Source organism: Rhamphochromis sp. 'chilingali' (assembly GCF_963969265.1).
Source record: "Rhamphochromis sp. 'chilingali' genome assembly, chromosome: 21".
Taxonomy (NCBI): domain Eukaryota; kingdom Metazoa; phylum Chordata; class Actinopteri; order Cichliformes; family Cichlidae; genus Rhamphochromis; species Rhamphochromis sp. 'chilingali'.
This window is the reverse complement of record NC_137949.1, coordinates 19,484,827-19,606,722: the sequence shown is the minus strand read 5'-3', so window position 1 is coordinate 19,606,722 and position 121,896 is coordinate 19,484,827. Positions and strand designations below refer to the sequence as shown.

The window sequence follows — 121,896 nt, the reverse complement described above, 5'->3', positions numbered from 1 at the left end:
GCACGTGATTCTCCTTATGCTGCTGAGAATATAGCCCAGAAGAAGCGGATAGTATAGCTTTTATTTTGGAAAGAGACATTTCTCTGTAATAAACTCTCTTTTCCAAAGATGAGTGATTCCTCAATCAGATACAGGGCTTGCAATATCGCTAGCCCGACGTCCCGGAGCTAGCGATCTTTCCAGTCGGGCTACAAAAATCTCTCTGCCCTGCCCGTCGGGCTATTGTAGGAAGAAAAATATATGTCAATGCTTTTGCATTCTTTCAGAAATGTAGCTGGGTAATTATGTCATTGGCATCGGTGAGCCACTGTCAATATGTGACATATTGAAATCGCGTTTGAATTTGCGCTTGTTTTTTTGCTTTCACTTTGCAATCGTGCGAACTGTGTATAGAGAGCGACAGCACTGATCTGTGAGTGATGATAATTTGCGCACCAATTCCTCTGACATCGTCTTAGTTAGCTTACTATGCAAACATGACAAGTGAAATCTCCGCAGCAAGCTTAACCTTCCTGCCTTCTTGGGACCTTTTTGTGCCACTGCTATGTGTTAAATGGCTGCCATTTCCACTGTGTTCAGTGGAATATAACCAAACTTGCCACAGGATAGTTTTTACCTGTCAATGTTAATATTCCAGTGTGAATTCCTTAAATCAGCCTAAAATGGCTGAGCAGCAGAAATCCCCACACCCATCACCCTGGGGACCATTTTCTGCCCATTGACTTCCATTATAAACGCTATTTTTCAACCCCAAATTATCATCATATGATTTTATTTTTTCTTCTTTTCTTGGATGTCAATGAAGACTCAGGGCCTTGAAGTTTTAATTTTTAAATTGCAAAAAAAATGCAAAAAAAATAATGGCAGGTCAAAATGTATGTTGGTGCCAATCTTTGGTCCATCTAAAGGCCTACTTATAATGACAATCACATATTACTTCAACTGGTTTTTTGTGGAAATATTTAGTTTCGTTTTTTGGTTTTTGGGGCTTATAACACAGGGCGCTCATGTAATAACACTGGGATTTGAAGGGTTAAAACAACAAAAATATAATTAAAACTTTACATGAATATTTCAGGGAGAAGTAGTTTTACAAGGTTGGCTAATTTAAAGTGGAATAAAATATGGATATATGGTCTTTTTATGGCGTGGCTGAGAATGGTCCCTAGGGTGATGGGTGTGAGTTTTTTAAAGGATGGCAGGAGGGTTAAACATGTGACAGGTTGATCGCGCAGAGAATCGCTGAGCTTATGTGAGTGTGTGTAAAAGCAGCAGGATATATATTTTAGTTCTGTTGAGCCAAATAAGACAGGTCAGGGTGAAGAAGTGACAGCCAAAGAAAAGCTTACCACAAAACGGAGAAGTTATGACAAATCAGACTATAAGGCAAAAAGAAAGTGCAGCTTTATGGTTTCATGGACAAAATAATTTCTGTGGCTGCAATATGACGAGCTAAATAACCAGGGCTGCACATAAGTGGTCCGCAGGTGCGCATTCGCTGTCAAAATAAAAAACACGCACAAGGGTTAGGGTTAAATTTAAAAACTGTACTTTTGAGTTAAAATATATATTTATAATTTTAATAAATGACAAATTAAAAAGGCATGAACATTTTTTGTATCGAAAAAATATCGAACCGTGACACCAAAGTATCGAACCGAACCGAACCGTGAATTTTGTGTATCGTTGCACCCCTAATAAACATGTATTTATACATAAACAGTGTGCAGTGACAATGTGTGGCCCTCACATACCTCAGACCATGCATACGCATATATTTAGAGCCAGTCAAGCCTTTGACGTCATTTAATATTATACAACATACATGCAGCAAATCACTTCATCAGAACCTCTGCGTGACTCAACAAAAGTGATGAATATGCATTTGTCTTTTGTACGTCTCGCTGGAATGTGTTTGATCAGCTCCCTGAAGACGGAGCATCTGTTCAGTGCAGCAGTTGCCATTATTGTGTTATTAATGTAGCAATATCTTGTTAACAACACATGCCTCCTCCCACTATAAGCACTGAATGATAGCTTCCACTGTAAAGCTGCCGTTGCTGGGAAGGTAGGAAACCTGCTTATAAATTAGCTGTCCAGTTAAAAAAAACACATTACTGTCACATCGGTATAAAATAAATGCTGCTGCAGAATGTTCCCAGGCTGGTGAAGTAGTTTCTGAAGTAATGTGCTCCATCTTTCATATGGCAATCAAAGAAATCCAAGTGCACGGGTTCTCCCTGTTTCCCTTCCATAAGAATGGCATCTTGGCTGTCATCCTTCCACTGAGAGCATTCCAGATGAGCCTTCAGTAAACATTTATGAAGATGCATCTCTCAGATCCTGTGTCAGGATTTTTTGTTTTCTTATATTTATTCAGATATTGTTCATCGCTGGAAGAAATGCACAATACTGTATGTTTAATAAAGCAATTCAAGTTATGAATAAACTTGGGCTGCCTTTTGTTTTGAAGACAGTTTTAAATACTCACTGATATGAACTGTGAGAAGAAAGATGATTTCAAAGCATTCATTGAAGGTTTATTAGAAATTAGATTTAATTTCTGTTCACTGAAAATGATGGGCCTGCTGTTTGAGATATTGCTGGGTATTTAAAGAATTAGCAATAAGAGTAATGGGAATTAAAATCTGCAGCTGTTATCTTTAAGTAAAACTCTTCAATGCTCATCAGTTATTTCTGAAAAAATAACCAATTCATATTAGGTCATCATTGATAATTATGAATTATGAATCCGGTACCTGGTGGACTAAGACCACCAGGAACCGGAACAGCTTCTTCCCCACAGCTGTCAGACTCCTGAACTCTGCCTCCTGACATCTGACCCACGTTAAACACATGGACTGGACATACACACCCACAACCACCTACACACACACACACACAACGGACAACTGTACCCTCATACACACAATAATAACATGGACTGAACCACCACTCTCAACCACTTGCACTTCATATAGCCTCTGTAGAAATTATCCACATATCTCACTTATCTCAACTGCACTACTGTATAATTCTGGATAAATAATCATTCTGTTCAATACGATAATTTTTAATTCTACAACTGTTTATTACTTGCATAGTTCACATTTCTGTATAGCTGTATATCTCATATTTCTGTATAGTTTTTCATATTTATATCCTGTTCATAGCCTGTACATACTTATAGTTATAGCATATTCATAACATACCTTCATACTGTGTACATTATAACATACCATAATAGACCCATTTCTGTAATATACTCACATATCTATATTATAGCTAATATATGTTTGTAATATATCTATATCATGGCTAAAGCACTTCTGGATGGATGTAAACTGCATTTTGTTGCCTTGTACCTGTGACATGTGCAATGACAATAAAGTTGAATTCTATTTTATTCTATTCTATAATTAATAATTGTTTTATAATTAGAATTATATTCTCCCATAACTTGACCTTGTGGGGGGGGGGGTTATGGTTTCTTGGTACTGTTGTCTTTTCTCTCCCATGTTGGTGCACATGAGGTCACTAAAAACATCAGAACGATCACAGACACAGGAGCATTCTGGGATGGGATCCATGAAAAGTAAAAAGAAATCTGTGAAGATTTCCCGGTGAGAGCTGCCTGGCCTGTGTGTCCTGGCAGAAGGAGAGTGTTGGCAATGAAGAACAAAAAAAAGAAAGAAAGAATACAAAGTAAAGATTTACTCAAACAGGAAGCTGCACTGTAGCCCCCAAATGAGGAGATTACACAGAGAACAACGCCATAATGCCAGAGGAGGCAGCGAGCATGCATCCAAAAATAGCTAATGGACTTGTTACAAACATTTGGTTGAAGTCAACACTGTATTTGGTTTAATCCAGGGATGCATTTGCAGGGATAAACTCACCATTTGTTGTATATTTTCACGAATCTGAGATGATAATGGGCAGAAACATTGACAGCACAGGAAGCTCTGGCAGAAATTAAACAACTCTTTGACAGTGTTGCAAAAGAGATGTTCAAAAACTCCGTTTTCCATTTTCCAGGTGATGCACTGAAAATGCAACTGTGTATGTGATTGTGTGGTTGTTCACACTCAAGTTTGACATATTTATCTGGAACTATGACAAACTGATTATGTTTAACAAAAATTTCCTAATTAATGCCATTTCTATTCCCAAACTTTCTTAGGAAATATGCTAATATAATCACACTAAGTGGCCTCATGTCGCCCTCTGGGCCTCTGAGAAAAAAGTATTCTTTTAAATGGGATTATTCCAATTCATTTCCCGGTCAACAGCTTCACTGAAGACTAGCTGCTCACGTTGCCATGGATGTCTCAAAAATGACTGAGGTATTTGGCCAGAGAAATAAAGAGGCTCTGGATACTCAAGGAAAAAAACACTTTGGAGTGCATTTGAGAGCCGCTGCTTTATCTTATCTCACAAGGTGTCAGTTTCCATGTTTTCGCTCAGCTTCAGCAGTGATCTTTGCTCCCTGTGCGGATGAAAGGAGCTTTTCAAACAGCAAGTTTGCAAGTTTATGTTGTGCAGCAGTTACAGAGAACTAAATACAGAAAATTAGTAATGATATAAATGTCAAATATTCTCTGGTTCTAATGTTATATCATACTCCCAAACTGTGTTATATCACTGCAATTTAGCTTTTGTTTCTTTCCTTAACCACTGGTTGGACAAATGTTTTTTTTACAGATGTCACATGTTAAATGAAAGCATATGAAGGACGGATGTTGAGTTCAGATTGTGTTTAGTAATCATTTTATTCTATTGATTTCCTTTTAAGGCTCTAAACAATTATCCTGTGCATTCACTGATGTCCACACGCATTAGTGTCTGCTGTGTATATCGCTCTAGAGCTCATTAACGGACCTTCACGCCGACAGTTCATTTGTCCAATGGTTGTTTGGAATCCACTGGTTGTCCAATAGCAATCCAGCCTGAGCTGACGCTGCGTGCTTATTGGTGAGTAGTGTTAGTATGCCTCCTTTTCGTTGATGCCTTTCATTTGGTCAAGGTTGCACTTGCAGTTTTAACAGCAGAACGCGACTGGAGCTTCGTTTACGCGCAAACAGAGAGCAGCCCGATCAGCCGAGGCTCTGCCGAAACTTCTCCCGTTTCTATTTGCACACCCCGGAGGAATCTCTCACCTCTCAGGAGCAACCATGGATGAAATGGAGGAAGAGTTAAAATGCCCTGTTTGCGGCTCATTTTACCGGGAGCCCATCATACTGCCGTGCTCCCATAACATTTGCTTAGCCTGTGCTCGGAATATTCTTGTGCAGACCCCCGACGCCGAGTCTCCACAGAGCAGCCGAGCCTCCGGGTCCGGGGTCTCCGATTATGATTACCTGGATTTGGATAAAATGAGTTTGTATAGTGAGGCGGACAGTGGCTACGGTTCCTACGGGGGCTTCGTGAGCGCTCCGACCACCCCTTGCCAAAAATCACCGAACGGGGTTCGGGTTTTCCCCCCGACTGTCCCTCAGCCGCAGCAGCAGCACCTTCTACCGCACCCCGGCTCCTTAACTCCAATCCCTCGTAACTCTTGCATCACCTGTCCGCAGTGTCACCGCAGCCTCATCCTGGATGACAGGGGACTCCGCGGGTTCCCCAAGAACAGGGTGCTGGAGGGGGTGGTGGACAGGTATCAGCAGAGCAAAGCGGCCGCTCTCAAATGTCAGCTCTGTGAGAAGAGTCCAAAGGAGGCCACCGTGATGTGCGAGCAGTGCGACGTCTTCTACTGCGACCCGTGCCGCCTGCGCTGCCATCCTCCCCGCGGTCCACTCGCCAAGCATCGCCTGGTGCCGCCGGCGCAGGGGCGGATAAGTCGCCGCGCCAGTCCCCGCAAAATTTCCACTTGCACAGAGCACGAACTGGAGAATCTCAGCATGTACTGTGTACAGTGCAAGATGCCTGTATGTTATCAGTGTTTGGAGGAAGGGAAACACGGCACGCATGAGGTCAAAGCTTTAGGCGCAATGTGGAAACTGCACAAGGTACGTGCGTAAAAATGATCGGGGTGCTAAGATTTGTCTTCGTCCCTTACAAGTGCGTCTGTTTCTGTCTTTATTTATGTTTTTGGCCGCTCTGTGCAATGATTCAACATCCTCTGAGCTGAGCAACAAGTCTGTGTTCGAAATAATTTGCGCTGTCGTGTCAGCTCTGCTTAGCATCCGGTAGAGAGGTACAGAGCTGTGGGGTGTTCGTTCTGCCGCTTTGGATTTAAATGAGTGTTTAACAATAGTAAGAGGATGCATTTTATTGCCTGATACACGGTCCAGCTTCATGTGACGCTGCCTTTAGCCAAACACTGCCAAACAAACCCGAAAGGCAGTGGCTCATTTTTAATTTTACCTCATAAGTGGACAACTAGAAGCTGCTGTTTTCTGTTTGCATGACCATGTAAATGATGACCATCTGTCTCACGAGATGCCAACATCAAATTCCTTCAGTGCTTTGACAGCTCACAGGCGCCCTGAAGATCATTAGGCATGGCAAACACTGAAGCTATGCTTTATTGAGAATGGGGAGTGAAGCACAGATGCAGGCCTGTGGTGTGAATTGAGAAGCTATTTTGGAAGCTGAGTTGTTGTGGGCAGGAGAGGCAGAGCTGAGATTATCTACGCCTCTGCACCAGCAACCCTCACCTCCACACTCCAGCCTTCAATGAAGAAGGGAAGAATGTAGAGCTAGATATAACTCACACATGCACCCACACACACACACACACACTCACACACACACACACAGGGAGCATGCTGTGTAGTGGAGGTGTCTCCTGGTTTCCATGATAAAACCAAAAAAAAACCAAACAATGAATGTATTGAGTGCTGGTGCACAAGCAACACAAGCACATCATTATCTCCCCGTCCTCATCATTTATACTCAGCAATCTGGTTTTATATGTCTCCAGAACAACAATTTAAAAGCACCCCACTCCGATCATTCCTTGTAGGGAGATAGAGTGTCACTTCAGATGCGATAGACAACTGTAAAATTGCTGGGAATATCAGATGGGGTCGAACATTTCGCTCATATCAAATTTCCATCACATGAAAAGTTGCCAATCTGTTCTGCGTAATCATGCTTAGATGTAAAATGGGAAAAAGAGTATTTTTAGAAACCAATCAGTGGTACCAGGAATTTTAGTGCCAATATTCAGCAGGTGGCACTTTTTTTTTTTTTTTTTTTTTTGACTGTATCTCACGGCACCTGGTTATTTCTGATCTATCATCTGATCATCTGAAGCTGCCCACGGAGCTGTGACAGATGGCTCAAAGCTCAGAGTTGGCAGAGCTGAGCATGGTCATCTTTGGGAGCTTCAGGGTATTCCTCACAATGTTCACTGGAGAAAAAGCTTTTTCACATCTTGATAAATAGTTACTGCAAAATGACAAGAATACAAACAAATATTCTATGTAACGATTAGAAATCTCAACTTATTTTAGCTTATTTACTGATTCCCCCCCCTCCAGTATGAAGTAGAGACTGACCAAACCTAGATTTCTGGCGCTAATGCCAAAATACAGACACAGGTTTATCAAACAATGTTGATTAAGTTACATTGCAAAGGGAAAATGATGGATTTGTGCCTTTTTAGGGGTCATTTCTCTTCTTCACTTGCACAAATATTAGAGATGGATCATCTCATAATGCTTCACATTTTGCACACAGTCCTAGCTCTGTGTATTTCCTCCACCTGAGCATCTTTAAACCAGCATGATAGAATCTGGCCCCCTATGGAATCAAATTTTCACTCTCCTTACTGGGCAAGTAGCAGGCTTTACATTTTTCAGCATTTTCCCAAAAAGCCTACCTCTGGAAAGACGGGTTAATAAAAATGAACCAAAACAGCACAGTTGCAAACTTCAAGAAAACTATTTGAGCTTCAAGGTTTTTGCCGTAGCCATAGAAAAACCAACCAGTATTCAAAAAGCATGTCCTGCTTACCCATATACTTACACAGCCTTAGAAATGCCCATAAACATCTTGCATTCCCCTTCATGTTTAAACTGATCAAAGCTTTTGGTTGTTTGATCTGTGCGCTTTTGTGACTGAGCCGGCGAATTTTTCATCTTTGCTGTCTAATGCTGATGCACAAAGTACCACACTAAGGATCTTGATCTCGAATCCACACCTGCAGCATTTACACTTCAGAGCTGGAAATGTGGTGATATCATTTAATAGGATCTGTTCTGTTTTTCAGTTGCATTTTTTCTTGTCTTTTTGAGCAGAAAAACAGTGATTTCTCCATCTTTCTGCAGCATTTCTCTCCTTGCTGTAAACGACTTTAACCACCTGCTGCCATAACAGCCAAATCCCTCTTCCTGAAGTACAAAGCAGCAAAGGTCTCTAAGATACTGGACCCCATGAGGAATCCACCCCACATGCTTTACACTTCTCCCCTCTGCTGCGTTCTAAAAATGAATGCTGTTTCAGATCATTACTTGCGCTCTACATGCTTTCCTCCTGCATTAGTTCAAACGCATTCTTGGCTTCTCTTCTAGTCTCATAGGCAATAAAACACCCTGATTTATCTCCAAGCTCTCCTTTTGGTCACTCTAAACCAAAATGGTCATCAAGAAAGAGCAGAAATGAAAGAGTGACTTTGTACTGGAAGGTTTTATGTGGTGGCAGGACTTTAGTGTTGATCTCCATGAATCACATTAAAAAGAGTAAAGGGGTATCATCAGTGTGTTAAATTGCTACACAGTGAGTGGTCCTCAACTCTTCACGGATGTCATAACAGGTCACTGAATGCAATCCAAGTCACGGTCTGCCACTCATTATGTTTAGTGGCAATTAAAGGTGATTAATCAAACTGAATGTACTGCATGTGTGTGTGTGTGTGTAGAAAATAGGTAACAGATTGCAGCAGATTCTTTTTCCTGCTACAGGAAGGGAGATAAATCAAGAGGTTTGACTCTGAGGGTTTGCACATGTGCTATCTTTTATCTTTACTCCTATTAAGAAAAAAAGGTCTAACAGAAAGTGACACTAAGTTAACCCAAACTGATGCTCTACAAGCTCTCATTCAAGGTGGCCCCAAAAGCAAGCTAATGAGGACAGACAGAACAGGTCACGTGGCTGGGAAACATTTTAAAGTCTTGTTTCAGCCTTGAAGCTGATGTAATTTCTTGTAATTTCTTGGTAGAAGAAGCTACCTGGAGCTTCTGTTAAACTCAGTGGGAGAGAAGGAAAAGCCTTGAAAATTCACATACAAGAAGCAGGTTATTTGTCCTTTCCTGCTTTAACCCTTCTGTCGGACTGTCGGGACAGCCACATAAAGAGAAGCAGAAAAAAACTGTCCAATACTGTATTTAATTAGTAATGAGAAGGATGTGTCATGCTTACAGTTAATTATTGCACAAATGTTTCAACTCAAAGGTGTTTTGCATGATGGCTTCGTTCAAAATACGCTTACTGGACACTTTATTAGTTACAGCCTGCCATTTCTGGTATGGACTTTCTTTCACCTTCAGAACTGCCTTAGCAAAGTGCTGGAAAAATTCCCCAGAGATTCTGGTTTATATTGACATGATAGCATCACATTGTTGCTGCAGATCTGCTGGTTGTTCATCTCCTGTCCCACCAAATCCCAAAGCTGCTCTGCTGGACTGAGATTTGGTGACTATCGAGTCCAGTTGAGTACAGTGAACTTAGACCTCTCTGCATTGAATCATTGCTTGTTTTTAATCTCTGGCTCTCTTCCACAACATGTCTTTTGTCCTGGCTTCCTTCTCTCACCCCAACCACTCGCGGCAGATGGCCCCGCCCCTCCCTGAGCCCAGTTCTGCCGGAGGTTTCTTCCTGTTAAAAGGGAGTTTTTCCTTCCCACTGTTGCCAAAGTGCTTGCTCATAAGGGGTCATAAGATTGTTGGGTTTTTCTCTGTGTATTATTGTAGGGTCTACCTTACAATATAAAGTGCCTTGAGGCAACTGTTGTTGTGATTTGGCGCTATATAAATAAAATTGAATTGAATTGAACTCATTGTCATGTTGAAGAAGCCAGTTTGAGATTATTTGAGCTTTATGGCGTGTTATCCAGTTTGAACCACCACCGGCAGCCTAAAATGTTGATTAAAAGCAGGATGGCTCAATTTTTATGTTGTTTAAACCACTCTACCATCCACATGTTGCAGCAGAAATCAAGACTCATAACACCAGGCGAGGTTTTTCCAATATTATGTTATCCAGCTTTGGTGAGACGTGCAAATTGTTGCCTAATTCTCCTGTTCTTGGCTGACAGAAGTGGTCTTCTGCTGCTGTAGCCATCTGTTTCAAATAACAAGCGGTTATTTGAATTGTTGTTTCCTTCCTACCAGCTCAAGGCAGCCAGCATTCTCCTCTGACCTCTGGCATCAACAAGGCATTTTTGCCTCTCACTGGTCCATTCGGCCCATTCTCTGTAAACCCTGGAGATGATTATGTGGGAAAATCCCAGTAGATCAGCAGTTTCTGAAATAGACCAGCCCAACCACGCCATGTTCAAGATCCTTTAAAACACCTTTCTTTCCCATTCTGATGCTCGGTTTGAACTTCAACAGGTCATCTTGACCATGTCTGCATACCTAATTGCATTGAGTTGCATTTTGCTGCTTTGAGCTGCCGTGTGATTGGTTGATTAGAAATTTATGTTAATAAGCAGTTGAACAGGTGTACCTAATAAAGTGTCTAGTTAGTGTAAGTGCATAAGAACATTGTTCAGTAATAGTCCAACGCCGTGCAGTGATACAGCTCACACTACCCTTAAATATGTCTTTTTTATAAGTGACTCTGTGTAGATAAAAGACACGGTTGCTCAATTGTTTAAGAAAGCACTAATAAATGCAGAGGGCAAAGTCAGGCCTGAGGTTTTTCAAGAATGAATTTTCACAGTGGGCGTAAGCTTCAGTGTCTTAAAGCCGTTTAGGTTGACGCTGCTCCATTAAAGGCGCTGATATTTACCCCTCAAGCTGCCATGTAAAGAGATTATCTGTGTAAATGTTAATGAAAGAGGGAGATAAGAAAGCAGCAAAATGAGAGCGATGAATGACCCCAAACACCCCAAAGAGAAGAAGTGAACCAGAGAATGAGCAGGAAGGAGAGGCAGAGCCGCACTGAATGTCTCATCAGTGAGGTAAATGAGTCGGGTTTGCACAGAAAACACTGACATATTTTTATATAACTTCTCCGGGTGAGAACACAGACTGTCTGAATATTATAGCTTGCTCCAGGCATGGAACTGGAGAGAGATAAATGCCTAGAAAATCCACAGTGCCATTTCTCCTTTGTGACCCAACTGGGAAAGGAACAAACAAAGAGTTATTCTTTTCAGCTCAAGCAGTCAAATGTTTTAAACGGCATAATTTATTTTGCTCTGCTACATCTGGCTGCTCTGAAACAGTCAGCCCACATTATTAAATAGGGACACCAAAAAAGTGAGCTCAAACTGAGACGTGGGCAGCACAAGTTAAATCGTGCACTGACCTTGTTTTTGTTGGCATAACTCACAGATTTATCATCAGCATCATCAACATCATTGTCCTGACCATAAAGTGGCAAACCCTGAAGTGGCACTGATGTAATTATCATCAATCTGTTCTCAGAGTCTTGTCTAATTAGCTTCAAGTATGGATATAGCTGAACGATTAATTTAATAGGAAGAGTTACACGGTCCAGTTACGAAACAGTGTTCAGGCTTTTCAGTGACATCTGTAGGTTGTTTTTGCTTAAAGGAATGAAATAGACATGATGAACTGTCCAGGGCCTTCTACCTGGCACAAAATGTTGCTGTGGCTGTGGCTCAGGTGGTAGAGCAGTTCGTCTACAAATACTCGGGCGAAATACTCAACCAAATACCCAAATCAGACCCGATGCATCCATCAGAGTCTGAGTGAGTGTTTCTCAAAGTGAATGTGTGCACGACTGGGTGAAAAGTACTCAACTTGAGTATAAAGGTGCAAGTACTAGTTTATCTACCTAATAGAGACTGTCATAGGCATCTTTGGCCTATGCCAAGACGACGATTCAAAATGCATTAAAAACAAACAATGCCAATATTTAGGCATACCCAAGTGGTTGAAGGATTCTGCATTCGCAACCTCAGAATCTCATCTCTGCTTTTTGTGGTTGATGTGTTCCGGTTGGCTTGATCAGGTGGTGGCCTCCAGCTCGGACTGGAGCAGTTCACAACTGAATGTGAAGTGGCATGTATGAGAATTAGCAGCACCGAGGGCATGGTCCTCAGCTGGATCAGGGTGGAGTGTCCACTCCGCGTCAGAGACGAGTTGCTGTCCCAAGTATCTCGGGATCATGTTCACAAGAAATGGAAGACAGTAACAGGACATCGACAGATGAGTTGGAACCATGGCTGCAGTGATGTGGACGCTGTACCGGTCTGTCATGTTGAAGAGAGAGCTGATTGTGAAAGCGAAGCTCTCGATTTATTGGTCGATCCACATCCCTACCCTTACCTGGTACGAGCTGTGTGTAGTGACCGAGAGAGCGAGATCTCGGATGCAAGCTGTGGAAATGAGCAGGGTGGCTGGGCTGTCCCTTAGATAGGGTTAGGAGTTCGGCCATCTGGCAGGGGCTCAGAGTAGAGCCAACACTCCTCCACATGAAAAAGAGTCTTCTGAGGTGGTTTATGCATCTGATTAAGATACCTCGTGGGCGCCTCCTGGCTGAGGTGTTCCAGGCATGTCGTACAGCAGGGGTGGAGGAACTCCAGGCCTCAAGGGACAGTGACCTGCAGGTTTTAGACATGTCCTTGATCCAAAACAGCTGATTTAAATGGCTAAATTACCTCCTCAACATGTTGCAGTTCTCCAGAGGCCTGGTAATGAACTAATCATTTGATTCAGATGTGTTGACCCAGGGTGGTATCTAAAACTTGCAGGACACCAGCCCCTGAGGCCTGGAGTTCCCCACCCCTGTCTAACAAGGAGGAGGCCCAGGGGTAGACCCAGGACAAGCTGGAGAGATTACTTCTCTCGGCTGCCCAGGAAAGCCTTGGTGTTCCCCCAGATAAGCTGGAGAAGGTGGCTAGAGAGAGGAATGTCTGGGCTTCTCTGCTTAGGCCACTGCCCATAATTCTGCTGCTGGTTAGTTACTGAGCATATATTCCTACTTGTTTAAAACTACTTAGTGGTCCCTCCACTTCCCCTGTGTAGCCAAGCTCACCAGCAATTTGATCATAAAGATTATACCATCCAAGTACCTAGAATGGACACTTGCCACACGTGCACTTGTCAGTAAAGAAATAAATGATTTCCAATCATCAGGTACTTTCTGCCTGATTTTATCCATTTGACATTTTCAGTTAGACCAGCAGGTAAGCCTCTTGATCATCTGCAGCAGACGCTGGCCTCACTGATAAGAATAGATCACTTCTGCCCCATTTCCTGCGGTGCTGTCCCAAGGGTCCTTCACACAATGACTCAGTTTGTCACATGGAGAAACTGTGGCAACTTTCAAATCCCCTACTATAATTATTTTAGTTTTATCTGTCTTTTTGTGTGTGTGTGTGTGTGGATAGTTAACAGCTCCTTGTGCATTATTGATGACTTAAGCGATGAATAATGCACCAGCCACTTAGTTTCTCCCTGCAGAAGACAGTGTCGTACGGGATCTTGTTAAACACAGAGGAGAAACACAATCTGTGCCGACTCTTAACTCTTCCAACATGTCAGGGCTTAAATTTTTAACAACAAAAGGTTCCCATGATACAAAATATCATCAAGTCGCCCGCTGAATATTGCAGACTGAGTTCTCCAAGGATTGCCTCAGCTCATGTAAACAACCACAATCTTTCATGTTAAAGTTTCCGGTTGGTCTCTCTGTAGAGAAAAGCACAATCAGTAATCAAGCTGTGTAAAATTGCATTCATCTTCACGTTCTTTCATCTGGAAGCTGTGGAGAAAAATGTATTATTTAATTTTGTTTGCTTGTTTTGTGTCTTTGTCATCCAGAAGTTGACCTTCTGTCAGCTTATGTCTGTTTACAGTATGTAGCCAAAATGACTGTGTATTACACGCGGGATTAAGTGTGCATAAAGAGAGTACTTAAAGAAAGTACTTAAGACTGAGAGCGGAGCATTTCACAGAGAGGTATCGCCACAATTTTTGAAAGTAGGTTATGGGAACTCAAAATGCTATCTTTGCAGTGACAGGGATGGAAAGTTTTGTGCCTATGTGTGTTTTTAATTAGCACGGAGTGTTTTTACTTTTCTACCTCTCTAATTTTAAGAGCTATGCAGTGACATTATACCTTCCTCCTACTGTCCTTGCACTTCCCACTTCCTAGTGGGTGCTTTAATCCAAAATGGCTCTGATGCCTTTCTGACATTCGCGCTTTCCTGTGACAGATTGGCTAGTTCACTCGGCCGCGGAGAGAAAATGAAACATGCAGAATGGCCCCGGAGCTGGTGGTGAATTATTCATCCTATGCACGTGTTCCCACTTGGCTTAATTAATAAGATGATTAGTACTTCCAAATAGCAGCTATATCCTAAGCCCCCCCACCCCACTAACTCAACAACCCCTCGAAGCTCATCCCAAAACATTGCACCATCCTCTTCTCCAGTCTAACGTTGCATGATGCTTTTATTTCCACTATCCCTGAACAAGATGTATTTTATCCCCAGGGCAAGCTTGAAGTTGCATTGCATTAATGTAAGTAGAGGATTCAGCTGAAACTTTTAGAAAGCCCTAGTCCCTCTGAGAGTATCATCCAGAACTAATATCACAGTAGCATGAATCATGCCATGACAGTGAAATATATTCTCTTTTAAAAGCAATGAAAATGCAAATGCAGGAAGATGAGATGTAAATGTCGTGCATTTTAAGTTATCGCTAAATGTTCTCATCAATCATCTTAGAAATGATGAAAATCTCATCAAGCTGCATGCAAACCAAAAACACAAGAATAAAAACTGTAACAAATGGATGAAGTAAAATATCTCCTTGGGATATCATCAGCAAGTCTTCCACACATTACAAGTATCGGGCCACCTACACATTAATCCATAGACATTAAAATTGAGTTGGCCCTTCATTTGCAAATATAAGTTTCCAAAATTCTGGGAAATATTTCTACACAAATCTATAGAAATGTTTTGTCTGTTCATCAAGAAGAGCATTTGTGAGGTCAGATATTGGTGCTGAATGAGAGTGCCTGGCTCGCAGTCTCTGCTCTAATTCATCCCAAAGGTGTTGGATGGGGTTGAGGTTGGGGCTCTGTGCCAGTCAGTCAATTTCCTCCACGCCAAACTTATCCGACCATACCTTTATGGACTTTGATTTGTGCACTAGGGCACAGTCATCCTGGAAATGTTCCCACAAAGTTGGAAGCCTAGATTTGCCCAAAATATCTTGGTACAGTAAGCTGAAACATTAAAATTTCCCTTTACTGGAATTAAGAAGCCCAGGCCAACTTTAGAAAAACAACCTGTACAATGCAGTCAGGCAGCATTTTGGTTTTTACCAAACCTGTGTGCTTTACACCACTCTATCTAATAGTAAGGCTTGCATGCAGCTGCTCAGCCATCATAACCCATGCTATCATGATATCCCGGCACACAGGTTTTGTGCTGATGTTAATGCCAGATGAGGTTTGGAGCGCTGTAGTTATTGTCTCAGCAGAGTGTTGGCAACTTTAGGTGGTCTCCTGCTTATGAATGAATTGGTGCAGTCCCTAAATGCTTCCACTTTGCAATTTTACCTGTTACAGCTGATTGTGGAACATTTAGGAGGGATGAAATTTCACGACATCATTTTACAGTATCACACTTGAATTTAGTGAGAATAGTTATTCTTCCACAAATTCTTGTAAAGGTAGCCTGCCTGGCTGATTTCTTGATTTTATGAGACTGAAAACACCTGAATTCAAAGATTAAGAGGTGTGGCTCAACAGAGACCTGAGTGTTTTTCAGTTAACCTCGGTATTTGTAGCTGATTGACTTAGTACCTACAAACCAAACGAAAACACACAAGATATCAATTGAAAGCCCAGGATATCCTCTATTTATTACATCAGGACTTAGTAGGGTAGCTCAAATATGTCAAAAGATATAGACCAGAAACAAATGTCCATTACAGAGGTCATAAATGAATAAGCTAGTTCTCAGGAGGATATAAAGAAATATATTTCAAATATACTGGAAACAAATATCAGCATGTCGTTTAAAGCTCTGATCCATAAATTTATAAACTGTTTTGTAGCTTCCATGTTGTTTCCATCTTCTCATTCTCATTTATATGCAAAATTGGGAAAATGGCTTCCCAGCTTGTGTAGTTGAATTGTATGAAGAGCACTTGGATGAAAAAATAATCAAAGCAAATTATATATTTGCCTTAGAGATGTGGCCTCAGTCTTTTTTTCCCTGTCATGAATAGTTTAGCTTTTACTTAAAAATAAGTCATTAAATGTAAAAAATCTGCGACAGAACTTGAGGTGCGAACAACAAGTTTTCTTCCTACTTGACCTCAGCTTTCTTGATTTGTTGCTAAAGTCTGTCTTCCCATATGCCGACCTGCCGGTCTTGGCACCGTGGACACCGCAGAGCAGGAAGTCGCCGTGAGCTGTGCAAAAATAAACCAGCCTCCACTTTCGTGGCACTTTTTGACCTGGTTTTGAGGACTGAGCTCTGCAGGCTCTCAAACAGACACTGCGGAAAAACGCCCCCGGACAATCGAGTGCTTTTCATTTCATCTGCTCTGTCATCAAACGCAAGCTGACTGTTAACTAGGCGAGGCTCGAGCTCTCACAGTATCCATCACTGTATCAGAGAGCAAAATGAGAGAACCGAGAGTGAAAACCAGCTCCCAGTTTAGGACAGATGAAAGGGCAGGTGTGAAGGACCGGCTGATCGGTGATGAAGTCACCAGAGTGTGATTGGCAGGATCTTAAAATGATGGTGGCGGCTTAGCGATCCAGGCAGAGTGCAGCCGATTGATTTCAGAAACCCAAAAGGGTTGTCCTAAAAAGTGAGTGAGTTGGAAAAAAAGAAAGTTTTTCTTTTCTGTTGTGGATTTGAATTCAAATCAGAAGATGTCTTCCTTATCTAAGGGAATGTTTTGACATTTGGTAAATTCTTCTATTTCTGTCATTGCCAAGAGTTTGATTGGTAACGCTGTCATGTCTGAGCAGTAGCTATAAAGCTGGAGCCAGGAAAGCTTTGCATAAAGATGACTGAAAACATGGAAATCTGCCCACCAGCACATCTAAAGCTCATTAAATCCTGTTTGTTTATTCTGTACACAAAACAAAGTTTTAAAAAAAAATTCTGCAAGAAAGACACTTTGCTCAACCTAGAAACAACCTGGAACATAAAACTGAAAAAAATTGGTAAATTTACTACAGTTGTGAAGAAACACGCTGTTGTGTGAAGAGCTATTCGTTATACTGGTTAACGGTTGCTAGGGAAAAAAGTGTGTTCCCTGACTTGCTGGCGAGTGATTCATGGTTGCTGGCTGTTGCTATGTGAAGTCACATGCACAAAGTAACAGAAAGGGCGCTTCACCAAAAAGCTTCTTGTGATCTCGTTAGTCACTGGCTAGCCCAGTGGTAATAAAACTTGAAATAATGAAACATAAATCAGAAATAGAGATTGTTTGCTTCCAAAGTAAAAGTTGTGCCTCAGTGATGCACTCAACATTTCGCTACTGCTCAGAATTTAGCCAGCCAGTGTTTGTAGAAAACTCCATTCAAAACATCATCACAGGAAATGCTAGCAATCGAAACAATCACAAGGAGGTTTTTTTGCACATTTTTTGCCTAGCAACAGGTGGTTTCCAGGTAGCCCCTGACCAGGCTGTAGTTTATCAATCATTTCCCCTGCAACTGCAATCACGCACAGCTCATAACTGTTCAGGGAATACTCATTTTTCTATCACTGACTGGTCTCTCTGAGGCTAAACTGTAATCTTGATTGTAACATGACGAACAAGTTGTTGACAAGTCGGTATGTTTCATTCAAATTAAGAGCAATATTCTAGTGACTAAAGCAATCACAAGGTTGAGGAATACGCATTTTTCACTAGTGACCAGTGGTTGCCAGGGGACCACTGACCAGTTTCTAGGCCTATGCGAATGGGGCCCTCACCAATCGATTTCCCAACAGTTGCCAACCAACGACTCGTCCACAGGTTAGAAAATACACATTCCTCCCTCTTGACCACTGCCTGCCAGATGGTTTCAGGCCTTTTTCGTTTGACCTTACATTGTCACATGTCCAAAATAGCAGTTAAGTCGTGGCTAGTGATCACATGACCAGAAGTGTGTGAGTGGATTCAATGGAAGCCAAAGAGCTCGGGTTATTTCATAACAGTAAGTAGAATAGAATAGAATAGAATAGAATAGAATAGCCCTGTCATTGTAAATGTACAAGAAAATTATGAAATTCATTAAATTTTACAATAGCAACAATTCAAATATCTTAAATTCTAGCTATAGTCCATATTTTATCATATATTTATTATCTTTTACTTAAATTTGTAGCTTGCATGAGTTTTTCTTGGTTTATGTAGTTTATGCTTTTTTAGTAATTTGTGTGAATTTGCAGCTACTACAATACATTTTCCTTTGGGGGTTAATAAAGTAAATTATCGCTCTTCTTTTATGCTTAAATGTTGGTAATCAGTCAAGAGAGCCAAATTGCTGGATTCATTGTTTCATAATATTCAAAATGTGCTGCAGTTGTGCTATTGCACTGTAAAAGGATTACCTTTTAGTTGATAAGACAGGATTAGCAATTTAAAGACTTCAGTTTTTCCTCTTGAGACTTTCCGATTTTACAAGTGTTTGCCATTTTTTTAGACTAATGTTTGATAAGTACATACTTATAAGAGGTCAAACAGGTCTTCAGAATTCATAGAAATCTGTTGTTACTTTATTCTTATATGAAAGAAAACTTACACTTCAAGTCTTCTCTTTCATTTCTTTTCTTTGCAGTGTTGAAGTATGCAGCCCTAAATAACACAGAGGACATTTTTTGAAATCCCACACAATTAAAGAAAGTTTACATTTGGATCTTTGCTCAGCTGTTACCAGGTCTTACTGTCCCCCAGTGCAGTAGACTCATGTTAACGGCAGCTGTCATGGTTTCCCAAACATCAAGGTCGAAGGTCAGCTGTCGGCCCCTGCAGATTGATTCCCACTCGTCCGGCCAACGTCAGATTCCACGAGCTGGGCTGACAAAGAGGAGCAGACTGCGTGTGATGAGTTGTTTTCACAGCGTTTTCTACTGTATCAGCTAGTCGCTGGTTTTATTGCTGTCTTCCTGCGTTGAAGTGGAGTTTTTCTTTTCTGCTTAGATAAGGCCCAGTGCCCTCGTTTACTCCCAGAAGACAATACACCCACCAGCTTGACGGTTGTTCACTCAAGCGAATGAGTTTCCCACAGGGTCAGGCCAAGTCCTCTCTCCCTGTCACCTCCATGTTCACACAGCCTTTGCTTCACATACATGAAAAACTAATTTCAAAAGCGTTTCTGTGTCAGCGCACACGGACAACAATGTCATTTCCCGTCATATGTGCTCCACACACCAGAGTCCCAGCTATAACATTAACAGTGCAAAAGTTAAATAGATGTACATATCATCTCAGTTTTAAGCTGAAAATGACATTTTGTGTGAGAAAATTAGGCTGTCAGTGCATTTTGTCTCAGGGGTGAAAGCTCAGACACTTTAAAATGTCAGATTCTCAGCCGCTATCAAAAGCAGCTTTGTTTGTAAGTCGGCCCATGTTGAGTGCCTTTGAGTTAATCATTTAAAAAAGAAAGAAAGAAACCCACTCGTTTCAGTGTGAACCCGAGATATTTCACATTTTTCTTTTTTCATCTTCATTTAATTTGTTAGCATACAACCGTTCCACAGGACTTCCGTCAACATGATGTCAACAGGTGATCGTGATCCTGATTTGCTGCAGTCTTTGAGGAGCAAAGATGGGCAGATTTGCTCCAGTTTCTCAAGAAATGCAAGAGAAAATTGTAGAAATATTTAAAAATGGTGTTCCTCAAAGAAGAAAGAAATCTGTTGGAATTTCAGTGCATAAAGGGGAAAGGTGGAAGCCTACGCTGAACACTCGTGACCCCAGTCGCTCAGACATCACTGTCATCCGTCAACAGCTGATATAACAATAAAAGCAAAGGATTTCTGTGGGAAACCTTTATGAAGCACTACAATCCCAATTACATTCACAAATGCAAATTTAAATTTTACTGCATGTTGATCTGTGACGATGAAAACATGTTCTGGTCACAACAATCGGTATCCCAGATCTTTGTTTAGAAGACATGGAAACCGTGTGCTCTGAACCAAAGACAAAAACGCCATCCAGACTGTTGTCACCAACAAGTAAAACAACATCTATGCACTTTTCAACAAAACAAAATAAAACCACATTATAAAGGCCCGCCTGCAGTCCTGACCCATCCCCAGTAGAAAATATGTGGAGAATTTTAAAACGCAACAAAAATGCAACAAAGATGTGTTTGCAGGAGGAAAGGTAAAAAATAACACCTGAAACATTTTGTTGCTTGGTATCCTCAGTGCTTAAATGTCTCATATGTGTTTATTGCTTTACTATTCAAATGTTTTTTGGGAATTTGTTGCAAGCCTGAACTGCAGGAATGAAATAAAGTCGATCATATTGTCTGCATTCAAAAGCCAAAGTAAATATGTAAGTGTTTTTTTTAGTCTGCATCGTGCATGTCATCCCAACTTTTTCTGATCTGGGGTTGTAGCACATGATGAACTGTCAGGGCTGGAATCTGCATCCAAAATAACTCTTGCTGGGCTGCCTCCATGTGTCTTTCCTGTCAGTGTTAAAGGTCTCACGGAATAGTTTTGGGGCCTTAGTTGTTGTGTAAAACAGGATGTCGGGGTTGGAAATATTTAGGTGGGGTTTGAGTTAAAAAGTTAAGACAACAAAATCCACTGTTAGCCCCTATTCAACAAGGATGAAGGACTACAAAAAGGATGGTTGCGTGACAGAGCAGCTGATAGTCCACGAGGCATATCAATTACATGGTTATCTTCAGTTTCCATTAATCTAATTTAATGCAAAAATTGTGTGGGGAAAGGCCCAGCTGAATCTTCAAAAGGCTGACCAAGGTGACAAAATTACACGTTTTTTCCAAAAACACAAAGATATGCAATTTGTTTTCAAATGAAATGAAGAAAGCTGCAAATAAACAAAATTGTTACTGAATCTTCTGACCCAGTAAGTGATTAATGGAATAAAAGCTAGAGGTTCATGTTCTGTATCACTATGAACTGGCCCAAAATTAAGTTTATATTTCATTAGATCTTTGCAGTCTTTGTGTATGACCCTGGAGTTTTTAAATACTAATATGGCTCTGATTATAATTTAGATTCATTTCCTTCTTTAGATTCTGAGGATTCAGCACTTCATCTGTTATTTGAATGTACTGCAGGTCCATGTAATTATACTTTATTGTCTCTTTCCACAGGGTCAACTGTCCCAGGCCCTCAACGGCCTGTCAGATCGAGCCACTGAGGCCAAAGAGTTCCTGGTTCAACTAAAAAATATGGTCCAGCATATCCAGGTATACGCAGACACACGCACACACGTGTGTTTTTTTGTTTTGTTTGGTTTTTTGCACATACCCATAATCTGCATGAATATTTTCTTCTACCAAGCTGTAATCCCCCTCTGTGATCCCAGACTGTCCACTGGCTGCCGTGAGCAGCAGACACAAAAAGGCTTATTGTATTCATTTGAATTTCTCAATTTCTAATCTTTGGCTTGAACTCTGCACAGGGCCAGATGGGAAGATACTATCTTAATAAAACTATAAAAGATGCTTGTGTAACCCACATAAAATGGGGGTACCACTTTAAGGACTGATATGAGGAGAGATGGACAGCCTGCCCAACCAATCGAAATGCACAGGTCCCAGTATGTTTTGACCAATGGGAGAGCAGTCTGCCGCTGTATGTCCCACCTACGTGCTCTGTGTTTGCTGCTATGTGTGGAGGTAGTCGCGTGCTGGCAGGAGAAAAGAGAGACTGAAGCTTTTGAGCTGGAAAAAAAGTATTAGATATAAGTTGCAACCAACTGTGTTGCACATAAGTTCACTGGTTATCAGCTACCTTTCATGTTAAAAGTAGCCACAGTGAGTAAGCAGGCAAATGCTGCATTTTTCTGGTGACTTTAAAAAGTACCGCGTGGAGCTAAACTGTTAGCCTTTGTTAGCTCTGGTTGCTATCAACTGCCTGGAAGTTCATCTCAATCTGCTTCCAGAAAGCCCTGCATTTTCCGACCGAGAGACACTATGCCATTGTCTTCGGCCGTGATGCGCTGAGATCGGTCAGGTTTTTTTTGTATGCTGAATTGTTCCTGAGGTGGATTCCTCCAGTGAAATAGGATTCCTCCAGTGAAATAGATGGCGAGCCTTCCCACCTGGACTTAGAGAGACTGAGATTCGCTTCTTTTCCACTTGATGATCTGCTGCACCTTGCGGTGTGGTAGGACTGTATCACTCACACTTTCACGCACAGCTGGTTATACATAAGACCACTGACTGACATTCTCTCATCCCTATTCTCTTTCACACCCTGGGAATTTTTTGGACTTTACCCCTTGGACATTTTTTATTTGGGACTTTAAATAATGAGCTGTTGTGTAGAGCATTCTCCACATGTGAAAAGAGTGTGAAATTTTCATTTGAATGTGCATTGGATTTGTGTAATCTGTTTCTATAAGAGTTAAGGAGTCAGGTTACTAGGGTGCACCCGAGCATTGAAACCCGAGCATTGAAACCCGAGCATTGAAACCCGAACATTGAAAACCAAAAATAACACTTGGCCAAGTCATTGCTTTAGTAGTTTGTGTTTTACTTTTCTTTTAATTTTTGTAAGTTTCCTTTCTACCATTGTAAAGTGTCTTTAACCTGTGCTTGTCAAGCTTATGGTTTATGTCACTAAAGTTGGCTGGTTCTTTTGAGTTACATTCTTGTCTCTGTGTCTCATTTGAACACACCCCTGTGCTCCTATAGTCGAGCCTATTGGCCCATTGATATATTCTTTTCAACAATTCCCCTTACTGTGTTACAGTGAGAGCTTTGGCGAGCCAGCCAGGAGCATGGTTGTGTGTGTTTAAGTGCTAGACAATTTGTGTGTGGTGTTTAAAAGTGCTTAATCTGAGCTATAACTTCTAGAGAGAAAATGGATGTTGTGCTAAGTGAATCCGTCAGAATTCCCAATTCTGTAGTTGTTAGTGGGATCACAGGATCAGAGACTGATGAGGAAGTGTCCACTTTCCTCCAAAAATATGGTTCCATCAACCGTTACTTTCGTCTAGACGATCCTGAGTCAGATTACCATAAGCACATGATCATCGAGTTTACACATGAGACTGCCATGCACACATTGGAGCCACTGTTACCTCTGCGGCTTCCAAGTACAACCCAAGCAGGCATCGTGTATGAGTTAAAGGCCTTAGGAAGTGTTTACTCCCTTGATGCCAGAAACAAAGCCACTAAAATGTACATGGAACAGCTCCGTGAAATTGCCAAACTGAGTGGAAATTCATTAGAGGAGATGTTAAAGGAAGAACTTAAAAATCTGGTTTCATCGGCAGGAAGTGCTATTTCCCAGTCATCTCAAACTGGTCCAGAATCCTCAACTGTACAGAGCCCACTTCCACAGAAAGACTTAACCAGCAAGGGAGACGTTTCATTTTCTGAGGACCCTCAATCAGGTGTACCTCTAGACTCCACAGTTTTGACATCACCAAATAACGCAAGTAAATCTCTTACCTCTCCCAATTTCAGTGAAAACCTGACTGATTTCAGCCCCTCACAGACTCTTCCAGCTTCTTCTGGGGCCGCTTCTAGCCCCATAATTGATGTTAATCCAACTGCTGTTCAGCGAGTAGTTGTTGAGCATGTAGTGCGCAGCAATGAGAGCTCACCCCAGTTCGCATCATCTGGTAGACTCAGGGCTTATTCGGGCAAGAGCCCACGTCCTAGCCATGAGGCAGATTATGATACGTGGCGAGCTAGTGTTGAAATCCTTATTAGAGATCCTTCTGTGTCTGATCTGCACTGCACACATCGTATACTTGACAGTCTGCTTCCTCCTGCTTCCGAGATGATTAAACATCTGAGTCCACAGTCTAGACCCTCTGCTTATCTTGAGTTGCTTGACTCTGCCTACGGAACAGTCGAAGATGGTGATGAGCTGCATGCTAGGTTCATGAGCACATTTCAAAATGATGGAGAGAGAGCTTCTGTTTTCCTGCAGAGGCTGCACACTGCATTAAGTAGAGCCATGAGACGTGGTGGTGTGTCCGCTCATGATTTTAACCAACAGCTCTTAAAGCAGTTCATTCGAGGTTGTTGGGAGAATGCACTAATAATCGATCTTCAGCTAGAACAAAAAAAAGAAAACCCACCTTCCTTTGCAGAGCTGCTGCTTCTTCTTAGGACAGAAGAAGATAAACAGGCTGCAAAACTGAGCCGCATGAGGCAGCATTTTAGTCATGCTAAGTCTGCCCAAAACTCTAGAAAGCAGCACGCCACGTCACACGTGCAACTCGCACACACCACCAATAATCTGGTGGACAAATCTGATCTTGAGACGCTAAAGCAACAAGTTGCTGACCTCAGCATTCAGCTTAACAGTCTTGTATCTGAGAATCATAAGACGAAACAACCTAAGCAGCAAAAAGCGAGGTCCGTCACACCTGACACCCACGGTGTGAAACCAAAAGTGGCCAGTCAGCATCCCTCCACATTTAAAGCTAACAGTAGACCACGTCCATGGTACTGTTTCCAGTGTGGGGAGGATGGCCATGTCGTCTCAGTTTGTGATAAAGCGCCAAACCCTTCCCTTGTAGCAGCTAAGAAAAGACAGCTGAAAGAAAAACAGGCTGCTTGGGAAGCCTCTAATGCTTCTCGAAGTGAGGCACATTTAAACTGAAGCCTACTCCCATAGAGGGACATATGGGAGTGGAGTCTTGCAATGTCAGTCCCAAAATCCTGAAACCTGCCATTAAAAACGTTAAAGTGGAAGGATCAAAATTTCCACATGGCCTTGTAGGAACTAAGACCACAGCTCAAGTAACTATTGCAGGAAGAGACACAAACTGTCTTTTGGACACGGGTTCACAAGTCACAACTGTACCCCAGTCTTTTTATGAAGAACATCTTGCAGATCTGACCATTCATCCCTTAAATGAGTTGCTTGAAGTGGAGGGTGCCAATGGCCAGTCTGTCCCTTACTTAGGATATGTTGAGCTTACCATCACCTTTCCTAAAGAGTTTGTAGGCTCTGATATTGATGTTCACACTCTGGCCTTGGTTATCCCCCATCTCCGCTCTACAGCCCATGAGCAGGTACTCATAGGCACAAACACCCTTGATGCCCTCTATGCTAATTACCAGAAGCTTTCACCCTTTCAGCCTTTGTTTAATGGGTATCAAGCAGTTCTCCAAATACTTGAGATGTGACAAAGAAACTTTAACTCTGGTAGCCTTGGTTGTGCAAAACTGACAGGTAAGATGCCTGCAGTCGTTCCTGCAGGACAGACTGTTGTCCTGGAGGCCTCTGTCAATGTAAATCCCGTGAACATGCAAAGAGATGCTGTCCTTGAACATCCTTCAGCTTCTTCACTACCAAATGGCTTGCTAGTTTCAGCAATTGCAGTCACTTTACCACGCAAACGTCAGTGTCTTCTCCCTGTCGTAGTGAGAAATGAAACCAACCATGACATTGTCATACCCCCCAAAACACCTTTGGCAGATGTTAATGCTATCTTGCAAGTGCTACACAAAGAGCAAACTGTCAGAGAACCAGACTGCTCTAAATTTCAAGCTAAGTCTTCCTCAGAACTGAGCTTTGATTTTGGAGATTCGCCCTTACCCACTGAATGGAAGGAGCGAGTTACAAACATGTTAAACGACATGCCAAATGTCTTCTCTCAGAACGAATTGGACTTTGGACACACTGACAAAGTCAAACACCATATCAAACTCAGTGATGCGACACCCTTTAAACAGAGAGCACGTCCCATACACCCCAATGATGTGGATGCTGTGAGACAACATCTACAGGAACTCCTTGATTCTGGTGTTATACGAGAATCTGAGTCCCAGTTTGCTTCCCCCATTGTTGTCGTTCGTAAAAAGAATGGCTCTGTTCGTCTATGTGTAGACTACAGAAAGCTGAACCTGCAGACCATCAAAGACGCTTATGCCCTTCCAAAATTGGAAGATGCATTCAGTGCTCTTGCAGGTTCTAAGTGGTTTTCGGTCCTAGACCTCAAGTCTGGATACTACCAGGTCGAGATGGAGGAAGCGGACAAGAATAAGACCGCATTTGTTTGCCCACTTGGATTTTGGGAATTTAATAGGATGCCCCAGGGGATCACAAATGCACCTTCGACGTTCCAGAGATTGATGGAGAAGTGTGTAGGAGATATGAATCTCAAAGAGGTTCTGGTGTTCATTGATGACCTGATTGTCTTCTCATCATCCCTGGAGGAACATGAACAGCGTTTGAAACATGTCCTGCAACGACTGATGTCATATGGCTTGAAACTGGCACCAGAAAAGTGCAAATTCTTTCAGACCTCGGTAAAATACCTTGGTCACATTGTTTCCGCAAGAGGAGTAGAGACTGACCCTGACAAAGTTGAGGCCTTAAAGACCTGGCCTATCCCCACAAATCTTAAGGAACTTCAGTCCTTTTTAGGATTTGCTGGATATTATCGAAGGTTTATTCAGGGCTACTCTGTCATTGTCAGACCACTTAACGAACTAACCTCGGGCTACCCACCAATTAGGAAGCGGAACAACAAGCCAAGGACACACGCAAATTCAGAGTATCGCAACCCAAAGGAACCCTTTGGTCAGCGTTGGACACCTCAATGTCAGGAGGCCTTTGACCAAATAATAGCAAAGCTAACCTCCGCTCCAATCTTGGGATTTGCAGACCCCCAGCTTCCATATGTTTTACATACGGACGCCAGTACCATTGGCCTTGGTGCTGCCTTATATCAGGTACAAGATGGACAGTCCAGGGTCATAGCTTTTGCAAGTCGTGGTCTTTCAAAGAGTGAGAGGAAGTACCCAGCCCATAAGCTGGAGTTTTTGGCCCTTAAGTGGGCAGTCACGGAAAAATTCTCTGACTACCTATATGGTACAGACTTTGTAGTAGTGACTGACAGCAACCCTCTTACATACATCTTGACCTCTGCAAAGCTTGATGCAACAGGGTATAGGTGGCTGTCCAGTCTTTCCACCTATTCATTTAGTCTTCAGTACAGAGCGGGAAAACAAAATATGGATGCTGATGCGCTCTCGCGTCGTCCTCACAGTCCACCAGAGGATGATTATGCATCTAAGAAGGAGAGTGAGAGAATCCGGCAGTTCACACTGTACCATCTGAGCAACCCTGAGAGTCCAGAGACTGTTCCCTTGGATGTAATTCAGGCTATTTGTGAGCGCCATATGGTCACCTCAGCCGTAGCTAATGTTGGATCCACCACTTCTGGGTTGACCTTAGTTGAATCCCTCACTCACCAGTCCACAGCTATTCCCGACTGCTTCCAACAGGAGCAAGTGGATGGGCTTCCCATTGTCCACTCAATTTCTGAGAAGGAGTTGAGGCAAAAGCAGACATTGGACCCTGCTATCAATGCAGTGATTGTACTCTTGGAGACTGGCGAAACTCCACCTCCCAGCCTTAGGTTAGAGCTACCAGAACTTCCCCTGTTACTCAGAGAGTTAAATCGGCTTGAAATACAGAACGGGGTGCTCTACCGTAAGCGGCAAGATGGTCCCAACACCTCATATCAGCTTGTGCTCCCTGAGGAGCTAAGAGCCACAGCACTTACAAGCCTTCATCATGATATGGGCCATCTTGGAGTCGAACGAACAGTAGACTTGGCAAGGGCCAGATTTTATTGGCCGAAAATGCACATGACCATAGAAAAAATGGTCAAATCTTGTGAGCGATGTATTCGTCGAAAAACACCTCCAGAGAAAGCTGCTCCATTGATAAACATTAAGACCTGCAGACCTCTCGAACTAGTGTGCATGGACTTTTTATCAATAGAGCCAGATCGCTCAAACACGAAAGATGTATTGGTCATAACTGACCATTTCACAAAGTATGCTGTGGCAGTGCCAACTCCAAATCAACGAGCACAGACTGTAGCAAAGTGTCTCTGGGACAACTTCATTGTCCATTATGGTTTTCCCGAAAAGCTTCTTAGTGATCAGGGTCCTGACTTTGAATCAAAGACCATCAAGGAACTCTGTGAACTTACTGGCATGAAGAAAGTGCGTACAACCCCCTACCACCCTAGAGGGAATCCGGTTGAGAGATTCAACCGCACTATTCTCCAGATGCTTGGGACACTGGATCGGTCAGATAAACTCCACTGGAGAGACTTCGTCAAGTCTCTGGTACATGCTTATAATTGTACGAAGAGTGACGTGACTGGATTTTCCCCCTATGAATTGATGTTTGGGAGGCAACCAAGACTGCCCATTGACTTAATCTTTAGGTTGCCCACTAATGCTACTAAGCAGACTCATTCCCAGTACGTCGGTAACCTAAAATCTCGTTTGGAAGAAAGCTACCGGATTGCCACCAATAATGCACAAAAGAATGCAGGTCGCAACAAAGCCAGATTTGACCGACGAGTGGTTGAATCAACATTGCAGAGTGGAGACAGAGTTCTTGTACGAAATGTGAAGCTGCGTGGAAAACATAAGCTGGCAGATAAGTGGGAAACGGATGTTTACATTGTCCTTAAGCGAGCTGGAGAAATGCCGGTCTACACAGTTAAACCTGAGGGTAAAGATGGTCCTGTGCGGACTCTACATCGTGACTTGCTTCTCCCATGTGGATTTCTGTCAGCAGCTGCAGAACCCGAGACAGTCAAAACCCATCCAAACAGGAGACCCAGAACAAGGCAGTGTTCTGTTGTCGAGGGGGGAGATGAAATTCCCTCTGATATGGATGATGTATCTGATTGGACATTTCGCCCTCTCATTACATCAAAGTCCGACGTATATGTCCCAGTACATGAAACTCACAAGTTGAGTAAACCTCCTTGTGTGGTCAGACAATCAGCAGAACCAGAGGTGCCTACAGTTTCACTTCCACCTGATCCTCCTGCCACTAAATCCCTTGTAGAGGAAGGTGAAGGAATGATTCAGGATGTACCTGACCGTGACAACTCGCCTGAACGTGACAACTCACCTGAACGTGACAACTCACCTGAACGTGACAACTCACCTGAAGCAAACATATTGCATGGGCTTGACTCAGCCAAAGGACTTCCTCAAAGTTCAGAATTGCAGCAGTCTGAGGAAGCTCCTCAAGATGATGGGACGAGCTCTGATGCAGCATGTGAAGAAGGATTAAGTGATGTGAACAGACCTGTTACTGAACAGCCTGAACCTGTGATGATCCAGAATAATGGACTTCAAGATACTGAGTCATCTCTTCGTCGTTCTAACAGATTGCAAGCAAAGCCCAAGAGACTGCATTATGTGACACTTGGGAATCCTCTGATAACGGTGGTGAATTCTCTTTTTCAAGGCCTAAGTGAGGCATTGACTAGCTCTTTAAATGGATTTGAAGATCCAACTAGTAATTATGTTGGAAAGGTCAAAGCAGTGTAACTCAGTGCCACCCTGCAGATGCCCAGGGACGGGCATACCATCAAGAGGGGAGGGTGTAACCCACATAAAATGGGGGTACCACTTTAAGGACTGATATGAAGAGAGATGGACAGCCTGCCCAACCAATCGAAATGCACAGGTCCCAGTATGTTTTGACCAATGGGAGAGCAGTCTGCCGCTGTATGTCCCACCTACGTGCTCTGTGTTTGCTGCTATGTGTGGAGGTAGTCGCGTGCTGGCAGGAGAAAAGAGAGACTGAAGCTTTTGAGCTGGAAAAAAAGTATTAGATATAAGTTGCAACCAACTGTGTTGCACATAAGTTCACTGGTTATCAGCTACCTTTCATGTTAAAAGTAGCCACAGTGAGTAAGCAGGCAAATGCTGCATTTTTCTGGTGACTTTAAAAAGTACCGCGTGGAGCTAAACTGTTAGCCTTTGTTAGCTCTGGTTGCTATCAACTGCCTGGAAGTTCATCTCAATCTGCTTCCAGAAAGCCCTGCATTTTCCGACCGAGAGACACTATGCCATTGTCTTCGGCCGTGATGCGCTGAGATCGGTCAGGTTTTTTTTGTATGCTGAATTGTTCCTGAGGTGGATTCCTCCAGTGAAATAGGATTCCTCCAGTGAAATAGATGGCGAGCCTTCCCACCTGGACTTAGAGAGACTGAGATTCGCTTCTTTTCCACTTGATGATCTGCTGCACCTTGCGGTGTGGTAGGACTGTATCACTCACACTTTCACGCACAGCTGGTTATACATAAGACCACTGACTGACATTCTCTCATCCCTATTCTCTTTCACACCCTGGGAATTTTTTGGACTTTACCCCTTGGACATTTTTTATTTGGGACTTTAAATAATGAGCTGTTGTGTAGAGCATTCTCCACATGTGAAAAGAGTGTGAAATTTTCATTTGAATGTGCATTGGATTTGTGTAATCTGTTTCTATAAGAGTTAAGGAGTCAGGTTACTAGGGTGCACCCGAGCATTGAAACCCGAGCATTGAAACCCGAACATTGAAAACCAAAAATAACACTTGGCCAAGTCATTGCTTTAGTAGTTTGTGTTTTACTTTTCTTTTAATTTTTGTAAGTTTCCTTTCTACCATTGTAAAGTGTCTTTAACCTGTGCTTGTCAAGCTTATGGTTTATGTCACTAAAGTTGGCTGGTTCTTTTGAGTTACATTCTTGTCTCTGTGTCTCATTTGAACACACCCCTGTGCTCCTATAGTCGAGCCTATTGGCCCATTGATATATTCTTTTCAACAATTCCCCTTACTGTGTTACACTTGCATCAAATTTGAGCTCAGGATGCAAAACAAAGGTGGTTATAAAGATTAACATTTACAGAAACACATGGTTATATTAGCATTAATGGGAATTCCCCTTTATTCACATTCATCTATATTATTTTCTTCCATCTAACGCATTAACCAGGTCTAAATTTAGATGCTCATGTGGAGACAAAGCTTTGGTCAGCTTATGAGGGCGATTAGAGGAGGAAGGTGGGATTAAAACCTCTCGTAGATAGTTGTCACGCAGTGTGAAATGGTGAGGGTGAGGTAAAAGAGTAGAGAGGAGGTGACGAGCAACAAAAAAAAACTTAAGATGTGTGAAAAAGTGACAGCGTGAGGCGTAATCGTCAAGTTTATTACTCTGCTGATGCATGAATCATGATGATTTTACTCACGCTTCTCGTCTGAGGAGGAGGTATCTCAGCAAACTATCCATCCCATCATTAAACTCTTGTGTCATTCCTGTATTTCACTGTTACTCCTGCTATTAAAGTGATGCACACGGCCTTAAAAGTATCCTCCATCTTTTTCTTTGTTGTTGTTGTTTTGTTTCCAGCTGCAAATTCCTGCATATTTTCTGTCTTCAGATGCTTTGCTTTTCCAGCTTCTTGTAAATTTTTCCTGCAGGAGAACGGTGTGGAGTTTGAGGCTTGCTTGGTGGCGCAGTGCGACGCCCTCATCGACGCCTTGAACCGGCGCAAGGCCCAGCTGCTGTCTCAAGTAAACAAAGAGCACGAACACAAGCTGAAGGTGAGTGAGCATGACAAGATCTGTTCCTGGAATCCACTTGTATGCATCAGAAGGCTGGATGCGTTAAATGGATAATGAGGCGTTAACCCTAATGAGGCATTGATTCATGAGCCACACAAGTGCAAACCGAAACAATTATCTTAAAAATATCCTTGTTTTTCTTTAGAAGTTGCCAGGTTGGGACTTTAAATTTGATCTGCTTCATAGTGGTTGTTTGCTGCTGTATAATCTTGCAGTGTTGGTTTGACAAATTGAGGGCGGTGATTGTGACTGATGGATGAGCTGGCGCTGCAAGTGAAGTTTCATATTGTAGTGGATAAAATACAAAGTCGTGAGGAAAATCTCTTCGCTCTTAAAGAATCTGAAGTTATGTATTATGTATTTCCAGTTGCATTTTTTAGGTTTTGCAGTATCTTAACGATTTTGATAAAGATTAATGAGAAATCGTACACCGTGCCACCGATTTCAGATGCATAAAGAGCTGCATTTTTCTTTAAGCCATCTGCAACACGTTGAACGGGGGACATAAGTGAGATGAGAGGATGGAGAGATACATTTGTGCTGTACAGCATCCAATTTCACACTTGGTTGCTCTGTAGAATTGAGGTTTCACACGTGTAGGTGGTTTGAGGAACATGGCTTGTGCATGGCAACATGTGGGCATACAGGACCAGCATATATATATATATATATACAGTGTTGCAAAAAAGTATTTAGTCAGCCATCGATTGTGCAAGTTCCCCCACTTAAAATGATGACAGAGGTCAGTAATTTGCACCAGAGGTACACTTCAACTGTGAGAGACAGAAAGTGAAAAAAAAATCCATGAATTCACATGGTAGGATTTGTAAAGAATTTATTCGTAAATTAGGGTGGAAAATAAGTATTTGGTCACCTCAAACAAGGAAAATCTCTGGCTCTCACAGACCTGTAACGTCTTCTGTAAGAAGCTTTTCTGTCCCCCACTCGTTACCTGTATGAATGGCACCTGTTTGAACTCATCATCTGTATAAAAGACACCTGTCCACAGCCTCAAACAGTCAGACTCCAAACTCCGCCATGGCCAAGACCAAAGAGCTTTCGAAGGACACCAGGAAAAGTATTGTAGACCTGCACCAGACTGGGAAGAGTGAATCTACAATAGGCAAGCAGCTTGGTGTGAAAAAATCAACTGTGGGAGCAATCATCAGAAAATGGAAGACATACAAGACCACTGATAATCTCCCTCGATCTGGGGCTCCACGCAAGATCTCATCCCGTGGGGTCAAAATGATCATGAGAACGGTGAGCAAAGATCCCAGAACCACACGGGGGGACCTGGTGAATGACCTGCAGAGAGCTGGGACCAAAGTAACAAAGGTCACCATCAGTAACACACTACAACGGCAGGGAATCAAATCCCGCAGTGCCAGACGTGTTCCGCTGCTGAAGCCAGTGCATGTCCAGGCCCGTCTGAAGTTTGCCAGAGAGCACATGGATGATACAGCAGAGGATTGGGAGAATGTCATGTGGTCAGATGAAACCAAAGTAGAACTTTTTGGTATAAACTCAACTCGTCGTGTTTGGAGGACGAAGAATACTGAGTTGCATCCCAAGAACACCATACCTACTGTGAAGCATGGGGGTGGAAACATCATGCTATGGGGCTGTTTTTCTGCCAAGGGGACAGGACGACTGATCCGTGTTAAGGACAGAATGAATGGGGCCATGTATCGTGAGATTTTGAGCCAAAACCTCCTTCCATCAGTGAGAACTTTGAAGATGAAACGAGGCTGGGTCTTCCAACATGACAATGATCCGAAACACACCGCCCGGGCAACAAAGGAGTGGCTCCGTAAGAAGCATTTGAAAGTCCTGGAGTGGCCTAGCCAGTCTCCAGACCTCAACCCCATAGAAAATCTGTGGCGGGAGTTGAAAGTCCGTGTTGCTCGGCGACAGCCCCAAAACATCACTGCTCTCGAGAAGATCTGCATGGAGGAATGGGCCAAAATACCAGCTACTGTGTGTGCAAACCTGGTAAAGACCTATAGTAAACGTTTGACCTCTGTTATTGCCAACAAAGGTTATGTTACAAAGTATTGAGTTGTATTTTTGTTATTGACCAAATACTTATTTTCCACCCTGATTTACGAATAAATTCTTTACAAATCCTACCATGTGGATTCATGGATTTTTTTTTCACATTCTGTCTCTCACAGTTGAAGTGTACCTCTGGTGCAAATTACTGACCTCTGTCATCATTTTAGGTGGGGGAACTTGCACAATCGGTGGCTGACTAAATACTTTTTTGCCCCACTGTATATGTTTTAGATGTGATGTTCATGGAAATTACTTTTCCACAGGAGGCACTGTGGCTATCAGTTACATTCAACTCGCATCCTTGATGTGACATTCTTGCCTCCTGTAATCTCCTGAAACTGTAAATAAAAAATGACACAATAAACACCACATAGTCATACTCTCCTAAGGATCTGCAATAGAAGAGAATAGGGACACTAAACCCTCACCACTGGCTAAACTACAGTGATTCTCAGAAACTCGGCTATTACAAGTGCCGTCACTGCTGCAGTGTTTTCTTGCCTATAGGAGGCATGATTTTAGTTTGCAGTGGTGTGCGGCACGATGCACATGAAAAATGAACTGTGTCCTCTCAGTGGATGAATTTTCAAAGACGGATGGATCTTAAGGGACACTGGACAGATTCACACCTCCAACACAGATGAATTTTAATGCATGTCAGTGCTGATTTGATCCCGCCTGTCAGCTCGGTGTCTGCATGTGTCGTACGCTGAATCTTAATGTTGGAGAAACACATTTCTCCAACTCAGATGTCAGATTTTTCTCATGCTTTCCGCGCTGATCTCACATGTGAATGTGCTTCTCGGTTACTCAGGGGTACCTCTTCAATCATAGGAGTTTCCCACAGAGTCAGTGATGCAAGAAAACGAAGTTTCGTGCGTTCTCTTATTTCCTATTGTCCCCTGGAGGGCAGCGTAGCTCACTCGTGTAGATACGAGGCACAGCTAAAAGAGGAGAGAAAGGATCATTTGAGATGAAGCTTGTTTTCTTGAGGTCATCTCCAGGAACTGTGTTAACTCTGGCATGGACATTCATCCTGCAGCTGTGGCTGAATGAGACACAATTCTGTCCTGCTACGCTCTTGGTGATGCTGAAGTTTTTGATGTCTGTGCTTATAAATGCTGATAGCTGCATAAAACATGGTGTCCAGTTGAGCAACTAGTGATATAGCCTGAATAATACAGCTTATTTAAGCACACGAGGTTCACAATAAAAGCTGTAAAAAGAGCAGAAAACATTAAATCAATTGAGTCTGATTTTAAAACGAGGCTGCTGCAGATCACTTGGCATCTCCAGCAGAGCTTCCTGCTGCTCTCCTCTGGTCCTGGCTCCTGACAAGGAAGCCTGGTCGCCATGGTGACTGAAGCACGTTGAGCTTGTTGTTTGAAGCTGTGGAGGCGAGAAGTAGTCCTTCATAGCATGAGTCAGGTTCATTTATTCCAGCACATCAGGAGGACTGACCCATGTGTTTGTGTAGAGAAGCAGCAGAGGCAGAAGGTTTGGAGTGGATACAAAAGGAACCCCAGATAGGTCTCCTTTAAGCAGACAGTCTGTAAAGATTATCTTCTAAATGCTGATTCAAACCATCTGTGCACAGCTAAAACACGACATACTAAATGCCATGTTGATGTCTTGTAAAAGAATTATTCAATTGGATGAATTATAATCAAAAAAATTACCTGAGTCACCTTTGAAAACCTGCAATCTGTTATAGGTCTCCAACAGCCTAATATAATTTCCTGTTCGACTCATTCACCCTCGGGTTCCTAGACGCAAAGCCGGACATGAGCAGGGCAGGCTGCAGCCCTCTCTGTAGCCTGAAGGATTGTGTTGCAGGCTTTGGCTATAAACCGCATGCTTAATCTTTTAACCTCAAAAGTTTTCTGACAGATTTTTTTCCCTCCAGGAAGCAATTTTTCACAGTTTCTGTCAGATGGAAAATCACATGGCCTTTAAACTGGCTTAACTGGTAATCTATCACCATAAGCATTTTATAGTCTTCTTTCTTTTTGTTATTTCTTTTGCTGTAAATACTAAGGACTGAGTGTCCAGCAGTTCTGATGTGTGGTTTCCTTGAGTCGACTGCAGAACAAAGTTTTTGTGGATTCTCAAGCTACCCGAAAAACATGAATGTCAGTGTGTAAAAAAGCTCTGTTCTCCATCAGACTCTGATAGATCAGAGGCTCAAATTTCCAACAAGCACTTTAATGCACCAACAAGAAAAGATCTAAAAAAGTGACTTCACATTTTCAGTAACACTCGGTTCCTTACAGATCTGTTCATAGCTCACATCTTTTCATTAGATATGAAAACATTGTGGTTTAGAGAAAGGCTCTCAGACTGTATATAAAAGATGGATGATGTCACCTATTGGTTTGTTCAATCCTGTTTTGACGCCTCCATTCTAGCATTTGATTGCTTCTATCTTAAAGTTTTAGAGAAACAGTGTCAATATTTAAACCAAATTATTGATTCTTAAGTTAGCACACTTGGCAAAGCCTCGGGCCTAGAGTCCTGCCCACAGAGTAATGTGTACTCCCTGGCTAGTTGCAAGTAGTTGAAGGTTGCTTGCAATCACTAGCACAAAACTGGTCCCAGAGATGTATGTGACACAGAAAAAGAGTCTGCTGTGATGGTTGCAGTGGTACGGCACAGCTTTTACTTAGAAGGCAAACTTTCTCCGCTTTCTGTTTCCATTGCACTTTTTCAAGTTTCACTACTGCTCTGAGAGTAGATTGCAAGTGTTTGCACCAAAGTTAGCGTCTTCCATGCAACCTACATGTGACCACAGCAGTCTGCTGGTGACCAAAGTAATCAAAAAGATTTTTTGGGTGCAGCACCCTCTTTGTGAACAATTTTACCCGGCAACGAGAGGTTGCCTCTAGGTCTGTGTGGCTAAAGCCTTAGCAAGGTGCATGAATTGCAGACGCAGATACATGCTAATTAGTAATTTACTAATAAAATGATGGAATTCATGAACCAGTGGGAACTCTATACTTCTGGGATGATGAAGAACTGCAGATCTGGCATTTCCAAGGTGGCTTTGGTTTTCAGCCTTGGAGGTTTTCTTGCAAGTCTTTTCATGGAAAACAAGCTTACCCCCTTGCAACATCAGAGTAACAACACGAGTCACCTCAGTCTTTTGTGTATATTATTGTGTATATTGATCACTTTTCAACTGCGCCACTTGCTATTCTGAGCTAAATGTCTCTTGGCTTTATCATCAGATATAGTGCTCGGGCATGCATCTTTTAACTCCTGGTATGAAAGCCTGGTTTTTCTCAAGATGTCAAACTATTCCTTTGATATAGCTGATGCTTTTAACTGCATACATCTCAGCAAAAATGTTGAATGTAATTAAATTCACTGCGATGGATTTTTTTCTGTAAAGCACATTTCATTTGACGGAAACATGAAAAAAGAAAACATCAGCACGGTCCTCTAATATAATGTGAAGATTGTATTGAATATGATCAAAACGGGGCCCACTTCTTATGCTCTCAATCTCTTTTACTGGATTCTTCAAGGAACAGATTCAGCAGATGAAGGCTGATTAGAGCAACACAAAGTGAATCAGAAACGAAGTCAGTCTGCATCTTCTCCTGCTTCATGCAAAGTTTGTCACTGGTTGCTAGGTCCCCTGTTCACCCAGCTCGGGTTGGTTAATGAGTACAGCGGCTCTGAGGCTATTTTTATTTCCACTTGCTTTCCCCCTTGTTGAACCGACTGTGTTACTCCAGGGGAACCCTCCTTCTCAGGGTCCTTCTCACTTTTAACTAGGCATGGGAGGTATTTTGGACCGAATGGATGCTTAGAGATGTGGTTGGAAGTATAAAGAAAAGCGGAGGCAGATTTCAAATGATTCATTTTCTTATTGTGAATGACAGTTTTCATTGCAGCGAGATAGGCAGCAGAGCCTGTTATTGAAGGTTATTCAGTGTGGGAGGATTACTTGTTAATGTTGAGACTGCTAATGTTGTATAAGGGTCTTACTCGCCACTACAGTTGTATCTTTTCTGTCAGATCCTGACAATCAATAGAGAACTAATCAAGACAAGAAACTCTAGATCTAAAGGCTATTTATGTTCAAGATATATGATCGCTTTTTCTATTAAGAGTTTAATTCAGAGATTCCCAACAAGGGCTGTATCTCAAGGGGTACTTCTGCAGTAGTCTGGAGGTAATCTACAACAAAAGCCAGAATTACCATTTAAGAATTGATTGGAACTGAATAAGTTTGAGTAAAAAGTAATGGCTAGGCAGTAGAAAAAGACACTCAGAAGATTATAATTATAATTATATCAGTAATGAAAAAAATGGTTGTCATAGCTCGTTAAAAGTATGGCTGAACAACTGACATTGTAAGCTATGAACAACCTGTTGAAACCATTTGCTAGTATGGGGGAAAATGGAATCAGGGTTAGTGTAATAGATGAACAAGCCCTTCAACAGACTGGGGAGATGTCCAGGGTGCATCTCCCCCCTGGCTTTATGGCAGTTGGAAGAGGCTCCAGCCACCCCGCGACCGTAAACCGGATAAGCAAAAGAAAATAGATGGATAATAGATAAACATTTTAAATAGCTAGTTAATATGTATAAAAGTTTGTAGTGGTCGCAGGGACAGAGAAACTAGAAAAGGCAAGTACAACAGGCAAGCCAACTCAGACTGCAAGGAAGAAAGTGCTATTCATACACAGAGAGGGCTAATTAGGAAGGAGACACAGGAGAACATAATCAAGACAAAGAGACAGATAGAGACAGAGTAGAGACACAAAAAGAAATCGATCTTGGACTAAAATGTAATTTAAAGAAAAAAAACTCAAACATGAGCCAAAACTAAAAGCAAAAGAACTATGAACCCTAACAGAACCAACAAAACACAAAGAACTCCAGAAACCTCAAAAACCCTGAGGTATGACTAAAGCTTCGATACAACAATACGCTACAGACCCTCAGCCAGTAATACCTGAGAGCATCAAACCATAATGAAGACACAGAAAAAGAAATTCCTGACTCACAACCCTTGTTCTGAGATCCAAGACCATGACAGTTATAGCGCTATAAAAGTGATGAAAATAGTCTTATACTCAAGCTATAACTATGAAACTTAGGCAGTAGTTTTGCTTGAAAATTGTTGAAGGTAGTTGCTTATTATTATTATTCTGAATGCGTGACTGGTTTTCCCGGGTAAACATGTTTGGGTTTTTGTCTGTCGTGTGGACTTCTGCAAAAACAAGAGAAAATAATTGAGATCAGTCAGTAAAGAAAATGCATTTCAAATCTGTTATTTTGACCTATGCATGTATGCATGGGTCGCTTACTGCTGTATTTGCTTCAGTTCTAATAGTAAACGCTAACAGATTCTCACTGACAGCTGATTTTCAGTGGATGTGGCACTTGTCACTTCCTCTTATCGTCACTCCACTGTGCAGCATATCCTCACACACACACCTTAATGTTTAATGTTTCTAATAACAAACTATTTTTCTGTGTGTTCTTTTATATTTGACCCTCATTTAATGATTGTCATACACACCCCTTTTGTCGGTCTACAAATGTTATCCTGTGTCCTGGAAGGGGACAGTTTCAAAGACTGCAGCCACAGTAGCTCACAGACACAAGTGCTGCAGTGGCCTAATAACTACAGCAGATACAAATAGAAAATGGTAGAAGAAGCTTTACCTCCTCAGCAGCTAACAACACAGAGAAACAGTAACTGCTGAAGTAACTACAGAACAGTTATTGCATCTTAAGGCATCTGTGGTTTAGCAGGTAGAGCAGTCATACACCACCCGGAAGGTTAGAGGTTTGATCCCCAGCTCCTTGGGCAAGATAGAGAGTTTCCCGCGATGCATCCATCAGAGTGTGAGTGTGTGGATGTTAGGTTAAAAAAGCAGTTGTATGAATAGGTGAATGAGGTTTGTAGTTTCCAGTGCATTTCCCATGTAAAATGTGTCTTTAGTGTGTTTTTATGAGGTAGTATTTGTGACTCCAGTATGTGCTCATTTATTTAATAAGCACCTGTTCCACTGCAAACACGTTTCTCAGTGTTTCCTACTATGAAGAAATCAAACGTGCTATCAAAACTGCTGTTTGTTTTAGCACTATCACTGTCTTACATTTTCATCATCCCTCGGTTTCCTGTTGTTTTACCATCACTGTGGAGCTTCTGTGACAAAGTGCTTGATCACCCTACCAGCCACATGAGAGGATACAGTTTGTATCCGCTGTGCAGAGACTGTGGCCCACTTAACGCAGCAGACTCTGCCTTCCTCTACCGCTGTCCTGCACTGTGTTTTCTGGCTCTCAATCCACCATCTCTCACTCTCTTTTTCTGTCTCTCAATTAATTTCTCTCATCAAGATGCTAAATTTGCTCCACTGCCGTCCCACCACAAGCTGCTGCAGCCCCTTCATTCTCGGTTAAATTCAGACGAATGAATCTTCCCTGCGCTGATTATCCGGAGATCATCTGGCAGAGCACTATTGCCGGCGGCAGTTTTTATATCTTATTGGGAAGCTGATTTAAAGCAGATTTCAGGGAGGATGGCTAGAATGCTGAGAGAAGCTGTTAGGGAGCATCGAATCTGAGAGAGAAAAGAGGAGGATGACAATAAGGGAAGGATGTAATGAAAGCTGGCAGCACTTCTTTTGCACCTTGAAGAGAGATATTCTTTATACACTGAATTTAAAACATTTCACATGCAGACAAGGGACGGTGAAGTGATTGTTAAGCAGGCAGCGACAGCAGTAAGAAGCCTTTTCCTGGAGCTCTGCCAGGCCACTGCGGGGCTATGGATGTTCCAGCTTGCCACAGCAGGGATGGTTTGGCCTTCAGCCACAGAAATGTAAACCGAACTGTCAGAGGTGAAATGAAATCTTCTCTCACCAGAGAGAGAAACGTTGATTCATTCCAGAGAGTTGTTTGAAAATGATTCAGTGTGTCCTAGTAAATATTAATTCACCAGGCAAGCGGTCAAGCCTGCTTTTTGTTGTCATTTGTATGAATGTCAGAGGTGGAGCCGAATTTTTAAATCTGGTTCATTTAAGTTCACGCCGCCTCAGTAGGAATGGACTAAGGCTTTGTAAGTGCTCGCTCATTTCTAAAGCCCAGCAAAAGGATGAAACGCTGCAGATATTTTTACTAGAATCTGTAATGTCACCTGAGCAGGGCTGACTGATCTCGAGATTTTGCTTAAAAACACAAATCCAAAGATTTTTAGGAGTATCCAGTGAATCGTTGAATAGTTTTTAGAGTAAGCCAAACTAAGGGCATTTTATTTTACTATAATGATGTATGTTCCCTAAAGATGCTTTAATCAATCTGGATAAAACTTGCTATATAAACTGCCTAGGGTACCAGGATTATCAGTATAAAGCTTTTAGGAATTATTATCTTCAGTGATGCTGTTTGTAAAATTGCTAAATGAATTTCCGTGCAGTGCAGTCCATATCTGTAAATAAGTGTTTATCAAACAGTGATGCTGCCAAAAGTGCCTGTAATCGATTACTTTGTATTAATGAATATATAGCTTGCAGAGAAGAACAATAAATACACCTTTTTATTATTATGAACAGCATTTTTTTTGACATTTCACTGGCAAAAAGAGTTACATACCGTGATGTAATGGAGATCAAAAGAATAACAGGACAAATTAACATACATGTCTGTGTTTTCATGGATGAGCCAAATATATTATCCACATGGAAGACAAACTCTATTTAAGACATTATAGGCCATTTTAATAAAAATATAAATATACAAAATGAATAACCAATAATTTCAGCGTTTACAAAAGCAGGAGAAAAAACTTGTATCTTGATCCTGTATGCATCATTATAGCCCAACTGAAACGTTTTCATGTCATTTTAACATAATTTATGGACTGGCATATTTGCTTGTCACATATTAAAGATTCCTGATGAAATGGCCCAAATATTTCACTTTAGTCAGTGCATTTAAAAATTAGATTTTCCAAACAAAATGGGAAAATTTTGCTTCCGATTCTTTTTAGTTGATACGGAGCCCTACAGAGCCCCGCAGGGGACATGGGAGAAAAAAAATTAGGACGGACTTTTGCGAGATCTCGCAAAAACAAACTCGGGATCTTGCAAAACAAACTCGGGATCTCGCAAAAGTTTTAGCCGCATTCTTCGGAGGCCGCCAGCTCGAAGCCGACCGGGAGGTCAAGGCACGATGTGCCGGGAAAGCGGTGTTCCTCCCGGCTGTAGTAGGTCTCGACCTCCCGTTAGCTTCGAGATGGTGGGTGTCAGATCTCCGAAAACGTCGGAGCACTTTTGCAAATATGTGATGTCTTGTAAACCGAGCAGATATCTGACGTTTACACAACTACATTCACGCCTCAAAATATCTTAAAAGTTTATTTTGTGACCCAGAAAGAGTAATATTACAACTAAGTAGCTGCCGCCATTGTTGGAATTCAACTTTTGCGAGATCCCGAGTTAGTTTTGCGAGATCTCGCAAAAGTCCGTCTTAATATTTTTTTCTCCCATGTCCCCTGCAGGGCTCCGTAAGTTGATGTGATCGTTGCTACACTCTTTTCAGAGTTGAATTTCATATCATACTGCAAAGCATAGTTTGAGCAGACTCTAAGCAGCTGCTGCAAGCCAGCTCTATAAGGAACAAAGCAACTAAATCATCAGCATACAAATTATTAATAAGGCTCTCCCCCATCATGTATCCTGTATTCTGCTTGTTTAGTGTTTTAGAAAGATCATCCATATAAATTTGACGAGGAAAGGTTGTACTTCTTCCCCACTGGACATGCATAGTTTGATATGAATACTAATAATGCAAGATCCTTATCAGATATGAGGGGGCTTAGTAAATAGTTAACTATGATTAACACGGTCAAAACCTTTGGTCCATCGAAGAAGCACATAAATGCACCACATATACACAGCATATATGCACAAATTAGTGCTTTATTTTTTAAAGCAAATTAATTGTCAATAGTTGTTTTATATTCTCAAAGCCTATCCCCAAAAGATTCTTTCTAATATTTTTGACAGTATGCTACCCAGATAAATTGGGCTGTAGTTTTCTAAGGTGGATATTTGACCAGTTTTGTCCTTGACTAAAGGCACCAATAGAACAGTTAACATGGAGTCAGGTAGGCTGCCATGCAATAACTATCCAGAAAAGTGAGTATGTGAGTAAAAGTGAGATTTGAGTCTGCTGGCAAACTCCTATTCCATCAGGACCACATACTTTGTTTTTGTTCACTGTTGCTGCAAATTTATGCACAAGACTCATGTGTGTGTGTTTCAGTGAAGGAGGGTTAGAAAGTTTGAACCTCTAAATCCGCCCCTTTTGGCTACATCTTCTCACGGTGGCTTTGATTGCACAATCTCTAAATGCTTCATGACATTACTGGGCTTCTGAGACTGTTGCATCAGATGTGTTTCATGTGCGTTCACAATAAGACCCAAATCCGGCACACCAGGGACACAGGTGGGAGGTTGCAAAATATAACCAACTTAAATGAGCTCTCGAAATTAAGGAATAAAGAATTGAAGTCGCTGCAGGGGAGAAAATATGCAACAAAAATCCAGACTGGAAGATAAATGAACGCAGTGAAGTGCCAAGCCTACAGGAGGTGTGCAAGGTCAGGCAGGCATATTTATAAAGAGAGGGAAAGGCACAAGAAAAACAAACGTAACTGAAAACATGTGCAAACAATCAGGCAATCACATGGTGGTGGGAAAAAGCCCAAGACAGGAGGAAATGTGTAGCACATAGACAAATAGTGATATTCATTAATATACACTAAAGACCTAAAACAATACCAGACCATAAAAATTATTTCCATGTGTCTCAACTCTCAGTTAAAATTTGAAAATTACAAAAGAAAGAATTATCATGCCCTGTTTGCAGTCATCAGTAAATCATCTTCTGTTGGTCAGCAAACGGCTTCAGGAAGGATTTTCCTCTCCATTCAGCCTTGGAGCTGTGGCGGTGAAGTTTCTGTTTCCTAGCAACCCCCTGTCCGGCACTTGTGTTTATTTCACACTGTTGCAAAGAAGCTGCGGACATCAGTCTCGGTAAGAAAGAGGGAATTTCTAGACGACATGTTACTCTGGAAGGGTTTCTGTTCCTGTCCCCTCGATTAGGATTAATGGAGCTAATCCAAATTATATTTTTTGTTAAATCAAACGACTAATACAGGGCAGAAAATCTGAAAACTCTGAATGCATCTCAGAGCCGTGTCATCACTCATAAAGATATTTTAGGGCAACTTTTTCCTCATCCCTGTCTGTGATGTAACTACTGATGACTGTTCAGGCTGCCCGGGTGTGAAAACACAGTGTCACTTTCCTTCCGTTAACGTCAGTTACAGGATCATTTGCTAGTGTCCCGTCAGCCTCTTCTTCCTCCCTCAATCTGTGTCTCAAGAGAAAAAGAGTTACTCAATCAATAACTCTGACGATCCTGCTCCTAATCTTTTGTCTGAACTTCTGGCTTTTTCTCCCCTCTTTCCTTGTTTTCTTTAGGTCTGTCTACATCCATCCTTCTTCTCATTACTTGTCTTTCTTCTAGGGATGACGATTAGCTTGTGATTATGAACTGTAAGTGTATTATACATGTTTTCTCTTCTGTTCTCCCTGTTTTTCCAGGTGGTGCGGGATCAAATCTCCCACTGTACAGTAAAGTTGCGTCAGACCACAGGCCTGATGGAGTACTGTTTGGAAGTCATCAAGGAAAATGACCCCAGTGGTTTCCTGCAGGTAAGATGGCCACAAGACGTCCTTTTTACTTTTACAAGCTACAGCTGAAACAATGAAGTAGAACTGGACGAAAGATTTCTTAAAACAAGGTGGTACAACACCTCCAGCTGACATCAAAAAGTAACTTCTCCGGCTATTACTGGAATTAAACTGTTGGAAAACTGATCCATAATTTCATTAGAAAGACGTAAAATGATGGTTTGCCAAAGAAACCAAATATTTCCAAGCTCTGCTTTTTAGGGGAACAATTTTGCCTTATTAAAATCAAACCTTGCTTGACATCTGTTTAAAGGCAAAAAAAACTTTATGTTTCTTTCTAAAGCTGCCTCTAACTGACGTTTTTGTTCTGATGAGGTGATGAGCAAATGCTGTGTCACACTTGTGACACCAGTCAAGCATTACGTGTTTGGTGACCTTTTTAAATTGATATCTTAATTATTCAGCAAGTGATTTTAACACCATTCAAAATTCTTCATTAGATCATGAATGACAAACTCATTTTACGTCGTGGGCCACGTCTTTGATCTTAAGCGGGTCGAACCAGAGAAACTCCCCTTTCTGTCAGTGTAAAGACATTTAACTATGCATTTAATCCGAAATTCAAAATGCTGATGATAAAGAGAATGAAATAAAAGAAAGAATAAACGTTTCTGTCACTTAGATGTTTATCTATTATTTAATTACTTTAATGTAGTATGAATAGCAAAGGCGAAGATCTTTATCAGGAGGAAAACCTGTAAACCTTTTCATAAGGTTTTCATCTATGGCTCCCTTCGTATGTTCCAAAGCCAGATTGGGGCCAAATTAGAGCCTTTGCCAGGTTGATTCTGGCCCCTGGGCCCTATGTTTGACACCCCTGAATTAGGAGACATATGGGAGAAAACATAGTTTACCTATTATAACTTTTTTTTTTCTTTAAATTTTAATGAGAAACTATCCAAGTTTGAAAACATTTTTTGGAATACAACTAGAAACCTTTTAGACACTTGGTGGAAAAGAAAAATCCCATTATTGCATTTATGGATCATTGCATCTTTATCTGCATTTCTTCATCTGAACGGAGGCTGAAATGTTCTGGCAGGCTTATTATTAATGAGAGATTTAGCGGTAGATTAATCTGTACTGTGTGTCTCACAGATCTCTGATGCTTTGATTCGGAGAGTCCACATGACAGAGAGTCAGTGGGGAAAGGGGACCCTAACCCCCAGGATGACCAGTGACTTTGACCTCACTCTGGACAGTGGACCTCTCCTGCAAACAATCCACCAGCTGGACTTTGTACAGATGAAAGGTACACAGACAGAGAGCCTGATATTTTTTTAAGAACCACTGTTTGCTCTACTTAAATGTGCAAAATTCTATCTAAAACATTTACACTCTTACATTATAAGGCTCTCACTATGTGTCCTTTTATATAAAAGTTGTCTTTGCTGTAATGCAGCGTTATATCCACTTGGGGAGTGAGTGTGTGTCTCTTCATACCTCTGTGGGCTGTAATCTGGCCTCGTTTGTCCCCTTCTTAGTCCCAGCTGCTCCCATGCTCCAGCTGGAGGAATGCTGCACTCAGAACAACAGCGCCACATTGTCATGGAAACAGCCACCACTCTCCACCATCACCGTGGAAGGATACATCCTAGAGCTGGACGATGGAAATGGGGGGCCATTCAGGGTAGGTTTCCTAGTGCAGGTACTGTTTTGTCCCTGCAGGCTGGAATTTATCTGTCTGCTTCAGCAGTATTTTTCTTTAAATGAGAACTTTTGTGATATTTACATTTAGATCCCAAAACAAAAAGTGAAAAACAAGACCAGCTAGAGTATAAATCACCTTTATGTGACATGCTTTCCTTCTGTCTGGGCAAAGACTCCATCATTTGATACCAGGGAGGACACCGGCTCAGCCAGGGGAATGTGGCAGCAGTATTTTGTAGCTGAAATCACTCAAGTTAATGTGTGACAGTCGTACAGAGCACGTCACGTGACGCAGCGTAACAAGGCCCTGAATGACACGGCGTCAGGAGGAAGCATTTGTACCACCGCTAGGATGATCCTGTAGGAAGCGTGATCCGGCATCAAAGCAGTCGCCATACTCTCACAGAGGTTTAGCATGTAATCCATCCTATAAGATACTCCCCACGCTTCTATTCACTGAAGCCCCTGCTTTGTTACGACAGCAACTTATACCTCCTGAGCCATTCCCTGGGTACAATGGCAAAGCATATCTGTGTCTGAATTCTAAACCTCCGTATAGTAGGCCTGTTGATTTTCGCAACAATCAATCTGGGAGGCTTCCTAAAAGTGATATTAACATTCCGGATGCAGCGCCAAGGCAAGAACCTTATTAGTAGCCTACTCGCGGAGTTGGAAACAAATGAGTCATGTTACTTGGTTTGCGGAATAAATGTGGTTTTATTTCAACATAGCCCTGAGGCTCACACTTTGTAAGCAGGCAAGAAAGCAATGTTTAATTAAAAACAGAAGAAGAAGAAGAGAGGGGAAAACAAAATCTTCTTCTTTAGTAGTATGAGTCTCCATTTAAAGAGAGCAAATTAAGAGAGATAAAAGTGCTCCTCATATCTTCCTCTATATATGATCTCCAATATGTAACCTAGGAAAAAAATGTGCGCTGCTTAATTAAAAACAAAAAAAAATCCTCAATAAAAGTCAGTAAAAATTTCCAACTTCAGTATTTCGTTCACCGAATTCCTTCTGTGATTTAGGTGTTGCATTTGTTTAAGCACTATATCACGATATTCCAAGCAAATGATATTTCCGATGATAGGTGATGAAGTTATTTGGGGCTGCCCCTTTATAAATATTTGTCATGAACCAGCTCGAGGTTCAGACAGTTAATGGCATTTAACAGAATATATATTTACTTAAATTAAACGGAAATATGGAGTGACTAAATCTTAAAAAGAAGAATAATTTAACCCAGAACCCAAGCGAAAAAAACAACAAATGTTGAATATGAACACAAACACATAAAGAGGTGATAAAGCAGTCAGAGTGGGGAGGGGTAATGATGGCCTGCTCTTGCTTGCAGACATGTCTGGGCTTGTGTTGTTGATATATCATTGATGTTGTCGCAGGACGCTGATACCATTTAAAAGTTTATACCAATGTTAACATGGACAGTGTGATATGGCGCAGCCATTCTCTTTACTATTACAGCTTTTGGATAACGAGATCAGACCCAAAAAATGTTTCTCACAGTTCTTTTTTTCTGTTCTTGGCCCTGTATGATGTCATTGGGAGCATGTTTCCTAATATGGCTATCCTGGGCACAACACTCTAGCTGTGAGCAGAGAAGCCCCACCCACTTTCAAACCCTCTGTTTCAGACAGAGGCTGATGCCCAGATATAACATCAATAATGACTTTTTAAACTGTGAATCATGCAGAGCTGGGACATATGGAGTCGGAAATTAGTGTAATAGGTCTCCTTTAATAAAAAGAACACAAGCCAATAAAAAGCAGCCTGCAAATCCCCGAAGGCCAACCGCACACACACACACATACATAAACATCTCATCTTCGATATTCTAGTCTGCACTTTCTGTCAGCATCCTCTCATTACTCCAAAAAAAGAAGCACTATGTCCATTATATTCATTATAGCAGCTGGTGCAGCATAATTAAAGTATTTCGCACACCCCCGGCAGCAGTAACTAGAGCTTTTAACTCAAAAAATATTGGACTTTTTCATCCCTGCTGTGCAGAGATCCCTTGCAGATTCTGACTGTGAAGCTGTTGCTTTGCTCAGTGGTTTGTAAGGAGACTAGAAATGGATAGCAGCTATTTCTTAACGTATCCGGTTTTGTTTTGTTTTTCAAACTTATGAAAAGCAGACATACGTCCTAAATGCAGACTGTAAGCTAAAAGCAGCTGGTCGTAGTCGTTCACCCTTCAAGTTCTTTTCGTGTTCTGTAATTGTCTGTTTCTTAATTACAAGTGTGGAGTAACATGGTGAGCATTCGCATCCAATCTGCCAACTGATTCACAAACTGTATCTGCTAACTGCTAATTGGTAGAGAGCCATTGCCAAATTGTATTACAGCCTGGAGACTTTTTGTGTTAGCGTGTGATCGTCAACACAAACGCACCAAGACGAGAGTCGTGGCGAATGTTTTGCAGCATCTGTGATGATTTGGTTTGGGGTTTGTGTGTGTGTGTGTGTGTGTGTGTGTGTGTGTGTGTGTGTGTGTGTGTGTGTGTGTGTGTGTGTGTGTGTGTGTGTTTAAATATTAATTTGCCATCTGGTCTGTGCGTCTCTATAATATAAACTAAAATCCTTGTATTGCTGTACCTGCATCTGATGCAGCACTATGCCAAAAAATTCTGAGGGAAGTTTTCTCTTCCTCCTTTATTCTCTGATTCACTGAGTCACACCTACGCAGCTCCACGCTGAGCCTGGCGAGTTGTGTCCCCATGTCTATTTATACTCAAGTGTGGGCTGCCGTGCCCACGTTCAGTTGTACAAGCTCGCATTCTCTCTTATTACCCTCTCCACCAAATTCAAATGGGACACTCCTCCAGAAGAAATGGACTCTCTTTGGTGTCATAGTTACGCACTTGATGCATCTGCCAGCATAACAGGAAGCACTGTGTGTCTTTACAGGAAGTGTACGTGGGGACGGAGACCATCTGCACAGTGGACGGGCTCCACTTCAACAGCACGTACAAGTCCAGGGTGAAGGCCTTCAATGCCAGCGGAGTCGGCCAGTACAGCAAGACACTGATCATGCAGACCTCTGAGAGTACGTTGAGCCTCATCTCCTTCTTCCTCTTGTTTTCACTGTAAATTTAAATCACTGTGAATCTAGAAAGAGCAAAGACTCAAGTATGAATTGGTGTTTTGTTTTTTTAAGAGCGCTACCTCACTGACAGTTTTGAGCAAAAAGAGAATCAAAATTCAGCCATCGTTTATTTTATATTTGCTACTGAGCAAGCAAGCTTTCAGAACACTGTGCTTTTTAAAATAGAGCTACATGTTGGGTTGCTCAGGCCAGCGCTGATATTAGTTAATTATCAGTGGCAGTGTATTGTATAGGTCAGACGAGAAATAACGAGAAATTGCAACGTCTCCATTTAAACAGTGAGAACAGAGAACATTGGCAATTAGGTTTTTATCATACACAATAAATAAAGATGGTCAAACCATCAGCACGTCCTTGCACAGTGGGACACTGCAGCGCTGCCATATTTTATTGGTGATTTTAATTTCCAACCAGGTTGGGTGCACCACTGGTCGAGCAGCCTCTGGCTACAAATGCTCAGATACTCAGATACTTTTGCTTCACTTCCATTAAGATTTCGCCGTTTCCCTTTTATTTTTAGTCTGCCATTACCACACTGTAAAATGTCCTGCTCAGTTTGTAGATTGATCTTTAAAATAAACACCAAGATTGCTTGCTAGGCAAAATATCATTATCAAATCAATGTCATAAATATCCATGTTGCAGGTAACGGGCTCGTATGCTGCCAGCTCAAAACAAGCTATACCAGCAGGTGGCAAGAGCAAAGAAACAAAGCGAGGAAAGCAAATGGAGCTGGGCAGGCGTGCAAAGGTGTATGTAAGGCAGTAACAGGCAGGAGCCAAAAGCCAGTCGGTATATCTACAAGGGGAGCTAATTAGGGGCATAATGAGCAGATGTGTGTTGGCAGTTAAAGAGGTGACAGTTAAACGGCTGACAGAAAGAATACTGCTGATGTTCTTAATGATATAAGAACTGGTAGCTCCCATGACAAGTGGGGGAAATGAATGAGAGGAGGTTTATATTACAGCATTATAACATTTTTTTAAAAGGCACACAGTTAGCTTTTTTATCCCAAGATGGAAAGCTGGAAATTATGATGCTCTACAAACCACCAAGATTTATTCTTAGAGGCAAATATTTTCAGCATTTTTAACACCCACGTGTTTGTCTTCATGTTTTTGTTCCTCAGGTGCAGCTGACATCTTCCCAAATATGCCGACACTTTTCTTGCATGATCTTATCCTGTTGGCTGTATTTCCATTGATATTATTATAAGCTGAAATGTTACAGTGAATTATTTTCAAAGTGTTTTATATGAACATAAAAAAGGGTAGTTACCACTGTGGTTGTAGTTAATGTAACGTCATGCAATGAAGAAGATCTGCGTGCTGGCAAACAGCTGGCAGGTGTTTCTAACAACATTTGTAATATAATCTAATGGCTTACTTACTTTTTTTTTACTGATTATCACAGTTCAGTTACATTTCTTTCTACATTTGGGAGTTTACACCAGAGAAATCTTGATTTAACTCCAGAGAATCTAAAGAAATCATAACCTGCTGCTGCTTGGTTAAACCCTTATATTTTCATTATTATGCTGTATTTACATTATATTATATATTAAGTCTGCAGAGAAAATCTTCTTTCTTTGATGTTCTTCAGACTGACACAAGGCTTTTTGAGTTAGTTAGTTTCATAAGGATTTGAAAGATCCGGAAAAAAGCCTCTGTTGTTTTATATTTCACGCAGTACAATAAATGATCACATTAATTAAAGGCTTCCAAAACACAAGATTTTCATCCAGTGGGCAGCAGCAGGATGTGAATTCTGTTCGAAGGTGTGTTTTGCGCCTTTTAGCCCAAGGGCCTCGAGGAGCAGCTGGATTGTGTATAATCCACCCATGTACCGGCTTTCCCATTAGTTAAATGGTAATCTGCATAGATGGGGAAGCTTGTCATCCATCAGTGGACCTGAAAGGCCCAGACAGCCTCCCTACCTGACACAGAAAGCACTCAGCAGCTGTTGGAGGCGTACAAAGTGATCTAACCACGCAGACGTTTTCAGTGTTGTTGCACCCTTCTTCCAGATCAGATTGTCCTTTTCTTATTTTTCTTATTCAGAACAATTGCTTTGTTTTCATTGTTCCTTCGTTGTTCCTTCTAAGTCTGCAGTGGTTTGTTTCTAGGAGCTCTTTTGTTTTCATTTTGGGGCTCTCCTCTGGTCTTATGTCCAATGAGCTGAACCAGGATCCCTGATCAAATCTGCTTTTTACCCTCTCCACCGCCCTTCCCACCCCTCTGCTTCACTGCTTCGCTTTGCTCTCCTCCTCTTCCTCTTTTCTTTTCCTTTTTTTCTTCTTCACTCCCCCCACCATTTCACATTTTAGCTGGACTCCCTCCATGTGATATTCAGTCTATAGGCACAGGTATGGATGACTCTCCTTGCACACTGTTTCTGCTCTGATCCCCTTCAGGCCATTGCTTGTTTCATCAATGAGGTCTTCACACTCAACCCAGCAGGTGGGCAGTTTGCTCCTCTGTGGGCTGCACTTATTAAACGTGCAATACAAGCCTCTAATAAATGTCTTTGCTTTATTTCCTTCGGGAAATAAAGCAGTGTAATGGAACGTCGCTGCACATGGTGACACCAGTAAAAGCAGGTCCACTGGAGCCCAGCAAAAGCCCGCCTGTTTACCTTCCTGCATAGAGATCTGTTACTGTGTCTTTCAGCTGTGAGTCAAGCAGTATTGCAAAATTATCATTAGCATGTGGTTTAAGAAGTTTAAAAGCAATGTGTTGTAATAGAGAAAAGGAGCAGTTCACCTAAAGACAATACAAATTTAACTTATGTAGACCAACACAGCAGAGTCTGCTCTGATAGTGGAGGTTATCAGATGGCTCAAGCAAGCTTGAGTTCACAGTCTAAATGAACATCCACACAGAGTCTTTTACCTTTCACCTTTCACGTTTCTTTTCTTGTTTGGGTGAACTGATCTCTTACTATAATAACTATTAGAAGTTTCTAGTTATGTATTTTAAAGTTAAGTTTTATTTTATTAACAATTTCCTTACCCATAATTATCAAACTAATCTGCTTTTCCGTGCAGGAACCGGTTAAGATTTGCAGACTGTTTGACACAAGTTTGATTATCTAAAAGTGGTTAAGCTTATTAAGTTATAGATTAAGTTATGTAGTATAAGTATATAGTTTAGGTATTATTATTCGTGTTTGATCATAACAATGATAGTAAGTCTTCTTCTTGTCTTTCATGTTATTACTGTTCCCTCCATTCAGATATTTTTACAGTGTAACTTCACCTCATCTAACCTTTACCTTCTGGTTTTATGTGGTGTTTGTAAAATCATGATCATTGCCTCTCATCTCGCAGTCACTGATATTATTAACACTAAAAACCTAATGGTACGCATTTCCCTTTGTGCAGTAGCTTGGTTCACCTTTGACCCGGCGTCCGCTCACCCTGACATCATCTTCTCCAACGACAACCTGACGGTGACGTGCAACAGCTATGATGACCGAGTGGTCTTGGGGAACACTGCTTTCTCTCGAGGTGTTCATTACTGGGAAATGACCGTTGACCGCTATGACAACCACCCTGACCCAGCCTTCGGCATCGCTCGGAGTGACGTCCTGAAGGATGTGATGCTAGGGAAGGATGACAAAGCCTGGGCCATGTATGTGGACAATAACCGCTCCTGGTTCATGCACAACAACTCGCACACCAATAGGTAATAAAGAAAGTGACAAGTGATTGTCCATGTACTAATGCAGATGTAATTTCTTCGATCACAAATGGAAGTCTTCTGCTTTTACATGTACAGTATAATAGTGTTTAGAAAAGGGACACCAGTTTTACTTATTAAGCTTGTTGCAGAGGCCTGGGTTTAAATCTGCCCCAAGCTTCCCTGTCAATTCTCAACTGTCCTGTCATAACACAGGATAAAAGGCCACTAAGTAAAATAAAGTTTACTTCTAGCATAAGATTACTGTAGGTGCAGGAAAATGCTTCACTTAAAAAAAGATTCCCTTTTGCAAGATGCTGGAAACATTGTCCAGAGATTCTGGACAATATTGGCATGATAGCGTCACACTGTGTCTGCAGATTTGTCTTAAAGATGATCTATTGGATTGAGATCTGGTGACTCTGAAGACTGTTTAAGTATGGTGAACTCTTCGCCATGTTCAGATTGAGATGATTTGACGTTCTATGTTAACTTGCCAGAAGCAGCCATCATTAGATGGGTATACTTTGGCCATAAAAGGATGTACATGGGCTCTAACGATACTTGCGTAGGCTGTGCCATTTAATTGATGCTCAGTTTGTACTTTGGGGCCTAAAGTGTGCCAACTAAACACACCAAACACCAACATAATACAACCAGACTGACCAAACCATGATTTCATGTTGTTTAAGCCAAATTTTGATCCTAGCAACCGAAATGTCTGTCTGTCATCTGTAAATGAATGTTTAAGTAGCTTTTAAATGTGGTCAATGTGATCATGGTGTAGTTACTTTTATTATTATTAGTAGTAGTAGTAGTAGTGTTACAGGCTACATGATAAATATGAGCACTGATAATATGATTAACAGGCTGGAAAGAATCCAGACTCTAAAGTGACAAAGACTTAAAATAAGTCACTGCTAGATTTTAATTTTTTTTACCATGTTTTGATGGAAAATCTAAGCTCAGAACTGGAGGGTTACCGTGGTAAATTAATAACACGGTTATCCTTTGTTTTTTTTCCTGTGCCCACACAGGACAGACGGTGGCATCACTAAAGGAGCTACAATAGGAGTGCTGCTGGACTTTACACGTGGGATTCTCATCTTCCTCGTGAACGATGAGCAGCAGGGCCCAGTGGCATTCGAAGGCTTGGAGGGCGCTTACTACCCCGCTATCAGCCTCAACCGAAACGTCCAGGTAGAAAATTTCAGTCCATGCATGCACCAAAGTAACTGCAATCATCTGTTTCCAACTGAATTTACTCTCTAACCTTAAACTTCAGTTCATACCGAGGCATAAAGGCGAAAAATAAAGTAAAAATGGATATATTTTTTACATCCAAATACTGCAGAGACTAAATAATGAACCGACTCTGCACGGTATTGCAGAAAACAAGTTTATAGTTTTCCTTTCGATTTTAATTTCTTCTTTCAGTCTTAAATTTGTTCTCATGCTGGGGAAGTGCTGAGCCGCTCTGGGGGATGATGTTTAATTTGCTAATTCTGTCTTTTGCCGGAGCGCCGCAACAAACAGAAAGTGAGGATTCTGCTTGTGAATTAATAAAGCATCACATGAGTTCAGTTATTATTCATTACAACTATCTAACTTTTACAAATATGTCCTCGGGAGATTAAATCTTAACAGAGAAAAAGCTTCAAAGAGTCAACATCAGTGAGAAGCTTTGAATTTCTTTTTTGCTCCCAGTCAGTTTTCTCATTTGTAGTGCTGTATCCAGGAAGCAAAATGCCTCCCAAAGGGAAGAAAAATAGTCTTCATGCTTTGAGGGAATAGTTCCACAGCTCCCCCTGGAGGAGGAAAAATATATTGAATAGATTTAGTTTAGTAACCCATTTTTGTGTAAATGTGTTTTTCTTTAGGTCACACTGCACACTGGTCTACCCATCCCTGACTTCTACACTCCTGGGGAGGCTGATCCAACTGGCTCAGTGTGCTGAAAACTCAACACCATCCGATTTAAGGAAACCTCCCCAGCTTTCCCGAGGTTCCTCCTGCCAGTCAGAAACTCTTTAATACCCTCGCCAACTCCTTCTTCCCTTCTTCTTCTCTTTTGTTCCTGACCAACTGACCCCAAGCAATCTGGAAGAGGTCCCATCCAGCGCTGAGCCATGCCTTTATCATGCCTAAACCCCGGACTCGTGGTCCATCCTTGGGACACTGTCCGTATGGAGGGTGCTTTGCTGTCTGTACCCTGTATTTTGATATTATGATGTGTTCCAGTTGGTTGAAGAAGAAAATTTCCCAGCTGATGGACTTGGAATGTTTTTAGAAAAGTGTTTATAATGTGGGCTTCAATTAATAGTTTGACATTTTGGGGAAATATGCTCATTTGTTTTGCTTTTGTTTTTCCAAGACTTAGATTTGGATTATGGAGCCCATCTTAACATAGCTCATCATAAAGACTGAAAACAACGGGGAGGAAGCTAGCGTGGGCGCCAACTTTCAACCTTTTTTAAAATATTTTGATTTAAATATACATATTTAAATAGAGTGTGGCTGCCCATTTCCCCTTTTTCCTGTCTTTATGCAAAGCTAAACTAAGGCACATCTGGCTGTAGCTTCATATTTAGTGGATAGCCAAGAAAGTGGTGTTGTTTTGTAAATGAGTTTATAAGAAAAAAAAAGAGCCCCCATCATACCATCCACATACACTTCAATATATCCTATTTTTCATGCTCATCCCTCTAGGGAGAATGAGAGGTCATGTGTATGAAAGCGTGTGAGGATTGGTTGAGATGGGTCAGCAGCCGTAACGATCCAAGGACGAGAGCAATAGCCTGACTCTCAGCCGTGTCACTGTCATATCCTCGTTCGTATAAATGAAACGCTTTTCTTAGTGGCTTAGCTTGTGTGAACCTTCTGTATCGTTTGTATAAAGAAAAAGGAAAAATTACAGTATCAGCCTGAGATACTCCTGGAAGCGAGGCCTTCATGCACCCTTTCTCTGCAGTGCAGCTCTCAAAACAGGAAAGAGGGGGTTTTGGATTAATATATCATATAGAAGTGAGTTTGAATAAGGTGCTACAGCAGCTCGCTTAGTTCTGGCTTTTTTAAATGTAGGTGATTGAGTACTGGTAGTTTTTTATTATTGTTATTGAAATGATCTATTACAAAGAGGTGTATAGCTAAATAAGTTATTGATGTTCAGAGTTTTTCAACGAAAGTTCTTCATGTTTCCTTCAGTTGATACATAGCTGTTACAGAAAGAAATGAAACATTTTGTCGTCTTGAAAATGTACTTCAGAGTTTGTTTTCGTGCTGAGGAAGCTTCTCAGTTGAATTTCATTAGAGAGCAACAGGAGAGGAAAGCAGACGCTGGGCTGTTTTTGTGGCATCACATCTGGCTTCCTCAGTGGGCCACAATGTCAGACCAGCAGTTTGATTTATTTAAGATTAAGCCATGCTAAGTGCTAATGTTACCATGACATTATGACAAAGAAAATGCCAACATGCTGTGTTTAGCAGGGATAATGTTTACTTTGTTTAGCTCAAAAGTGTGAACACTTGCTAACAAGCTCTAAAAAAGCACACAAGGTTGAGGTGAGTGACATTAGTTTGCATTTTTTTAGTCAAAAAGTTATATTAGCACCAAATTGTATTAGAAGCTAGCTACAATTACTAATACATTAAATCATGATTAGTTTCAACTGGTTTAGGGGCCCCTGGGGAAAAAAACAGATGTGCATACTCTCTGATTCCCTCAAAATATGAACCCTGCTGCCTCCAAGTTCTCTTAAATTATGGTTAAATTAAATATTAGTTTGTTTTGGAAAGTGCATACCATGATGTACAGTACTATTCAAAACTCTTGAGCCACCCCTGTATTTCTTTACATTTTCCTTCCAATTAACCAGATATTTAAAGCAATAGTTCTCCAGACTTTCTCAAGGCTTTGCTGCTTTTTCACTCATTTTCAGTTGAGCCCTTGTACTTGACCATTTTGAGAAAAATGTTTTTTGTTTGTTAAGCTTCTCAACACTGACCTATCACTAAAACATTTAAAAGACATCTAACTTAAGTGATGAAACAATACTGTGTCTACACAAAGAACCACTTTTAGGCAATTTGTTACTAGTTGCCTGTCACAAAGCGCATCATTTGTTCCAATTTTTTAGTTAAATCTATGAAATATCTTAAACATAACACAGTTTGGCAGATGAAAAATAGTATTTTTGCACCAGGAAGTTGTTTCCCAAAGAGCTATTAGCTGAAAATGTGACATATCTTGGTATGATGTGCAGTGTGTCCTTAAAGCATTTAAGGAAATTGGAAAAAGGGATATCAAAAGACGAAATGGGAGGCCTAAAAAACTCTCTACAGCAGATACCAACAGATTTTGATCTAACATGCAATACCATCTGGAAAGCATCTGACTAGCAACAGATCAGTCGCACATCATCAGGAAAATTATCGGTCATGGACTGAACTCCCCAGAGTCCAAACCAAGCAAGATATAAAGAAAAGAGGGGTAGCTCAAGACTAGATTTTTACACTGAGCCCCTCAACAACATAGGACTGGATTGATGGCAGATAACCCACCTTAGTCGGTACTGTATTTCTAACGATGAGGGGCAAGACACTTGAAAGTTCAAACAGTTCAGTAACGCTACAAATTTTTTCTTCCGCAAAGTTCATTGGACACCATAACCTTCAGGATGATGAGATTCTGCTCAGAGCTCCTATGTTAGTCTGATTTAATTTTCGGTCAGTGTGCCTGATAACTCACACCAGAAGGTAAATCAACCTGAGAGGAACATGAATGTATCTGAGCTACCGAATTCAACCAACTGCAAGACGCTGCCAGTCAATGCTCAAGTCAAAATGTAGAATGATCCATTTGAAGGAACTGCTGCCCCTTCAGGTTGCTTGTAAAGTTTCCTGGAGCATCGTAGCCCTGAGACATACATCATACACAGAAGGTGCTATCCTGTGTTTGAGCTTCATGGGGGTGCCTTTTCCCCCTCTTCAGTACCCAAAAGATTTATGAAACTTTGCTAAGAACTAGATTCGTTGCTTCAGCAGAGTCATCTGTAACATCCGCGATGCCTGAATTCACCTGCTGCTACATATTTTTATATCGTGAAAGGGCAAAATGAAACAGTGATTATGTTTGCACCTAATACAACAGCAGCATTGGGGAGAAAAATCACAGTCAGGTTTGATTTTTTTGCTCCTTTCCTGTCCCGTGTAATTACAGTGATTGTAATTCATGTGGCACTGCTAAAATGGCTGCACAAAGAAAATATAACGTACAGTATGACAGAGTACGTGCATTTATACTGACTGCAGCATTCAGCAAGCTGCACAGCCTTCGTTCCAAGGCTGAATTCAAGCTTTGATTTATGCAACATTTAACTGGCTGCTTTTCAAGGTAAGCCCTTTGTTCAGCCATAATTATGATAGCGGAAAATAACGCATTCAGCAGTGGGTCACTGAGCGACGAGAGCTTCTTTTCAATCATACGCAGACAAGTGCAGCCATTATCAAAGCATTACACAACCTCAGAATCCAGGACATGTGAACAATGTGGCTTTAACTCAGCAAAATAGTTCATCGGAGACATTTTCCATATGTCTAATGTGAGATTGCGCACACTTGTGTAATATTCTGTGAGAATATTTAAACTTCTTTGATTTAAAAAGATGACCTGAATCTGTGTTTCTGAACTGAACACTTGGGGTGCTGACATTCAAAAGTGTGTGATTGTAACACTTATTGTTTCTAAACCAGCCATATATACTTATACAACATTAAATAGATTAACACGGGGATGATTTAAGTCTACTGTAAAGCCTCGCCAAATATGGAAACTATTTCTTAAAAGGACTGCACTCAGTCGCTGGGCGACACTGGGTGTTATATCTCCAAATGTACATACATACAGTCTATGTGTGTGCGTGTGCGCCTGTGAATATGTGTGTGTATTACCTTCATTATGACCTCATTTCAACTCCAAAGTGATTCCTTTTTTTGCCCCATTTGATCCGAAGTGGAATGTCATCGCTTATTATTATTTCCGGTGAACCTGAAATATCTCTGTGGAGAATTTTATCAATGTATTACTATGATTTTATCAAAGTATAATTACTATGATTGTTCCGGTGTCTATCATTACCATATTACTGCTATTATTCTGATGATTTGAAGTATAATATGAGCCTCTGTGTTTTCTGTATGTGTGAATATTCAATAAATAGGTGTGAACAATGTGTTATTGTTATTTGTAGTCGATATGAGAACCTAAATGAAGGATTCGGGAGGCATGCAAGACAGATTCAGTGCAGGCTGAAAAGGCTGGATGGAAGATGTGCACATCAGGAAAGCAAAAAGACAACAAAAGGAACAGCAGCGAGTGGATTAAGATATGTTGGGTAAATGGGTAGTTAAAGAGGCTGAGATGTGGAGTTGCAGAGAAATGAGTAACAGGAGCCAATAAGGATGGGGCAGACAATTACAGATGAGAGGAGAAAAGACAAAGACAGGAAGTAAAACCAACCAAGAGATGAGTCTACCCAAATAAAATCACTAACCTTGTCAGTTAATCAGACATAGGGTTTTAATTTGAAGCATCATTGTTATGTATAATTTTTAGGCTCTTGCACTTTACACAAGTGTCCCATTTTATTCTACTTTATATATCTTTATTTTATTTACTTTATTTTTAATTTAAACACCATAATACAAAAATTACATTGAAAACAATTCAAGAGATGCACACTATAGTTCCTGCGCCTGAGCTATGAACAAATCATAATAGTTAATGGTTGTTGTTAAATCCTGTTCAGATAACAATATATGGATACATACATAAATAATGGAAAGCGGTTTGCAAATTCTCTTACAAGTATCAGAAGAGCCCCAAGTTTTAGCTGTTGCATTACCCCCTTTAGCCACTTGGTGGCTCAGAATTCAGTTTTATATTTGACTCCAATAATGAGGTGCGCAGAACAGCAAATTAGCGATTTTCTAACTCCTCAGTAATTATCTGAAGAATAAAAAAAGTTAAGTTTTCGATTCGGATAAAATCATTAGTTTGTCCCCTGGTGTGTCTCTAGGGACCTACTGGAGGGGCCAGACAGAGTTTGGAAGCTACCCAAAATGACAGCGTGCAAAAAATTCTATATTATATTTAAAAAATATTTTATATATTTATTATATGCATGTATACATATTTCCATGTGTTGTTACGTTACATATAAAAGCACTCAGGGCAGTCAGCACTTCCTCACCTTTATATAACATCAAATCATACCAAAAACAAAACAAACAAAAAAAACCCTGCAGATAAAGAGCCATTCATTCTTTATCTGTGGTGTTTCTGCTTCCTGCCGTTTTCAGGTCAGCAGAGGCACCACCCTCCCCCTGCACTCACCAATAACAACCAGCATGAGGAGGAGACTAGTGCATGAAAACAGCAACTCTCTTCCCATTTAACTTCACTTTCAGTCCAGGACAGGCACGGTTTCCCAGCCCCGAAACTGCGCACCCACCATGGCGACACCTCTCACCGACCAGGAGAAGCGCAAGCAGATCAGTATCAGGGGGATCGTGGGAGTGGAGAACGTGGCAGAGCTGAAAAAGGGCTTTAATCGACACCTGCACTTCACTTTGGTGAAAGACAGAAACATTGCAACACCAAGGGATTATTACTTTGCCCTGGCCCACACCGTGAGAGATCACCTGGTGGGGAGATGGATCAGAACACAGCAGTTTTATTATGAGGTGGACCCAAAGGTAACAGCAAGAAGTTTTAGTGTCAAAGTTAAACTCCACCACAAACGCGCACACAGCTGTAGTGCAGCCAACCTATTCTGCAGAGTGTCAAACTGGCAGATTAAAAATATCTTTACATGTAGACTGTTTTCTCAGAGAATGCATTTCCTGAAATTTAAAACGAGAGAACAAAAAAAAAAAAAAAACCACAACTTTATGCGCTTTAGTGTTTCCCTTTTTATGGGAGGTACCTAAACGCTGCATAAAACTTTCCTTATTAGAATGAGCCACTGTTCTTTTTTTTATGCAGAAAAAAATTGCTGTCTGTTGCACTTACTGCTTCATTTCTGAAACTGCAACAAAAGCCACAAAGACTTTATCAGTGTTTTGGGGTAGTTGAAGACTGATGATGTAGCAGGTGCAAATATTTAGTGTTTCTGTTTCTTTCACATGACCAGCGAGTGTACTATCTGTCTCTGGAGTTCTACATGGGCAGAACACTCCAAAACACAATGATCAACCTCGGGCTGCAGAACGCCTGCGATGAAGCCATCTATCAGGTCTGGTTTATTGCAGCAATTTCTGCAGCATCCACAGCCGCACAAACTGACCGCACATAATGACACTGCTGATTTTTTTCTGTTTTTGTTTTGTTTTTTAATGCTTTGCTGTAGCTTGGCCTGGACATGGAAGAGCTGGAGGAGATGGAGGAGGATGCAGGGCTGGGGAATGGAGGTCTGGGCCGACTGGCAGGTAAAATAATGCAAGTGTTTAAAAGGAGGCTGGGAGAAAGGGAGGAAAAGGTTTTCACTGCCCAGCCTCTCCTCTGGGAGTCCTAACTAACAGGAAAAGCTGGAAAACAGAGAATAAAATTCAGTATGCTGCAACTCTGCAAAAGGGTTAAAGATGAGTCTTTTTGCAGGCGAACTCCTTATCTCCTTATCTCCACTACAGCAATATGTCATTGCTATTTCCAGGTTATTTTGGCATTCCTCTATCAAATATCTCTGCGTGCCTATTCTATCAACTTCCAGCCATTAAAATGAATTCAATTCTAATTTCACTACAGGGGTTTTATGTTTCTGATTTCATGTCTAATTCTTCTGCACACAGCATGTTTCCTGGATTCAATGGCCACCTTGGGACTTGCAGCGTACGGTTATGGCATTCGATATGAATATGGGATCTTTAACCAGAAGATAAGAGATGGCTGGCAGGTACCTGCATCTTATTTTCAAAGCTTTACATTACTTACCCTTTTTTGTGGACTCTTGCAGTTAAACTACAATGAAACTGATTAAACTCACTTTTCTAGAACTCAAGGCTGATTTGGGCCAAAGTAGAAATTATTAGGTCAGAATACTCATAAAGCTAATCATTAATAAAAACCTGTGTTTAGCACTGCTCGAGTGATGCAAGAAGCTGGTTGGTTGATTGTATAGGAACAAAACATTGTGTATCTTGTGATAAAGAAAAAGGCTTCTGCCCTTTGGATTTTTTTTTTATTTTTTTTTTTGCTGCTTATTTGAAGTTCAAACTCTCAGTGTAAACATGGACTTCTGAACAGCAACCTATAAACCTGCACAGTGTGACTGAACCTGCATGTATCAATCCCTGTTGCTGGTGAACAGCGTAAATTCAAAATCTACTCGAGGAAGCTGCTGTAGCCAGCAACTCCAAGTTTGTGAACCCTGAGATGGGTTCACATCAACTGTGAGTCAATCACGGGGGTAACGGACTCTGTAAACTTCACCTGATCACTGGACGGTTTTCTTCACCAAACTCTGACTCCTCCCCTCCTGCAGCGCACGAGCCAGCTGAATGACGCTCAGTTTAATTTCCTCATTCATAAAGTTGCTATCAAAGATCCCAGTTGGATAGTAGGTCACTATTTTATTATGTTTAAGATGAACACTTTCATAATCGTTCACTCATCAATGTATGAGAACATAGGCGGTGATTATGTTCCATGCTCTGTAGCCTACCTCTTTGTAACCCTGTGACTCTGTGGACACTAATGCAGCTGTCAGACTGCATGTGTGGTCCCCACTGGAAACATTTACTCTACAACACTGTAGCAATCACTGTTTAAATAACTTCTCTGTACAAAGTCTGCCACACTGTTTGGAGTAAAGATGAGGCTGAACTGAGTGAATTTTCAAAAAGTAGCCTGCAGACAGTCTGCTTGTAATCTGATTACTTTTGTAAAAGTTTGTATATTTCACTCAAAATCACCCGATTCAGTCTCAGTGGGTCAGATTGCAGTGACTCCACATAACAGATCAGCCACCCATGTCCAGGTCAGAGCCCACTTTCACAGCAGGATAGATCCAAAAAAGATCTACTTAGATCTATTCTAACTCTTTCTCAGCTCATCCTGTCCTAAACCATTTATGTTTCCTTTATGTTATTATTTATTTATTCTGTCCCAGCATTTATTGCAGCATGTTTGTCCCAAGATGACCTATATTCCTGACATATTTAACTTCTGCAAAACAGCTTTTGTTTAATGAAAAACTGACTTGAGGGCAGGTCCATCCCACTGTCACCAAGCAAACTAACATACCCCCTTTGTTCTCTCCTGTCTTTTATAGTAAAATATCATAATCAGCACCGAGACATGTTCTTTTTTTATTATTATTATTAAAATAAAGCTTCTGCTCTTTATTTATCTGTTGCCACGATGAATCGTGATGATTTTCTTTTGTCTACTCATGCACATGCTTTACTCAAGGTCAATATACTCGGAGCTGATTGAACTAATTCTCAACTCCAGTCTGAGTTGATCGATTCAGAGTTAATTATTTAACTTGGTTTGTTGAACATGTCACTTGGAATAGGGCCCTGATTGGACCTCGTGCTCTAAGTGGAGTTTGTGTCTCGTTCAGTGACTCTTATCCTGGAGCTCTAACTTGTGACCTACTGTAGGTGGAAGAGGCAGATGACTGGCTGAGACATGGAAACCCCTGGGAGAAGGCTCGCCCCGAGTACATGCTGCCCGTGCACTTCTATGGACGAGTGGAGGAAACGAGAGCTGGCCCAAAATGGGTTGACACTCAGGTACTGATACTGAAATATTGATGAAGTAAGAAATAGGTTTTATAGGTTATTTCAGCAATGCGTGAATATGGAAGTCTTTAGTAGTTACAGCTGATGAGAATCAGCAAAACAGACAAACATCCATAAATGTATGCACACCAGCTCTTCAACATAGTATCCTACTATAAGAATATTGTTAAGAAGGCATAAAAAATGTTCATTTATGGTGTGTTTTTGGTTATTGGGGCAGTTGGGAAAACGGGAGAGTACATCACAGTATTCTATAAATGTGTTTTGGGGTTTTTGTGTGTTTTAACTTGCAGGTGGTTCTCGCAATGCCTTATGACACACCCATCCCTGGCTATATGAACAACACTGTGAACACCATGAGGCTGTGGTCTGCCCGCGCTCCCAATGATTTTAACTTGAAAGACTGTAGGTCATGAATTTTCACTGTCCATTTAAATTTCTCTGTGTGAGGCTGCTTGAATATTTTGCCAACAGTGGTGTGAGGCTCCAACTATTTTTTGTCATTGCAAGAACAAACTCGGAAATTACACTTAACAAATGCATAGTTGCTTAAAGTCATGTTTCCTTTTTTTAGTATTCAACTGGCAAATTTTGCACAACTGCTGCAGAACGGAAACATGCAACAAGATTTATGCATTGCCAAATCCCTCAAACGCTGCATCCCCCCCCCCCCCCCCCCCCCCTGTACATTTTTGTTCTTTTACTTTAAATTTAAAGCATTGAATTTGTAATATTTGTCTGTAGTTAATGTGGGAGATTACATCCAAGCCGTTCTGGACAGAAACCTGGCGGAGAACATCTCCCGTGTACTTTACCCAAATGACAATGTAAGTTTATAGGCAGTCAATTTCAATATCGTCACTCTTTTGCATTAAGTGCAAGTCACATATTTCTTTTCTTTTCCACCACTTATAACACTTGTTGTTACAGTTTTTTGAAGGAAAAGAACTTCGTCTGAAGCAGGAATACTTTGTCGTGGCAGCCACACTCCAAGACATTATCCGTCGCTTCAAGACCACTAAGAAAGGCGTACCCGGTCGCACATCATTCAAGAGCTTCCCAGACAAAGTAACACTCTGAGTTTTCTAATAATTATAATAATAAAGGCAAAATGGTAGCATTTGTTTCAGTGCATTTGCAGTTCATTACTTCATTGTATTTTGTAACTTTGACCATCCTGTTGTAACAAGGAGCAGTTTTTTGCTGTTTCCAAACAAACCTGTGTGGCAGCACAAGTCAGTTTTTCTCCAAGATACTTCTTCACTTGCACAATAAAGTTCCTTATTCATAGAAGATTAAAGCAGAACAGTGATCTACTAGAAAGATGAGAGAAAGATATTCACCATGCATATTAAATGTATGCACGACCTGTAGTGTTTTAGGAGGTCAACGGGAAGGAAACCAACATCTAATTGCAGGATGTCGTGTTTTCTAGGTAGCCATCCAGCTAAATGACACCCATCCAGCCATGGCCATCCCCGAACTGATGAGAATCTTTCTGGACATTGAGAAAATCGACTGGGACACGGTTAGTAGAAATTGACCGACTTAAAACAAGCTTTAATTAGGAAATCATGAACAACTATGGGCAAGTAAGGTAGCACAAGAAACAGATGCTTCAGTATTGCATAGGCAAAGCAGAAGAAGTTGACTGCCATGTTAAGAAGTAAAATGCAGGAGGTTGGAGGCTTTTAATGAACTGGGAGAAGAGATGAAATCAAGAATGTGTGTAAATGACTGCAAAAGAATAAACTTTCTCTTTATTTTCAGGCCTGGGACCTCACAACGCGAACATTTGCCTACACTAACCACACAGTTCTCCCCGAGGCTCTGGAGCGCTGGCCTGTGCAGCTGATGGAAAAACTCCTACCCAGACACCTGCAAATCATCTACCAGATCAATCAGGCCCACCTTGATGTACGTATACTGGACTTTTTCTTTAGTTTTGCATTAAGAGTGTCCATAATGACAAACTGCATTGATGATTCATGGGATGGACATGTCACCATCTATTCTCTTTCTGCAGAATATTGTAGCTCTCTATCCAAACGACATGGACAAGCTGAGGAAAATGTCTCTGATTGAAGAGGACGGAGGCAAGAGGGTGAACATGGCGCACCTGTGCATCGTGGGATCGCACGCAGTCAACGGAGTCGCTGAGATACACTCCAACATCATCAAGACCCAAGTGTAAGCCCTCTGCTGCTGGATGCAGTAAAAAAGTCAATCAAATATCAGACTAAAGACCAAACGAGCGCTGCAGCTGCCATTAAATTCAGTAAAAAAAAAAAAGGAAATCTTTAAATGTCATTATAACAGATGCTTTTAAAAGAGAAAGTTTGCACCACTTGTTGCTAAATGAGCATGGCTTCATATGTTACAACAGGACTGAATCTTTACCTCTTTTATTCACCATTACATCAACTGCATGTTGAAACTCTCCTAAAGGCCAAAACCCTCAATACCTGTGTGGTACTGTAATGCTGAAGGACATTTTCAGGTGGCTGCTTGTTGATGTGTACTGTCCAATTTTTTTTTTTTTTTTTTTTTTCCTAAAACCAAAGCTAAATGGGTAACGCTTATGTTTGCTCGCTTCCAAACACGCAAACACAACACAAATTTTTAGGGTAGTTTCGTTTTAATGGAGAGAGACAAAATATCACCTAAAGATCCAGAACAAAACATGAAAGTTATCAACTGATTTGCATGTCCCTGAGTGAAATAAGTAGTGAGCAAACTTACAAATTCAGCAGGAGATGATAATTATTCATTTTTTTTCTGTATATGAATACTATGTGTTAAGGAGACCATTACAAATGCTGTAGTATTGCTGCTGGTTTTAAAAGCTTTAATATAACAGCTATCCTTCTGAACATTTCTCTCTTTCCTCCTTTAGGTTTCGTAATTTCAGTGAACTAGAACCAAACAAGTTTCAGAACAAAACCAATGGCATCACTCCCAGACGCTGGCTGCTCCTCTGTAACCCTGGACTGGCGGAGCTTATAGCCGAGGTCTGTTTCAGCTGCAGTAATGATGCCAAGAGACCGCTTAAGACCCCTAAATCTTTAGAGATGTATCAAGCGGCTGTGTTCTTGGCAGTGCATTTACTTGCTATTTTACAAACAGTCTGCTGAAGTGTAAACTGTCGATGTGTGTTTGCATATTTTAGCCTGACCTTAAGTGTCTTTCAGGCCATCGGGGAGGATTATGTGAGGGACCTCGATGAGCTGCAGAAGCTGAATGACCTTGTTAATGATGGTACCTTCATCCGCGATGTCTCTAAAGTGAAACAGGTAACGTGGAAGGTGTCACTGCAAAGTACCTGAGTAGATTTATTCAATTACTGTGCTTTTAAGAGTAAAATTTTAAAAAGTGGGCATTTATACTTCAGCTTCATTGGGAGTGGCTTCCAGATGTAGTGTCTTACATGATCCCCGATTTGAAACTGGGAGGACACGAGTTTGTGAAGTCCCAGCGATGGTATGAAGCCTGGATAAATGGCAAGGGCATCAGGAAATAAGGGAGCAGTCAAAAACACTCTAATGCTCAAACACTTGAAAGATGATATTGAGCTTCATTCATCTGGCAGACATAATTGATTCATTTTACTTTACAGAAATAAAAGAATAGTTGTGGAATATTTAAAAATTTCTGTCTGTCCCTTGCAGTAAAGCAGGAGTTGTGCTGTAAAATCTTTTTTGCTCAGTGATTTCACAACCATCTGCCACTGGACTGGTTCTGGTTTACACACTGTTGCATCACTATTGTTTGTACTGAAATCATATCTGTTAATACCAGTCGTAGCATTGTTCTGCAGTCTTTTAGTAAATACTCCTTGCACCACTATTCAGACAGAAAATGAGGTAATGGCACTGGATTCAAGAACGCCTCAGAACTGCATATAGCATTTATTGGTTTCCTCTGATACTTTTTTTTTTTTCTTTAAAATAAGTTTCACTAGCTGAGATCACATCCTCCTTTTAGATTGGACAATGGCAGATGGGCCATCGTAAATCGATGATGCAGTTTGGGGAAGGCCTCAGAGCAGACTGGCAGAAGCTCCCAGGGTAGGCAGATACCCATGTGAGCCATAGATAGACATAGGACCGGAAAGGGAGGGTATCAGGTGTGGTCCCGCTCCTGAAATGCAGATAAATGATCTCCACTTACATGAAATGATTCTAAATATTAGCCCTCATGTAGCTTATGATTGCATGGTAGTGTTTGTTCTGCTGCACCATGAAACTAAAAATTTGATCTTCGCTGGAAAATTACATATCATTTTTCAATGCCTGTGCACATCATTGCAGGCTCAAACGATCTGATTGTGTTGTGCATGATTGCAGTTTGTGGTTTTCAAACCTGGTACGTGTCCAGGCGGCACTCGTCAGTTATTTAGCAATTCCACCTCAGCATCTTCCTGCCAAGTCACATACTTGGTATGTATTTTTCTTTTCCTTTTGTCACAGGACAACAAGGTGAAATTTGCCCAGTACCTGGAGAAGGAGTACCCAGTGAAAATCAACCCAGCCTCCATGTTTGACGTCCACGTGAAGAGGATCCACGAATACAAGCGCCAGCTCCTTAACTGCCTGCACATCATCACTATGTACAACCGTACGTGCAGCACGTGCAGTTTGATTGCTCAGTGCCAAAAGCTTTAATAATGGCTGATTTTCTGAGTGATAATTTACATGACACAATCTGACATGTCCCGATGTGGCAGACTACCCACCCAGCTGTGCATGTTAAAGCAAACATGAAGAATGTGGCTGTCTGACTCAGCTGTGGGAATTTTCCATGCAGCCCTGAGGTTGTAATAAACAGGACAGCAGCAGTTTCATCAACACTTTTATTCTGTGCAACATGATGCTGACTATACCTGCACTTAAAGTCCTTTCCTTTTTTGGAAATGTTCTGCACGCACATGCCATATATGTCATGCAATGTGGCAATCCAGGAGCTTCACGCCAATGAGTTGCATAAGATTACATTTTGGCTTTATGTAGATGTGCTCAGCTCAGGAATTCTCAAGTTTTCTGCTGACCGTGTGTCGGTTTTTTGGCAATGAAAAGCATCAGAGCTGAATTTTAATGAGGCACTTGTTGTTCCCTGCATAACTAATTCTTTCAATCTATATTTTTCATGTTTGTTCACCTGCAGTGGCTCACTGCTCCCCTCAGTTTGAGAACTGTATGTACAGCTGGAGCATGCAGCAGCCTAGCAGATCTGCACTGTTAGGCCGTTGTTTTGTTTTGTGTGTGGGGTTTTTAAGCTGTTTCTGATCTGTATGCTAAAAGAAATTGACTGGTAGCATTTTTTTTTCTCATCAAATTCTCAAAAGAAAGCAAAAAATATTTCCCAAATGCTTTTCTTTTCAAATTTCAGAAACAAATCAGCAGGAAAATGATGGATCTGTAAAACAAGAAGTAAAAATGCAAATCCCCAAAATTTGAAACACTGAAAATTACTTAAAATGACTGTATGAGTGCGTAAAATGCTGATTTTTGTGTGCTTTGCTCTATGCCTTAAATGTGTGAGCAGGTTTTTAATTCATTAATTTTGACTAAATCAGTAACTTTCTGAAAATGAATAGAGTCCAGATGGTTATTGTTTAAATCACTAATATAGAGTTTCTTTATTTTATTTTTTTATTTTGCTTCATAGGCATCAAAATGAACCCTACCGCACCTTTTGTACCACGAACTGTGATCATCGGTGGAAAGGTAGCAATTCAGCCAAATCAAACACTCTGGTGCGATGAACAGACAAAGAAGGGTAATGATTGTGATTGTGTGATGCTCTGCAGGCTGCACCAGGGTATCACATGGCAAAGATGATCATCAAGCTGATCACCTCCGTCGCTGATGTGGTGAACAATGACCCTGTGGTGGGCAACAAGCTGAAGGTCATCTTTCTTGAGAACTACAGAGTGTCTCTTGCAGAGAAAGGTACCATTCGCTTTAAAATGCAACTCAGATAAAGTGAGAAAGATGTTTTGCAAGTAATTAAATTTTCATGTGCTCTTCTTCAGTGATTCCTGCTACGGATTTGTCAGAGCAGATCTCCACTGCAGGCACAGAGGCTTCAGGAACAGGCAACATGAAGTTCATGCTGAATGGAGCCCTGACCATCGGCACCATGGATGGAGCCAACGTGGAGATGGCCGAGGAGGCCGGAGAGGAGAACCTTTTCATTTTTGGCATGAGGGTAGAGGATGTAGCTGAAATGGACAAAAAGGGGTAAGGAAGTCTCTCACAGACTTTGATCTGTAACTTAATGCTGCGAAAACCCAACTTTCTTACTTGTTCTTTGTTAGGTATGACGCCATGGCATACTACAAAAAGATTCCTGAGCTGAAGCAAGTGATGGATCAGATCACAAGTGGATTCTTTAGCCCCAAAAATCCAGAGCTGTTCAAAGACCTCACCGAGATGCTTTTCAAATATGACCGGTGAGTAATTTCAAGTTACATGATCAGCTGATCCTGTCTTTAGCAATTAAATGTTATAAAAATCTGACGGTTGTTGGGTTCGTTTGTCTGTTTGTTTTCAGTTTCAAAGTTTTCGCAGACTTTGAAGCCTACGTGAAATGCCAAGAAAAAGTCAGCAAGCTCTACAAGGTGACATTCGCTTTGCAACACCTTTGCAAAGTTTTCATTTGTCTGCTCCTTTTGTTTCTCATAAAAAAGCTGCTTTACATTTCCCCATTTAGCATCTGTACAGTATCAAATTCTTTAATGTAGCACATGCGGCTCTAATTACAGTTGTACTTCTCTACACTGTTATTTTGCACCATTTCTAACCATTTCCCACAGGAAGAAGTTCTCGCTGTTTACAAATACAAAAACTTTAGAACATCTTGCATGGACTTGGAGCACACCAGCTGACTTTTGCTGATTAAACCAAAGCATGAGTAGCTTTTAAACCCTTAATCACAGGGTTGCACAGGTATTAACAAATCTGTTCAGACAGATATGCAGTGTTTGGCATATAAAAGATGGGCACTTAGCGACAGACATTGTTTTGAAGAAACTGAGGGTTCTCACACTCATACAGTACCAGCTTATCAACCACAGGGTCGCCACGCCCAAAACCATATCCTGCTTTCTCAATTATCTTTAATTCTAAAGTGGGCCATCATTTACCAAATTAATATCATGCTGTATTAAATAACACCTGACACTAGCAACTGAGTCCAAAAACTCACTAAAATATGTTGACTGAGGTCAAAAAACAGTTGGACTTCTTTTGGAAAGTGAGAAAGTCCCCTGCTGGTTAATGAAAAATAATGGAGTTTTAAAGGACTTTACAGACGCATACACAAACCTGCAAAATTAACTGGCTAGTGTGACTCTCACCATGATGCATGCACTTGCACACCCATTCAAAAAAAATTAAGTATTTGCTACCAACATACTTTTTTAGAAGACTAAATATAAAACCTAAAATGATAAATTATATTTTTATTTTTCTCTAAAAGAATCCAGTGGAGTGGACGAAGATGGTGATCAAGAACATCGCTGCAACGGGAAAGTTCTCCAGTGACAGAACCATCAAAGAGTACGCCACAGAGGTGTGGGGCGTGGAGCCGACCAACCTCAAAATCCCGCCACCAAGCGAGCCCAGGGAAGCCATCGAAGAAACTGTCAAAGCTCTTAAGAAACTGTGAGGCTGCCTTTTTGTTTACAGCATGTTAACCGTCCCTGTTTGGTTTAAGCCTTCAATTTGCATATCACTGAACTGTTTTGAGGACTACTTTGCTGTCAACGCACTGTTATACTTCTTTAGCACAATGCATGTAGTAGGCTTAAACTGCGAGTCACTGTGCTGAGCAAGCTTCAGTATTTCCAAATAACTTGCTCATATTTAACATTATGGGGGTGGGTGGAGGTTTCAGGAATCCAGTAGGATCACAGTCAGCTGACTGTTCTCACATTTGTTACATTTCTGTAGAAACTCAGAACAATTTCAAGGATTTAAAGGCATTTGTAACTTAGTTAAGTATGCAAACTTACATTTCTGATCAACATGTGTTCCTCTGTGTTGAAATAAAAACAGAGTGTAACGACATACAGTACTGTGCTTTTATTGACATCTTTGTAAGATATGGAAGCTTTTGTGCAAGAAGTTGGCCAGTGTGTTGGACTTTTTTCACAAAACCTACAAAGCAATGAGGACCACGAGGAACTGTGAGCCCGGAGGAGGGACCGCCACTCTAGTGTCTCAGGTTTTCTAGAAATTTCCTGCAACCAAAACAGAAAAAGCTTTCATTTTAGGGGTTAAGGGGACCTAAAAATGAACATAATAGACCGCCTTCAATGGAAAAGCAATTAATCAATTTTAGATATTGCCTTACCTAACCACACCTGATAAATTGGGATCCAAGTAGATGCTGCTGTGGGAGAATCCAAGACTTGCACTGTAGGAGATCATTTCGACGTGTGCATCGGTGTTTAATTTCCTCCGAGTCTGGAGTGATATCTCGTACAGCTGGAGACAACAAATACAGAGTATTCAGCAAAAAAGCAGCAAAGTCCACTAGAGGAAATTGTCCAAATGGAGAGGAAGAGTACCAGCTGTACCTCCAGGCCCATGTGATAAGGAACAACATTATCATCCTCTGAATGCAGAATAAGAAGTGGACTGATCAGGGACTTCAAGCTGCAAAGATGTTGGAGTAAAAACGTGAGAGAGATCTAATGTGGAAATGCAGAACACTTCTTTGCATTTCTTTCGGAGTAAAATATGCCACACTTACTTTTTATCATTAGCAAATACTATGTTGGTCATTTTCATTATGTTCCACAGCAAGCTCTCAAATCCTGGAAGGAACCTGTACATCTGGAAAAAAAGATGGAAAATATGCTGCAATATCCTTTCAAAAACACTGGCAGAACAGAAGGTTCTGTGAGAGACTCCAGTCTACTTTATAAATGTGTGGAGGTGGAGTAAATATTAGCAATTCATACACAAAATTACACTGTATTAGTTGAATTGTATTTATATAATCCCTCTTTGCAGCATCAGTCACGTCAAAGCACTTCATACTTTATGATAAAGATCCAACGTTAGAGAATCCCAGTGATCCACTGTAAGGAAATATTTGGCGATGCTGGTGAGGAAAACCTCTTTCATAAACAGGAAGAGAATGCCAACAAAGCTAGACTCAGTTTAGAGCAGCTAACTTTCACAATTGTTGTTGCGATTGAGGGGCTTTAACAATACAATTTTTCTTATATAACTGTTGCTTTATTGGTATAGATTAAACAGGGAATCAACTGGGCTTGAGAAAAACCAAAAGTTGTGGTGAATCTATAGTCTTGTCTTTTGTAACTCACTATTCTGGAGTGGTTCATTAAAAATAACCAGTGATTTATTTTTTTGTTTTTTGTTTTTTTAAATCACACAAACAGATGACGAAGTGATTAATCTCTTAGCAATCACATCATTAAGGAATGAAATTTTTTTTCTGAACAAGACAAAAGTGAACAGAGCTGTGTTTTGCTGAAAACATGAGCAAAACACAGGGCTGCAAGCTGCAGTTAAACAAATGTGCAATGACTGTCCACACCTTCGTGAACCGATGGTTGACTACGACTTCTCCGATGCTTGTGTATGGAGCTTCAAGGATCAAAGCATCAACAGCAGACTCTGATTAAATAGATTGAAGTGCAGTTGATTAAAACAGAAAATAAAATGAATGATTGGAGTTTAAAAACTACATTTATAGACTTGAATAATCTGTTTTCTTGCTAATGAAACATCATGCTGCATTGTTCAGTGATTAACTGCAAAATGCACATTAAGCCAAAGGGGTTTGTAACAGTGAGGCACTTTGAACCGAGGTAGTTCTACCCTATTTATAGATAATTGTTATTACTTCTACTGTAATCTATAAAACTTTCTCCTGTGGAAAAGATGTGTAACGGTGACTTCGTGAACAAATAAATGATTCGGGATAGGTTGAAAAATGGCAGTGACAGGCCGTGCATGCACACACAGCCGTAAGTAACCCTAAAAGTCATATTTCCCATGGTAGAGTGGACATTTAAAGTAAGCTTAAATATCTACCTTGCTCCTGTATTTTCACTGCTGCATTGGTTGCCACCCTACAAAAAAAAAAACAATTATGTTTTAAACTCCTTTCTTACTAAAGCTTTCATCTAGCTTTGCATCATGAGTGGTGGACATGGCTGACGTGACATGAGAAACTGACCCGGAGCCAAGCGAGTGTCCCCACAGACAGACGAGACTCCCCTTGCTGTGTTTCTTTACCCAGTGGTACAGGTAGAGGGCGTCATTGGTCAATCCAGCTTCACTGGGGTCCCCAGTAGAATCTCCAAAACCTTGTTAAAAGATATTGATTATGCAGTATACTCACTGACAGTGACAGACTTATGATGACTTTTTTTAAACAGATTCTCCTTTGTTATATATTTTCTAAAGGTCAGACCATGCACTTCTTGTAAAAACTGCAAAAAACCCGCAACACATATCAGACTCTAAAGGCCTCAAGTTGGAAAGTTAAAGTTCATGACAGTACGATTAGAAAAAAAGTGAACAATTATGGCTTGTTTGAAAGGATTGTCAGGAGAAAGTCTCTTCTCTCCATAAATAAAACTTTGCAAAGTTGCATCAGAACAAATGACAAGGCTCATGGAACAATGTCCTTTGGACAGATGAGCCCAAAGAGATGTTTCGCCATAATGCACAGCATAGTGGTGGAGGGCTGAGGATTCGGGCCCATTTTGCAGCAAGTCAAGCATGAACTACTCTGCAAACCAAAGTATTCTACAGTCAGTCACAAGGCCATCTGTCTGTTTAATATGTCATGTGTTGTATTTAAATGATTTAAAGACCTGCTAAGGACCGGGTGAATTCTTTATTATGTCCAGATATATATGCAGTTATTACTGACAGAGGAAAGAAATATATTTTATAAGTGTTTATTCTGAGCTTTTATATATAGCTCCAAACCTCCAGGACAACAAACAGAAGATCTGGTTTGTGTGTAGCAGAAAAATGATCCCTTAATGAGCAACAATCATCTTACCTCTGTAGTCTAAAGATAAGACATGGTACCCCGCAGCACTTAAGATCTACAAAAGAAAAACATCTGAATATCATCGTAACGCTTAGAGTCAAAAGCATTTTACCAGAATTTTAAAAAAATAAACATACTTCAGATTATGAATTTTACCTTCACCAGTTGTACTCTGTGATTTATTGCCCTGCAGAAGCAAAATAAGAGCAATGAATACAAGTAATCAAGTGGCTTTCAGTCTCATTTACTCTGACCCACAAACCCCTGTGCGCTTTGTTCCTGTGGATAAAACCAGGGGCCTGAGTAGTCCTGTAATACCCACTAGACTCCATTAGGATCAGTTCAAGGACTCTATCCTACTGCTCTTATCCCACCTGGTCCCTATGTTGCCGTGGAGATAGATAATAACAGGAGTGCCGTCTCCCAGAGTCTCCCGGTACCACTCAGGGCTTCTCCTGGCGGATTTCTCCCATTGGCTGGCAGGGAGCGTATGCCTATGAGACACAAAGCCGGAGAGGGACAAAAGGGAAAGAGTGAACAATACAAACAAATCCACTTACATTTCAAGATACGCAGGCAGCTTTTGAGTGGTTCTTGTCCAGCTAAATGATTACACCGTTGCTATATTCAGTCTGGAGCCAACTGTACTCAATATGCACGTGGTATTTTCGGGTGATTCACATAAATGGACACAACAGGATCCCAAAAATGACCTACCACACTCCAACTGAGATGCCCTCCTCTGTGTTGAGGTAGAAATTGCATGTGTGGTTTAGGACATCTTCAGGTCTGCTGAGATCCACAAAGAATGGAAACCTCACTACAGGAAACAAAAGCACACAAGGTCAGCATGTTTTGTATGTCGTGTTATGAATTATTAGATTATATCAGATTATGCTGCAGTGTACTGTATGCCATGAGATATCAAACTACATTAAACTGTAAAATATCAAATTGTACAGTACAGTGAACATCTGGGAACCAAGGAGACAGTTGCTGGATTTTTGGGAGAGGAAAGTTGCCCTGTCCTTGTCTGATATGGGATTTTAGCTGCACAGCAGTCTTATTTGTCTAGCACCTGTACTCTTCTACTATGAACCAGGCTGTTATGATAAGTAAAAACTCAGTGCTGTTGCTTTGTCAGTTCCACAGAATTTATAGATTGATAGATTTCTCCTATTATGCTTTCTCGCCATCATCCCTCTCTCTTCTTCCTATTTCTATCTTCTTCTACCTCAACGATGTCAAACAAAGTTTAACTACACACTTAATCGCTGGTATTAGGGGGGGAAAGCGTGCAATTTAAAAAGCACACCTCAGTTTTTCGGCATAACAGAAAAATTGTGCTCTGATAAATGAAAGAAATCAGACTCTTTGGGCTTAAATTGTAAGAAATAAATGTGTAAAATTACAGAAAGATGGCATGTCATTGGCCAGGCTGTCCTGTAATACTAATTATTATTGTAAAGACAAACAAACTTTTGTTATCAAGCTACGTAAATCCCTTCAAATAGAAGTTGTTTGAATCCAATTTTAATAGCATCTTAAAGACAATTAAAAACTTTTGTTATTGTGGTGGTTGCAGTCAATTGCCACTAGCATTTGGTACGTTTTTTCCAGTGTGAGACAAATGATCATTATATCAAAATACTATTATTGTGATTTTGTTGTATAACAATTAACTCCTTTTGTGTTGTTCTAGGAACCCAGACTCCTAATAAATCTCAAGTGTTTACTCTGATATTTAAAACACCTTAAGTATCACACCAATCTCAGAGGACTCCTTGATTGAATTCTTTTTGACAGCAGAGTAACATATCAAATGAAATGGGTAAATCTTCTACTGATGATGCCTTACAAATCTAAATATTAATATAATGAACTTAACAGGATAATGACAATGATGTTCGGTAACATAATCTTGATCAACAGGTTGTTAACTTGTTAACAGTGTTTGTTTCAGCATTAGTATTTCCCATGAGAACATTTGTCATAAACAGTACACAACACTGCGTATGGCGATTTGGTCTCCTTAGTATTACGTGACTTAAATATATTACGTCATTTAAATGATAGATCTGCTCTATCCGACATGTAATAACTTGACTCTGAATAAACACCCAGGCCTCGAGACACATTACTTACACAAGTGAGCAAATATGACTTGGCCCAGTATCCAAGGGAACAGGTATAAAATGACAGGCACCGAGACATAGACAGTTATCAGAAATGAAATAGCTCTCTTCATTTCTGCCACGGGTGAAATTATTTCCACTCCAGAGCAACACAATCTGGCCCGCTGTCCAGATCAGGGTATGCGAATTTCCCTCTTTCCAGTGAACTGAATCCGGTAGGGATCTTGTCCTGACAGCAAGAGTGTTGTGAAATAAAGTGAAAAGAGGTCAACGTTCTTCTCAGACTAATCATCTCCTCTGCCGCTCTGCTATTGGTTAATATTTCATGCAGTAAGTCAGTCATGTAGAAATAAAGTCGATCAAAGTGCAGTGCTCTCCAAAGAAGGCAAAAACTCCCTGCCTGTGGACATCAGAAGAAGAAAACATGCATAAAGAATATTTAGGGACACAAACTCCCTTACCGCCGATGTAATCAACAAAACAGGAACAAACCCGGCTGATAAGTGGCCGCAAGGAATTGTGGGTATTATAAGTTCTTTGAAATCTACACGTTAGACGCGTAAGTTATTACGTTTCCTTTCTGTGTAAACATATTAACACAACTATATATCATTAAAATTCTTAAAACAGAAGAAAAATTAAAGGCAAATTTAAAAATGCAAATGGCAGATGTTTAAATTATGTTTCTTTTCAATGTCAACACTAAGATTATTTTATTTCATTAAAATTTTTTATTGCTCAAAAATAATTTCATGAATTAAAAATGTAAAAGAATTCATGCAACAGGTGTTTAAGGGATGATGTTTTCTTTTAGTGTAAACATTAAGCATATTAAAACTACTATAAATTTAAAACAATTTCACATTTGTTTCGTTAACTACACCATTTAAGTATATGCATCTTTATTCCACAGTTAGCTGAATATTTAAAATTATTTTAAACCAAGATAAAGGCAATATTGTATTAGATAATGCAATAAATCCACTCCTCCACCTGGACTGAAAGAAAGCTGAGGGTAAAAGTAGATATAACTATGAAAATAATTTTGTTTTCAGGAGTTTAGCAACTGATGCTGATGCTTTCAGGGTTTATATGAGTTGAAATACTGGACATTGATTGGCTTTATATGTTAAGAACTAGAAAAACCCTCAAAACTGAATGTAAGAGCATTGTGATAGGTAATCATTCATCCCTTCATACTAACAACTAACAATCTGTATCTAAGAAAGCAGGAAGATAAGACAGTTAATGCAATTATTAGATCCCCTGGGGTTTAACTGATTTTTCTAGGAGGGGAAGCGTTTGTCTGGTCAGTGCTGGTTGAGCTGATATTCAGTGTCCCACACATTTTTAAATTGCTAGCAAATAAATTAAAAGCCAAGAAAGTATCAGAAAACTACTGTTTTCTTGTTTTTCCAATAAACTTAGTTTCACTCCTGGTCATCCATGAACCGATGCTATAAACAGTAGAAATCAGTACAGAGCAGTTGTAGTGAAACTGTTCACATTTATCCTGTGGATGTGGACTACAGCATTTCACTGACACACTTATATTCAGGAATGATTCGTGTTCTGGTTTTTGAAACTGCTCTTTGGCTTGTAGCTTATGGCTTATGCAGTACTGTGCAAATGTATTGAGAGACCCCTCATTTCTTTTTATTTTGCTAAGCAGTAGTGACTTATTTGCAAACATCCATGAAACCAGAGTATTTAAAGCAAAAACACAGTTTGTACAATTCTAACAAGCTTAAGAGTCAATATTTGGTATGAGCACCTTTATTCTGCAACAGCCTTTCTAAGTTCTTTAAAGAGTCTTCAGGAATAGTTCTCCAGGCCTCTTGAAGGACATTCATTTGTTTTTCTTTGGAAGTTGTTTGGGTTTTGTTCCAATCTCTGTCAAGATGATCCCACACTGCTTCAGTAATATTGAGATGCAGGCTCCAGGGAGGCCATTCCATGACTGATAGTCTTCCATTGTATATTTTTATTTATAGGTAAGTTTTTACTCCACTGAAAGTGTGTTTGGGATCATTGTACAGTACAGTAGATGGATCAACTGAAGTCTGGCTGCATCTCTCAGGTCCTGTTTTAGGTCTTTGCCGGATTGATTCCTGTTTCTTACACACAGGAATAAAATACGTTGATTTGTTGCAGATAGGTTTTTTTTTTAAGGTCTGCCCGTTTTTTGTCCTCCACTTGTCCAGTTTCCACAAAACCTTTAAAGTCACACAGTACAGCACGCAACATGCAGCACGATGAGATATGGCAAGTTTTCAAGTTTGTAATTGACCTTACTGGTGCATAAATATTTTATTCCTATCAAACAGTGTAATCATTAGCATTTTTCATAGATTAAACCAAAGGAATTGTGAAAAACAAATGATGAGTTTTTGGACTTGCTGCTAGAAGTAGGGGAGACCGGGGATAGTTGTAACATTTTTGACATTTCTGTCTGTAAACTGGAGCTCTTTTAAGGTAGTGGATTCAAAATGTAATGCAAAGTATTTACATGTCTCGGCTATTAAATAGTGCAGCTATTTTCTCTGCAGCACAATTACCCATTGCATGGTATGGTCTCAAACACAAAGAGTGAAATGTTACAATTAACCCCATAGTCCGGGTTAGTTGTAACATATCATGGGGTAAAATGTAACACAATGAAATAAGGGTACTAACAAAATATTAACATGTAATCTTTGTTTATTCAACACATGAATGCACTTAGAGCCATTTATGTAGCTGTGTGTGTGTGTGTGTGACAGAATGCAGAAATCTAGCTTTTGAACATATTCCAACCCCCCCAAAAAAGACAAATTATGGAATTTTCTGCAACTGAATATTTCATTAATTTTGGCTGGTCTTCCTTGAGTTTGGCCTCATTGGCTCAGTGGGCATTATAACCTACAACTCTTGCACCAATTTTGAAAATAACAATGAAGCTGAAAAAATGTAGTTGTTCACCAGCATCGCAATTCCATTACTTTTTATCATGGCTTACCTTGGTGTGGTTTGCAAAGTGCTTCAGAAAGATGAGGAAATCTGTTTCTTGCATCCATCCTGATTTATTTCCACTACCAGTACTTCCTACTGGTCCATCTCTGACACAGAGGTCTGCATAATGTATGTGTGGGAACACAAACAGTGGAGGAATTGTGTTGCCAATGGCATTAACCGCATATACAAATGCGACCAGTGAACCTCTCTCTGCTGATGTCGTTGCCCCAACTTGTTTAATATAAGTTAAAGTAATAGTGTGGTAAGTTGTAACATCTGCATTATTGTTACAACTAACCCAGACTGTTGCTGTTACAACTGACCCAGACTCCTATAGCCATGAACTAGACTTACACAGAATATATCCCCATAGACATACAAATAACATAATTCAAGTTTGATGAGTTTAACTGCAAAGCAGATAATGCTATTAGAAATTGAAATAAAGTAGAAAAACTTACTTTTTGGCATACAAATGACTTTTTTTGGTGTTAAATTGTCTGTGTTTGACAAAATGTGCTGATTTTTCACATGTGATAGCAGAACTGAATTGGGCATGCACAGGATGAGTCACATCATTTGAAACTTAGCCCTGATTGGAGAAATTGGAAGTGTTACAACTGAAGCATGTTACAACTATCCCCGGTCTCCCCTACAACTGGTTCATTTCTTGAGCTAGATGCCCTTTGTGTGTTTGAATAATTCATAGGTAAGTGTTAAGAGGCATAATAAAAAACAAAATACACTCATCTGAAAATGTTCAGGTACAAGGACTGGACAAAAATAAGTGAAAAAGTAGCCAATGAAGGAAGAAACACAAATCCCTTCAGAGAGCAAAGTCTCACTCCTTGGAAGTTAAATATAAACAGGCCAAACACTCTGAGGTATTTTAAGTAAAGGGCAGATAATATTTGGGGTGGCTGTAGCTCAGGTGGCAGAGCAGATCAGCAACTAAACAGAAGGTCGGTGGTTCGATCCCAGGCTGCCTCCTGGCTGCCTGGCAAGATACTAACCCCATGTTTGCCTACTGGTGGTAGTCAGAGGGCCTGTGTCCGGCAGCCTCGCCTCTGTCAGTGCGCCCCAGGGCAGCTGTGGCTGCTATCGTGTGTGTGTGTGTGTGTGTGTGTGTGAATGACTGAATGTAGTGTAAAGCGCTTTGGGGTCCTTAAGGAAAGAAAAGCGATATACAAATGCAGGCCATTTAGATTTGTATTGCTGAGTGTGCAGATTCAACAAAGCCTTGTTGTCTTGTGCAACTTTAATCTAATAGAGGTTGTTTGATCCAAAGATGGTTGCATCCAGTTTTGAAAAGCCTCTGTGCTTGAATATTGCCTAAAAGATAGCATTGCAACACACATTATTCAAAACAAGACACAGCTATCAGTTTAAAAGACTGTAGTGATTTCGGACGTTTTAGTTTGGTCCACTGGGGGCTGGCAGGACTGCGTTGCAGCTTCTTGGTCGGTCACCGCCCCTTCCTCTTACAACCGCTTTTCAAAACCCGCTACAAGCCGGAGGAGGATGATACAGCCGCGGACACAAAGCAGCCAGCAGCAAATCCCTGACAGCTACTTTCTCGGTAATGTTAGGGAACAAAATGCTGCTATCGACAAATTAGCTGCTCGTCAAACTTGCTGGAGCAGAAGGTTTACCTGCGCTGTAGCGGGAGAAATGTTGTAGTTTAAAGTTTTTTAGAGGTGTGTTTAATCAGCAAATTTGACTCGAGGAAGGAGCCAGCTGTCCGCAAAGTTTCGACACTTTGGTGAGTTTATTTTTTCTCAGACATTTCTTTGTTTCTTTCTTTCTCTTCTCCAGCTCTGGGTACTTAGCTTCTTTCATCCTAAAAAAGTGTTCCCTCACGTTCCCAAATGAACTAGCGCGGTTAGCATAGCCCATCACTTTCCTTATGACTAGTGAAGCTAGCTAAACTGCGTTACAGTTATTTTATTCTCACAAGTGACTTTAAATCTTTACTTGGATGAAGACAGGGAAAAGTCAGTGAAGCAAAACATACACGAGCAGCAGCTGACTGCTAACTTTTTTCCATTTTGATTTAAATGGCGTTAAGTATGCGCGCTAATGGAAATAAAATGCAGTTTTGCAGTTTGTATCACCAACAATTGCCCTCACATTTCACCCAGAGTTGTTTAAATGTGACTGAGATGGGTTGTTTGCAGGCTTTCAAAGTTGTTCTTTTTCTAAACTTTCTCACATAGATCTACAGAAAATGGGAACATGGGAATTATCTTTATGTAGTTTCTTTGGACAGGTTTGTATAGAGAGAGAGAATATCAAGTCCTCAGAGAAAACAGATTAAAATGTAGTTGCTTCATCTCTAGTTCAATCATCAGGTTTTTAAGTTTTGTCTTTACTGGCTAAAATCTTTTACTGACACTATGACCAGTGAATGCTGGGATGGTTCTAGGATTAACCTATTTTTTCCCCCCTCCTAATATGAACTGGTTTTACTCCTAAGCTACAGCAGCTGTCAACCCACAGCCACCTTGAGCCTCTGTGGCCAAGCTTGAGGTAAAGGGCTGCTTGGATAATTGGCTCAGAAGTTTGTTTGCAGAAACCTGAATAAGTTCAACAATGCCAGCAAGATGTGCAAAGAGATTTTTGTTTAGTAATCTGTTCAGGAGTCACGCATGTAAAATACAGCGGTCCTAAGCAGTTGCCCAATGCTTGCTTTTGCTTTCTGTTTGTCGCCCTGTTGCTCTGCAAGTTTACCAAACATTAGTTTTCTGTAAGCTGCCATACTGCTGAACCATTATTTTCCTGCGTGCCATAAGCTGCACAAATGTGCAGATGTAGAATAGTGACTTGGCCTTTGTGGACAGCCTATTGTGTGCAGTGAATGGGCACCCCGGGTCTGGAGTGTGGGGGGACACCTGGCCGAGCACTTGATGATTTCACTGAGAGCAGCTGGAAGAGCAAAGGGTCAGGCAGCATATCTATTGTATAGATGAGCCCTGAGTGGGGAGTTTCAACTCATTAGACATACTGGTATGTTCTTTATGTTGAATTTGTCTTATGCACAAATATATATATTATGTTAGGACAAACTGAAGTTAGGTGATCAAAATATATAAAATATATAAAGACACCTAAGGAGGGTGGAAAAATATCATATTTTTGAAATTCAAGAAAAAAGTGGACAGTACAAATTTAAAAAATGTAACAAACAGACAAATCTTATTAGAGTTTATGTAAATAAAAATAGAAACATGTATTCTAACTCTGCTCAGCCCAATTTAAGCATCACCTTTGGTAAGCTTCATGTGGCTGATCTCAGCTGTTGTGTCTGGAAGTTATGTCATTGCTTAAGTTAGTAAGACTCTGTCTTTTTGCTTTGGACCAATGTCAGCTTCTTCTCTTACTTCAATCCCACATTAAAATATTAGCCTTGTAGTTAATTCGCCAAGGTTGATTGTCTGCATTGCTATCATTACTTCAGGGAAACGTGGCTTACAGCTGACTTGAACTCCAGACTTGTGTTTTGAGGCGCTGCTCTCTGTCCATTTGCTTCTGTTGTTTTTCAATTAGAGAAATGATGCAACCCAATTGACACAAAAACGTGGTCCATGTGTAACTGAATCTGCCAGTCTGGAAATGCTGGCACACTGCTCTGGTCTAACTTTCTCAATTAGTCCCTGGCTGCTCTGTCCACTTGGCTTGGTGCCACTGTGTATTCATTGTTTTCTTGATTAGCTGTTTCAATAGCATATAATCTAAATACTTACAGATATTTAAAAAACAAATTATTTGGTGATCAAAGTGAAATAAATTAAGATTCATTTTTATTTATTTAATGAATTAACAGAAAGTCATGGTTGTTGTTGGATATCTTCGTGTCTATCAGTTTATCCGTTTGTCTAATCATTGTAATTGGATTACCTAAAGCCTCCACTGCAAATGAGGCTGGAGCAGTGCGTTGAAAGCTCAGTTGCAGGGCAGTGCTCTCAGATGAAGTTGTTGGTAAGAACAGATGCTGCTGAGATTGATGAAGCCATCCTGTTTGTGAGTATCTGTTAGCACTGTGACTGAATATGTAAACCCTGTCAAGGTACTTTAATGTCTTGCCTTCATCTTGTCTGCTATTGTCTGGCATATCATCCTCGAGAGGCCCAATAGTTGTAATGGAAAGTATGACATCTCTTTCACTCTTTCTTTAGGGCAGGGTGCTGTCCTGTGGGATGGATGACGGGCATGAGCAGGACCAGTACGAGGAGCGGCTGAAAGAAGTTTTTAACAGCTTTGACACTAGCGGCTGTGGCTCTCTGTGCCCAGAGGAGCTCTCCGACCTCTGTCAGTCGCTGCACCTTAATGATACCGCTCCAGCTCTTCTCCAGACTCTGCTCCAGAGCCAGGACCGCCTCACTGCCAGGGTGAGTTTATTCCACTGCTGCTAAGCAGCCGTTTCATCATAAACAATCGTCATACTGCTAATGTGAAGTCTGAAATTATACATTACCTGGTTGGAAATGAGACACGCACCCCCTTTTTAAAAAGCTGTTATTTATGCAGCAATATTCATTTCTATTACTAGTGTTGAATATATGCTACAATCCCAATTTCATGCTGTGTAATGATTTTTGGCCTGTTCCATGTGCACACAGTTATTTTTCATACTCTCTGAGTCTTTTGAGTTTTTTGATGATACTACATGCTGTAGATTATGAGATATTCAAAGTTTTTCCAATTTTGGATTTGGGAACAATATTATAACAATTTTGTAGATGCAGGTTTTTTTTGTGTATTGGTAAACCTCTGCCCAGCTTTACTTCTGAGAAACTCTGCTTCTCCCTCTAAGATGGGCTTGTTTTTATATGTTATGTTATGTGACCTGTTACCAAATAACCTAATTAGTTTCTCCAGCTATTTATTTTTCATAACGCTTCCTTTGTCAGCCTTTGGCAACTTTTTTTTTCAGAGACATGTAGCTGATTTTGAAATTTAAAAGCCAGTATTTGTCATTAAATAGTAATAATATTTCAGTATGTTCTGTTGTGACTAAAATATGGATTTACGAGATTAGTAAAACGTAAGTGCTTTCTATCTACCATTTACACACATTGTGATATTTGGTTCCACCTCCTGAGCTACAGCCATGAGGTAGAACAGGTATTAGTTGTGCCCCTTTTTCTTGTGCACGCCAGGATTTTTCATATTTATTTGCCATTTCATTGTTTGCTTAAGATACCAACCCCTGGTCAGCTCCAACCCAGGTGTCAAGTCAAACTATGTGCTGATCACACACACTTTTATTTGAGAGAGGGGCCGTTTGGAAATGTATTTAAAAAAAAAATTAAGGACAGTGGTTCTGATAGTTCAACCCATAAATAAAGATGAGACGTATCCAAACAGCTTAACTCCACATGCTGGCATGGATGTATGTTTGTATGTAAGCGTGTAGACAGACGGGTGGCTATTGTCTGGCAGGTGTGGGTGTTAGTGGACGGGGTAAATGTTAGCAGAGGGGCCGCCTAAATGATTGCTCACGGCATCCAACAATAAAGTCAAAAAGCCCCAAGTATCCCCCTCCCCTCCAACACCATCTAAACCCGGGAGCCGTCAGCCTCCGCAGCACAAAGAAAATCACCATATTCAGGGTTGGCAGCTGTTGATTCTTAAAATGTGACCTTGCTGCCCCTGCTCAAACCCTCCTCCACACAGACACCCAGACTCCACCTCACCCACAGAGAATAGCACCCATTGTAAGGAATTTCATGAACTTTCTGTAAGACGTATTTCTTTAATTCATTTGCAGGTTGACTTTGAACAGTTCAAGGATGCTCTTATTCTGGTTTTGTCTTCATCCATCGAGCCACCTCAGGAAGAACAGGAAGTCCTGCCAAAACCAGGTAAAGTCTTAATGGTTGTGCACAAGTGGAAAAGCCCCTATGCACAGCCACGGGACCCAAAGCAAGTCTTTGAAATGACTTGTTATGTTATTACCATGCTACTTATTGTGTAGATGATGACAGATGAGGTTGGATGTAAGTTCAGTTTCTTTACAGATCTGTCATCATTACATTGTGTAAGATCCTTGTTATATGTCAACACAAAGATTGGACCTCATCAAAGCAAATACTACATTGTCAGTATTTATGCCTGTCAGTGAAGCATGATGTATATTGAACCTATGTGGTTCCTGTTAATTTCTCTAAAGGTTGACATTTAGTTCATGGCTGTTTTACTGAAACAGATGTGGCTTTGAAAAGATCCTAAAGTTACAAGATTTAGAGAAGTTATTTGGAGAAGTACATACCGGAGGCTTTGCTAAATGCTAGTCATCACATTTTTTTTCCTGTTTTTGTTGTGCTAAACTGCGAATAAATACTCTATGCATATTATTTGACACTTTCTTGTTATTTTTCCTCAGAGTCTCCTGAGATCAAACCAAAGTTTGTGAAGAGCGGTAAACGTTATGGCCGCCGTTCCACACCAGAGTTAATAGAGCCTATTTCAGACTTGACTGAAACCACACACGTAAAACCAGCCGACGAGGAGGATTTGGAGGACAACTATGACTCAGCTGTTCCCAGGAAACGTGAGGTAAAAGGCTGAGACCGATCGGTTTTTTCATCTCGAGTGCCATCCTTATCGCTTCCTGTCCTTGCGTGATTCCCTGCAGCCACGGGCCGGCATTCAGGCGTTATTCTTAGATAATCAGCTTAGCGGCATGCAGGGCAGATCCTGTAGTGTAATATAAGCGTTCCAACGCAAGATTCACAAGGTCCTATTAGTTGCATAACAAATTAGTACTGTCTGTAAATAACATTGTGAGGATAATTAGTGTTTGATAAGCCTTGAGTAATTAACACCTAACCACAGCGTTTGTGTAACGTCAGACTTCATCAGACGATTTATGTGCTGGCGGCTATGCCGAGGTTTAAGAATAGGAGGTTTTAAAAATGTACATCCTGTGTTTTTGGCACATGCTGAAAAGGAAAGGGACATGAGACTTGTCACAGTTTTTATTATCAGGTCATTTATGTCCGTGAACAATTGAACGGTGTGGGTGTGTGGTTACTCTGATCTTCTAGATCTGTTTCTTGGTTAATCAGACTCACTTCTGACATGTTTCCACACGCAGTCCTTTCTCACAAATAGCATACAGCAGAGATTTTCAGTTATTAGTAGCTTACTTTAAATCCGCTCCGAACGACGATACATAGTCAATTAGCAGGTTGTTTAACCCTGTAAAGCCTGAACTATGAAATAATTGCCAGAAAATTCACATGACTGAGTGTTTATTGAACCTTCTGACAAATCTTTATGAAAATAATGCCTTTAGTATTCAGTTACTTGTGCAGAACTTTGCAAAGCTGGGCTGCAGTAAAAGAAACTCCTCCAAGTGTTCACCAGTGCAATGGTGGTAAGTTTAAGCTTGGATGGAGATGTTAGTATTCTGTGTATTGTCTCTGACTCCACCCAGAGATGCCAAGCAGCGCAAAAGCAAACACTATTGGAGATGCTGAAACTGAAGCGCATCTTGGCATTGAATAATCTTGCTGCAACAATGCTGAAAGTATCCAGCCTGGGGACCAGCAGATGGGGCTGGGTCAGGGGGCTCTGCCTCAGAGACTGCAGGCCCGCTGCTTGGGGAGGAGATTGTAGGCCTGTGTCAGGGAAACAATGAGCTCCGCTACCCCTTCCCTCCTGGATGCCCACACTTCATGTATCAAAACGCCACTTGCAGAATCCCATCTGCTCTTCATTCCCTCACTGCTGGTTTCCCAAACAATAGGTGGGAATTCTGGGTTCGGAGTTGGAGATCAGCGATTAAGGTCTTCAATATTTCTTCACAAGGAAATTATTTTTTTTATTTTTTCGAATTGAAAATCATTTAAAACCTTTTTTGTGAGGCTAGTTGTCAGGAATAACCCCCAATAATTTTAATAATTTTGAGTAAATACCTTCACGAAATTGCAGATGGTTGAGGTTATTTGATTTATTTGCTTGATTTCTATGCTATTCTATTCTTCTATTGCCGAAATCAGTCCTTCAGACCTCCCCCGTCAGGGCCCGTGCTATTACAAAAGGTCCTGTGTATGTGTGTTTTTTGCAGCCCCCCCCCTGCATTCAGACTCAAACTTGTCTGATTTAAAACCACGCTTAAACACACACACACACACACACACTCTCAGCTGATTGTCTCATGAGAAAATCAGAGGGGGGTTGGGACAATTGTTCTCAGTAGATATTTTAATGGTTAACTGATTCCAAACGGAACTGATTATAGCTCATTTTATCTTTTATATGTTTTTGTTTCAGCGCTGGAATGCTCACGAATCAAGCACAGAGGAATATGAGGCAGAAGGTACGTTATATTCAAATTAATTTTAGACATTTTACTTCATACAGGACATAGCTTTGTTTGGTTTTGTTGTTTTTGTTTTTTGTTTTTTTTGATGCATGATCTAACTTTTGTCTTGTGTGCAGGTCAGATGCATCTCTGGAACCCGGATGAGCCGAACACGCCTCGGGGATCCATTGTTCCCCTATCAGCTCATTTAGAGGAGAGGCTGCGTGAAGCCTGCGAGGAGATGGAAATACAATGGGATGGATGTGCTGGTCACAGTGAACTGCTTGCTCTCTGTGAGCATTTGGGTCTGGAGGTATGTTAAAGGGAAAAATGCAAAGATTTGAAATTACCCATGATTTAAAATAACCATATCTGCCTTGGTCTTTTTTCTTTATTCTTTGTTGTTGTTTTTTTCCCCTCCTTTTCTGAGGGCACTTATAATGGTTAACAAAACAAAAACCTTTTTTTTTTTTTTTTTTAATCTTCCACAGACTTTTACTTTTTTTTATTTTTACTGATATGAAAAGGTCCTTCAAAACTTCTAAATAACTTAAGAGCCTTTGATAATGTTTTGGGGTTTTTTCCTAGTAAAAGGCATGATATTGTCTGCTGATTTGATGGCCTTGCAACACGGAAAAGATCCCCAGAATTTAGATAGTCCCTCATCTAAGCAACCTCTGGCACAATACTTAATCATGTTCCCAGCAGTAAATCTTAAAGGAAGAGGATCAACAGACACAAATTTCATGATTTATTAGAGATTATTACTTTATCATCTAAAGTTGTTAGCAAATTTTCTGTCTTTTCATTAACTAATTACTGCACTTCTACATATAAACTAACTGCTTACAGCGATTTGAATTCGCTTTGGTCTTTATATATGTCGTGGCAAAGATTCAACAAAGTGCTGCATTCTTCAGAGATTTTGGTTCAGGTTGGCATGATGGCATCACACAGTTGCTTAAAATTTGTCAGCTGCACAAAGATGCTCTATATGATTGAGACTGAATGAGTTTGGAGACCACTTGAGTACAGTGAACTCATTTTCAATAAACCAGTGTGAGAGGATTTGAGCTTTGTAACATTGCTCGTTATCCCGCTGGAAGCAGCCATCAGAAGATGGTAAACTCTGGTCAAAAAGTTATGTATTTAGTATTTATTTATTTATTGTCATTGTCAAGAACAATGAAATTGCGTTTGGGGCTTCCATACAACCCAAAAAAAAGAAGAAAATAATAAATACCCCTTAAAACCCAAGTGTACATATTTAACCCAGTGTGACTCCAATGCAATAAGACAATCCTTAGCAATAATGTTCGTAGAAATTCAGACAAAGACCTGAGAACATGACAAAATACAACAATGCAACCCATTCAATATTATTGTACTGTGAGATATGATATCAGATATGATAGTTATCTATTTAAGAAAGAGGGGGGGGGGGCAGGAGGGGGAAGAGAATAAAGATATGATGCACCAATGCAGACCAGTTCATTGCTATTAAGAAGTTGGATATGGTTAGCAACAATACTCTGTGGTGTTTAAATAATGATTAGTTGGTACTAAGAGGCTTGGTGTGTGCAAAGATAATCTCCCCCATTACACAACCACCAGCCTGAAAGGTTCATACGAGGCAGGACGGATCCATGCTTTACAGCTGCTTGTGCCAAATTTTGATTCTACCATCCAACCATGTTTTTCCAGTCTTCTACTGTCTAATTTTTGTGAGCCCATCTGAAAGTAGCTTCAGTTTCCTGACCTTAGCTAACAGTAGGGGCACCAGGTGTGGTCATGTGCTTCAAGGTTTGACGTGTTTTATTCAGAGATGCTCTTCTGCATACCCTGGTTGTAATGACTGAGGTAATGTTGCCTTCTTATGAGTTTAAAGCGGTCTGGCCATTCTCCTCTGAGCTCTGCCATCAACAAGTTCTTTTCTACCCAGCGTATTTCTACACTGGATACGTCTTCTTTTTTCCGACCATTCTCTGATAACATAAAGATGGTTGCATTTTATTTGGTTTTACTCAAGTAAAATGCAGTATAAAGGTATTAATAAAAAAATCTTGCGTTTTCATTTTTTTTCTTTTTAAATATATATATCAGGTGAATGGAGATGCGCTCCTAAGCCTGTCTGCCGATGGAATGATGACTGTTCAGGAGTTTGTATCCAGGGTTGCAAACCACAACAAACCCCCCACGCCATCAGCCTCAACACCCTACAGGCAGCTTAAACGGCATCACTCCACTCAGGTATGCTATTTGTGGTTTGAGCTTCACCAGGTTAGGAGACTTGGGGCTAATTTCAGGGTTGTGTTTGATGCTTTTTGAAATTCAGAAAAGGCTCAATCTCTGTAGTATTTTGTATTTTCTCTGCTATGATGTATAAATAAAAAAAAAAAAGTTTTTCTTCTACCTACAGCCTTTTGATGAGGGGGGGCGGAGGATAGCTACGCCCTCTTCTTTAACCAGCACCATTGGCATGCGTCTGTTCTCCTCTCTTGATGATGGCACCGGTTACACTCCTGTGGAGTACATCCTGGATGCCTGGATAGAAGACGGAATAGAAAACAGCACTGATATCCTGCAGGTACATTACTGAAGTTACACTTCTTACTCTTCTTAGTTTATTTATGGTGAAACAAACAGTGTTTCACAAAATTGTTGACTTTGAATTCATCTTCAAAATATAATTGGAATGTATTTAAAATGGGATTTTAATTGGAAAACTTTTTTGCAGGCTTTGAACTTTGAGCTAGATGGAAAACTGAATCTTGGTGATCTCACCATGGCACTTGAAAATGAGCTACTCGTTACTAAGAATGGGATTCACCAAGCGGCACTGGCGAGCTTCAAAGCTGAGATCAGATATCTCCTGTGAGTATGAGTCATCATCATAATACAGCTCATACAGATCTTAATACAATCTGTTGATCCATGATTAACTGGATTGCGAACTACTTAAAGCTGATAGTGTTGAAATTGAAATCAAATCTTTTTTTAAAAACAGCAGGATTGTTGTTTTTGTTTATCGTGCCGTGTAACTCGTGCACAATTATTGTTCCTGTTGGTTTTTCTGATCTCAGAGAGCGTGTAGACAGAGAGCTCAGAGAGAAAGAGAAAATCCGATCTGATCTGGAAAAAGCAGAGAAGCAGAAAACGCAGCTTGCCAATGAGGTGGATGAGCATCACTCTGCAATTGAGCACATGAATAACCTCAATCTCAGGTAATTTATCATTCCAGTCGCACCACACGTCTTTTGAGATGCTTTTTATTAAATTTTATAAAGTCCAGTGACTGACTAAACGGAAGGTTTGGAAACACATTTGTCATGTTTAACTTTTATTAAATTAAAACCTCATTCCTCAGGTTTTAATTTATTACATCTGTTATCTGAATGAATTTCATTCATTGATAAACTGCAGTTGAGCCTGTTTAGCTTGCTTTACTTTAACTAAGAAATTTTGTTTACTCTAAGTGTTTGTGAAGAAAAGTTGAGAGCAAATATTAAATCTACTTGCAGTGTACTAGACCAAAACACAATGTGCCACAGCTGCCCTAAATTACCGTAACAGTATAGATAATTAAAAAATATTTTTTTGTATTTATAATGGTTAATTTCCCAAACAAGCTCTTTAATTGAAATGACATTTTTACAAGTAAAGTATTGTTATTGTTTTTATCCATGACTTTTAAAATTGTGTTTTACAAAAATGGTAACGCACTTTAATATTTTTGTGTTTAAGATGCCAAATTTACTTACTTTCCTAAACAGAAAAATCCTCTTTAATGGTTCTGCTTGATTAATATCTGATCTCTCAAAGTTTGGTGTGCCGGCTCAAATTTGAGTTTAAAAATGTGAATTCAGTTAGAGTTCAGTGACTTACAATATTTATTTTTTTATTTTTTTAGGTTTGTTTTAGGTTTGTTTTGTTTTTTTGACAGATTTCTAAAATATTTGTACTTTATTGCTATTTTTATGACAGGTGATTCAATAAATTTGTTAAGTAATGTATATTAAGTGTTGAGTTTTTCTGCTGTGGATGATCATCTGCAGGAAGCTTGAGCAGGACCACAAAGAGAAGCTAGCGGCAGTAAAATCTGAGCTGATGAGGGAGATGGAGCAGATTCAGCAACAGGCTTTCCTGCAGCGTGACGAGCTGGAAGCAGAGATCGAGAAGATCAGGGAGGATGAATCTTTCATCCGAGACCACCTCTCCATCTCGGTGAAGGTAACCGAATAATTCATGGTGTGCAAGTGTATTTGTTTTTTTTTATTTTGCTAAGCATGGAATATGTCAGTGTTTCTAATGTACACTGTGTTCTTTATCCCCAAAAAATAATTTGAAAATATAAGAATCATGATGTTGTTCATTTTCAGGAGAACAGACATCTGGAGATGGAGTTACTGGACTGCAATGAAAAACTAGTTGATGCTCAAAACCAAATTACTAAACTCCAGACAAGTTTGGACAACATTATGAAAGATAAGGTGCAGACACATTTTAAGATGCTATATAATGGATTTTCATAATATTGACTTTCACCTTTTTCACTTGCAATTTGAGTTTCATGTTTGTTTGTTGTTTTGTTGTTGTTTTTGTTATTGTTATTTGTTTTGGTTTTTAAATATCTGTCTGTGCTAGCATGATAATTAGTATATGATCTTTTCTTATTTTAGTTTGGTGATCTGGACCCTAACAGTGCAGACTTCCTCCTCCAAGAGGAGCGCATTAAACAGCTACGCAGCGGCTATGAAGCTCAGTGCAGGGTAACTACGAGAGACTGTTTTTTCCACACAGGAGCGTGTAAAATGTGCTGACGTGACACAGATGTTTAACGTTAAGTACTCTTATTCCGTAGGAATTACAGGATCGTATCGATGAGCTGCAGTCAGAGCTGCGGGAGTTCCACAGCCTCGGCAGAACTCATCAGTCTTGTCAGAAACCTCTCTCTGAGGAGCTGGAGAGTAAAAGCCCTGGAATGGAGTCTGACCCAGGTAAGCCTATAGTGTAACATTGCAGTAAAATAGTGCTCAAAATCATTAAAGAGGACCAACTGCATACATGACCTATCGTGCAACAGTATTATTAAATTCACTGGTGACACAATTGCTGTTGGCCTGATATCAGGTGACGATGAGTCAGCATGCAGAGGTGAGTTACAGCAACTGTCAGTAAACAACCTGGTTTTGAACATTACTTAAACCAAAGAGCTAATAATGGACTACAGGAAAAGGCTTGACTCAGTCTCATTCTGCATTAGTAGGAAGTGTGTAGCGTGTGTAAGGTCATTTGAATTGGGTTTCCCCCTATCATTGAACCTTTCCTGGTCAGACAACAGTACTGGAACAGGGGAAAAAGGCACATCAGAGACTACTTAGGAAAAACAACATTGAGCAGCAACTAAACACACATAGGTGTGGGATGCTGGCTGCTCTGTAGCAGTCAAAAGGGTGCTGCAAGGAGTGGTACAAACAGCAAAGAATAAAAAAAAAAAACACTGGTTGCCAGCTGCCATCCTTGGAGGACATTGCACGCTACTTTAAAAGAGCACAAAACATCAGGGACTGCTTTCACCACGCTCACAGTTTGTTTGGACTGTTGCCCTCAGGCAGGCGATACAGATCACCCAAAGTACACAGCTATAGCTTCAGAGACTATCTACTTCTAAAGACTAACTGGGTCCTGAACACTTAAATGCACTGATAAATTAATGCAGTGATAACTGACTGACTCACTCTGTTTGCACTGGTTATTTAGAGGTTATTTATTGGTGTTTTATTATTTGTGTTGTCCTGCTTTGTTTTTTTAACCTTTGTCAAATATCAACCAACCCCTCACTTCTAACTTGACTTCTCACAGGTCTCGGTTCAGAGGAGGTTCAGCCTTTCAGTATGAGCCTAGAAGCAGAGATGATGCTGGAGCAGCTGAAGGAGCAGCACCTGCGTGAAATCGAGGAATTGCGAAACCAGCTGGAAATCAAGGTTAGTCTGCTAGCACCACCAGTTTTTAATGTGTAAATCTGCTGAAGAAAATGAGAAGTTTTAGAATTGGAAAGAAACGAGGAGGTGAGACCTCTGCAGGGTCCTCTGCATCTCCACTCCCAAGTGCTTTAATAAATAAATAAAAATGATTATTAAATCTAAAATATGGGGAAAGGGAATATGTGACTATTATTCAGAAATTAACTACAAGGTTTATATAAATCTTTTATCCATACAGATGAATGAATTTAACAACATGGTGGAAAAACAAAGGCTGAACCATGAAGACCAGAAAGCTTCCTTGGCGAACCTCCACCAGCAGGAGGTTCAGGCTTTAAGAGATGAGATGGTCAACATTCAGAGCCATGCACAGGAGCTGCAGAGCCAGCTGGAGGAGGTAGAGTTGGAGAGGAGTTTACTGGAGGAGAAACAGACAGAGGAAAGGGAAGAGCTTAAGAACCTCCAAGAAGAGGAGTTGGTAAAACTAAGAAACCAGCTCCTGGAGGCCCAGACTCGCACTGCAGACCTGGAAGAGCAGCTGAAGACCCTAAGAGTTCAACAGACAGAGACCGATGAAAGTCTTGAGATTGAGAAGCTGAGGACTCAACATGCCACAGAGCTCAAGAAACTAAAGGATGAGCATGCAGAGCTGTTTGAAACCAGACTAGCAGAGGAGAGAAAGGAATTACAGGAGGAAAAGGCTGATTTGGAGAAGAGATTATTAGATGATTGGGAAAGCAAGAAGAAATTGTTACTAGAAAGCCATGAGGAGAAACTAAGTGATAAACTAGAGGAGGTAAAATTGAAATTTGAGGAAGAGCGTGAGGAATTGGTGGAGACGCTGACAGAGGAGTGGCAGAAAGAGAGGGCTCAGCTGGATCAGCAGAACGGCGAGTCTTTACAGATGCTGCTGGAGGAAGAGATGCTGAGACTCGTCAAGGAGCAAGAAGAGAAGGAGAACAGTCTGAGGGAGCAGTGGGAGAGGGAACGAGCTCAGCTTCAGGAGCATCACGAGGCAGCGCTGCTCGAAAAAATACTCGAGAGGTCGCAGCTACAGGAGAAGTTTGAGCAGAGGGAGAAAAAGCTGAAGGAGAAGTGGGAGAGGGAGAGACTCCAACTGGAGGAGGATTATGAAGGGATGATCCAGGATAGGATAAATGAGGAGAGGGAGAAGTTTGAGACGGAGAGGGAGAAGGTGGAGAAAAGACTGGAAAGTTTGATGGCAGAGGAGAAGGCGCGTCTAGAGGAGAGCCATCGAGAAGCCGTGAAGGAGCTGAGTGTCAAGCATATAGAGGAAAGGGACACACTCAGCGCCATGTTAGACAAACTACGAGATGACATCGCCCAGGAGAGGTAAGAAACAACATTTTACCTAATTAAATTTATCAAAATTTATTCTTCAGCCTTAATCTCAAGCTAACATCACATGAAAGTAGTGTTAATCCTCTAATGTAACACCAAACAATCGAACATGATTCTGCTAAGAGATAAGGTGTCTAAGCTATTTTTTTAAAGCCTCCTGTGTTGAGGATTGTCAGCAATTATAATGTAATACTTTCCAAACTGCTTCTGTAACCACCCTTGAATAACCATGTGCAGGAAGGACATCGAGATCAGTTTCAACCTGAGAATCAAAGAAGTGGAAGATCGTTTCTCGTGTGATCAGGAATTTGTTGCACAGCGTTTTCAGGCTGATGTTTTGAAACTTGAACAGCACTACCAAAGAGAGCTGGAGGCTCTTTCTGAAAGCCACGCCAAGCAGAAGCTCGAATGGGAAGCAGAGATGCAGAAGGCTCTCGAGAGAGCAGAGGAACAAAGAAAAATGATGGAGGAGGCAGCGGAGGGGGAAAGACAGAGATTAAATCAGGAGTGGACAAAAGAAAGAAGGGAGCTAGAAAGTGTTCACGAAGAGCAAATGGAAGCACTAATGAATGAGAAAAAGCAGCTGCAACATGAGCTCGATGACTTGATTAGCAAGGCCCAGACCAAAGAAATAGAGCTCAGCAAGCAGCTGAATGATCTCCATAACAGGCTTCAGGAAAGCCTGAAAACCAAACATGATCTTCTTGTTCAGACAGAGCTCCTGTTGAATGAAACAGTCGATGATTTTAAACAGGAGAGGGAAGAACTTCTGAGTAGTAATTCAGAACTTGAGTCAAAGTACAATGAGATGCTTTGTATTTCAGAAAGGCAGACAGCAGAGAGGATTGAACTTCTAAATGAGCGCGATGATTTAAAGATGAAGATCGAAGAGCTGGAGATGCTTCTTAAGCGGGCCGCAGTGGACTTTGAGCTTGACAGGCGTGAGCTACAGGAAAGTGTGTCGATTCTTGAGCAAAAGTTAAAAGATGCAGTTGAGATTAAGGCAGAAGATTTTAAAGTAAGAGTTAAAGAGCTGGGGATGGAAATCCAACAGCGTTCATCTTCTGTGGAAAAAGTGGAAGACAAAGAGATGAAGGAATTGAAGGGGATGAACACATTAATGGAGGAGATGCTACACAACAGAGAATGCGTTACTTTATTTGGTGAAGAAACACCTGAAATTCTGGATGAACAAGATAGCGATGAAGAGACTCTAACGGGGACTCTGTATGCAGGAGAGGAAGCCACTGAAAACGTGGATGTTTTTGACGCAAACAATGAAGATGGCTCTGCTACCAGTGACATTCGGGGAGACGGAGAGTTAATGGGTGCTAGTGAAAACCAAGAACTCCGACAAAATATCGTGCAAGAAGATATGAAAGAGACTCATGAATTGTGTCCTGCAAATGCTGATGGGTTTCAGGGATGTGGTGATGATATTTATGTTACTGATTTCCCCGAGCAAGCTGAACTTTATCACGCAGGCTGTGAGTTGGCACCTTCTGATCACCCCAAGTCCGAATCCACAGAAAACCCAAATGAAGCAGTTTTCCCAGAGATGAAATGTGGGCCCGTCTCATCACTTGAGGCCTTTGAAGATGGTGAGAACAAAGCAACTCTTGAATTATGTAAAGAGAACAATCCTCAAGATGTAGCAGCAGTGGGGTTTGAAAGCTATTCCCAGGAAGATGAGCAGCATCATGAGACTGTGGTTGTGTCCTCAGCGCTGGAGGAGACGGGTTACCCTGGTGAACCGTGTCTGGATGCTGAGGTTAACTGTTTACTGAATAACTCCCTGGATTCAGACTGTGAACATTTACTCGCAGAACTAAAGGGGGGAAACGTTAAATGTGGACATGAATGTGTGGATCAAGACTCTGATTGTGAGCGGCAGCCTTTGCTGAAACTACAGGCTTTCTATAATACGACCACAGAGGAGAACATTCTCCTGCATGAGAAGATTTCTTTGCTTCAGCAGAAGACTGAAATACTAGAGAACCTGCTGGCTCATAACAATGAAAAGATCAAGGCTGGGCACCAGGTGTTAGAGGAAAACTACAGCCTCAAAGTTAGAATGTTGCTGTTAATGGAGCATGTCAAAGAGCTGGAGATAAAGGCCTTGAAAATGACAGATCTTCAGATTAGGTATGAAGATTGCATGTGTGAAAATGCCAAACTGAAGGAGCAAAATGGTGAACTTGAGAGAAGGGTGTGGAGCCTTGAGAGCAGGATCAATATTTTCCACAGTTTCAAAGAGCAGCAAATTTCACTTGTGGATGAGATCAACAGGATGAGAGAAGAAAACACTAAACTGTCTGAGCTGTTCAGCGAATTAGAAAGGCAGGATGGGATTCTTTCAGCCTTTGGCCTAGATGCTGAACGACTGGAGAGCCCCTCAGTGGAGGCTTTTCTGGATTTAGATAGGGAACTGGAGGCGAATGTTGATGCAGTGACTGATCTTGAAGACTGCTGTAAGGCGTTGGAGAAGCAGAACACGCAACTTCACCGAACCATCACAGAGCTACAAGACAAGTCACAGACATTAAACGAAGTGACGCAGGCTCATAGGTAACATGGAGAAAACTAGGATCCCTTTGTCTTCTGTGGCCGGTGTTACCACCATCCTTTAGTGCTGTGAAGTTCTAGCTGCGACTGAGCTTCTAAACCCTCTGTAGCAGAGCCTGACAGTTTTTGTCCCCGTAGGTCATCAGCAGAGAAGCAAGAAGTTGTTTAGTGTGTGTGTAAACTGTAGAGTTGTTTATAATCGGTGTGCTGCAGTCAGTTTGGTGATTCTCATATGTACTCAACATGCATCGTGTGTGATGGATTCCTGCAGTTTCACTGAATTTATTTTTCTGACTCTTTGTCTCCAGATCTGAAGCCAGTCGTCTTGCTGAAGAAAACGTCATCCTCAGGCAAAAGATCTCTGCATTGAAAGAAGAGGACTTAAAGGAAGTCCAGCAAGAGTTGACGTAAGAAGCACCAAATATAGTTTGCGGCTAACCACCACAGTAGGGTTGGGTTTTTTTTTTTGGTTTTTTTGTTAGTTTGTTTTATGCATAATCATATTTTCTTCTCACACTTAATTACAGACAAACATGGGAGCACCTGAAGAAAGAGAAGCTAGCAGCTCAAAAAGCATCACAGAATTTCCAAAAACAGGTAATGTCGTGCAAAAATAAATATAAAAAAGTTTTAAATATACAAAAGAAACCAATTTGTCCTTACACACTGGATTCGATTTATTTGGACCAAGATATTTACTTAAAAACATGAATCTCCACAGATTGCAGAGCTGCGTTTGCAGAGTCAGCAGCTGGAGGATGCGAATGGGATGCTGTCAGAGAAAAATGCCCAAAATACTGCCGGTACGGAGAGTCTACGACAGCAGCTGGCAGAATTGATAAAGGAAAATGAGAGGAGGGAAGCTGCTTCTGCTGAAGAGAAAAACAAGGTAAACGGCGTTTAATGACCAGCTGATAGTCGCCACGGTGTGGTGGCGGTGGTAGCGGGTAGTTAATTGGTGGCTGTTTTGTGTTAGCTGGCAGCTTGTGTGTCTGCTCTGGAGGCAGAGTTGACCAAAGCTCTGGAGGACACTGCACAGCTGGAGGAGAGGAATATCCAGCTGTCACAGAAGCTCTCTAACCTCAGAGAGAAGGTGAGCATTAGATTATGGGCACCAAAACACTTCACATCCAACGCCACCATAATATAACACAGACACAATATTAAGAACTTCCTAACACCACCCCTTCTTAGAATTAAATGACCCAAGCTCATCCCCATCTCTGAATACCTGCAATGATTAAGATGCAGGAAAAAATACAAACTAAGTCATTTCTAGCCTTAAGCCAGCTGTGATCTGCTGAGATCTTTGGGTGTTATCTGCCCTTACCATTAAAGTTATGCAAAAGATTGCTTCCTTACACCTGTAGGTGTCTTTTGGTTGTCAGGCAATCGCGGCGGGCACAATGGAGAGTCACCTCAGCCACCTCGTAGAGGAGCGGAAGAGTGTGGATAAGGAGACTGTAGGGCTGCGCAACCAGCTAGCCAAAGCTCAAGAGAAGGTAAGGCTGCTGTAGCCTAAAGGATCTCGCTCGGTCACCAGATAGATGACAAATCGTTTGGTAATTTTTCAATAGTTGGGGTATAGTGGGCTTATTTCACAGCATTTTAATAGAATTTATAGAGATTTCTAGCAAAGCACACAAAGGACTCTAACTTGGTGCATTAATTAGCACTAATATGGTTCTTTCCACTCAAGGTCAAGACTATGGAAGAAACTCTTCAGACTGTCAACCATCAAAGTACTCGTCTGAAGTCGGACCTTCGTGTCTCGCAACAAGAGAGGGATTCTCTAAAACATGAAGTTGCATTGCTACACAAACAGCTGCAGAATGCTGTAGATAAAGTGAGGTTTTTGTTTCTCTATAGTGAGGTAAAAGACAAGCTGAGGGCAGAACAGACTGACCTTTTGCCCTTGTTAATCTCAGAACCGTATTTTGGAGATGGCCCTGCACTCAAGCGGTCTGCAGAAACACAGCAAGAAGCTGTACAGAGATGAGATGTCTCGGCTGATGGAGCAGGAGCAGCAGCTACTGAGGCAAGAAAACGAGAGACTTCAAGCAGAAGTGTGCAGCATCAAAGGAGACCTCACCCAGTCCAGAGAAAAAGTGAGCTGAGCACCACAGAAAAATGGCAGGCTTTTAAAAGCTGCTTCTTCCTTTTTTTTTTCTTTTTTTTTTCCTCTGTTATGTGAGTTTTCTTTTCTGTGTTTGCAGGTTCGTCAGCTTGATGCTACCATACTCTCCCTGAAGCAGCACAAACATCAGAGTCCATCCTCTCTGATGAAGGCTTTGGAACAGGAAAACTTCTCTCTTAAAAAGGAGCTTGAAGCACAAAGGGAGCTTACCATGGTGTGCATGCATGCTGCTGACTATAACCAAAGAATTTTCCGATTATATAAAATCCTCAAATTCTCACTACATGTGCTTTTCATTCAGGGCTGTGAAGGTGGACAAAGACGCACTGAGCTGGAGAGCCTTCAGCAAGAAAACGAGGCGCTCAAGGCTCAGCTGGCTCGACTAACAACACAGCTGCTCGAGGTACTCCAGCTTTTTTTTTTTTTTTTTTTTTTTTTTTTTTTAAAGCTTTCTTTGGATTTAACAGTTTAACAAGAAAGCAAAATAATTTAAACAATATTTTTTTCCTATTTCCAGACTTTGCAGGCACAATTCATGGGACTCCTGCCTCCATCACCTCACAGGATGCCCAGAGGTCAGCACCGTGGTGAAGATCCAGACAACATGCAGGTACAGTGCAATTCAGAACTTCCACAATGGCAAACCCGACCAAATATAGTTTACTGCTTAAGTAAGCTTGGATATATTAAATAAGTACTGCATTGGTACATTTATAGATTGACGTTCTTTTCTCACACTTAGTTTGTTCGATCACATTGCACTTTTTTCCCCTTTCTTTTGTTGTAATGGGAGTTGATACATAGACCTTTGTCACAGCAGCTTCAGTTTGCCATGAAATCGTAGTTAAACGCAGGTTTATCTAATTAATGTAGGTTCTGTTCTGTGTATTCACAGGGCCTCCATTAATGTGATTAGAAGCACCTGTGTTTACCTCCTCCTTATTTCCCTAACTGCTGTTACTTGCTCAGATATTAAATAATGTACCGCATTTTCATATTGTACTTGTGGCTGTAAATGTCAATGGAAAAACTAGACATCATTAACATTTTCAACATCATAGCAAAAAAAAAAAGTGTACCTGAGCTGAGTGTCCTCCATTCCTCGTCTGAGTTTTCCGCTCCTTTCTTTTTCTTTTATTTATTAAAGCTGTGTTTGCTGTGTTTTTGAGATTTTATTTTTTTATTATTTTTTTTTTAATACCTGTCGTAGATTCATTTTGGCACCCATCTGTCTTCATCTCCTTTTCTCATATCTGTAGAGTTTACCTTTAGGGGTCTGGTGTTTTAGCTTGTGGCACCTATGTGTTTTGTTTTTTGTTTTGTTTGTTTCTGAATTCATTGTCTTTTATTTTCAACCTTGAATGCTGGTTGAAATAGGCTGAAGTAGTTGCCATGGTGTGATCATCTGGGTGAGGTGGCTGATTTATTTATTTTTTTATTATTTTTTCCTTTTTTCATGTTTTCTCCCACACTCTGCGTAAGTCTTCATTTCCCAACAAATACAAGTTGTCCTTTTATAGTTATCATATGTGTAAGTGGCATCTTCCACCTTCATCTGTCATCATCAGGTTGCCATTAACACGTGGACTTTGTTTGAAACAAAAACATTATGCACAATATCTGCAGAAAACTCCATTTCTAGTTTACTTGCAGATTAAGTTTTTCTTTTTTTTAGTAATTGCTGACTTAGTCCTAGTTTGCCCACATCTTTGTTCAGCACGTCATCAGTGTGGATCAGTTACTGATTGAAGTTTGAGATCCCTGTATGTATGATTAGTCCTGCTGTTCATGCTGGCTTATACCACTTTCCAAATTCGCAGTGCTTAAACGGTGAACTATAAATTTGAAAACGCAAAACTAAAGAGATGTTTTCTTGGCCAGTATGAACAGGAGGAATGCTGACATCCTGCAGATTAATAAATCTGCATTCATATTAGGATTCCTAGTTCGTCTATCTTAATTTATTCGATAGTCTACACACATCTCAGGCATAAAAAGCCCATCTTTAGGATTAGAGGGTAGAGCCCTGGTGAAGTGTACCTGCCTTTTCTCTCCAGGGGGCGATGCCGGAGCAGCGGGCGGCACACGCAGACAGCTGCCGGCGGATCGGTGGATTGTAACGCCAGCGTCATTTCCTGCTCTTCGCTTTAGAGACTGCTTACATTCTGCTCTCCCTCTGTTTCCGGAGTAAAAATCTGAATGTGGCACATGAAGCCCCACATTCGTGGTGCCTGAGATAAATGGCATGAAGTTGTAGTTGTATTTCATTGCTGCTAGGTGGCAGGAAAACACAGAAAAGGCTCCTGGCTTGTTTTCCCAATGGGATTTTGATCACACTAATACTTGCATTGACAGTTGATAGACTGTTTTCTAAAAAGAATAAATGAATAAAAATATATTGAGCTTATATAGACTGGAAAGATGTAGGACCAGACCTTTGGTGGATTCATTATACATCCTGATCAGTCTTTTCAATGCAGGGTTTACTTTCTGGGAATGACTGTTATGCACTTGTCTTTTTAAAACTTGAAAGGGTTTATGACAGGGTATGTATGTATCCTCGGAGGAAAAATCTTGTCATCAAGGGCCAAGGTTAGTGCCTGACAGCCTTTTGAGTCTTTTTCTAACAATCAAACCATTCACACGTGTTATTGCCAGGTGATGCTACCTGATGTGCAGTCAGGGTTCATGGAGATTTTTCAGTGAAGGTACCAAGTTTTTAGTCCTCTACTGTACACTTGTGTTCTGGGCGTCTTTTGTTGCTGCTGAGCACCCAAAGTGAATCACATCTTTTTGTTTTGGTGTTGTTGTTGTTGATGTTTTGGTTTTGGTTTTTTGTTTTTTAAGCAAGGACTGATCAAACATGTTTGGTAATTAATTTCAGTGTTTGGCTGGTATTTATTAAATCTTTGTGAGGTTGGTAGTGTGTCTTTAGTACAGTGTGTCATTATGTCTGCGTTTTTGTTTTGTTTTTTAATCATTTAGTGCATTTTTGTTCTTCTTCCTACACATGCACATTTGTTTTATTTTATTTATTTTTTTCATGTTTATTAGAGTTTGTTTTATTTATGCATTAATTAATATTTTTTCTAGCTATATCTGGAATATAAGTCATAATTTTATACTTGTATTTATTTTTCTAGTGAATCATCCTCTCTTAAGAAATGTAACAGAAATCCAATAATAAAGAATAAAGCAACTAGCTCACAAGAAATGCTGTCTGTATGGTGTCTGACTCATCTCACGCTCACATTTCCATTTTTTTCAGAAGCTAAAAATCTCATTTTACATGGTAGTCTTGCATCAGCAGCAGTTTGACGATGTCCTTGACTGTCTTCTCCCCAGGATGAAAGGGAGTCGAAGATGAAGCGCATGGAGGAACGAATGAAGGAAATTGAGTTGTCTCTGCATAATGTCAAGCTGCTGCTCAAAGAGAAGGTTGCTCAACTCAAAGACCAGGTCAGTTCAGTTTCAGTTCATTGGCTTCCACTAATTTGTTTTTAAGCTGTTGTTCAAAGCTGGACTGCTGTTTTGAAGAAAATCTATTATACATTGGCTAATTTGGATTGTTAAACACAACCTTTCAGGAGTCTTATTAATTTAGTTTGGTTTTATTTTTACTTTGTGTATATAGCACCGGCCCACAACTGTAGCTCTCTTGCACTGTGCTTTATATTGTAAGGTAATATCCTGCAATATCAGAAATGCTAGCAATCATGACAATGGAGAAATATGATTCACTTTTAACAGAAAAAACCTCCAGTAGAGTCAAACTACAGGGGCAAACGTCTGCCACGATTACTTCTAGTGTGAAATGAAAAAGAGGGGGGGCACATGGTAATAATGACAATGCAACACAACCTGTGGGAGAAGACGGACAAAAGTTAATAATATTCATTACTGAAACATGGTCAGTGCATAATGGGAGGTTCTCCAGCAGTCTAAGCCTGTATCAACATGGGATGGTTCAATGTCATCTGATACAGCCCAAACTATAAGCTTTATCAAAACTTAAAGGTTTAAATCCAATTTTAAATGTAGAGAAGGGAATCTGCCTCCATCAATTTGGAGCTCTTTCCACAGAAGAGGAGGCCTGATGGGGTCTCATTGTTACTTTATATGTGAAGAGGAACATTTACTGCAGCTTGATAATGAGTGATTGCAGGAGTCCAGCCAAGAATGTATGAATTCGTTTTTCCACATCACTCTGAGATGCTTTGCAATTCCACAGAGATTAAATTTTTAAAAAGAGAGAGAAAGAAACTTAGAATTTAGAATTAGAAAGGTTATGTCATTAATTTAAACTACACCCATATTGTGTTTTCTGTCTTCTTAGATAATTCCAACTCCATTTAGTCTTCATAGCAATTGAAATGTATCCTAAGGGAAATAGTATGGGTCCTGGTAGTCAAAGGAGCTTGCAAAGAAAAGCGTCTGGACTTCTTTAAGTTACTTGAAGATGTTTCACCTCTCATCCAAGAAGCTTCTTCAGTTCTAAGGTCAATTGGTGGGGAGTCCCAGATTTAAACCTAGTGGGAGTAACCCCCCACAGAGGGACAAAAGGACCACCCGATGATCCTCTAATCATTGTGAAACCTGGCCCCACCTTATCAAGGTTTCACAATGAGCTCACCCGAAACTCTGGCTGATTGGGACCCACACCCAGTTTCACACCTTGGCTCAGGCGATTAGAGGATCATCAGGGGGTCCTTTTGTCCCTCTGTGGAGGGATACTCCCACTAGGTTTAAATCTGGGACTCCCCACCAATTGACCTTAGAACTGAAGAAGCTTCTCGGATGAGAGGTGAAACATCTTCAAGTAACTTAAAGAAGTCCAGACGCTTTTCTTTGCAAGCTCTTTTGACTACGATGACCTGGATGACTGAGAACCTTCACAGACATATGGTACAAAACCTTGTGAAACTCCATAACTAAACTCCTTGTTTTAATGAACAATTTGAAATTATTCAAAACCTTGCCATTCAGTGTAACCCATTACAATCAATTATCTACTTTGACTTTTCTAGCTGCACAAGAACGGCAAAGCAGACGTACTAATCAAAGATCTGTATGTGGAGAATGCCCAGCTGCTGAAGGCTCTGGAGATAACTGAGCAACGTCAGAAAATCGCGGAGAAGAAGAACTACCTGCTGGAGGAGAAGATCTCTAGCCTCAATAAGATAGTGTGTGACCTAAACCCGTCACATCTTCCGCTGCCGTACCATTATAAATGATCACAAAGGACTAACTTAAAATGTGTGTCCAAGTCGATATTTGCACTCTATCTTTAGTAAATACTTTTATTTTATTATATTTATCACTGCTGCAAACTTTATGCAGCAGATTCTGCCAATTCATGAGAACTGGTGGTTTTATGTTAAATATGCAGTATTTTTGTCCATTTAATTCTAACCAGTAATTAATGGGACCCATAAATAACTAGAGGTCAAACTGCAAAGAAGACATGTCTTTATGCAGTAATTTATATTTTTAAAACGCTATTACCTATTATTAATAAATATCTTACCTTTAAACTTTTTCTCTGTCCAAAGAGAGGAAAAACAATGAAGTGTACTTTTTATACAATTGTGTCCAAAAGTTGTGTGTATCTCTTCTTTCTCCAGCCCTATTGTAAAAGAATAAATAGAAACCTGTTGTTCGCTAGTAAAATCACGCAAACTGAGATGTTGAATCATGCTTTACCTAACACTACCTGAAGTTGAAAAGACTTTAAATGTCTGTCAAGTGGCAATACTTAACCTGTCATTTTACTTTTAAAGGAAATTGTATGATCTGTTGCAATATATAAAGGTGTATATGCTATGTCATTATGGTTGAGATGGGGTAATGGCTGTGCTACAGGTAGAAATAAAATTAAAGGATTGTTTTTAGTGGTTTGTAAGTTACTGCTTTTTCCACAGTTATCTGATTGCACATACACATGATAACAATGTGATTCAAGCAGAATCAACATATTTAAAATTCATGCCACCCCTCCATGCCAGGAATGTCAAACTTATTTTACATTGTAGTCCTACATCCAGCTAAAGCTGTGGCCTAATAACATGCTAGAAGATGCCTCTTAATTATTCCACTTTCCCTCAGTGCGTCTCAGTCTTTGCTGTCAAATTTCTTTATGATGTACGTTCTTTAGGTTTGTCTGAGTAAATGATTAAAGCTACAGAAAAAAACACTGGCATCCCACACGTTATACTGTAAATACAATTGTTGGTTGTTTTTTTGGGGGGGGTTTTAACTGTAGCTCCAATACAAAACAAATGTAAACAATGAAAGAAAATCATTTCGTGTCATTTATTCAATACCTACTTTGGTGTATGAAAGGATAATATGTTTTTTTTAAGACACGCTGTAAAACTGGACAATACAGAAAAAGAATCTCTGCAATTTCCACAGTGTTTAAACCATCTAGTGGGTCAGTATAGACCCTTGAGAAGCCTGTTCCAACCCCTGGGCCATTTAACATCCCTGACATACAGGCAGGGCTGGACTGGGACAAAAAATGGGCCCGGGCATTTTGACTAGAGACCGGCCTACCAGGTATTATAGGAAAATCCATAAAGCCTTTGAATGAAAACAAAAAACGCTGTTGTGACAATGATGTACACTGTCTTTGTTGGTATATGTATGATTTCTATATGTTGTACATCAGATAAAAACTTTGGTTGTAAGATTCAGATAATTATTTAATAAAAGCTAGACATTTTAAATGAGAATAAGAAAGAAAAGTAATTTCTTTGTACCCCCCTTTCCCTGTTAATGCTCTACCTGACCCCCTGGCAAAACTTTGCTAGACCCGCCCCTGCACAGTTCACAGTTACCAGCTGTCAGCTACTTAAAAAAGGATCCTGGTGTTATTTGTCTCTCAGAAACAGTTCATAACTTCCCTTCAACTCGTTCATGTCACCTAAAAGTTAAACCTGTTTCTCCATCACCTGTTCAGCTCTGATGATCCCGTAAGGACATCTCCTGGTTTCATCTTCATGTTTCCTTCTCGCCAGATAACCAAACCGATGTCATGACCAGCAGCTTTTACAGCTCCAGCAAACATCAACTGATGCTAGAAATTGATATTAAATAAATTCTAACAACAGCTGATCAAGCTTAAACGTGCTGCTGTTGTTTAGCGCGACATCCGCTGGTTTCCTCTTTCTGGCGCGAAGTGGGCGACAAACAAGAGAGAAAAGCCGATCAGCTGATCATTGATCAGTTTCACGATTGAATGAGAGAAGAAGAGGCAGCTGCAGCATAAAGAGAATAAATCCAGCTTTGTGTCTTTTTTCATTGTAGCTGAAGTCTGGGACAAACTGTGTTCCTTTTCACCTAAATACAAAACGTGTATTATTTTCTCTGAATACAGGACGATTCGGTTTTTACGGCGTGGTTGGCAACTCTACTAACTAACCTTATGAATAAAATAAAGTTCACTATCAGTATAGCACCCACCCAGCTGTATAGAAACTCCGTCAAGCTAGTACGCAGTACAAGTTATTGTAACTGACGGTAAAAACTCAGCACAACGAAAATAAACTACACCTAAACTTGGTTTATATCTGACCCAGATAGACTGCAGGTCATAACTTCTTACCTGAAGTTCAGTTCACCTGACACTTTTTTTTAAACAGACTAAAACACATGGTGGGCCTCTCTGGTGCTGTACACAACTGGTTCACTTCCTATCTCTCTGACAGATCTTTTATGGTGAATATGGATACATGCTCCTCTAAGATCCATAAAATGACATGTGGTGTGCCTCAAGGGTCGGTTCTAGGCCCTGTACTTTTTAATTTGTATATGTTGCCTCTCGGCAGTGTCATCAGGAGGCATGGAGTGAACTTCCACAGTTACGCTGATGACACGCAGCTGTACATCTCCGTGTCTCCTGATGACACCAGACCAATGGATGCCCTTTTTAACTGTATCTTGGATATAAGATCTTGGATGGCAGAAAACTTTTTACAGCTTAACCAGGACAAAACTGAAGTTTTAATTGTCGGTCCTGAGGCTCAGAGAGAGAAACTCTTGTCTAAATTAGAGGCATTTTCACTATGTCCTTCGCTACAAGTGAAAAACCTGGGTGTTATTTTTGACTCTGAGCTTGGTTTTATCCCACATGTTAAACATGTAACCAAAATTGGATTTTATCATCTAAAAAATATAGCCAGAGTCCGCCCTATTCTCTCTCGGGCCAACACGGAGATGCTGATGCATGCTTTTATTACCAGTCGCATTGATTACTGTAATGCCCTGCTCTCTGGTCTTCCTAAGAAGAATATTTCAACTTTACAACTCTTGCAAAACTCGGCAGCTCGTGTGCTGACGAAGACCAGAGGGCGGGCCCACATTACACCGGTTTTAGAATCGCTGCACTGGCTCCCCGTGTGTTTCAGGATCGATTTTAAAGTTCTTTTATTGGTTTTTAAATGTCTTAATGGTCTTGGGCCTTCTTATCTCTCAGATCTGCTTTTACCATACGAACCCTCGCGGACCCTGAGGTCCTCTGGTACTGGCCTTTTGATTGTCCCTAAAGTCAGGACACATACTCACGGAGAGGCAGCTTTTCAGTGGTATGGTCCTCGTCTGTGGAACAGCCTGCCGGAGGAGCTCAGGGCCGCAGAGAACGTACATGTTTTTAAGAACAGGCTCAAGACCCACCTTTTTAATTTAGCTTTTACTTAGCGTTTATTTATTTTTTATGCTTATTTATTCTATCCTGTTATTCTATTATTAATTTAGGATTTACCTAATATTTCTTGATTTTATTCTTATTCATTTTTTAATCTTCTTACTCTATTTATATTTATATTTATATTGTATCCTGTTCTTATTTATTTTATCATTTTACCCTGTATACATCGTATTGCGTCATATCTCCAGTGTTTCCTCGGAGGGCGCTCTCTGCACCGGGGCTGTTTTTGACCGTGGCTGCTGGGTCTCTGGGGTCCTCTCAGCCTGGTTGGGGGGCTCCTTTGCCTCCCTCCGGCTGTGTGCCCAGCCCGGAGGCTGCGGTCTGTGACCGGCTCCCGGTGCAGACGGCTCTCTGTTATAATGTTTCCTCACTTGGCTCATGCGAGCCCAGCCCAATTTTTACTCTTTAAGTGTGCGCGTGTGGGTGGGTGGGGGTGGGGGGATATATGTGTATTGAGAGTGTGGGGAGTGAGTTGGAGGGTGGGGTGGGCTGCTTTTAACTATGTAAAGCACTTTGTGCTACATTTTTTCTGTATGAAAAGTGCTTCATAAATAAAGATTGATTGATTGATTGATTGATTGATTGATTGATTGATTGATTGATTGATTGATTGATTGATTGATTGACACTCCGACCGGCGGCCACCTCGGGTCTCTCCTCCTCCTGCTTCCCCTTTCCCTCATCCACCTGTTGGCCTCTTGTGGCAGCTCTGCCACAGCCACCGCCAAACAACTGAGTTATGTTTACACATCTGCCAGCATCTGGCCAATCCACCATCTGTCATTGTTTATACTGTTATAAAAAAAAATAACTTTAAAAAAAATCATCGGCCCATAAAAACAAAAAATCACCATCGGCCCACAGGGCAAATGCCCGGTATGCCCGATGGCCAGTCCAGCTATGCATACAGGTGTGGCCAGAAATTTAGTCACTTTAGTCTAAAAGATCACAGTTTGCACAAAAAAGACATGCATTAAACAATATATATGAAAACGTGTATAAGTAACAGAAAGAGATTTATACTGTACTGTAAATAAGCATGTTGTAAATTAATACAATGGATACTAAACTGGACATACAGTTGTGATTAGAAGTTTACATACACTCATCATGAGCATGAAAGTCGTGGTGATTTTGGGCTGTTATTGATATCTTGAAGCGGATGTTTTTCTAGGATGAACTTACTGAAGAGCAGACATCTTTAATGATTAAAAAAACAAGAGTTGGGTGCAAGAGTTTGAATTTATTTTGGATTTTCTCCAATCCACACAGGCTCAAATATACACATATACCCCACTAGTATTTGGTTAAATGTCCCTAGTATACATTTTAATATGACTTTTATTTTGTTTTGAATATTTGTTTTACATTGTTTAGTTTCTAGAGGGGGGTTTGCTTCCTTCTGTGCCGTTTTAGCCTAGTTTTTATTAGTTTCAGCTTTGCCATGTGAGTGATTAAATTATGGGAAAAATTTAACGGATATTTTCTAACTATAGTACAGTTTATACTGTGCTTATGTCACCGAAGGGCCCCACAGTGGTTTGTGCTCCTCTCTCCTCCTCCTTCAGATGGAAGGACTTCCCAGTAGTGGGACTGTACCCGCTGCAGCAGCACAGATGCTCCCTGTGGCTTCAGTTAGCTGGCTAACTGCGGCTAGCTAATCCAAAGCTGCGGGGAAAAATGTTGACTTTCCGCGCTTTGCTAACTGGCCGGTATGGTTGCAAAGTCGAAGGATTGTGTCATGACTTTACCCCACCGTGCTGTTGATGTTTTCCGAGCCTGGAGTTATGCTCTCACGAAAGAAAAGTAAGAACGAAGCGTCCAAACCAGCCGAGGTACACGGGAAGTATGTGAAGAAGGAAACGTCGCCGCTCCTGAGAAGTAAGCGCAACAAGTGGTTAGCTTATCAGCTAGCCCCGAATAGCATCACTTAACTTGCTCGCTAGTTAAAGTTAAACACTGTTAAACCTTAGTGAGCTAGCATTAACAAATACTGTAAAACGACTCTGGGGACATTTATACTTGCTCCACGATTGTAAAAAACAGTTTAATGCTGTACAGTCTAACCAAACACAGCTAGGATGATAGTCATTGTAGCTAAATGCTACATGAGCGCCAGTTGTAGTGCAGTAGTTACAAGATAATGCTTACAGCTTTAAATTACTCAGCTAAAGGCATATTATACTAGTAGATTAGTTTAGTTAAACGTATTTTTAGTGTCTGTACTGACTTATGATTATTGTGATAGCTGCTGTTAAGCTGTTTCTATTAGAGTATCTATAGAAACTAGCAGTATTTTGTAGAAATGTGGGTATTACTAAATTACCTTCTCGTGTAAATGTTTTATTCGAGAGTCAGTTAATATTATAATTCAGGTATGAAAAGTAAAAGTACGCGATTTGGCTCCTATTAGTAAAATACTCTGTTTTTATTATGGTGTTTTATTTATTTATTTTCAAGTCATCAGGCATGAGCAGCTCCCAGATATTGCGTTGCCTTTTATTGACATTTGCTCTGCTGACCTGATTGCAGATCTTATGCCCTCCTTCATCCGTCATGGACCCACTATACCGAGACGCACAGAGGTCCCTCTGCCAGAAATGGTGCCTTCTTCCTACCCTTTGGCACCCAGCCGGGAACCTGTGGTGTCCCGTAACAAGAGTGTCCTCCGTACCCATGTGCAGAAGACTCCTCACGAGGTGGCCCGCACAGAGAGCCACCGCTTATCTGCACCTCCGTACCTGCCTCGCAGTCTGGGAGACATTTCGCATGAGTATGGAGGCTCATCACAGTCCTTCCTTACAGACGTGAGCCCCATGTCTGAGAATGGAGATGCCCGGTATTATTACCCCTCTGAACCTTATTATGAAAACCAGCAACATCAACAGCAGCAGCAGCGCCAGCCAAGGAGAGTCCCAGACCGCTTTCCTGAAGACTATAGATACTACGAGCACAATGAGCACAACTTCCAAAGACATCCCCGACAACATACTCCCCCAGCTCCAAACAGACCCCCTTCAGGTAGATTTTACATTATTTTGTGAAGCTCCCTTTTAACACTGTTCATGTCTTTATTTATATATTTTAAGGGAAGTTTAGTGATAAAAGCAAGAAACACCTAGTTTTAGAAAGTTTATGACTGACATCCCATCAGCAACTCTACAACTTTTAAAATTTCCTCTTGGAGAACTCTTGTCCAACCACACAGAGGCTACTCTGAAAGGAATGCAGGCCACTAGTTGTCAAATTGAAAAGAGCAATTTCATTTCAGTCTTTATTTTACTGCTCTGTGTTGTAAACATTACGATGATGTAAGTGTAATTACATTGAGATTGGGGGGGGGGGGGCACGGGAATGCTTCTTGTCCTCCTCTTACCATAAAGACACTCTTTATTTTGTGGCTGGCTTGTCAGCGTCATGTATACAGTTCAGTATTATGTCAGGCCTGCCTATCACGTAGCCTTGTTTGGAGTAAAGTTAAACAAGCATTAGAGGCTCTGCATTTTTCACCTCTGTGTTTGCTGAAACTTTCTGCCAGCAAACTAGTAATTTGCACACTGCCCCCAGTCAAATGTCTCAGCCTCAAACTGCTCGCTGGCATGAATCATCCTTGTTACATATGTGCTGATCTCATTATACTTACATTTGACACACAGTGAGGTTTGAGATGCTGCAGCATGTTTGTGTACGAAGCCCAGTCAGTACAATGCCACTATATGTTATTACAGCGTGGCTCTGTGATGTAGTTGGTCACACATTTGGTTTAAGCTGAAATTATTGTTCAGTGGGGGTGGCATGCTGGCCCATCTACCTGCAGAGACCGTCTGTTGTTGGACAGTGTCCAAAGTATGTTGTACAACCGGTCTGTGGGCTACTCTTGCCTGTCCTTTTGTTGGTCTATCAGGCAGTCGGGTAGAAGCACAAGGTAGCGCCCAAGCCCACACAAGCATCTGTTGGAAAATCTCTGCCAAATCTCTGCCAAATCGGGTATGAAGGTTTTGTGTGGCAACCCCTTGGGAAATAAAAGAGTATATACTGTTTAAGTGGTGTCTTATACTATACTGAAGCCCCACACACCTGTTGTTTAAATCTCCTGTTCGCAAATGGCAGCCAGGTAAAAGAAAGAGGGGTTAGCTGTGGATGAAGTGACAGGCTTTGTCAAGGCTTAACTCTTAATAGGGCACTCATTGAAATACTTGGAAATTCAAGTCAGGTTGTCCTGTTCTGTGACATGATTCTTTGACACAACAGCAGTTTCCCTCTTTCCATAAACAACCTGATCAGACAGCTGCAAAAAAAGGGACGGAATGTTTTTGAGTCAATAAGTGTAGATTTACTGAAAACAAAAAATAACAAATAAATAGCTACTAAGAATGGTAAATGGCCTGTACTTTTCATGCCACAAATTTTACTAATTTATGGAAATCCTACATAAAACAACACCTGTCTCAACATGTAGAACAATGTTGCAAACACATAATCTGAGCATTTCATTAATTTACCACTGTTTTGATGTTAGGACCACAGGTGTAGGAGTAGGTAGGGGTGAAGGTTTGGAAGTTTGAAAAGTTCTGGGCCACTGCAGATTTATCAGATGTCACTGTCTGTCACATAGCTTGATCTCATATGCGGTTCCTCACCTGATAAAAGGGGTTGATATGAGACAATTTAGGCTTATTTTGAATTTGTGCAAAAAGCTGCTGAGCTACTAGAGTCCAGGTGTCAAACAGAAATGGCATAAGTTGTCCCTCTGCAAACCCTGAAAGGATGAGCCTGGTATAGTTAATCATATGTTATTTTCTTGTGTGTGATTGATGTTTTCATAAATTATCCCAGTCTCTCTCTCTCTCACTCTCTCTCTCTCCTTTCCATGTTTTCAGTGGTGTTTTCCCTAACTTGATGTTATCAGTCTACCCACTTTGTTTCATTCAGCCCACCTCACTGTAATCTAAGAAATTCCTGTGATGTTTTGAGCTTTAGGTCTGCTGTGAGCATTTTTTTTTCTGAAGGAAAGGGCAAACATGATGATCATGATGATGAGATGGGGGTGGTGTAGGAGGAGGAGTGCATTTCTGTGGAGCTCTCACACATTCCTTCCCTTCATTCAGCAGCTGGCAAAGAGCTCCACCTCTGTTGCTGTCACTCTAGCGTAGAATTTATCAGATTGTAGCCGCCATTTCGCTGAGATCCTTTAGCGTTCCCCTGTATTTGGAATTCTTGGTTTCTGCAAGCTCATTTGCTTTGAGTCACGCTCATCCACATCCACACAGCTGTCGACTTGACATTCCTCGCTGACGTTATTCTCCAATAAAAGTACAGGACCCGCTGCATGAACCCTCTCTGCTGTCGGCTCTTACAGCCGTTTGTTCTCGCCCAGTGAAAGGCCCTGTGTGTATGGCTGGCCATGCAGAGCTCTCTGCCTTCCTGTCTAAAAGTATCAACAATCCCATTTCCTACCATTCATCACACAGTGTCACTTAGAATAAGATGGCCCTCTGTCACAACAATCACAGAGTCGAGCAATCTCAGTTTTAAAGTTTAAACTCTGTACTGTCCTCTGCTTTACATGACACTTTCCCACACAGGCAGTTTTTAAGAAATTTCTCCAAATATTTCTTCTTTCCCAGGGGCGCTGTTAGCCAGCAGCTGCTCCTCTGTATGATTGGTCAGACATCTCTGCCTCTCCCTTAGGGTTTCTAAAAAAGAAATGTTTGTTCTTCTCAGCCATTGGTCGAATACAGGCCAAGTCTCTGGGGAACCTGTCCAGTCTGACAGGGGAGGACCTCCCCCTTCCGGCCGGTTGGACCGTTGACTGGACCATCCGTGGCAGGAAGTACTACATCGACCACAACACTAACACTACACACTGGAGCCACCCTCTCGAGAGGGAGGGGCTCCCTCCAGGCTGGGAGAAGGTGGAGTCCGCTGAGTTTGGGGTCTACTATGTGGATCACATAAACAAGAGGGCACAATACCGTCATCCATGTGCTCCAAGGTATGAAGCATTAAAAAAACGCTGCTTTTAGTTCTTTAAGCAACTAAAGTTCTACTATTTCTTTACTTAGTAGAAAATGTACCTCATCACAATAGAGATGATGTTTCTTTGTATTCTAGCGTACCTCGTTACGATCAGCCCCCACCACTACCACCTCCCGTGGCCTATCAGCCACGTCCTGCAGAGAGGAACCAGCCAGTCCTCGTGCCAGCTAACCCATACCACACAGCCGAGATCCCAGACTGGCTGCAGGTGTATGCTCGTGCACCACTCAAGTGAGTCTAACTCAGTCTTACCTGACATTTGTCTAGTTAATAGTATTCTGGTCAGTCAGTAATCGGTATATGTACAAACAAAGGGAGGTACTAAAAGGAGGAATTTATGGAAACCACTGGCGGGGGGGAATGCCACCCATAAGTCAAAATTTGGGGTTAGTATCTCAAAATTTCAACTTAATAATTCTAAGTTTCTTATTCTACTTTTTATTTAATCCTGGACATAATTTTTTTTGATAGTAACCAAATAGGCGAGTTATTTTCAAGCTCTTACCAAAAGTGTAGAATCAGTATTTTTTGGTAGTTTTGGTCAATTGACAATACTTATGGAAATGGAAAAGCATGATGTTTATCCTTAGGTACCTAAATATGTAATGTATTTATTGTATAGTGTTTTTTAATACCTCAAAAACATGTATGTTTATTTGTGGAAAACTGCATTCCAAATCGGTGTTTATTTCAGGGTTTGTACATATTGAATAGAGAAGCCCTGAAAAAAAATCTTACCAAATAAAAGTATTTTTGTCACAAAGAAGTGACTGATAGATCTTCAAACCAGCCCAAAGGGTAACTTTAACGGTACAGTGACTCTCCTCTCCTTTACATCAGGTACGACCACATCTTGAAGTGGGAGCTGTTCCAGCTGGCAGACCTGGACACGTACCAGGGAATGCTGAAGCTGCTCTTCATGAAGGAGCTCGAACACATCGTCAAGTCCTATGAGGCGTACCGGCAGGCGCTGCTGTCGGAGGTGGAGGCACGCAAACAGCGGCAACAGTGGTACGCCCAGCAGTCCAACAAGAACTTCATAGGGAACATGTGATGTGTGTGTGCGTGTGTGTGCAGCAGGGACTTCTCAGTGCCACACCTCTCTGAGGTTTCCTCAGTTTGGGAGCGGTCAGAGCTGCCTTTGAAATCATGATTGACTCTTAATTGCCTCTTTACCAAACACATCTGTGCCTTTGCTTGATCCAAATATATCAGCCAGGAGGTTGAGACACATATATGGCCAGGGTGGGGGCCATGTGACACTCTGTTTATGGATGACTGATAGAAACAAAAAAACAAAACACTAGAATGAAGAAAAAATGTGTTGCATCATGGGAAACTGCTTGTGGTTCTATTGAAAGCCACCGACCTGGGAAAATTGCTGTTTGAATTCCTTTTTTAAAGACTGAGAAGCACAGAGTGTGAAAAATCAGCTCTGGGTATTTGTTACAAAAGCATCCTGACATTGTGCCTTTAATAAAACAAAGTGCAGCAGTTTTACGTCTGCTCATATCGTGTATACGCCAGCTACTCCGTCATTTTTTCCTGTGGGAGAAAGCGACAGGCAGCTTTTTCTAATTTGACTTCATGGCTTCTTTCCTTTGCTCTGTTACTGTCATAAACTGAAACCACACAAAGAAAGTGTACATTGTTCCTTTTTTTATGACATACTTTTAAGACAATCCACCAAAACCTTAACAGATATATAATTTTACATTTTTCTTTTTTGATTGATGAAGCATCAGATTTGATGTGGTGGTTTGAGCGTCTCTCGGCATTATTGTTCGTCAGGAAAATTCACGTCTTTGTGCATTTAATTAAACACAAATAAGCTACTGGAACTTTTTTTTTAAAGAAGTCACATTCATTTTGCCAAAAACTTTACTTTCCCTTTGTTTCAGTTTTTCATGCTTTATGTTTATGGCCTGACATCTTGCTTCACTGATATAACAGAAGTCCAGGTTCTTGGACACATATTCTACTGATCACTAATCAGCTTTTATCTCCTCTTAAGATACTCAGAAATGTTTTCTTACTTTTTTTTTGTCTACTGGAGACCAGTGATAATGTGTTATTCTCAGTATATAAAATGTTTAAGGAGTCCTGTGTATCAGAGGAACCTAAACATTTCTGAATGTCCTAATTGGGAGCAGTGGAATAGGTTTGTACAGAACATTGGGCTTCTCTTTGGGCCTCTATCACATCGCCTCAGAACAATGTCTACAGTTTGTTCATACCTGATTTTGTGAATTGCAATTACAGGACATAAGCAATAAAGTCTGCAGTGAAGAAAAATACACGTATGGATGTACAGTTGTTGCCTCCTGCTGCTTGCCGGTCTTCCCACAGTGTTTTATAATTGCAGAGCCATTTAAAACACTGCCGGTACGCCTCGTAGGACTTGTATTTAAAACATTTCTGATTGTAAGAAAACTCAAGTCTAGATTTCATTAATTTGGTCCATCTTTATTAGGTCTTTTCTTTGCAACTGAATTTTTTTTGCAATGCGTGTGCTGAAAACTAAGCAGAGTCAATTTGAAGGAGCTCACAAAAAAAGGTTGATTCATTTGACCTTTCAGTCCTCCCACCACATTGAGAGGTGATGCTTTAGGAATGAAAGAAAAGCTCTGTCTCACAGACGAGATATTCCAACACAGTGTAAACAAATACTGTTCTTCTGACTTCTTAATGGACACAACACCCAAAAACATAGTCATGAAATAGAAAGGGATTTCAGAACATCACGAATCTTAAACTGGTCTTGGATGGTTCTTTGTGTGAAGGCCTCGCTGATGTTGATTATAGATTGTGGAAGACTCTAGAAGCCACTCTGCTGCAGTGCCTTTAAATTTTCAACCCTTGAGGTCGAACCTCACTATAAACTTGCTAAATATGCATGACAGTGTTCCTGTACGGTTGGTGAGCAGATCTAAATGGGAGGGGGGAAGAAAAAGAAAAAAGACATAGAAAAGTTTTGCTGCAGCTTTGTATGTGATGCAGACATTTTACAGCGCAGTGACTCAAGGAGTTAAAACAGTGACCGCAGTTGTACAAATATACAGTAACAGTCTACTAAGCCGAAGTATTCAAACACCAAAAAAGAGCCATCACCGATACAAGCCTTTTGTTTAAAAATGCAAGCTGTTGTGGAAACACGAAAAGCCTCTTTCACCATGCAGCAGTTTTGCACAGATGATTCGGTTTAAGTGTGAGAAGATGATGAAAGAGATGTGGAATGAGGCTCCGTTTCCAAAGCAGGCCTGTCGCCACGCCTAATAGCATCTAGCTTTGATTCCCCCGGTGGCCACAGAATAGCTACATTCCTCGGATTTGCTCGAACATTCAGTGAAACACACAACAATGGCTTCGGCAGCCCCCGCCCCCCCAACTACATCACAATGGAAACCTAACCTTGCTCTTTCCTCCCAAACCTCAAAAGCCAAACGCACATATAACGATCACTGGGATGATGCGTGATTACAAAACTGCAAGCAGACTATAAAGTGAGATAATGTCGGCTATGTTATGTAAACTTTTGTCTCTCCCAACAGTGCCGTAGCACACAGATACACCAAACCCTAAAACTAACTCGTGTGCCATGGAGTGTCTGCATGTAGCCAGGCTGCAGCAGGTGAGAAATCTTTTTTTTCTCTTTTTTTTTTTTACATGTTATGGCACAATACCAGTTAGTCACAACCATTCAGCTATTTTTTTATAAAGTATACCTGCATTTAGAGCTTAAAGATGACAGACATTAACCACTTACCATGCTGATGATGTTTGTAACGCCTCATTATTTAATATACAGTACATATTTTGTCTTTCAAACATTGCAGGTCATAGATATTGTTCCTTATAAACAACACTAAAACTTCAAAGAACAGAACAATTGTCACAAATGGGGGTTTCACAGATTTGAATATACTTTAAAAATCATTGTCAGTGACGAATGATGGAGAAAAAAATTAAAATAAACGCTCGATGAGAAATAAGCAGCAGTCTCCTCCAGCAGAGTGCCCGCGGTATTTGTACAGGTGTGTTTGCTTCACGAACTAAAGGTGAAAGACCATGACACATTGCATCCAATGCTTAGAAGCAGCCACCCACTGAGGAGATGCTCTCGGCATATGCATGAACATTAAACAGTCCGTTATAAGGGTTAAAGAAGTGAACGACCAGTAGTGGCTTGCTGCAGCAGCCAGTACCAGAGTTAAAGAGTGCCTGATGGATGAGGGCATTCATCTGCCTTCCTCCTCCTCCGCTTCCTCCCTCGGTCCATCACGAGGAAATCTCTGACATGTTCTGTCTTTGAACTAATCAGTCCCTCTTCTTGTCCTGCTCCTCAGCCACCTCCTCCACCTGATGCCCGGGGAAGGCGTGGTGATACAGGTCCCTATGATTGGCTGCTACATTATACAGCTTGTAGAGAGCCTATGGAGAGAACATGGAGCTGGTTAGTTATTTATCTTATGGATTACTTTTGCAGGAAACACCAGAGTTACATTTTCACACATACACAAGATCACGACAACAAAGTCCATTCATTCATTTACCCATCATGCATGAACATGCTTATAGTATTAGAAAGCTGGTAAAGCTTATATTTCTAATATAAGCTGGTAAAGCTAAAGCTATGCACACATATTTTGTACAATGATCAGTGCATATCAAGTGGTTTATCACTGCATCTGTATACTTTTAGAAACAGAAACCGGGAGCTGGGATTTGGGTTTCTTCTTTAATCTAGTCATATGGATTAGAAGCATTTCAATACTGATGTTTTTTTGACTTCCTTTGTACCTTTGTAGACCTGAAAACAAGTTATTCTTATATAACTTATTCACTCTGTTTGCTCTCTTTATTTCCACACTGCTGAAACATGCACAGCAGGCTTCCAGTGGCTACTTTTATCAGTTTTCTTCATTCATATTTGATTTGAAACACTAAATCAGCTGCTTCATAAATGTTACATCTGCTGATTCTGACAACAAAAAATGGAAGGAGAAAGTAAGCTCCCTGAGAGCTGTTGTAAACCAGCTTGATTTAAGCCTGATTTAATAAGCTTAAAATGGGAAATCAGGGAGCACTCAGTTGATGTCTATACACAGCCCACTGTTTACATATAAAATTTAAACTTTAGGTCATTTTTCAGGACAATCCGAGTATATTTTCTGCACAAAATATGAAAACAAACTCAATTTGAATTTGATTAACACGTCATTCACAATCATTCACAACTAAAAAGGCTATAGAAGGTTAAAGATATGTAATATAATCTGCTTTAAAGTCAAATGCCATGGATTTATGAGTCTCGGCTTTTTCAGTCCTGGGCACATTTTGTTTCAGAAATTTAGACCAGGAAGGGAAGCAGTCTGTTTGGAAAAAGCTTTGTTTGCATCGGGCCAACGGCATTAAAAACTGCCCTATTACCATAAAAATAGGCCTTTCATCAAAGTGCTGATCGGCCTAATAATAACTATTATTCATAGAGTAATATAACAATGCAAATTTTGATCCAAGAGGGAAATCATCTGAAATCTTAATTTGAAAATATCTTCAGCAACTGTTTAAACTATGTATAGAAGAGCCCAATATGATTTCAACCATCAAAGCTGAAAGCAACCTGTTCATCAACAGTATCAAATCTCTTAGAGTGGAGAGGAGAGCAGAGGCCGTGATATCTGCTAAACTGAGATGGTTTACTGTAACAGAAAAATCAGGCGTTCATACTATTCATCATAACAGTCAAATAAAGTCATTAAAAATTAAGACAGAGAATTTTTAATTCATAAAGCAGCCTTAAGGTGTGAATTGAGGTGTCTTCATTCAGGGAACATAAGGCTGCACAAGAGGAAATTTAACTGTAGCTCAGATAATTTGAGCAGAACTTGAGTTTGATGACAACAATCTCATAGAAATGCACCAGTAGCAATGTGTTCTTGTTAATACTTCCAATTGATTTGCTCCTCTTACCTCGTTTGTGCTCCCCTGCAGAGGCGTTAAAAGAAACAAACATACAGTGTGAGCACATGTAGTGAACATGTAACACAAACAGCACATACAGATTCTTCGTTAACAGTGCACAATTGTTGCTCTTAGGCTTGTAGGGATTTGTTGCCGCCACTAATAAAGGAGGTTTTTGCCCCCTAGTGGTTTAAAGACACTCTTTCATTTCTAACAGATGTGGATGGATACTGTGTATTGTATTTGTCTTTAATGGCTAATTTTAAAGCAAGAAAGCCATATTCTCATATTAAAATAAAGTAAATGTGAACAGATAAAAGAAAAGGTAATGATTAATAATTATTAATTATTTTTACCAGTGACTCTGGTTTCATATGTTTTTCCTCAGTCTTCATCCTTTGTAACAGCTAGAGCAGCTAGCACACAACCATGTGTTTTATTGCTAATAGCAAATCTCATATCTTTTGTGCTGCTGTTAAAGGCTAAAGATGTGAACGTTTCCCTTCTAAACCATGAGGTAATTTAATGACACACATCAGTGAAGTTGATTCAAAACACACTTTAACTAAAATACAGCAAAAGTTCAAAGTGTTCTGATAAAGTGGGGATATGGCATGACCTTTAAAGTGTCTGCTTATTTTTATTTGTTCTCTAAATAGGGTCAAAAACATTAAATCACTAGAGATTATTAGCTTATTTTAACCTTCTGATCCCCTAGTCTGCTGATATACTGCAGTTCACAGGAAAGGAGCTGATATGCATTATTATTTTAGTTTGTTAAAAATTTCTATGCTTATTTGGATGAAATTGCTCTTTAGTGTTTGT

At 40.7% G+C, this 121,896-nt stretch overlaps 6 protein-coding genes across 16 annotated transcripts in view; 4 read left to right on the top strand and 2 right to left on the bottom strand.

Annotated features, from left to right (window-relative positions):
* The first annotated feature begins 5,015 nt into the window (after positions 1–5,015).
* trim9 (tripartite motif containing 9) lies at positions 5,016–59,244 on the top strand. Of its 6 annotated transcripts, none has more exons than XM_080870695.1 (11): positions 5,016–6,008; positions 21,466–21,561; positions 31,580–31,702; positions 44,419–44,529; positions 45,667–45,820; positions 46,053–46,198; positions 49,146–49,284; positions 51,671–51,709; positions 52,730–53,030; positions 54,062–54,224; positions 54,905–59,244. In XM_080870695.1, exons 1-11 carry the CDS (start codon positions 5,175–5,177, stop codon positions 54,980–54,982), a joined length of 2,184 nt encoding a protein of 727 aa, XP_080726821.1. In that variant the 5' UTR covers positions 5,016–5,174; the 3' UTR covers positions 54,983–59,244. The 6 variants fall into 6 exon arrangements, with proteins under 6 accessions (XP_080726821.1, XP_080726824.1, XP_080726820.1 ...); XM_080870698.1 differs by having other exon boundaries at positions 52,727–52,976; XM_080870694.1 differs by having other exon boundaries at positions 52,727–53,030.
* A 1,226-nt stretch (positions 59,245–60,470) lies between these two features.
* pygl (phosphorylase, glycogen, liver) lies at positions 60,471–71,821 on the top strand. Its single transcript, XM_080871732.1, has 20 exons — positions 60,471–60,779; positions 61,217–61,318; positions 61,433–61,511; positions 61,872–61,975; positions 63,687–63,818; positions 64,121–64,232; positions 64,572–64,654; positions 64,758–64,895; positions 65,263–65,355; positions 65,598–65,744; positions 65,854–66,017; positions 66,724–66,838; positions 67,019–67,120; positions 68,297–68,444; positions 69,495–69,553; positions 69,637–69,778; positions 69,862–70,069; positions 70,147–70,281; positions 70,383–70,449; positions 71,310–71,821. Exons 1-20 carry the CDS (start codon positions 60,537–60,539, stop codon positions 71,496–71,498), a joined length of 2,562 nt encoding a protein of 853 aa, XP_080727858.1. The 5' UTR covers positions 60,471–60,536; the 3' UTR covers positions 71,499–71,821.
* Positions 71,822–71,899: 78 nt separating this feature from the next.
* Positions 71,900–77,510, bottom strand: LOC308390051 (lysophosphatidylserine lipase ABHD12-like). 2 transcript variants are annotated; one of them, XM_080871733.1, is made up of 13 exons: positions 77,470–77,510; positions 77,019–77,237; positions 75,591–75,693; positions 75,248–75,367; positions 75,030–75,060; positions 74,883–74,928; positions 74,046–74,175; positions 73,901–73,938; positions 73,401–73,480; positions 72,588–72,670; positions 72,412–72,490; positions 72,186–72,319; positions 71,900–72,072 (listed from the first exon to the last, which is right to left on the bottom strand). In XM_080871733.1, the coding sequence occupies exons 2-13, from the start codon at positions 77,119–77,121 to the stop codon at positions 72,045–72,047; spliced, it is 975 nt and encodes a 324-aa protein (XP_080727859.1). In that variant the 5' UTR covers positions 77,122–77,237; positions 77,470–77,510; the 3' UTR covers positions 71,900–72,044. The 2 variants fall into 2 exon arrangements, with proteins under 2 accessions (XP_080727859.1, XP_080727860.1); XM_080871734.1 differs by having other exon boundaries at positions 72,196–72,319; positions 77,019–77,504.
* A 4,002-nt stretch (positions 77,511–81,512) lies between these two features.
* Positions 81,513–107,035, top strand: nin (ninein (GSK3B interacting protein); the record flags this gene model as incomplete). 3 transcript variants are annotated; one of them, XM_080871216.1, is made up of 28 exons in its annotated part: positions 81,513–81,764; positions 84,178–84,390; positions 85,773–85,866; positions 86,388–86,560; positions 88,283–88,328; positions 88,451–88,626; positions 90,417–90,563; positions 90,733–90,900; positions 91,051–91,187; positions 91,397–91,537; positions 92,369–92,543; positions 92,693–92,803; positions 92,993–93,082; positions 93,175–93,310; positions 94,176–94,297; positions 94,536–95,650; positions 98,533–98,631; positions 98,752–98,821; positions 98,946–99,113; positions 99,201–99,317; positions 99,613–99,726; positions 99,924–100,070; positions 100,153–100,332; positions 100,441–100,575; positions 100,663–100,764; positions 100,879–100,971; positions 103,707–103,820; positions 105,389–107,034. In XM_080871216.1, exons 2-28 carry the CDS (start codon positions 84,199–84,201, stop codon positions 105,593–105,595), a joined length of 4,569 nt encoding a protein of 1,522 aa, XP_080727342.1. In that variant the 5' UTR covers positions 81,513–81,764; positions 84,178–84,198. The 3 variants fall into 3 exon arrangements, with proteins under 3 accessions (XP_080727342.1, XP_080727343.1, XP_080727344.1); XM_080871218.1 differs by lacking the exon at positions 81,513–81,764 and adding an exon at positions 95,897–98,227 and having other exon boundaries at positions 84,180–84,390; positions 105,389–105,595; XM_080871217.1 differs by lacking the exon at positions 99,201–99,317 and having other exon boundaries at positions 105,389–107,035.
* Positions 107,036–110,651: 3,616 nt separating this feature from the next.
* On the top strand, positions 110,652–116,383 carry sav1 (salvador family WW domain containing protein 1). The gene is made up of 5 exons (XM_080870350.1): positions 110,652–110,949; positions 111,601–112,089; positions 114,793–115,063; positions 115,183–115,338; positions 115,948–116,383. Exons 1-5 carry the CDS (start codon positions 110,835–110,837, stop codon positions 116,159–116,161), a joined length of 1,245 nt encoding a protein of 414 aa, XP_080726476.1. The 5' UTR covers positions 110,652–110,834; the 3' UTR covers positions 116,162–116,383.
* Positions 116,384–116,522: 139 nt separating this feature from the next.
* The window catches only part of atl1 (atlastin GTPase 1), a 14,489-nt gene continuing 9,115 nt past the window's right edge, over positions 116,523–121,896 (bottom strand). For 2 of the 3 annotated variants that reach the window (XM_080870347.1, XM_080870348.1), the window contains exons 13-14: positions 121,081–121,095; positions 116,523–119,538 (exon numbers count right to left, since the gene is read on the bottom strand). In XM_080870347.1, the coding sequence (XP_080726473.1) occupies positions 119,425–119,538; positions 121,081–121,095 (129 nt within the window). In that variant the 3' untranslated portion in view covers positions 116,523–119,424. The remainder of the gene's footprint in view (positions 119,539–121,080; positions 121,096–121,896) is intronic. The other variant, XM_080870349.1, reaches the window with a different exon arrangement.

Bases quoted from the DNA above. Each gene is read 5' to 3' on its own strand.
- trim9 (XM_080870694.1), top strand. From the start codon at position 5,175: ATGGATGAAATGGAGGAAGAGTTAAAATGCCCTGTTTGCGGCTCATTT. The intron at 21,562-31,579 runs GTATACGCAGAC...TTTTTCCTGCAG, and splicing joins ATATGGTCCAGCATATCCAG to GAGAACGGTGTGGAGTTTGA. The intron at 49,285-51,670 runs GTACGTTGAGCC...TTCACATTTTAG, and splicing joins GATCATGCAGACCTCTGAGA to CTGGACTCCCTCCATGTGAT.
- pygl (XM_080871732.1), top strand. From the start codon at position 60,537: ATGGCGACACCTCTCACCGACCAGGAGAAGCGCAAGCAGATCAGTATC. The intron at 63,819-64,120 runs GTACTGATACTG...TTTAACTTGCAG, and splicing joins CAAAATGGGTTGACACTCAG to GTGGTTCTCGCAATGCCTTA. The intron at 66,839-67,018 runs GTCTGTTTCAGC...AGTGTCTTTCAG, and splicing joins TGGCGGAGCTTATAGCCGAG to GCCATCGGGGAGGATTATGT.
- LOC308390051 (XM_080871733.1), bottom strand. From the start codon at position 77,121: ATGAAGAGAGCTATTTCATTTCTGATAACTGTCTATGTCTCGGTGCCT. The intron at 73,481-73,900 runs GTAGATATTTAA...CTATTTAATCAG, and splicing joins AGTGAAAATACAGGAGCAAG to AGTCTGCTGTTGATGCTTTG. The intron at 72,073-72,185 runs GTAAGGCAATAT...TTTTGGTTGCAG, and splicing joins AATTTATCAGGTGTGGTTAG to GAAATTTCTAGAAAACCTGA.
- sav1 (XM_080870350.1), top strand. From the start codon at position 110,835: ATGTTTTCCGAGCCTGGAGTTATGCTCTCACGAAAGAAAAGTAAGAAC. The intron at 110,950-111,600 runs GTAAGCGCAACA...ACCTGATTGCAG, and splicing joins AACGTCGCCGCTCCTGAGAA to ATCTTATGCCCTCCTTCATC. The intron at 112,090-114,792 runs GTAGATTTTACA...TGTTCTTCTCAG, and splicing joins TCCAAACAGACCCCCTTCAG to CCATTGGTCGAATACAGGCC.